The following is a 143,260-nucleotide window of genomic DNA, read 5'->3' as shown; positions in this document are numbered from 1 at the left end:
AAGACATAGAATGACAGAAACAAAAACAAACAAACAAAAAAAAAAAAGATGGAATGTTTTGGATTGAAAGATTTAAAATATACTTTATTTCTAAGAGAAGAAAAAAAATATTTGAAGGGTTGTCCTAGAGACTGCACAGTAATGCAGGACGTTTTATGATGACTCACAAGTCCATAATAAGGACAAGATTTATAATTCTTTATCTTGCAGAATAGCTCTTGAAGGAAAACTCTTGAGAATAGGGTCTCCAATAAATAAATAACTAAATAAATAAAATATAAAAGGAAAGAAGGATCCAAAGAATCTAGTTTACAAGTAAAGGACACTCAGTGATGTGAAACAACATAAAATGTGGTGATTCCTGAATATTTGAATCTTGAAAAGTTTCTTCAGATACCAAGCCACCTTTCTTTAGAAGCTCTAGGTCTCCTATGTAGGGCCAGAGAGACCTCTCCAACTTTTTCTAACAGAAAGTAAAGAGGGAAGCAGGGATAGGAATATGACACATAAGGTTCAGCAGTGAGTATCCCATCAGCGTTAATATCCTCAAGTAGTTTCAGCTAGAAGTATGTCTAGTTTGGTAGTCTCAAGGCACCAGCATAAGAAATGAACAATATTTCATGTAACAAACATCAGCTGGTTGCTGATTCTCCACGTTGTATTCCTGTGCAACCAACATCTCTGTGACGATGAGAATGCAACAGATCCTGACAGCATCCTTCTACCAAAGGTAGATTTTGATCTGAAGGGAAGAGTGGTCTGGGAAATCCAGGACCTCAGATACAACTTGGTGGTACTTTTGGACCTCCAGTGTTTATGACAGAGAAGAGCACTGGCATTAGGACCATGTTCCAAGCAGAACCTTGCAAAGCTATTTCCACACAATGGCCTAAAATAAATAGGCAGGATTCAAAGAAATGAAGGGAAGCGATGCTTTCCCTCTCATCTATGAGGCTAAACCAGAAATGACAGTGTGTGTTGGGGTCCAAGAGGAACAAAGCAAAACCTCCAGGTATAACTAGGCAAGACATTTCCAGTCTCAAATGCGTGTACTGTACATCTATCTAAAATCATTTTAATTCACTGTCCAAAAAGTTCCTTGATTGATTGCCTACACTCACCCAGTGATGCTCGTTTAAGAAATATGTGTGAATAATTAATGAAATGGGAGTTAAAACACAAAATAATCAGTCTATTACCTGTGTTACCTCCACAAAACCACAATAAAAACCCTTCTTTTCTGACTACTTCATGGCGTATGAAGTACTATTGTTTTTTTCTTCAAAATTCATTAAGAACTAACTACTGTTTCTGACTTGGTTGTGGATTTTTTTTGTTTTGTTGTTGGTGGAGTTTTTTTGTTTGTTTGAAGCTATGAACAAATTTGAGTAGACCACTCTACCATCTTTATGAAACAGAACTAACAATGATCTGGAACTAAATGTTAGTATTAGAGATGGCAGAAAGATCTTCACAGTTTGAGGGCTGAGAATCGGAGCAATCTGGATCTTCTGGTAAACTAGGCTCATTCAAATACAGCCAAATGCATTCAGGAATTTACAAGACTCAACCTTGAAGTGTAGATAACCACCACAAAAAATGGCTCGGAGGCTGGGCAAAGCATCGTACTATGATAACAAGTCTGCATAATGAGGTAAGATGCACTATATAATGCGCATAGCCTTAAGCTCAAACTTCTTTGTAGAAGCCGCCCATTCAGATTTTAAATAACTATGGCATGATTTTAGAAAGATTAAAGGACTTGCCAAAACTGTTATTTCCTGAATTAGCATCTTTACCAAGTTTTAATGCACTTCTATTAAACAATACGTATCCTGGTTAATTCTGGTTACCTATTCTTACTCTTTTCTTGTGTGTAAACCATGTGTACCAATTTATTCAATTTACCTTTTAAAAATGAAAGTATACCAAAGATGGTATCACGGTACATGACTACATCTAGATAGAAAGCAAAAAAAAAATACTAAAAATATCTCAAATACAGTGGAAGGAAAGATAAATAGAAGTAGCATCTGAAAGTTTATCTCACTATATTCAAATTAGAAACAACATACTGGTTTAAGCAAGGGATTAATCTCTGGACCAGATTATTATAGAGGAGAGTGATTTCTCCGTCTTCTAAATATATCAGATCTGGACTGGATATCTCATGAAAAATTTCCAAGAGTCAAACAAATCCTAGGAACAGAGAAGTGGAGGAGAGCAGAGACGGGGGCTTCAGAATGCAGTAGCCCTCTGCTGAAGGGAACCATACCACAGAATCCCCTCTGTAACATTCTGGGCTACACATCAGAATAACTGAATTCAAATACATCGACGGTGTTCAACAGAAGTCAGACTAGATGGCATTGTGGTTTTATTATAGTCTATTAATCTACGGAAGTAACTTCTTTTCACCCCCATTTTCAGTTTGATAGAAATGGCAAAACTGATGAGGTCTGAACCACATTCACAATCTGCATAATTATGTTTTGTCATTATTTTAACAATGAAGAAACAAGACTATAAATTAATCCACAGGGTGAAAAAACAGTTTTCAATTAGATAAAAAGTCATTTATAGCATTGTTATGAAATCTGAATTTAAAAGTTTAAGCTGCAGTACAAGACTCCATCACACCACATTATATTATCCAACAATAATTCTACCATTGTCAGATGTTTTATGGACACTGCAGTACAATATAAGCTTTTTTAAAGCCCAAGAGCAGTGTTCATGCAATACTGAACAAATAGCAGGCATCCCATTAAAGGAAATAGGAATTCCAAATGTTTTTCCTCATCTGTGAATTGCAACAGAAATAAAAATTAATTTGATCTCAAATTAATTGTATTATCACTAACTAGGAAAAACAGGTTTTTCTAAGAAGCTTTTCTAAGAAGCTCCCAGACTCCAATAAAATGTAAAGGAATCTAGCTTCAACTACTTTTAGCTTGAGAGTGTGTATGTATTGATAGAAGTGTAAATTTTGACATTTTTCTCTGTCATAAAAGCTAAATATTAAATTCAATATATATTTTTATAATGTTGTAACTTATACAGCCAAGAATCCTCCTGCTATGATCAAGGATACCATGGAAAAACAGAAAGCTCATGCTTAAAAGCTGTGTTCAAGAGTTTAAGGGAATAACAGTAAAATTTTCAGAAGCCTAAAAGTTGGCTTTAAAAAAAAATGTACTCTTTGAGGTTTTTTCACTGATCTATTGTTGCCATAACATCATTATTTTTATTACTGGAGAAAAAAAATCCCACAGCATAAGCTTACTTTGCACACTTAACCGATCTGTGTATAGTCTGCTTCACAGACAAATAAGAACTACATAGTCATAAAATATATAGATGAAAAACACGCCAATGTTTTACATATAGATATATGTGCATTTTTTTCAAACTAAGTGTTTTATATAGCTATAAAATAATAAAGTTGAGAGGGAGATTGGGGATCTGAAGCATTCTTTTGATTTCAAATCCCAGTGTTGTCTTTAGTACATTTTTTGAATATGTTAGATCAACCGTGTACTGTTTAGAGTCAAGGACATTTACCAAAAAAAAAAAAAAAAAAGCCAAGAGGGACCCAAATTTTGTATGCAAATTCTTTTTGCTCTTGTTGGTTATTTCAAAGTGTTTTTCACATACAGGATGACATACTAATTGCTTAAGCTGAAAATTGCTTCTCATTTCATAATTTTCCATTAGTAACTCCAAAAGAATTATCTTCCCTGTCTTACCATGGCAGCTTTAAGTGATTTTAACCCATCTGATACCATTAGCAAGTGCTGTATTTCCTTCTGGCCAAAAAAAAAGGAGTACATATTCTTTTCTAATTCATCAGACTTAACTAAACAGGTCAAAGCTGTACAAGCTTTTCAAAACCCCCTGTGAATATTTTAATACCACTTTTCTTCCTCCCAGGTACATGTCCCATTAATATCACAAGTACCTGCAGATTTTTAATCTGGTCACGACGCTCACCTGAAATGTTATACTAATCTCTCAAGTGGTATGTACAGCTCAACTTTTTTTTTCTTTAAACACAGCTCAACATTTTTTTTCCTTAAACACAGAAGAACTGAATTTTAACTTTTGAATATGTACATATCTTGTTTTTAAACGATATGCACAGTATTCCATTGCACAAACAAATTTTATAGTAGAGAATAAGACTGTGAGAGCACAACTACACCAGCAAGTTAGGGAGCAACATATTATGGAGGTCCTACCACAGTGACGGTCAACCTGTCCTTCCCTGCAGCTCATGAAGCCAGTTGTGCAGTCATCCTTACCGGGCATCAGTAGCACTGCAGCCTGAGCTACAGCATGGACAGAGCATCATCACCTGCCATGTAGGCTTGCAGCCGGCTGAAAACCTGCCTGCACCATTAAACGCTAGATTTCAATGACCAATAGTTCCTAACTTGGCTAAGTTCAAATATATATATATATTTTTTTTTTTACTAAAAAATAATAAACAAATAAAAACACAAAAATGGACAAAAAAAAAAAAAAAAAAAAACACAGAACCTGAAGCAGGCTAAAACACATGATAGCCTAAATTTTCCAAATCTTATCACTGTGGAGAAAAGGCAGAGTAGTTTAAGTCTGCTAAGATGAAAGCCCACCTGTAAATGAAAGCATCTACATGAGAGTGGGACTCTGCAAACTGTAAGCACAATGAATGCACAGTTGTGGTTGATTAGCTTGACTTCTGAGATGGCTTGTCTACACTCTTGCAACGAGACCTGGTGTGGTGACCTCTGCCTTCCCCTCACAGCCACCCATGGTACAAAATAGATGTTGTACAGGAATTGTCCCTAACCTGAAGAAACTTAACATCTTGCAACTGAAAAAATACAACCTTAAGTTATCAAATGATAACTTATCATCGGTGATGGAGCCAGGGAACAGGAAGGGAAGGGGGGGACACTCGGGGTGATGGCATTTGTCTTCCCAAGGCCACTGTTAGGCCTGCTGGTGGGCAGCAGCCAACCAGTTTCTCGGTTTGCTTGGCTTCTGCTGCCCCTGGTAAGCTGCCTTAACTTCAAGCCACAAGCTCTCACACTTGGAGAGCTCCCCCAGCCCACCTGTGGACAGGGAGCCAGCAGCTGGTGGTGCTCAGCTGCCTGCTGGGGCTAAACCACAACGGCCTAGTGAATAAAATTTGCCCCATAGCTGTCGAAAAGTAACCTTAACTATTAAAAAAATATTATTGGAAATCAAATTATGAACTGGAGGAGCAGAAAGTTCTTGCATAAGAAGCCTGATCTTGGCAACTGCAGAGAGATCATTCATCAGGGTTATCAAACCATTACAATGATCTATGATGAAAAAAATAAATTGTTGCTTGTGAACAAAAAAGCTGCAACAGCTCAGAAATCACACGCGTGATAGCCATAATATATTTTCAATTGCCAAAAGAAAGTTTTTAAAATAATCAACCATTCAAAGACCATTGCTTAAATGATTGAATGCATTTATCCTAGTTTTACTCATCCAAGAGTAAGCCTGGAAACAATAATCCAGACTTGCTGCGTTGGTTCTTCTTCCAGCTTAACACCTGCTCAGTTGCATGACTGACAGATCATTTTACTGTTATAGTTTAAGGCTCACAGACTTATGGTAAGGATCTCCAGGATTGACTTTTTTGCTGCCATAAAACTGCAATCAACTCTTATCTCACACTACTCTGGACAAAAAATGTGACTAGTAAAATCTAAAGTTTGTATCCAGTGTACAACCCTGCCTTTTGTTAAAATGCTATCTTCCAAACTACTACAAACTTATCAAAAAAAGGCAATACGTTTGCACTCTCAAACTAGCATTTACTTTGAAAAAGTGACATTCTCAATTGTATTTAAAATGGTTGCATTTTGGTGTCCACAGCAATATTTAGCATGCTACTTTTCTCCACTTTAACAATAGCTGAAGCCAGGGAAAGTTCGCTTACTCATACCAAAATAAAACTAGAGCAAGCCAAGAGTCATCTAAGCAGTATGCTATATCTCTTACTGCTTTCTCAGTACTGTCTTGAACATGCCTGTACTCCTATTACAAACACTCTACCTCATGTGAGCAGTGACATGCATGCTGAATTTTGGCAATATTACATGACTTTTTGCCCAGTCCTCCTACTCTCTTCCAATCTCTCATAAAGGAAGAAAGAAAATGCCCTAATTCAGCAGAAAGGCTGACACTGGGAAATATATCTCACTTGTGATTTACAAGAAAGATACAACAGCCATTAGAGGAAAATGTTCCAGGATTTCCCTTTTAGATAGCTGATCCGGGTTCATTCTCTGAAATACAAGAAAGGGGAAAAAAATTAGATACTACCTCAGCTTGTAAGAAAGTAAGCTTGACGAGCTCTCTGAATGTTCATCTTCAAAGCACTCTTCCCTTCCTTCGTATGTAAACTGGTTATATGGCAAATACAGAGGTGTTGACTTAGCTGATGGAGACTGTGAGGCCTCCGTCTGTGATGTAGAAGGACCCGGTTGCTGATTTTCATGCATTTTCACATCGCTGTGGTCTGTCACTTTGGATAAAATCCTATCAATGGTTTTGTAGTAAGGCCAGTCAGGTGCAACAGTTTCACTGTCAGTCATGCATTTTAATTTCCTGCAAAAAAACGGCATAAAACATTAGAGCCTGTTTTCCTTTAAAAGTAACTTTCAGACAGATCTTCTATCTCAAAACATTTGTTCTGGTCATGTTTGGGAGTCGAACTGAATGTTTTTAATGAGTACAAAATCAGACACTTTTTTCTTTTAATCTCCAAGGAAGCTGTTAAGTTTCTTTTCCTAGTTTTAACCTGTGATTAAAAGACGAATTTCCTTTGGGGTTTACATGCAACACAAATAAAGGACATGACAGCTTCTAATGAAAACAGCTCTGCATTGATCATGGAATACTTTTTCTTCTCCTTGCAGACTGCCAGACTAACCGATCTGACAGCAGCCCCTGGCAGTGCACTAGGACAGCCAGGGCATGGAACAGAGCACAGCCTTACCAGACTATGGTCAGCACTGGCCTTCCATGTGTTGCAAAGTATTTATTTTCCATTAGGAGTATAAATGTCTATAAATATCATTCCTATTCTTTTCCTAACGTTGTCTATAAGCTCTGGCTTGGCCTTGTGAAGATTCTAGTAACAGCCATAAGATGTAAATGTCTGCTCATCAGTTACAGGGTAAAGATCAGTATAGGAAGAAGTATAGGTCCATTTATGTGCACACACACGGAAAAAAAAATAATAAAAATAAAAAGCAGGCAGATAATAATGCATTATAAACAGCATGCACAAAAACATTACAGTGGAAGGACTATCAGCCATGACCTTGTCCTTCACTTGCATCTTATTATGAGATCTGTCATTCAGTCCTAACATAAAGTTCACCACTAACCCATTTGGCATCCATTGTTATGCTATTTGCTTTTACTGAAAAATACAAAACTCAGGTGAACAGATTTAACTCAGAAACACTCCTTCACCCAGCTAGCATCCCAAACTTTATTCTCTTTTGCCTTTCCTGGTTAGGGTCTTGTTACTCTAAATGAAAGTGCAGCAAAAGAAGAAAATAAGAACATCGAGATCAATGACAACTGCTCCACTTTTATAAACCAGATTTCATTTAAATGAATAACAACAAAAGCACACAAACAAACAAATCTGATTCTCTAAGCTAGGAAAAGGTTTCAATTTGCAGGAAAAAAAAAAAAATGAATAAAGATAAAAAACTCTTCCTGGACACCTGGCCCATCCCTTTTTCTTGAAGCCTTCCAGGTTTTTCCTCCTCTGAATCCATCCTGCCCACACCAGTCCCCACAAAAGATAGAAGTAAATAACATGTAAACATGATAAAAATGGTGCCAAACTTAAAGGTGGGAACTTAAACTTCTTCCTTTTAAACACCTCCCAGCCCAGGGTAAGGGGAAATCCACTAGTGAGAAAAAAAGGCAAAAATATTTGCGTAGATTTTGAAGCTATTTAAGGATTCTTCTTTTTTTCTTGTCCTTGCAAGGTCTGATGAGCTTTGCCAGCTATTTGGGAAGGCACATTATAGCCCTGCATAGCAAAACCTCCACAGCTGACTGTATTTTTATGCCCTATATGCATTCAAAATTTTAATTTCATACATGTTTCACAACCTGCTGCTGCAATTTCATAGTCAGAGAATATCTAGTACAAACTACAAATACATCTATATCCATCAAGCACAGACATAAAATAGCTAAACTCAGGGCAGACAGCAACCATCACTTGATATTGATTATTTTTAGTTTAATTGCTTAGGCTATTCACATGAAGAGCAAATCAATTATACCACTATGAGCTACTAGCCAGGTCTGCATTTCTCATTTGTTTGTCCATGTTGTGAAACCTTCAATATATTCAAACAATTTATTTTAAAACGTTACCATCCTCAACTGTTCATTGCAATGCATTCACCATGTTCTGTCACCCCACGGGCAAGACAGCAGAAAGCCATGCACGAGCATTTCTCTGCCATGTCAGAACAAAGTCCAGCAGCTGCATTAAGACCTCACCAGACATGGTTTGAGCCTTCAGAACTGCAAAACAACACGGCAAAAAGGATAAGAAATGCTCAGCCATGGTATTCCATCAGCTTTGCTCTTGGAGCAGACAGCTGACTTGTGTTTAGCTTAGTGTCAGTAAGGTCCCCCATGTCCTCATCTGCAGAGCTGCTGCCCAGCCTGTCTCTGCAGGGGACTCATCCATCCCAGGGGAAGGATTTTGCTTTTGTCCTTGTTGAGTTTCACGAGGTCCATGTCAGCCCATTTCTCCAGTTTATCTAGGAGCCTCTGAAGGGCAGCGTTGCCCTTTCTTGTGAGAGCTGTACCCTGCAGTTTGATCCTTTGCAAAACCACATTCCAATATATGTTCCTTCAGGCCATTAAATAGGACATTTTCCGGCATAGCCCCTGGTGGTCTTCCACCTAGAATGAGCCTCTTGGTAGAATACAAGTCATTAACCATCGCACTTTGAGCCCAGTGATCCAGTCAGATTGTCATCCAGCTAGTAGTCCATCCATTTGGAGTATACTATGGCAGCCAAAAGGGCCAGCTGTACTGGGTGCATCAGACAGGGCACTGCTAACCATTCGAGGGAAGGGATTGTCCTGATGTGGCATCACCTCAAGCGCTGTGTGCAGTTTAAGACCACCAGTATAAGAAGGATACAAACTACCGGAAAGCATCCACCCAAAGGAGGGCTAGAAAGACAGTGAAGCGTCTAGAAGGCAAGACATACGAGGAGCAGCTGAGGCCCTTTGGTGTGTTCAGCCCAGAGCAGAGCAGGTTGAGGGGAGGCCTCATGGCAGCCTGCAGCTCCCTCATGAGGGGAGCAGAGAGGCAGGCGCTGAGCTCTGCTCTCTGGGGACAGCGACAGGACCCGAGGGAACAGCATGGAGCTGGGACAGGGGAGGGTCAGGCTGGGAGTTAGGGAAAGGTTCTGCACCCAGAGGGTGGTTGGGCACTGGGACAGACTCCCCAGGGCAGTGGTCACAGCACCAAGCCTGATGGAGTTCAAGAAGCATTTGGACAACACTGTCAGACATCGGGTTTGATTTTGGGGTGGTTGTGTGTGGAGACAGGAGTTGGACTAGATGAGTATGATCCTCGTGGGTCCCTTCTAAATAAGGATATTCTGAATTCTATGATCCCAGCTTGGATACAAGGACAATCTTGGAGACTGTGTCAAAAGACTTACTCCTGTCAAGCTAAACAATATCCGTTGCTCTACTCTCATCCACAGATCTAGTCATTTAATCAGAGAAGGCAAGCAACTCAGCCAGATACAATTCACTCTGAGTAAATCCATTCTGGCTATTTCCAGTCACCACATTCTCCTTCATGTGACCATACACTGCTTCCAAGATGCCTTGCTCTGTGATCATCCCAGGAGTTGAGGGGAAGCTGATCAATTGTCAATTCCTATTGCCCTTGCTGAAGATGGGTTCAACAGCAGGTTCTTCATTCACCAAGGACCTCCCTCAATCTTCATAAATTTTCAGAGATGATCCCTGACTCAATAGTTTTCCACTAGTTGTATTTCCACTGCTTCTTGAACCCTGTTCCAGGCACAAGAGCCTGGGAGACCTGGGCAGTGAGGACCCAGACAGAGGGTACTGAGCATCCTCAGCCTTAACACAGGCATCTGTGGTCAGTAAATAACCCACCCCTTTCAGCAGCAGGTCCACATCTTCCATGTTTATCCTTTCACCGCTAATAAAGTAGTAGAAATGTAGCAGTAAGCAACTTTTATTAAGAGAATATTTGGTCTAAACCGCAAATTAAGACAGCTCCGTGTAGGATTATCTTATTATTAATTAGAGTGCCCTGATGACCATTCTGAATACATTACATTTCAAGTATTAATTTATCACTAGAATGGCACTAAAAATAGTCTTCTGTTACCATTATTATATCATCCTGAGCTAAATGCTGTCTTCTTTACTTTAGCAAAAGTTTTCAGGAGCAGGTATTTTCCCAAGTAGGCCAATACCTTGGTTTTTATGTTGGAGGTCAGCTGTGCACCTAGACCCCATTTTTGCTAACACTCTCATGATGTTGAAGGAAGAGCTGTAGTTTATCATCTGCCCCTACAGCTCTAGGGTTGGAGATGCATAAAACTAGATATTTCTATGGCTCCGAATGCATTGTATGGGTAGAAATTCTTCCACTTCTGACTACTTACCATAGCTCTGGGCTAAAATAAATAAATAAGTGATCAACACCAGGAGATTGGCAGGGGAATTTTGTTAGCTTAAAAGCAACACCAGCAGCAACCATCTACCTGTATGGAGTCTGGATCATTCTTAAAGAAAAAAAAATGATTAAATAGATGGAGAGATGAGAAGATAATGAAAAAGGGAGTGTCTACTTTGAAAAAGAACTAGGAATGCTACAGGTGGAGGACAACAGTGAGAATATTCACTGCTACAGTAGTGATGTTTTAGCTTTCTGGTAAAAAACAAATAGCTTGGCAATATTAAATTTCAGGATTCACTGATTATTTTAAAATAAACAAGGAAACCTAGAGAAACAGTTGAGAGTTTCTGCCTGCATTAGTGTAACTAAAACCCCAGCAGAACTGAAGTCTAAGGCAAAGATGAGTTTACTGCTCTCAGTCAGTAATTACCATAAATCATCACAGCAGGTCTCAGTTGCATCTAAAACGTAAATTTGCTTTTCTCTTTGTTTTGTTTTTGTGTTGGTTTGTTATGTGTTTTTTTGCTTTTGCTTTTTTAATGAAAAATGAAGAAGCCAGGATGAAACAGGACAAGAGTAAGGTTGGGATGCAAGAGTTCAGAAATGAGAAAGGAAGACAAGCCAAACATTCAACTCTTTGAAAATATATCCTGGGCAAATCACTGCCTGAGTGAGTGAGCCAGACAGAAAAATTAGGTAGGAAACAGGGGTAAGTGAGAAAGTCAACAGAGCTTGCAAAATAAATTCCTGCTGAGTTTATCTAGACCTGTCACTGTTTCACAAGGCTCTATTAAAATCCAACTGAGAGCAGAAGCAACTGAGAGCTCTCTCCAAAAACTCAGGCTTCAAAGTCAAGTTTCCAGTGGACAAGTATCTGAAGTATGACAAACAGTGTCGCTCAGTTAATCTAAAAGGTGGTTGCACATCTTATCACAGAGAAGTGAATAAATTAATGTTTTTTGAAGTCCTACTGCCAAAATGAATGGTCTGAGACACCAGCTGAGTAATTTGTGCTGCCATTGACCTTTCTTCAGACTTTATTCTCTGTGCCTATTACCAACCTTCTAAAATAAAATTATTATATTATAATCTAGAAAGTTTTTAAAAATCATTATTTCATCAGTTAAAAAAAAATCATGTAATCTATAACTTGCCTTTTTTCTTTTCTCTTTGCTCAACACAATATTGCTTTTTTATTATTATTACAGTATTTGATATTACTACTTGCCTTAAGGAATGGATATAAGATTCATCTCCTGGGGTTTCTGAGAAAAGCTTTCAAAATAAATAATAAATAACAACTGTTCATGAACCAATCAACAGGGAGGAAAAGAAAGATGTATGAAAGTACAGTACTTAAGTTGTGCATCTGCTATGAATTATTAAAATTAAAGAGAAAGCTGGTAAAATATTCAAATTTAACTTTCTGCAGTAATTTGGATGCACTTATATTTCATCATTTGCTGTAGCAGAGGTCAAATATTCCACTTGCTTAATGTCATAAAGTATAGCAATGAATTACACGAGCAACAATGTTTAAATTGCTATCATGTACACATGAAAATAAAAAATTAGACTAATCTTTTATTCAAATCATGAGACTGATTTAAATTTACCAATCATTAACATTAATTGACTGTGATTCAAATAAAATAGAAACAGCTGCATCCTGTTTCCTAGGCTTTGCGGAGGGTGATGTTTTTGAAAATAATAAATTTGCACTCACTGTTCTTATTTTTAAACATCAGAGGGAATCAGTCAAAACTGAGGACCACTGTGCTAGCTTTGCAAGCCCTATTTTATTTTTAAAAGCCAGTGCATATTATGCCAGTAGCAATATTACAATGTATGTAGTAAATTAATATCACTATATTAGCAGAGACAGGAAAGTGCCTTCTTTCATAAGGGCTAATTACGGGGTTATGTGTGCTGACTGCCCCAAGTATTCTACAAACCTAAAAAACTGAACTGCAAGAGATGACATACTAATCTCAGCAAAACTTTTGATACCCAGCAAATCAGAAAGATAACTTTGAATTGCAGCAGGTTTGACTCAGCTTTTCATTCTTCCACCAGAGATAAATAGGGATGTTCATGCAGCTTGTTACCCAGGTGTCTTTAAAACCGAACTTTAAAAACCTGGTGGCTGGTCTATCCACAGCAAATATTTCAGGTTCCAGTCCTAAATGCAGAATCTTACCCAAATGCACCTGCAACAATTTTTTTCCTTCCACCTGTGCAAAACTTTCCTCTCAGACAAGTTGAGTAATTTCCACAGTTGACTAAATCTCCCTTTAACATAGCGAAACTGCAGTAGGAATTACTTCAGGATATGGTATATTTTTCCCTGAATAGTTTCTTGCAAATGCTCTTGGACCACGGCAATGAAAAGGAATACAGGAGCTGCTCCCAGATCATCATCCCGCTGCCTCACTTCTGACCAAAGTCAGTACTAAATACTTCAAAAACATGTTGATGGACAGGATTTTTGGGTGACATAATGATATTTCCTGCCTTTTCCATTGACTGCTAGTAATATCCTGAAACCCACTGTCTTTTATGACTCTAATTTGAAGACAAACAATGTCTGTATTTTTATTTAATAAATCTAATCTTTAGTAAGAATAATAATAATAAAACAACCTACCACTCTTGGTCTCAGTGATTTTCAGTGGTAATGAGTTCCACATGCTTATTATGCAGTGTAATACAAATTTATATGACTTGAACTAGTTTTACATTTCTTGCCTTGCAATTTCAACAAATAGCTTCTTGTGTTATGGCAAAAGGAATACCTGCTTTACATTCTCAAAAATAGGGCAGTATGTTTTCATGCACCTCTAGAACTCCTCCAATTTCTTTGCTTTCTTTTCCAAGCGAGTCACAGATTTTTCCATTTTTCTCAATAAAGAAAGCTTTCCACATCTTATCCTAATCATGTTTTCTAAACATCTTCTCATTCTCTTGTCACCTTGTTGAAATATAGGGCAGTCTGAAATAAACATGAGAATTCAAGGAGGAAATAATGACATAAAATAGATTTATATAAAGGCATTTTAACATTTTTACAATGTTTTTACAGCAGATGTGGAGGAATGGGATATGATCATCCTAAAATTGCTTTTGTGACAGAAGCTCACATGCACTGAACTACACCTGAACTAACTTTATCTGGCAGCACAGCATTCCACATAGGATCAAAAAATGTACCCACAAACCCGGGTGAACACCTGGGCTACTAGCCCAGCCTGAGCTCCAGGCCACCATAACCACGAATAAATTTGCATTAGCTGCAGCAACTGCAGTAGCTGCTGGATAAGAAATGCACCTCCCCTGCCTATGTATATGTTTGTCTGACTTTGACTTCTTCTGCACCATGAGTAATGGCTTTCATTGGGCAATATAAGCAAAACAATATAGAATTGGATCTCAAAATGTTATGGGATCCTCAGATAGGAAAGCACATTATAAATGTGCTCGCCATTATAAATGTGTTCCTTATAAATGTGTTTACTATTTTAGATCCTTTAATATTTCAGATCATTAATATTTTTTTCAAGAGATGTTCCAGGATGTGACATGCCAGCAGCAACACTTACCACTGAACTTCATTAACTGAACTAGGAAAAATATCCAAGTACTGCTTTTCCTTTTATAGCAAATATATACATATATGTGTATATGTTTATGAATGTTTATGTATGTGTGCATATGTATGTATCATAGTTTGTAGGACAAAAAAAATATTTTCCTTTATGAAATCATGGCTCAACACTAAATAACACTATTACCTGATTAAATATTCTAATCTGGTAAATTTCTGACTATTAAAGTTGAGACCATAGCACCTTTGTGACACTACAGAGTTGGGTAAAAAGTAAGAGATCCTGAAGGAGTGGGAAGAAATAATCACTTGGGTGCAGAACACCCCCTCAGCCCTGCTACTGGTGCTCACATGTCACACTTGATAGATCTACGTAATCATTACAAAATATTGTCCCAAAATAGATCATTTTATCCACTTTCAGGATTTTCTTTTGAGCTTTATGCCACAGTGCAGCAGTGATGCATGGAAATACACTAAGGTAAAGTATCTTCAAGTATCCTCCAGGCACCAAAATGTGGATTAAAACTCAGATGCTTCAAAGCAAAGCCAGCAGTCAGCGGCAACTAACACATCATTTAGTTTCATCACGTTTCCTATCCTCACATGCCAACAAAAAGCCTCCAGAAAACTACGAATTCTAAGTCATAGTTTGTGTTTGTCCCTATTCTTTCTATCACCTCATCTTGAAAGCAAAGCACACAAGCGTGCTTTGGATGGGAACAAACAATCAGGAAGATGCATTTCAAATCCACGAGTACAAAATGAAACAGCACAGTGATAGTGCAAGGCAGTTTTCTAACTCTCATAAATTTGCATCTTAATCAACAAGGAGCTGCAATGCACTGCACTGCACTATAGAAAAGCAGCATGATAACATGCAACAGAAACAATCTCTGAAGTTCACAGAAGCATTATAAGAATTTTTTAAAAGTGCTGTGTTTCCACATGCACACGCAGACTATGGTCGTGGGTGATTTTATTTCTTCCCTTCCCCCACTGCAACTTTAAAGCAAAAACATTAATTAGGAAAACTGAGACAGTCTGACTGATGACAACATTGAAAATGTAGAACAAAGGCTGACAGAAATAACCTATTACACTTGGCAATTATGGCACTTAAATATTTTGCGGTGTTGCTAGACACCTGTAAAATCTCGGTGCTGTGAGATGTATTTCTCAGCAGGGAGGACTGCAGATTTAGCAGACTAAGCAAAGGCCTGGTAGCCAACAACTCTCGACTTCTAATTCTTCATCTGAGTGTGAATTGCTGGGTGATGCAGGGCAAAAATTTATCTTACTTCCAGCTTTCTCATTTACAGTCTGGGTGGAAAAAAAAACTGCAAGGACTGCAACAGGGTTAGTGAAACATTTTGGAGACATTTGCTACAAAACATGGATTTAATGTTATGGAAAATGATGTTAAAGATTACGCTTGTGGATCTTACAGATGTAGAAGAAGGACATTCAAAGTTAAGGGGTTTACAGGATTTTCCCTAGTTTTCTACATGATGAGCAGTCTCTGCATTAAATACAAGAGGGCTGCCTCAGAGAAAAGCAAGCAGTTTTAACATGGTTGCCTGCTGTAATAACCTTTTTTATTATTAATACGAGCTTTGAGGAGAGATTAAATAAAAGAGTCACATATTTGATTTTCTTGCATTACAAGCACATAGCTAAAATCACCACTCAGGATTTCCAGTACAAGGCAGTTTGTGCCTCACAGAGATAAGAAAGAAAAAAAGAAAAAAAAAAAAAAAAGAAAAAAAGAAAATTAAAAAAGAGAGAGAGATGCAAATATTCCTGTTTAGTTTTAATTTCTTTTTCCCCTAGAAAAAAAAAAAAAAAAAAGCATATCACGTTTTTAAAGGCAACTTCCCCTCCTGAGTGACACTGCCTGCTCTTTATCATCTCCTTGTAGCCACCTCTGCCCTCCCCCCAACTCTTTGGGAGCGGTATTGACGGTGCACATCGATTCCCTCGCTGCAGATATGATCGTTCTTTCGCTGGTGCTGCTTATAATTATAGCAATGTGTGCCACTCGGCAAGAAGGCATTCAATTATTCTTGGCCCCGTGAAGTGTAACCCTTCAACTCACAGTAACAAAATCCAGGAGCTTCATTCCCCCAAAACATTATTTCATATTTAAAAAAAAAAAGAAAAAAAAAAAGAAAACTTTGCCTTGCAATGCCGATCCTCACTGGCCACTTCAAACTGCAGGAGTTTCCCTGCAAGGAGCTGCTGCCAAGCTCACACAATCGGTCCCCTCAGCAAAGAGAAAAAAAAAATCTGTTTTCCCACTAAATGCATTTCTACCCCTCTACACCATAACAATGCTAGTTAATTATAAAGAAACAAAGTTGTCCCGGAGTTTGAAATGAAATGGGGGAAAAATTAACAATGACGTAACAGCACTGGCAAGAGAGAATTTTAAAAGCGATATGAACAATCTTTAATCTTTTATCTACAGATTTCCTGAAGGATACTTCCTTCTGAAAAGCAAACACCACTGCGTTGCCCCTGCTAAAATCTCTTAAAATAAAAAGAATTAACTGAAGCTTACCTGTACTGGAATGTCATATTTGTAATTTTTATCTTTATTTCCTCTCCGTGGCGAATTTCTCCAGTCATTTCAAAGAGTTTGTTAGCCATTTTCTCATAAACTTTGGCATTCCTTTTAGTTTGTTTCAGTTCATCAAAAAATTCTTCCCAGACCAGCATTAAACCTCTCATTTCTGCATCAGTCCAGTTTCTGGCCCTTCTGTGTTTCTCAGTCTGAGAAGAGACAATGTAACTGGGAATTTCTGCTGCAGCCATTGCTGACTGACCTAAAAGGGTTTTAAAAGAGGACACTTAATATAGATTGAGTTTTTAGCTTAGGTTTTTGTAGTGCAAGACATGCATATGTGGATAAAGAATTTGAATGACAACAGAACATATGAAACCTTTTTGCAACAGCTTGAAGCTTGAGTGCACAAAATGGGGCCTACATCTGACAGGCAGGAATTTAGTTAAAAGCTTTTAAACAGAGAAACGTCATTTTGATGTCACGTTTCCATAGCAACAGAGCAACTGCATAAGCTACAACAACAAAAACCTTTTAACTGAAAGCCAAAGAATCAGGACAAAGTTGACAGGCCATCAATATTAAAGCTTTTAAACACTTTAGGTTTAACAAAAAAAAAAAAAAGAAAAAAAAAAAAAGATCTATGCAGCCTTTGAGAAGCCACTTTTAAGTTTCTACTTCTTTTTTAGCTTTCCCTTACCTTTTAGGCAGACAATCTGCTAGCAGGGGGTCATGGTCGCCTGAACGAGCTTTTAAGTTGCGCCTTGACAGACTCTCTAGGAGGTTGCAAGGACTGAGGCCATGTACACAAAAAAAAAAAAAAAAAAAAAAAGCTTTTTTTTTTTTGCAAAGATATTCTGCAAAAAAAAAAAAAAAAAAGCTTCAGCCAGCTTCATGGAAACTATACATCTCCAAGCTAATAAATGTTGAAGCAGGCAACCTCATTAAAAAGGTGCCCGCATCTGTTTTTAAGCACATGCACAAAATACTATTTAAGTGTTTAAATACGGAGAGAAATGCATGTGCAATTTTAATAGAAAGGCACTTTTTTTTCCCTGAGATGTTTTGCTGCTGATAAGCACATACTGCAGTCCTGTCAGTATGAATTTGCCTTTGTAGGTATGTATTACTGTATGTGTATTTTGTATTCCTAGTAATTTAGATGCTATTTATGCAGCCTGTGTTCTGCCTTAGGACTGCAGCAGAAGCATTTCACCTGCTTTATGGGGAACCTAAAAGGATTATTCAATGAGTTAAAAAAAGGCTGCAGGATCCTTAGAACTGTGAATAAATTGCTTTGCTGTAAAACAAGCATTTTGAGCTGATTTTTATATAGGGCTACATTCTGCCAGCAGTTACACCAGAGAAGCACCACTTACTTATTCATCGTATCAAACATTGTGCAACACGAGCAGTGGGCCAAATCCTGCCCCCACTCACGTTCGTGCAAGCTGACAATCCTTCACAAAGCGGTGAGATGCATGAAATGTATTAATTCGAGCAGCACGAGCAGCTAGAGAGAAAGATGTTAATTCCCTGCAGTCCAAATATAACTGCGTTACGTAAAATATAAATAAATAAAACACGGACCTTTCTTATTATTTTCTGTTTCAGCATATAACAGCAATAACGACCTCACTGCAGGGCACTTCCTGAAGATTAATGGCAGGCAGGGGTTAATGGCCTGAGGCTCACCCAGTCAGTCGTTAATCCCCAGGAAATGTTCTGTGCCTCAATCCTTAATGCTTAAGTATCCTATAAATTGTAAGTCTTCTCATAACCACATCCTTGATCTTAACAATAGTTTAAAAATGCACAGCTTGGTTTGCATCCTGGAGATGGCAAGGAGAGCACATAACGTTCCTAAAAGGTACACCGATAAAATTTGTAGTATCGTTGCCTTTCCTTTTTGTTTATTCTGCTGTTTATCATGAAAAGGCACAAAAGCATACCACAGAACAAGGTGTGGGGGGGAACTGTGCACAGTTCACTGTACACGGGAACTTCCACTGATCCAACCCTGAATGAGTCTCTGTTAGAAATATACCTGCTGAGTCACTGGCTTCCTCAAAAAGAAAAAAGAAAAAAAAAAAAAAAGAAAGAAAAAAGAGAAGAAAAAAAAATAACTAGCTTCCAAATAACTGCTTTTAACTAGTAATATGACAGCCTAGCAACTATTACCTTTAAAAATGTGTAAATAGCAGCATATGTTGTGTGGATGATCTTGCATGGTTTGTCTCTTGGGTGGCCAGCTGGGAGACATCACATGATCGGGGGACAGATGGTGGTCAGAAGAGGATCAGCTGGTGACACGTTCATTTTATTAATTTATTGTTTTGTTTTGAAATTCCCATCACTTAACCTTGGGCTCCATGCAGCTATATTAATAAAAACACACCAAATTCTGTTGACTGCATCTGCAGCCAGCGGCAGGGGATCACCAGGACAAGTTTAAGGAAGAAATAGGGTGTCCGAGAGAAAAACACCACCAGCCTCTTGTTACAGAGCTGGGTCTGATTTGGGACTGTTGTACACTATTTGCAAAGACCTGGTTGCTTTTCAGACTTCAGTAATCCAATTTTGTTTGCCCCCTCCAGCTTTTAAACCCCATAGATCCCGAAAATATTCACGAACACTGCTGAAACCTATAGCACGTTATACATATTGGGAAGGAAAAAATAAAGATATGCATGATCTCTGCTTTAAAGATTTTTAAAATCCAGTTTCTAGCACAGCCACCAGGACAGGGTGGGAGAGAACCTGCCCATCTGCAGTGAGTTCTTCCCGTGATGGTCCACAAACATTCCTCTTCTCAGCCCCATGTGCCCAGCACATGTGCGACTGCTCCTTCCACACCTCCCCATCTGCCAGGGCCATGCCCGGCCCCCAGACCCTGCAGAAATGAGGCCGCTGTTGCCCTCTCCAACAAGCATCTCCTGCTTCTCTATATGCTGGTTCCTATTAAGGTAATTGACAGATTGATATAGTGGCATAGTGCTATTTAACATCTGTTAAATAAAAGAAATGTTTTCTAATAATGCCTCCCTTATTCCCCTCCCCTCAGCACCAGAAGGGGATCTAAGTTTCCGGGACTTGAGTTTTTACCCCCTCCTCCGAGAAAGTCATTGATATTAATTATAGAGACTCCGCATGATGCCTCCTCTGCCTTGCCAAAGCGCACATGCCGAGGGCTTGATAAAGTGGCTGTTTGCCTATGTGGAGCTGAAAGGAAGAAAAGCTTTATTTTGTTTTATTTTTTTTAATCCCCAAAATCATCCCTACAGGCCTCACCAGAGCCAGGAAGAGAAAAATATACCTCTCTAGACTGTGCCTGTCTGCTGAAATTCTGCAGACCTGCATGATCCTTGGGAGATGCTAACCTCCTATCCTGGCCACCACGTCAGGAGAAGCCCCAAGGCAGGACAGGCAATCATCCCCCCGTGATGGGGTAGAGCTCTCCCAATCCCCAGAGCTGAGGGATTTGGAGGAGAAGCTCCAATAGCAAGATTAACCCACCAGCCAGGTAAGATTAGTCATCTACCTCAAGACTGGCCACCAAACGCAGAAAGCTGCTGGCAGGGTGAGCTGCACCTCCACCAAGCCCAGGGCATGGATGTACCGGGCACCAGCACCACTCACATGCCCCACCTGGACATCCTCTCTGATGGCAGAGTCCTCCAGCATCAGCTTCCTGAGGACTGAGGACCAGTCTGGCTTTAATTGCCCTACAAGCAGCTGAAGCTGTCACTGTTCTCCTCAGTAAGGATTATTTCCTCTTGGAAGCCACCAAAATACATACTGGAGTTCCTGAGTACTCCTCTGTAGATAACTTGCATCTGTAGGAAAAGGCTTTCTTTACTCTCCTGCTCAGCCCAATCCCTCCTCTGATGGGTGCCACACTGACAAGTCTAGAAGATATTCCTACAAACACACACCTCAGTGGACTTAAGGATGTCTCTCATGCCCCACCTTTTCAACACACTCCTGTTCCTAAAATCTCAGCAGAGCATGGACTTAACGATCCTCTCACAAACCTGTTCTTTATATCACCTCTCTAAACACCCTACCTTTTTTGCTATCATTATGTATCAGCTTGAATAACAGCTCTCACGGCATTCCCACCTTTCATGGTGATCTGAAAGACAACCATAATATTGGGACTCCAAGTGCGTAATGGTGCAAGTACAATCTGAGACAGGTCAGACAGAAGCTCTGTTAACTATGATCCTAGTGTGAGGGCACTCGGTCACCATCTGCCCCCCTCGGCTCCCCAGTTTTCTGCCAAGTGATCACAGAAGTGTTTCAGAAAAAAAAAAAAGAAAAAAAAAAAAAAGGAAGAGGTGAGGAAGAACAATCTTTCCAGCAAGAATAAAGCCGGGTATCCATCCCTGGGAGGGATGGGCTCAAGTAGGTAGTTGATTGCCACAATGCTAAGGAGGAATCAAACAGTGGACATGTGACAATATGGAAAGGTGGCACTTCCAGTAGTACCTTACCTCAGAAGTAGGGGCTGGAAACAATCACAGACTGCTAGCTTTTGGTCCAAAGCACCGTTCTTCTAGTTGGCATAAACCTCTTAGCCAGACCTCTCAAATCTTAGATAATTTTACCACCACATTAACAAACCCCGAGCAGGCAGAAGGGCTTCTAATTTGCAGATATAGATCTAATGAAGTTCTCCTATACATGTTTCTATCGCAGAGATCAGACAAACTCCTCTAATCCTAACATATCTGTTGACTATACTTCAAGTGATCTGTGCTAACTGATTGCATATACAGCCTTCAGCTTTGCAAGCGTGGACTAAAGCATGCCAAATAAAACTTCCTTTCGCCAAGTTCTGGGGTAAGGGGTTTTTCCCTTGCATTTGCAGGGAGGTAACAGTTATAGTCAGTCAATTACCAGGGCTCAACCCACAAATTCTAAGTCATTAAACAGTGATTACACAAGAGCGTGTCTGATCCTGCTGTTAGGGATTGTGGTAGCAGAAGTCAGGCAGCACCCCGTGGCAAGTAAGAATTTATTCCATTCCAGCCCAAGACATTTCTACGACTTATTTCTGAAATTGAGATGGATGGCTGCTCCTACAGAGGTGCTGACAAAGGTAGCTGCCTATCTGGATTTCAGAAATGGAAGTACATTACTTTGGGTTCACGTAAGTCCTTGGCCAAGACTGGTCCCAGTTTTAGCACCACTGGAAGAAAACACCATTTTAGGCCATTTAGGCACAGAGCCTCTGAGAGGTGATGTTGGAAGAAGATCCCTGTAGAAGGCCATCAGAAATGGATTGGATCTGTTTGCACCCTACTGAATGCAAGGTTGCCCAAGGCACAGGCTCGTCCCTGCTCCATGCAACCCTCCAGTCCAGCCCAGCAGGAGAGCAACCCACATGGGCAATAAAAAAACCTTGAAGCAGGATGGTCACTGCAGAGCATATGTTCATCCTCTGGTTACTGCAGTGCAGACACACGTGATAACTGCTTAAAAGGGTATAAAAGTATGCATCTGTTTAAAAACAAAGGCATTTGGTGTTTGCATTGCAGTGGGATACTGTGTTTTAAGCTCAAAAAAAGTGGCCTGCACATGTTGGGAGGGTGACGCCTTCCCCACATTTTGCCATTCTCAGGGCTAAAACGCCCACCTTTAGAGATGCTTACTGAAAATGATGTCCTTAGTGTCTCTGATCACTGCACATGGCAATTTGCAGAAAGGGATAAATGTAACGAGAGAAGAAATGCTCTTCCACTGCTTCTGCCAAGCTCGACCAGAGGGGACAGGCAGGGACAGGCTATCATGAAGGATAAACTAAACTACCTTCTTTTCACCTCCATTAAAACAGCAGGTCCATGGAAGGAAAGCCATTGCTCTGGAGAGTGCTGGAAACCAGGTAGGGAAGAGCCTTGCAGGCAATTGTGTGAGGTTTGGGATCTCACAAGGTTCACGGTCCCTTCACTCAGGCAGTCACCTTGGGTTATGGAGTCGTGTGGGTTTGTAGGGGATCAGAACCTTAAGAAAAACATAAGGTTTGTGAACACAAAGCCATCAGGTCAGCGTTGTAAAGCTACACACAAACCACAGCTTATGCTGTCCTAATACCTGTCGGGGAAGCTTAATAGGGGAACAACACGATGCTGTTTGTAAAGGAAGCAAAAAGCTATCCAAGCTTCACGGGGTCATGTTACAAAGGCAAAAATAATTTATTCAGACTGAGGAATTACAGTACATGCCTCACAGTCCCTTTCATCAGAGGGTCTACAAGCTAAGTAGGACACACCACAAGGGAAATAAAAGAGTAGGAACAGGATAGATGAGGAGGACAAGTGACAGCAGTCTATTGCAGAGCAAAGGCCATCGCATGGCTGAATAGCTTTTACGTACATCTGAAATAAATGTTTAACGCCTGCAAAGAAGTCTGACAACAGAAATGGAGAAAGCTGGTGGAGGGGAAGGCATACAGGGTTGAGGAATGCAAGCCTGCTTCACAGAGCAGACTTTGATGATTTAAAACTTACAACAAAAGAAGAGGAAAAATGACTATTTTCAAGCAAATGCTGTGGGTCTGTGTGGCAGGTTTCCCTAATGACAGCCCAGGAGGATCATGGTCTGAGAAGGTACAGGGGAGAAGGAGAAAGCTGGAGAGGTCTTTGATTTCATTTTCGTAGGCCACATCTCGTTTGAATTTCTCTGCAATCAGAACATTTCCCAAAAACATTTTGATCTTGCTGAACTGGCAGATTCTGACCAAAAATAATCTCCTTTGCCTATTTTAGTTGTAACCATGGAAGCCAGCTTTGCACCGATCTTCAGTCAGAGACAGAAGGATGGAGAGAGGCAACGAGGTGAACACAGAGAAGGTGGGAAATGGGGCTTCAGCAGGGTTTTGGCAGTGAGACCAGGAAGCATTAGCACAGCCAAGGGGGAGAACTGGAATTACGTGGAGATTTAAACTGAAGGGAACCCAAGGATCTCACTGCTTGGAGAAACCATGTATAGACCAGTATGTTGGTAGTAATTAGATGAAAAATTACAGTACTAAGATTTTGTTTTCTTTTTAAAGTTCAGCAGGGACACAAACACTTATGTTTCAGACCCTATAAGGGAAAAAAATTCCATATATATATATAAATATATATGTAATTTGATATATATATATAATTTTATATATATATATTCCATATATATATACACACACACAGAGTATACAACCTGGAAAAATGTCCAGGTTGTATACTAAAAACAACTACTCCCAAAGTACTGGTCACTGACAACATACAGAGGCAGATGCCAGACTAGATGGATTAACAGTCATGCATGTTCCTAAATTTTCATGCATAGAGGGAGAGACAGGCAATATCCTTTAAAATTTATTTATATAGTACAGGGAGCAAAGACATCAGTTCTATGCTTGTCATACTCCCGGTTCAATTTATAGCAAGCAGAGCATTTCCAAGGTTTGCTTACTCTTAAGAAACCATTTGCAAGTTCTTAGCATATGGAGCAATCCTGCAATATGTAGTAACAGACACGTTCCTTTTCTGAAAAGGAAGCAAAAAATCAGATGACAAAGAAAAATCACATAGTTCCCAATTTCCCGAATCTCCCTTGAAAGAAAAGATTTTGGTCCTGCTTACATACAAGGGTTAGTCAGTAAGCCCTCCGGACTGTGTTTGGTTTCTAGCGCATTTTAGCATGCTATGTGCTGGCAAGTGTTTAGTGCATTAAAAACTGCTCCTAAAATACAATGCAAATATTTTTATTTCAGGAGTAAATTCCTCTGAAAACTTGTTCTAAACAGTTCAACTTGGATGTGGACCTTAATCTACCTCAGTTTTGATCTGAGATGCTTTGCAGAGGGGAAAAAAAAAAAAAAAAAAGCCCTGTTGCACAGAAATCTGTCCTCTGAGTGACATTTCTGCAGCTCAGCAGAAAACCAGCCACGCCATGAAAAAGCAGATGATGGCAGTAGGTTCGACCCTGATTCTGTTGCCCACAGCCTCCTTTCTGCCCCAGCAAGACTTAATGCTGCAGCTGTAATCCCTTGCTAACAGAAGCACAAAAGGCAGCAATAGTTAAATAAATACTTCAGGAGGTTATCAATCCCTTAGAGAGATGCTCATCCCCCAGGTTCAAACAGATGAGACTCGGCCAAGTGCGTTTGGGACTTGCACAGGATTCCAGCTAAGCAAGCTTTTGGTCGTGAGCACTACATCTGTGTTGAATAAATGGGTTCTAGCTTGCTGCTCTTCCAGACAGGAGGGCGGTTTGGGCCCTTTTCCAGCAACCACTGGCCTTGGAGAAACTGCAGAGCAAGTTGCTGGCAATCCCCTGCCAGAAGCCCAGCCTCGCTGCTCAGGGCTTGCTACTGGCTTGGCAGCCTGCTGCATCCACCTAGCTGCCGTCTGCATCCCCTCGCCGTCCTCCTGACTCCCTGCCAAAGCCTGCGATGGGAGCAGAGCACAGGGAGGCTCTCAGCCCCAGGTTCTGAAAATAAAAAACATAAAATCACTGATGTATGCCAAGTTGAGGAACACAGGAGTGTCTCCAGCTCTCCTGTGTTGCTGCTTGGGGACCGCGGGCTACCCGTAGTTATTTTCCCCTTGCAAAGTTTTGCTCAGCTACATAAGCCCTGCAGAGGAAGGTTTACAGGATTAAAAAATAAAAAAATAAAATCTCTCAGATAAAATATTTAGGGCACAGGAGATTTCCATATCAGCTCATAAAAGATTTAAATACTAAAATGTAAGTGGTGTTTTGGGTATTACTGCAAGGCAGCGTCAGGAATGGAAATCCTAGGAAAATGTTTCAACCCGTAAAGTTCAGACAATACTCGTAAAATATGTCCTGATCCAAGAGCTGCCAAAAAGATAAGTAAAACCAAACTCACCAGCACCACTGCGACAGCCAAAGAGCTTGTTGGCTAAGGTGGCTGCTAGTGGAAGTGGAGATCTCACAAAAGGTAGCTGCCATTCCTGGGACAGGCCGACAAGAAGTGCCGGTGACCTCAAAGGCTCTTGCTGTCCTGTCACAAGAAATGCATCTGGATTTCAAGGGACCCAAGTGGAAGAATCTTGGGAAGGTCTTGACTTTACTCCCAGCACTGTGCTTTGTTTCAGGAGGGTGTAGTTCCCCATCAAGGAGCTACATGGACAAACTGCCATGCCTAGTGGAAACACCTGGAGTTTTTCCACGTGTTTCTATGTCAACCCACAGGCCATGCAGCCACACGGCCTGGGAAGTCAGCCCCGTAGGGTCTGCATTTGCAAATGCTTCCCCCAGGGGTGACTGCTGCCTTATTTCAGATGATCTATGCAAATTCTTCAGCTCCCAACACAAGGAGAAGCATCTCCAAGACAAACACAATATTGGGAACTTAAGTGCTAGCTCTCGCATTGCGTGATAGGCAGGATGATGAGATATCTCAATGCAGAAATATTTATCACAATACACATGTGATGGCGCTTTTAAGCAGCTTACCAGTGTTTGGAGTCTTATGAGCAGCTCCATTAGGAGAAGACATTAAAATCAGTCAGTTTTTTTCTCTGGGACATTCCAGTCTCACTCCCTGAACATCCTGGAGCGGTCATGTCACCCTCTTGCACCCAACCATGCCCCTCCAGCCAGCCTTCTGCCCAGGGACACCACGTCTCCTCTTGCTGCCTTCTCCATAAGCCTGCACTGCAATTGCTTGCATGTTCCCCATTGACTCCTGCCTTTTTCCAGCTGTTTTCCTTCTTTGTGGCTCTCTGCTCTTTACCACATACGGCTCCACTCCAATCGCTCTCCAGCCACCAGGGCTCAGTTTATATTCCAGCCTTAACACGCTCCTCCGATTTGTGTATCAGCTTCTATTGTTTCAGCTATCGCTAAACAAAGGACGGCGTACTCACTTCCTCCCTTGGCCTCAGTGAAATGCTGCCAGCAAACCCATCAGCCCATGGATCAAAGAAATATTTTCTAGCAGTTGCACCCAGGAGTATTCTGGCCAGTCTAACGGCTTAGAGCCTGAGGACGTCATTCTGTCTCCTTCCATAACTCTCCTGAACAAACGCACACCCACAAACCACTTCTGGATGCGAAGTTTTCTACCTCCTACACCAGCTGTCCAATGCCACCAGTGATTTTAAAATCCTCCCTGGTGGTTTTCAATCAACACAGTATTCAGTGCTGCAAACTAGAGGATATGCCTTGAGTAAGTATAGATCTGCATGGGGAAAAAGAACACGATTTGCTTGCATATAAATACCCACTGCAATTTGGGTATTCAGAGTCAGAGGCAAGCAAAGCAGATACAAACAGAAACAGTGTTGAAGGACCTACCACCACTCATTCCTCTGCTGAGCAGATCATGCAAGTGAATCAGCAGGATTACTTTAAATTATGGACTAAACGGACACTGTTGTCTGTATCAGATTAGTGACCATTCAGATGACGTTTTTGGCAGCAAAGCTGCTCAAAATACAATTGTGAATAGTAACAAAACTGAGGTGCTAGAGCCAGCTTTCAGTAGTGCAAAGTCTCCCTATTTCCAGCCAAGCTCCACAGGAGTAGTTCACACCCAGCACAAAGGAGAAGCCTAACCCAGATGTTTCAAGGGAGGGGAACCTAAACCGTATGGAACCCAAAACCGCACAGATGTAGGAGACATACAGTCTGAAGATGCAAGTGCAGACAAGTTGTCCGAAGGGATTCTGTGGCAGATGTGAATGGCACTGGGGGATTCTTATTTTGTTTCATCCCTAAACATTCAGTTGACAGATTTCTGCATAGCCAGAAGGAGCTCTTTTGGATCCTCATCTTCTAAGCAAATCTTCAATTGCTCAGAAGGCTGGGATTATTTGGTTATATAAAATAGCTTTAATGACTGTAGGGCCAGAGATACTTTTAACCAAAACAGTAACGAACCACCATCTGATAGCAGAGATGCAAGACTAAACAATTTAGAGAAAACCAATCCAACTCACAAGGCAATATCTCATTCTCTTAAATTATAAAAGTGGCCAGTGTTTTTCATTTACTGTGCAAACAGAAAATAATAGTGCATTTCCCACGGGAGGCACTCTTGTGCAGCTGTTTACTAGAAGTAATCAGCCAGCTCAAAAGGACTTATGGAAGTCAGCCTCCTTCTCCCCCCACCTCGCTGTAAAAGTGGATAGTAAAAACTACTTGGACTGGCTTTAGCTCCTATTTTGCTGGGGATTTAAAAAGAGCTCAATAGCCTGATCTGTAAACCTTCCCAACCAAGGGCAGGCCAAGCACGGAGTGCTTCTTGTCAGCATCTCACAAGCCATATAAATGCAAATATTCTTCTCTTCTAACTTACAGCAGCTTGAACATAACATTGATGGTTTTAATGCTTGAACATTCTGTTTATGCTGTTTTTTTCCCCATATTGTCTTTAATGCCCCATAGCAATATTCCAGTGGCTGAAGCCTCTCAAGCAGACCAAAAATGTATAATAGGCAGCAATCTAAAATATTCGATCCAAATGTCGTGGTTACCTCCATTTGCAACATCTTCCCTTTCTGCGCCCAATGCTTCATGACACCTGGACAGGCAGATTATATTAAAGCTCATGCCTAACTTTTCAAATGATTTCTCATCAAGTCTCAGTGGGAAATAATTGAAGATTTAACTAATCATTCCTTAAGGCCTCTTACGGAGTATTTTATCACTTTTCGTGAATACATTATGAAGAACTTAAGTGAAGTGCTCATCCAGCAGGACCACTGAACACACGAGCTGGAGTGGCTGGATGACCCAACACGTTCCTAGATGAGGACTTGGGACATCCTCAGTACATGGGAAAAGACAAACCCCTATCTATTTCTTCCATCTGTAAAAACCAGTCCAGCAAAACCACAACAGTAAATGTTTTCCAAAATACCATCCCACCTTTCTGAACAAAAAAACGTAAGTCTGACATGAGCTGTTCTATGTGACATGAAATATTCCTGACTAATTCTCTGATCTTCACTGTCACCTGAAACCTGGAGGACACCACATTGCCCTGCCAAAATGCAGTCACCATAACTCACGTTGATCCCTGCTATAACCTGCTGCCACAACAACCAAACTCTTTCATCAGCCAATCTGCAGCTCTTTTCTTTCCTGACCTCTGATCCATACAGTGCCTCTCTGGGTATCGTACAGAGCTATCAGATAACTACAGCTGACGTCCAGACTCCCCGCAGCCCCCGGGTAAAAGCCATAATGCTGGGTCATGTCAGACCCCAAGACAAAAAAAAAATTAACATGTTTTTTCTGCAGTGTCTAGTAGGGTTAAGGAATAATTTAACCAGAGACAGAAGCCAAAAGAAAGGTTCAAAAAAGGTTTTGAAGTAACAGAAAATACCCCCAGGAATGTCAGAACCAGACATTTTTTTCAGTAATATAATTCAGAGCCCTGAAAGCAGAATCAGATATAACCTTACTAGCATTTCCTTTGACAGAAATAAACATTTTCAGCTTCCTCCTGCAGATTCTTCTGCTGTGAGGTAAAAGAAAATCCATAAGACTGGTCACAATCAATATTGGGAATATTTGGGGAGTATTTTATACATCCCATTACTGTAAATATATTATAAACATTGCACTCTATTCTACTCTGCCTCCATTCACCGCTTTTATCTCATGAACAAGAACTGCTGCGGGCAGGCAACACATGCAAGTTCCTGTCTCAGCATTTAAGATATTGCAGGTGTTATGAGTTACTGGTTTTAAAGTTTCTGGAGTCACTTCCACTTTTAAGATAATTCAGATCTTTCCCACTGCTTTTGGCATGTTTCAATATGGGAAAGCAAAATCAGCTTCATTTCAGATAACTAACAGGTTATAATATTGACATTGCAACACACACAGAAATGTTCAAAATCAGTTCTCTTTCATTCCCAAATGCCCAACTCTGTATGAAACCATGGTAAAACAGTAAGTAAATCTTCTGATTAAGGTTTTAGTTTACATTTGCCTAGCGTTAATTATCATCAGAGAGCCAACATCTGTGCCACTGCCTATTTATAGGCACACAAACATACATATACACACACACATTTTGAGTGTGTATACATATACACATAAATATATTATTTTACCTGGCTGCTTTCTAACTAGAAAACAAGTCATGGGTGAGGAGAGGAGGAGACAGCTGAAGGAGGAACGGGCCACTGCCTCGCAGCACAGCCCAGGGAAAGCATGCTACATGCAGAACAGCCCTCAGGAGGCAAAAGAGCATTATACTTTCCCTCCAAAAGTTCAGAAGCATGTTGCATGTCCCTACAGACTCTGCACTGTCTTAAGACAAATCTGAGACTGTCAAAAATCAAAAATATTTCTGGGTGCCACAAGTTGATTTCCTACATGCTGTAGTTTTGCAGAAGAATTGCTAAAAAGAGAAAATATTTTATCTTTCTTTAAGTAATATTTTTGTCAGCAAATTCAGCACGTAGAAGGTTGGGGAGACAAAGAGACTGAGTTCCAATACTGGACTGTAGGGAGGCATGTCTACCACATGACACAAAAATGCTGGAATGTCAAGACCGTGAAGAAATGTTAAAAGCCTGTAGCTTTTAACAGCCCTCACTCTACCAGCTAACATCTCTGATACGGTCCAGTCATGCAGCAACCTCAGAGCCAGTGTGTCAAAAGGAAGCAAATGGGGTTTAAGGACAAAATACCAGTCACTTAAACCATAAAAAAAAAATAAATCAGCAATCACCACAGAAAGCAGATATGATGATGTGGGCTCCCCTGTTCGCAAAGTACAAGCCTGTGAAGTGACTCCTTGCAAGGGACTGTGACAGTGACAGCCTCGACTGCCTCCAGCTGAAGAGGAGACAATGCAGCAACTTCTCCACACTTGGAAATTGCTGCCCCAAAATGCTCCCCCCTGTTCCTTTGCTCTGCTTTTCAGAGTTGGAGCAGAACGGAGGTACAGGCTCAGGGAAACAGGAGCACACACCTGCACATTTATAGCTTGGAGGTTTTTATGTTATGGAAGAAAAGCTTCAGTACCTGCTGTCCTAGGAGCAGAAGATCCTCCATGAGCCTTGAAGTCAATGCAGGAGTCGTCGCAGCAGATCACCGACCCGCAGCAGAACTTTGTATCTGGGGGAGAGAAAGTTTGGCAGAACAAGGTGCTATGTGGGGAGGGAAATGAGGAGCAGAGCGAGAAAACATTTCTGAACAACCGAGGAGGAAGGTCAGCCACACTTAGCCAAGGCTATTTTGTAAAGGTCAAGATGAGGAGGGTTCAGTTTAGTTTGCAAACACTTGCCTTTCAAACAGAGCAGACAATTATATTCCCCATATTTTGTAGTCCCACCACAAATGACTTGAATAGGGCCTTAAGACTTCAACAACCCTGTATGCTGAAAGCTACTCACCCACCTTAAGCCAAAATGATATAACAAACATCATCATCTATACATCTTACTGCTGCCAGCAAAAGGTCTCTAAAATAGATCCCAACACCACCCAATCCACCAATGGACGTAATTTTTCCTGACCTTTCTCTCATTTACCAAACTCTTCCATTAGTGAGTTAATGTTCAATGGTCAGCATGTTGTCCTTCAAAGGATAACAAATCATTTTGTAAATGTGGTGGGTCCTGGAGGTACTGTTATCTCTAATTTACACAAGGAGAACCCAGAGACAGCAAGAGAAAAATTTTCAAAAGCTTTTAAATGACTGTGAAACTGAAGTAATTTTCAAAAGAGAATTGGACACTCTAGATCTGAAGTCAACCTTGCACGTCCTTCAGTCACATCTCAAAATTAAACACGTTCTTAATTCACTTTAATAAAGATCCTCAAAGCCACAGAGGTACCTAAAGAGTATCATAACGGGAAATTATTTCCAAGTCTAAGATTCAGAATCAGACGTGACTTCTCCCCTCCTCCAAGAAAATAACTGATAAGGTGCCTAAGAGTCCACAGGAACACAGACTTTTCACCAACAGAAGGTATTTGGGTACCTCAAGTTTTCTTCCTCCATGCTGAGATCCCACCATTTTGGCTGAGCTGAACCTCTTAGCACTTATACGCGTGGAAGCCCACTTGAGATGGGGAAGTCGTGAGCATGGCTAACGCTCCTCACCGCGTCTCCAGCATCGGTTCCAGAGAGCAGCTGCTCTGATTTTCATTTAAAGACATGGCTGGAGGAAGAGGGAGTGGTTGGGGTGGCATGAAAACAGCACCCGCCGCCAGGGCAAGGTGGTTGCAACCTCTCCCTGCTGAGAGAAGTGCTGGGTTTGGACTCTGCCTCCAGGGCCGGTTTTGATTTCTATCCAGTGCTGTTTTAACGCAAAGCGTGTAGTAAGCAGCCCATGGAATAGTGCCAGATACCTGCTCCCCACCTCCGTTCAGGGGAGGTCCCTAGCGGTAGGCCGCAGTCAGGCTCCCACTTGCTTCTCCTCTCTGGCTCTGCGAATCCTCTCAGCACCATGGCACAACTTCAATAGGAAGGGCTGAGAGGTTGCCTACAGCCTGGGAAGGGACAGGTGGATTTGAATATCCCTTAGGAGAAGGAGGACCCAAACCCGAGTTCGACCACTTCTGAGAGAAGAATTAAAACCATTACGTTATTATACGAAAACCACCACACCAGTTATTTGTATCTTAAGCAGCGAGCACAAGGCTGCGAGCCGAGGCCTCAGCAACAGGGCAGGTTTGACTCCCCCGGCCGGGTTTGGAGCTCACAGTGTGGGAGCTGCTCACGGGATGCAGCATGAGAGCTGGGGAATGGGGGGGAGAAGGGCACCCCGGAGCCCTAGCAGGCACCAGTGCAGAGAACTCAAAGGAGAAGTACTGGGAACAAGCATGGATGCACCAGGAACCCAGGGGGTACTGTCCAGAGCGTGGAAGCTGTTAGACAGAAACACGGAGACAAAATAGAGGTGCAGTCTCAAGTGCCAACAGCCTGACAAATGGTAATCGGTGACTAAGGCAGTCAGTCTTGGCTCTACAGCTCCTGCAGGAGCTCCAAGGATGCCAAATCTACATGAGGCAGGCGGATTTGGGCACGCTGAGGAGGTGAAGCTGGAGTTTTTGTTAAAGGAAAAGGAGAGGGCACACCACAGCCTAAGAGGCATCACACCAAGTTTTAGAGGGTGCATGGCAAGGCAGTGCTCTTAAAACAAGGGAACACCGCTGGGCAGTCAGATTGGACACCTTGTTTTTGTATCCTGAATTAAATTCAGGCTTTTCTCTTATATAAACCTAGTGGGACAGATGTCCAAATGCTGTAAGTCAGTGTCACCCTCTTGAAATCACCAGAGTCCTAACCTATAATTTAGGATCAAAATATCAAACTAAAATCTCATCTATCATCCCCAAAGTGCTTTTGACCCTGAATTTTCTAGTGTTTAAGATGAGGTTAAAAACAGTCTAAGCTCCCCGACTGTTAAGTAGATCAAAACTCTAGTCCAATAAGCTATTGAAAGTTTCTATAGTTTTACCCTAGTCTATCTTTCTGCACCCTCTTCAGCCTCCAACTAAACGAGTTTTGCTGCAAAACGTTAACTAAAGGATTTCTTACAGGAAATTTTGGAGTAGCTGTTAACCATTGTGTTTTTATCACAAACTAGCACTGTAAAGTAACAGCTCATTCTAAGTTTAATTGCTATAAAATAGCATGTTTGTAATTAAAGAGCATGTATATGCATGTGTTTTTAAATACTCTGAGCATGTTTTTCTTCAATTTTGTTGTTTCTTCCAATTCTTTAAATATGTATTTGAAAAAAGTGGAAGGACAAGTAGCACTTTTTGAAGCTGCAAGGAAGCCATTTGAGAAAACGAACATTTTAAACTCACTGAAATGTACTAATGATAAAAATAGAAGTTATGTGGTACAAAAGTGACACTTTTTGATGAAATAGGGGGTATTTTGCTCTAAATAAGGATAAATGAGCAGGCTTGGTAAATGGAAATATTTGCAATTCATTTTAGACATTTGTCAAGATAATTTTGTAGTTAGGTGTGCATAAGAGCTGCAGAATTGGTTTCAGCTCTCTTTCCTCCAGGAAAAGAAAGTCTGACACAAGATTTTGACTTAGATTTCATACTGACCTCAGCAATATAGTCATTAGTTTCTCCAACATCATTAAAATTGAGCAGCAAGCGCCCCTAAACCTCCTCCCACAAAATAAGAAAGTGACAGCTAAAATTCTACATTGTTCCACGCCAGTGATTTTTAGACAGAATTTCCCACTCACCTTAACAAGGTGATAATTTAAAAATCTCTGCCAAGGAATACAACCTCCTCACTGGATTCCCACAAGGCTGAAGACACCTGCTGGTAGAGTTTAATATCCTGTAATCTACAGCATCAGAAAATGTTCGGGAAATTTGTATTAGGCAAAAGTACACAGTTGTACAGAGATTAAATTCCTTGGGGATCTTTTTTATTCTATGGGAAAAAAAAAAAAGTGGATCCTACATTTTAATAACACTGAGCACAAGGACACAAACATATGGTCCTTCCAGCCAAGCTCTGGATGGCTAGAAGAGAAATACCATATGGGCTGTATCTTCACTGACTTGCTACAGCCATTTATTTATTTATTTATTTATTTATTTTAACATTTGGAATGGTTTGGAAGCCTTACAAAGTTTAGCCTTGGTTTTGCCATTTGGAGAGCAATGCTAGCCAATCCTGCTTGCACTATCCATGTTATTTAATTAAATATCTAAAAATTAATTATAAAACATGCCAATACACCATGTGCTCTTCCAGCAGGCCCTACTATCCAGCCCCAGAGATAGTACCACCACCACCACTCCTTTATTTAATGCTTAACAAGGTATCCTTGGCCTATTTCCCTCCTCGTCTTTCATATCTCACAGTCAATATTCTTCATCTGTGGCACTGCATTAGAGCTCAGCATTAAGTCTTAACACTTTGGCATTAGCTGTTTTCTCAGATCCACTACCATCATTCTCCTAAAGCAAAGAGTGAAGCAAAGATCACATAATAAAATCTACACTCTTGAGTTGCACTGCTGCAACAGCCATAAGCCTGTACCTTCACGATAGCCTACATCCTCTCAGGGGATACGTTCTTGGTGCAACATCTATTCACATCAGCAATGAGACTGTCAATTCCATAGTGGTGAAATACAGCCAAAATCTGACGAAATATCACCTCAAGACTTCTGTCTAGTTTAGTCATCAAAGATGCTTCACACATGCACAAGATCTGGTGCTGGTTGCAGACCTCTATAGCCCTAAGGACCAGAAACTCCAAATTGAGGCTAAAAACAACAACAAACAAACAAAAACACAGCATCTACTCAGTTTTAAAATATGCTGAAAGCCAGCACCCCCAGTCTGTAGTCAGAAATAGAAAACAGGGTGGTTCATCAGGAGATGAGTCTGGCCTCTGAAACAAATGCAGAAAACTCCAAATTTGATTTGATCTAAATAGATGACTTTTCTGGGACTGGGGATCCCTAAGATAAATCTGCGTGCTTAAAGAAGAAACTCTACAATTCTATGAAATGCCAAACCTGACAATGTCTTCTCCACGGATCAGGGCTATCTCAGCTCCTGTCTTCTGACATGTTCATAGCCTCACAGCTGGAGACTGATCAGAGCCTTCTCAACAGTTCCTCTGAGACTCTGAGGAACTCCTCAGAGGAGTCTCTGAGATGCGTTTATTTTAATAGTACAGACATAAACTGGTTAGGAGAATCACTGAAGGCATCTACCACTACTTTGTGATGCATTTTGAGAAGCTGGCAAGCAAGAAAATAACATGCAGCAAGCAATCAAAATGAAGAAACTTTTTTTCCTTCATAGATCATGTTACAAATTTTGGCCAACTTAAAATAGACATCCTCAATTAAAATTAAATCCCACTTCAAAATGATAGTGGTCTAGTTATGATCAAGTCATATTTGTGCAGACTTGATTTTTACCATGAAAAATAAAATAATGTAGTCTGTAAGGAAAATTAATATAGCAAAAGAAAGAACCCAGTTTTATCTAGATGAGGAATTTTGTCAGCAGTTATTTTGCTGTATAACAGAACTTAACCGGGAATCATTTAATTCCTCTCTCCCAGGGATTACAGGTGGTATAAACAAGAGCAGCACAGTTATCTACTGAAACATGAGCGGAGTTTAACAAGTTTATTGCATTCAAATCAGACAGAAGACACAATTCTGTAGCAGCATTTGAGATATATATGAATACGTATGACAGTACCAGCAGCAGTGGAGGACTGAACACTGTGCCCACAGGTATCCTTTCCAATCCTATGTTTAAGTTCTCCTCTAACAGAAGCCACTGGGTATCTATGACCACTCTTGCAGCTTTTCTGTGTACCATTTCTGCTTCTGCTGTATTCAAGGCAGTTACCGCACTGTGCAACAATGGGGTTTATCACGGATTTACACAGTCTAATACTTTTTTTTTTTCTGTGAAATCTTTAACATCCTATTTATCTTCTTGATCACTACAAATGATTGAACTGATATTTTCCAAGGACAATTCACAATGACAAAGTTACTTTTCCTGAGTGGTTTCATCTCCGTGGATGCATAGGTACAATTCTTTTCCACTTAATGCATTACTTTGCAGTTGTCTAGATTGGGTGAGAAAATGGAAAATAATATTCAGTCATTTTCATGGACAGTTTTAATTTTGACTACCTTAAAATATTCTTGCAGGTAAAGCCTGTCATTTCTCCTTTTCTTCTGAAACATTAGTAGATAACTTAACAGTAAAGATATCAACAGGGACTCTTGTAGCTAGTGACTTCCCTGCATTTGGAAAACTGATGATTCAGTGCCTGCCCTCTGGTGTTGTTTTTCATTGTTTTGTTTGTTTTTTAAACTTCTAGCCAATTAGAAGCATAACCAGTTCAAAACTGCAGGGACATTTTCCCTTTTATTTTATTTTACCCTTGAAAACGTAGGGGTTTTGACAGCCATCAGTGAGGGACTTTGCAAGCCCAACTATACCTTACCAACTGAATCACCTCTACCCATGGGCTGCTGGGCTTCAAAATACACAGATTCATGACAGCTTCCTTCTACAAAATCCATTTTGACATTTACCCAACATATCATATTTACTCCGCAAATTCAAGTCTTCATTTTCGTTTTCATAAACTTGCCCAAGGAAGGTTAGATTCACCACTGTACACAGCTCCTTAGACTTAGACATCACATTTGCCACCTTCACTTGCCACAGCAATTATTTAATTCATATCAAACAACACTGTTTGACAACTCCACATTTGGGACTCTTGGGTGGCTACCATGGATACCACCTATTTTTATCTATAGCATTATGCATTTTATCAGTTTGTTCTAAACCTGTTCTGCTGACACTTCAAATTAAAACAGTTTTTAGACTCTTTCAGCTACCAAAATGCTCCAGAAGAGAACTCTCTCTAAGATCCTTTATAATGAACAGCAAAGCAAAGATTTATTTAGCCTTTCCATAACAACCCTATGTTCTTTGAGTGTTCTTATTACTCTGCAATCACTTATTAAGTCTACAGATTGACAGGCTTCCTACTTTTCATGTGTTTGAAGGGGGTTTCTTATTGTTTCTGAGAGTTTGGCAAGTTGTTCCTCAAAATTGATTTTATGGCCTTGTTTAACTTGCCTTTTTAACTTGACAGGATGTATGCTCTTTTCTATTTCCGCTGTTCAAACATGACCTCCAATTTCTGAAAGATGTCTTTTGACTTCTAACATCTCTCTGCTCTTCCATGTAACAATACCAGCTTTTCAGAGAGTTCTGCTCAAGCCTTTTCATAGAAGAAAGATACACGCCTTCTTGAGCTCATATGATGTCTTCTTACTGGCTTCATGTTCTCTGCAAGTATCTCACTGTTTTAGCTGTTCCTTTTAACCACAAAATGGCAAGAAGCATTCCACACCTTAAATTTTGTTGAGCAGATTTTTTTCATTTGCTGGAGCCAAGAAAATTGTGCTTGTCCTGGTCCAGTCACATTACTCTGGGTTAAAACAAGTGCTTTCTCCTATTAAGCAAGCTGTTTCACTCTGATCCATCACTTTCACTGTTGTCCCTTACATCAAGTTCAGTCTCCTCCTCTCCTAAAGCTATCATTACTGCCCTTGCTATTTCTCCTCTTCGTCTGCAGGCAAAGGCCTTCTTCCCTTGGAGTTCACTGAATACACTCTTGATAACAAGCGTCTCAAACAAATACAGTTCTCTCTTCCAAATAAAATTGCTCCATTTGCCAAGACAAGAGGAGCTCATATTTCCAAAACAGAGTCCTCTGATTTTCTCAGCCTGTGTTTTGATACAGAGAATTTTCCAGGTGGTTTTAGGACCATGTTTCAGTCACCACTCTGCAATAATGCTAATTATGAGCACACTCACCACCACCATCAACACACCCACCTCCACATCTCTGAGATAAGAAATGTATTCCCCTAACCTTATTTTTTCTTTGTTTCCCACAAAAGTGCTGGAGTTCCCTGGAAGGACAATTTCTTGACAACTTCGTTATAGTTTGGATGACAAGCCTAAGAAGATTAGATTCTGTAATTTTTTATTATTATTAAAAAAAAAAAAAAAAAAAAAGACACTGTAAGGGGAATCACTGACACAGATGACTGATTTTCATCCAGGAGATTCTAGCATTGTTCCACTATCTCATGCATTTATTAGGATTTCATTTCCTTCTGGAGCCTCAAGGGAAATTTCATAATCAGCACACCTGGTATGTATAGTATAAATAATTAAGGGGATGCCCTCTCTATGTAGAAAGGCTGTTCTGCTGTAAGAAATGGCCTGGATCACAGATTCATCAGAAAAAAAGAATTAGGGCTATGAGATACTCTCCATTTTCAGATTCAAAAGTCTCACAAACACCGAACTGGAGAAAGTCAGGACTCTACGCAATCTGTAGAGGAACCTACTCAATCAGTGTATTTATGAGTTATTTCAACATTATTCTTTCTACACTGTCAGCATAGATGGTACTTTATCACCATTTATCTATCCCAGGGTATAATTTATTGCTTGCCTTAACAAAAAGATCATGACACCAATTTAGCTTACAGTCACATTAAGAAAAATACTTTATGTGACAAATTTGGCAATAACCCAGCACTATATAAACTGGTTTGATGACAAAAAACACTTAAGGCAAACCACGTTAAAGAAGACAGATAACCAGAAGCCCTGCATACTTAGTTTTATTTTGAAATTGGCAAGAGTTGCTGCTACAGCCCAAGCTGGAGTCTTCTTTGGAGCTTTTTACCCTGGACATAAAGAGCACTGAAGCCCTCAGTCTGAGCCTTCTAGGAAGCACAAAATATATTACCCCATGTGGACAAAGTGGTCAATACTTCTCTTGCACTGCAGGTCATGCAAATTCATGTCTGATGACTCCCAGTGACACGTTGGTGGCACCTGCATAATTTTGATCTAAAAAGGGGTCGGTCTGTTTTACCTTTTTGAGGGCAGAGCAGCTGGAGAAGGATTTTATATCCAACAGCTTTCACTTAGGTGCTTTGCATCTTTCTCTATTTTATTATCAGAACCCTTTGTTCTGAATTCTTCTTTCTGCTCCCTTTGATTAATTCCTTTCTTTAATCTGTTTAATACTTAAACTACAGATCCACCCACTTAACTGTTTCTTCTCTCCAAACAAAAACTTAAGTTCTACTTTAAAGATTCTAAAAAGTTCTGTCATAAGAGTGTGCTTCACTTTAGGCTGCCATCTGCAACTTGCGATGTTAAAGTATGGCACAGTGAATGGCATACTTGTGATTTGGCATTCAGTTTTGCAGATAAAGGAGGTTAAATAGTTCACTTAAATATGCCTCTGTGATTTGTAACTGAAACGTATTCAAACACTGAGATTTGCTAACCATCATTGCTTCCATTTTCCAACACATTAATTGGATGTCGGCAGTCAGACCAAGAAGTTCAGCTTTTCATAAAGGGCTCTGTTCTAAATTCTGATGACTTTTTTCCAGCTTAAAAACCCTAATGACTAATCTTTGACCAAAAGATTAAATTTTAAATTAACAAAACCATGCAAACATGCACTTGTCATTATGCAAACATACTCCCACCCTTTCAACTTGCTCAGTTACCTTATGTCCATCTAAGAGCTTGCACATTTTTCTAAAGCAATCAGATTTGAAAGACCTAGAGCTAATTAAATCCATTGCTATTAATGTGAGCAGGCCATGTTTCAATAGGTTACGAACCAAAGCACATTCATTAGTGGAATTTCCACCTTTCTAAAAGCCTGATACTGTGGTTGGATCTGTCCAGGCAGCTCATCACACCTATATGTTGCTGTAAGGGACTCTGCTGGGCTGCACGAACACTCCTGCACAGGTCCTCTAGAACCAGAGTCATAAAACCTTTCAGACATAGCTTGGGAAGCATCACAGGATTGTGTTAGCTCTCTAAAGACTACTAAAAAAACAACAACTCATCTTTATCTTCAAAGTTAGTGTGCATCAGTCGCTTCAAGACCTTACCTGTCAATGTAGATAAAGAAAAGCAGGAAGCAGTTATCGCATCCTGTGCTAAAATTCAGTATTTGATTTCAGTGCTGCCCTTTTCTTATCCTACCCAGAGCAGGAGAATACAAGTGATCAGATTACTTGACCCAGTTTCAGAACCCTGAGAAAAAGTGGATTTCAGCTGAGAAAAAAAAAAGCAGTAACAGAAGGGCTCTGGACACATCTGAAGGAGAAGCCTGCTAGTGAAGCTTCACAAGCTGAGCAAAATGTTTTCCCCTCTTTGAGAAGCAAATGTGTGATTTGAAAGTCTGTATAGAACAGATTCACTTCCGTGGGACAAGAAATTGGCAACTTCAGGTGTTTTGTGAAACCTGTAAGACTTACCTTTCCTCATCTGCATGCTTCACCCGCTCTGGCGGAAACTTGTACAACCATACCCTGCTCCAGCGAGCGAATCAGCTTTCCCTACAGAGCCACTAACACTAACGACTGCTCTAAGTGCTCCCTGGCTGCAGGGACTAAGGGGTTAATTCAACTCACAGGCATACATTAAACCATGCTAAGAGCATTCCACAGAAATACCATCCCGAAGCCAGCAGCTAGAAGGAATAGCTAACCTTACATACGCTCTGTCTGGGCAACAGACAAGTACACTTGCTTTTTAAACTCCGCTTCAATGGGGCACTGGCAAATGCCTAGAAACCCATGGGCATGGAAAATAAGCAGTTGTGTGGACAGCTGCACCAAAGAATCGGAAAGCGATTCACGCAGCGTTAGCTGTGGAAGTTGTACTTTGCTTTAAGCAGACTCATTTCGAGATTGCACCACCTGTCTAAAAGAGAAAATATTTCCTCGTTTATTTTAAAAGCTGAGGCTCTGCCCCAGCACGAGCACACCATATAGACACACGGGAGAATAAAGAGCCCACAGTCCTAAGTATCCTAGATATTGATCTGCATCAGGCTATATAAAACAGCAGTATTAGCAGTCTCTAGGGAGTTTGCTGTAAAAGCAATTGGAACTGCAATTAACAACAGCACATCTTAGGATAGGGAAAGACTTATAACTAGAAGCTAATTAGGAGGGCAAACACTGAAGCTTGTTAGCTGAGATGCTAATGAGAATTATACTTGAGTGGCAGCAGCCTAGCTATTCAGAGTTAATTAGAAACCTCAGCTGATAGTATATTGCTCTTAAGAGCTTTCAAAACAAACAACTGGAAAAACTGTCCTGCAGCTAAGGATCCAGCCTGCCACGTTGGGTAATTCATGGGCACAGGGAACAGCCAGGAAATTACACTCAGCCATCATGGTAATTTAACAGTACGTGGAAAAGGCAAAGGGAAGGGGGTTTTGTAGGAGCTGCCTGTCCTCGTGGCTTTCAATGACAGTTTTGTCAGCCCGTGGTGAGCCCAGTGCTCAGGACACACTGCCACATCCAGCATCACTCACAAAGCAGCACAGGCCATGGGTTGCTCTCCCTGTGCCTGCTGCCCCCCGGGCACGGGCATGTTTGACTCTCTCCCCGCTTTGTGCAGCGAGGAGGTAAAAAAAATATTAATAATAGGAGTAATAAATCAAGGCGCTTCGAGGGAAAAAGCTGTTAAACGTAACATGGCAGCAATGCGGATCGTGAAGCGTGGCCTTACCTGGGCTGAGTTGCATGGCTGGTTCCTGCTCTGAGCAGAGCCAGGGAGGCAAGGCAGAGGGGCTGCGTGTTTAAATGTTTCCTCTGTGCCTGATTGGAAGCGCAGGAGCCAGTCAGGGGCAGGGGAGAGGCTGCTAAACTCAAAGTAGGTTGATTGTTTCAGGAAAAGAGTGGATACTGGAGAACCTGCAGACTGGTTTGCAGCGAGCTGCAATATGTGGAAAGGGTCGAGTGTCACACGGGAGGGAAAAGGCAGAGGAACCGAGGGGATTTTCAATCTCACCCAGGCCCTGTTTGCATTAAAATTTGTGGTGATTTAAGCAAAATCTGGATTTGATTGTATTTATTGAAACCAATCGCAAACCCATGTGGACACTCTTGAACAAACTCTGATTTCCAAAAGAATATCAATGAATTTCAGACTTCAGTTGAAGCAGTGAGAAGAGCATCCACCGATGGTTTTGCACCAGCGTAATTAAACAGATTTCAAAGTACAACTTGAGCTAAACAAACCTGGCGCAGATGTGACCTGGCAGCCACTGGCTGATAGTGAGCAAGGAGAGGAAGCTTTGCATGCCAAAATGTCCCTGCAAGAGCCAGTATTTGTAAATGCACCCTTACGAGAGCAGAAAGGTGTGAAAGTACAGAGCACTGAGTGGACACTAGGATATACAATCCATACAGCCATCCCTGTCTTAACACAAAAAATCCCACTGCATAAGCAGTATTCTGAAGAGACAAATTTACCTCATTAAAGCTTTGGGAACCATCCTCTTCACCTGCTGCTTTTGAAGCAGAGTCAGGGATTGTGGTTATTCAGGTTTAACAGGACTTGTGAACACTGGCTGCAGCTAGAGGCAAAATTCCCCGAACACCAAAGCAACATAGCTCTGGGATTGACCACACACTTCATTCAAGAATCGTCCCAGCCACAAGCCTGGGCTCAGGACACGGGACATGAAGACCAGGGTAGGCCTGGCAAAGGCCCATGCGCAAACCCAGGCCCGCCCATGGCCCAGCAGTGGCCAGGCCCTTGGCTGGTGGATCACCTGCCAGGGGGCTCCTTGTTCGTCCACATGGCTGGCTGCTATGCACACTACATCTATAGCCAATTGATGACTCAAATCAGGCAAAAAAGAGGGAAAAAAAAAAAAAAAAAAAGAATTGGAAGATTCACTCGTAGGGAACTAAGGGTGGTGTAGACAGTGATACCTGGCAGGCAGTCCTAGCAGGCTGGCTTAGGTCCTAGATGCAATCCAGCCAGAGATCAAAGGGAGCTGCCTTCATCTCCTTCTCAGGGTTTATTCCTTCCACCACCACCCCCATCACTTAGTACTTCTGGTAGGTTTTCCCCATATCAAAGACCGCTCATATCAAAGAATTTGATGAAAGCAACCTGCCCAGAGCTGCAGCCCCAGCTGGAAACAAACTGGGGCAAGGCTGTAGGTGCTGCCAGGGTTTGCCTTGCTGACTGCAAGCACAGACGGCCACAGGCCCAGCTCGGATTTGGCCATGGAGACATTTGTGTATTTTCTCACTTCTTTCTTCTCATCCTCCCTCTGTGAGGGCCCCAGTGCCTGTGGAGGCAGGCTGAGGGTGTCTGTGCAGGACAGCAGTGTCAGGCTACATGGCTTGTAGGCTGTGGCTTCTCCAAGGAGTGCTGGGCAGTGCCCAACATGACGATGACAAGCGTGTAACTCTATTTTATCAAGGGTCATCTTCACCAAACTGAGTAAGAGCCTGGAAGAGAATTTGCAGTTTACAGAAATTGCTTAAGAGGAAAAGATCTTCTGGTGAGCACCTGTCCGATTCCCCCACGTATTCAGAAGGTCTGTTTAGTTAAAACCAAGCCTTTCTCACAGATTAGCAGGGTGATTTTCTGTGGTCTGCCCACTGACCACATTTTCAGCCTCTGGGGAAAACACAGCAAAATTGGGTTCTCTGGATACTTTTTGCTGCATTGCTGAGCGATCTCCTTTCTTCCCAAACACAGCAATCACTTTGCTTTCCTATCAATTCAGGAGGGCGAGATACAGTCTTTTAACGTCTTAACAACCATGTGCTATTCCCAACTCATTACAAACGCTGAGCTCACTTCTTCCCTCAGCAGGGATAAATGTACAGCTCTAACCCTGAATTTCGTCTGTTTACCTTCCCCTGGCTGTGATTCTCTTTCAGTATGCCCAGCTTCACACTGCCTCACACGCAGCATCCAGCTCAACAGGAGCTCAATTCCCCTTTCAGGCTGATGATCCCCTGCTGCAGCGGTATCACCTCCCCCCATGAAGGATTCCTCCGTGCTGTCCCTCCTCTCCTGGCTCACACCACACACCTGCTTGCAAACTAGCATCATCTGTTACACATTTTTACCTCTTTCCCCCACCCCCTCCTCCAAACAGAGCTGCTGCCTGGCTTGCACTGCAGCTCCCTGGGGATCAGTCTTTTAGCTCCGCAGGACACACTGCCCCAGGTCTCTGGCTTGTAATGGTTTTAATTTTTTATCATGCTCACAGCACTGCCTGCTGTCTCTGTGTTTTCATACGCACTGGGGAATTTCTTTTGCTTGGCAAACGTTCATGGGTTTATCAGGATTATTTCTGGGTTTTCTATTAATGGGTTTTCTAGTAATGCCTCTGAACTTAGTTTGTTCTAATTCATAGGCTGATCTCTCACAACTGACATAATACCCTCAAATTGCAACACTGTACCTTTAATCTTAGATCACTTACCAGTCCTCTTTTTCTTCTGGCAAGGAAAAATAAAAGAAAAAATAAAAAGTATCAGGAGCAGAAGACTCTCCTTTGTTGAAGCCTTTGGCCTTGGCTCAAGGCGGCTTTCACAGGAAAGTCCTGGGGTTCCCTGGAGGACTTGCATCAAACCCCACTCGCTGCTGCCACCTTGGCTCTGTGCCCTCCAAGCTGTATCTCAGTTTCTCTCTGCTGCTTCCTTCCCTTTGCATTTAAGTTTTTGGTAGCCAAATACAGCTGTTGTATCCCATGGGTGAGGACTAAGGGAACTTTCAGCCTAAAGGAACTAGTAAGTCCATGAGGCTGTTTTCCCTATTCTGTGAATTATTTGGGTTTGGTTTGTTGGTGTATCTGTTGCCTAAACAATTTGTACACAGTTTTACATGAGTAGGTTTCAGCTTTCACCTGCATTGAGTAGTTCTGTGCTTTCTGTGTGACCTGTAGCCCAGGCATGCCTGCTTTTCCAAAACCCCTGCATAGCATTTACTTTGTCCCTTCTGTACCACAATAACACCATTGTTCATTTTTCATTTGGTGTGGTTGCACCGAGCTTACTCTTTTCTCCCACATCACACTGAGGAATCCTCCGTAGCCCCACATCACTGCATCCCTGAGGAGTGCAAGTTGCAGAAGTGTTGCTGCCAGCCATACCTGCAAAACCTCATTGCCCAAGTCACTACTTGGGTCTCCATGCAGTGCTTAACATCTTCACGTGTTTTCCTTGTCTGCTGACTTTGCTGTGATTGCTTTTACTACAGTTTTGCAGAACATTAAACTTCTCATTGCTTTTTGTCTCCTCTTCTTTGCATCTTGCCTCTGCACAAGCATCGGTGGATTTTTCAATCTGTTTCTCATTACGTCTCTGAGCTAGCTCTCAAATTCTCCTTGCTTGCATACTTCCTTTGCAGAAGCTTTACATATGTCCTGCAGGCTCTGGGAGACGGACAGGAGCATCTGTGCATTATAATCTGAGCAGAAGAAAGTTGTCTGTGCCCATGCCCTACAAAAATAAGGAACAACTGCATTTGTGCAGTGCTGAGGCAGAGCCAAGCACCCTGCTTCGCGCTTGGGGGGCTCAGTCTGGGCTCAGCACAGCAACGGGCCTGCTCAGTGTGACTGCTGGGGCTCCCATCTGCCCAAACGATGCCTGTAGAAACACAGCCAGGGTCTTCCAGGAAGCCCCGCAGAGGTGAACCAGCTTACAACACATTCGAGTCCCCTCCAGCATCCTCACTCTGTTTCTTTCCATTCCCATTACTAAGCATTACTGAGTCCATCTTCAAAGACTGGTGAGCATCAGCCATTGTGCACAGCTTGGCCATGTAATGAGCTGTAATTTTTCCTGATTCTCAGTCACACTTGTCAATACTTTTCCTATTAAACCTCATTAGAGCAGTTTTTTCCTTCATTTTTCAAAAATAACATTTTACCTTATCTTGGCAAGTCTGCTCTTGTTCCTGTCCTAATCCTGCTAGAGAAAGCATATTGCTCATTACCCTTAATGTAATACCTACATCTACTCTTACTTTGCTTTTCCTTTTTTATTCACGTCTGGCAGCGTTGTAGTTTTCCTCCTGTAAGCTGAATAAAGCCCAGCTTCTGCGTCCCTTTCTTTCCATACGTGTCCAGCCAAGGCAGAGAGCCCAGGAGCCCTCACCATCCCCTCTGCCCACAGAGTGATTCTTCATTTCTGATGGCATCCACCTGCTGCAGCCAGCTCGTTCCTGCCACGGGCACAAGCACAAAAAGGCAGCAGCTGAGGAGCAGCCCTGCAGTCTTATTCTTTTGACTGAACACTTCTTAGCCAAGCCCCAAAATGAGAGCCCTCCCTCTCCAGCACGCAGTCCAGTTGCAGCCCTCCCCATCAGTGTTCTCAAACACTTCTGCCTCTCTCCTGCAAGATGTCCCATACTGGGAAAACAAACAAACACAGTGCAGAAGGTACATTGGCATCCATCACAATTAAAGGCTCTGTAAGCACCTAATAAAGAAACACCCCTTTGGCATTTAAACCCGAACCAAAGGGCAGCTAACAGCAGCTGATAACAGCTTGGGTGTTGCTGCTTCAGCCTGTTAAGACCGTGATTGCTTTTTTGCCCTGCTATTCTAAATATAAGTCTGCATTTCAAGTAAAAAAAAAATCACAAGGAGTTTTATAATAATTGGGAAAGCTTTCAGGTCCCATCTGAAAGGAGTCCTTGAAACAGATTAGAAAAAGAAAACTTCAAGGAAGACATTAGGACTGTACCTCGCTCTTTCATCAGTATATATAGTACATAATGCACATCAGGTGCCACAGGAACCGCTGCTCAAGGTTAAAGCAAGGTCCTCATGAAAGCGACAATTACTCTCCAGCGACAGATAAGGAGAAGAAAGTCAAAGCTAAGCATCGGGAGAGGAAAGGAGTGCTCAAAGTCAAGTGAAAAAGCTACAAAAGCCTTTGCGAGGGGGAGAGATCACTTCAGAGCCTCACTGCGAATCGAGGTTTTTGTCTGCCAGGAGGGGTCCTCCAGCAGCAGCAGCTCCCTCCCCACGTCTGAAAGGCAGCAGCTGTGCCGGCGTGGAGGCAAGGAAGAACCAAAGCTCAGGTAGGACCTAGTGCCATGCTTGGTGGAAAAGAGATGGCTGCAAAATTACTGTAATAAAACACGTGTGAAGGCTCATGATAAGTTCTTTACATTTTTTATTATTATTATTTTATTTGGATATAGCCTGACTTGCGCTGCAGTTGGTGTCTGGAGACTTCCCAGACCCCAAATCCTTACACAACTGGGAAGACAGGAGGAAAAGGATGCTCATGGATGTGTCTCATCACATTGTCCGGGAGCATTAGGTCACCATACAAATGAATACTTAAGGTAGCACAGAAAACCTTTGTTCTGATCTTTTGTATCGGGTTGTCATCAGACACACCAAGGGGATCCCAGCCCCTCCCAGGGGTTAACACTATGCCCAGAACTGCTCAGCATCTTCAGTACTGACCTGAATGATGGGGCACCCTTAGCAAGTTTTCAGATGATACAAACTGGGTAAGGTGGCTGGCGCACCAGGCGGTACCTCCTGAAGTTCAACAATGTCTTGCACCTGCAGAGGATTCATCTCACACGTGAGTACGTGCTGGGGCTGCCTGGCTGGAAAGCAGCTTTGCAGGAGGAGAGCTGGGGCCCTGGCGAACAGGTTAACCATGAGCCAGCAGCCTGCTCTGGCTGGTCTGCTTTAAGAAAGGAGCTGGACTTTGTGTCCCTGTCCTCTCCATCAGCTCCAAACTTGACTTTCTCCACCCCCTTGCCCTTGATCTTTCCCTCGCCTTCACCAGGTGAAGCCTCTTCCTCCTTTTATGCTTCCAGGTCTCCTTAAATACCTGAAAACCCTCTGTTCTAGGTTCCCTCTCACCTCAGCTGCAGTTCAGGGGTTGTCACCAACGTGGACACCAGCCAGAGGCTGCAACCCTCGTCCTCTGTCAGGTAGGCAGTGGAAAAAAAAAGTGAGATAAAGGAGATGAACGGAGCTGTAAGAGTGCATGCTATGGAGGGAAGAGGGAAAAAGAGAGAGCACTGCAGGGAGAAAACTGCTCTCAGGGCTGTGTTCAGCCCTTGGATGACTGTATCTACAGGGGCTGAGAGAGAAAAAGCTCAGGGATTGGCCAAGACCAAATCATATCACAGAACTGAGGAACCATCCCTTTCCCAAAAAGCACTTTGGACAGGAGCTGTCTTCATCCTACCAAAACCCTTTCCTAATGATTTACCTGACAGCAAGGTTGCTAAGCGTTACCCAACCGAAGTCTTTAGGAAAGAGCTGTCCTATGCCAGTTTTTACAACTGATCTCCATACATACATATATACAAAATATTTTAAAAATAGGTCAGTGTACAAATCCAGAAACAACCAGTCTGTGATAAAACAATGTTGACCAGACTGAACATCACAGTGTTATTACTCAAAATAACAGCTTTTCAGGAAAGTGACTTTCTGGAATGTGATTGGGAAACAAAATAATGCAAGAATATTACCTTTGAAAACTCAAAACATCAAACTGTCCCTAGAGAAAGTGCAGCAATAAAAGTGGATGCAACCATAACTAGGAAGAAAAAAAAAAAAAAGGAAAGAAAAAAACAGAAAAAAATTACTTTCATGGTTGTCAGGAGGGAAAAAACCACACTTGCTTAACTTAGTTAGATGAAAGGCAGCAGTACAGAAAGAAGAAAGATGGTTCTGGCCAACTCTGGAGTAGTAATTTACAGGGAAAACTGTAGTTCAAAGCACAAATAAACTATTTATTCCTTTTATAATACAATATAAAGGAACAGAAGTTAAAGTCTAATTATAAGTGTAAAAAACACTATTCAGAAGCAGTTTCAGGTTCTGCAACCTTCCTTCACGTTGCTGTCACAGCTCGGCGATTTAAAAACGCTTTTCCTTTCCTTACTGCTCTGTAAATACCCATCAGCCAGAGAAAACCAAATGCGAAAGCTGGGAGCGAAATGGAAAGGGGGGCTCTGAGGGCTCTCAGCAGCCTAGGAGCTGTCAGCCTGGCTCTGTCCTGCCATGCCCCTGGCAGTGCCACCAGTGCCTCCCTGTCCTTGGGTGTCCCAAAGCTGCTTGGGCTCGAGGACCGCTCACCTCTGAGGTCCCCAAACAGTCCTGATCATTTCCATCCACATGAAAGCTGAATGCAGAAGTAATGATATCCAACAGACAGCAACAGACCATTTAATTACTTGAGGGTAGGGATTGGTTTTAGTTTTTTTTTTTTTTTCCTTAAATATATATAGATGCTTTTCTCTAAAAAGTACGAGGAAAAAAGAATGTCAGGTGACCCTCATCACCACCTCTTTTTCAGTCCTGCTAAAAACGTCAACTCTTCAATCACTTTCATTTGAATGAATGCCCACCTTTCATGATAAGCTTTGAAACTCTCTTCAAAATATCCCATTTAGGGGTAAACTCTTTTTTATGGCACTCAGCTTTCAAAATTACCCTGTCTCTGAGATTTTATAGTCACAAAAGCATGACGGACTACACATGAAGCAATAATCAAATTTGCTCTCCTATTCTGAGATTTTTTTCATGAAATAAAGCTACAGAGAACAATAGTTAACCATCATTAATTCAGGATTGGCATTTACGTTTCATCTAGAGTTAATGTAGTCAAACCGAGAACAAAAGCGGTGTATGCAAAGGGGAGCCAGACCTCACCAAAAAGTGAATAATTAATAACTACTTTGATGGTATTCAGCCCATCAGCAAAAATGCAAAAGAACCTTAAACGCCATAAATCTCACTGCAACAAATTGAGTTCCTCACATTTTCAGCCGTATATATGGCCTAGCAATCTTTTCAAGTGCAACCCGAGAGCTCGGCGTGACTTCTTGCAGCATTCCACCGTCACCACCGTTAATTCGTTCCAAAGGTACAACGCATGGTTCGGATTTTTCTGATCCAAGAAACTTAGGTTTGCTTAAAGCAGTCATCTGAAAGAAATCAACTCAAATCTGCTGCACTTTTCCCATGAAGGGGTGCCCTCAAAGGCCCCAGCAGGCCGACGGTAGAATTGGAAAAACAACCTGTCAGCACAACCTCAGCTTCTGCTGTACCATTGATAACGTAACTCGGTCCCACGCAATGTTTCCTGAAGCAGCAGCAGCTTCCTTTCACTTTCGCTGTTGGTGCTGCCTGCAGGTTTCCCAGCTGCCAGCTCCCGTTTCTCACATTTCTGACGTTATCAGATCAGGCTGCAATGGAAACCGGCATCATCCACAAGCTCACGTTTGAGAAAGTGCAGTACATAAGCACACCGCTTTAGTGAGATTAGAGAGAGCTAAGAAAGCAGTAAAGAAGCAAAAATATAGATAGAAGTGTCACTCGTGAAAACATTTGATTTGTGTCCTGATTAAGAAACATCTGAACATCTTAGGTTAACACAGTAAGCACTGAAAAGCTGCAGATGTATTCACCCCCTTCCAGAGACTTGCTTCTTCAGGCTCCATAATTCCTTCATAACCTCTGGGTACATTGGATCACTCCTTATCTTTTGTTGTTCAGTCTTGTGCCACTCTATTGATGACAAAACTTTTATTTTACAGCATTAGCCTGGTGAAATATTTATTCTAGGGGTCAAGACAGAGGAAAGATAGGGGGAGGAGAAGGGCTGACCCCAAGCCACGTTGCCAAGAGCCATAAGGATCAGATGCCTCAAAAGTGCTTAAAAAATACCTCCCGGTTCTCCAGGATCAACTTTCAGTTAAAACTGAAAATTATTAGTTTGAAGCAGTTATAAAGGCAAAGAAAAATCTTCGGAGTATGAACAAAGTACAGTTAAAAGCCCATCTGTCCCAACTTGCCTGAAACTAAAGTTTAGAGATGAATTGTGTTATTTTCATAGATGTTAACACAAGTGCCAAAGGTGGTATTTGAAATGTCAACATTAACAAGACATATCAAGAAAAGAAGTGTTCACAAGCTTTCCGCTTGCATTTCCACTGGATGACGAGGCACTTACTTCAGTTTTAGAGCAAGTTGAAAGCAAGATAGTGATGAAAGCCCTGTTGGCTCCCCTTCCTCGAGGAGAAGACAGGAGAAGAAGAGATCCTCAATTGGGGACACGTCAAATTAGGGAAACATCGAGCTGAATTAGAAGTTTTACAGGACACGTAATTCAAGATGAGCTAGATTAGCAAAAACACACTATTCAGAAGTTTTAACTCAACCTGGCACAACTCTGTAGGGAGGCTTCTGTGGCATAGTCAAGCCCAGCCCTCAGGGCTGCGTTTTGCTTGGAGCCCAAACACCGCAGCCTGGCTGAAAGAACTCCAGAATGTAAATAATGAGGTGAAACCATCAGGTTGCACCCGATCAAAATCTACCCATGACATTTGCAACTTGAAGGATCTGAAAACAGCACCTGGGGTGAGGATTATGCTGCTCTAACTTGGATGTATATGCCATGGGAAAGAACAGAAACAAAATTAAGGCAGCATTATGGGTACAGCAGCAGAACAAGAGGTTTGGCTAAGAAGATACTCAATACACTATAAACTTATTCATGTTTTACTCCCAACACTTTAACAATCCTAGAAGTTACAAATCTTTTCATCTCTTCAAACAGTTATGCAAAAGTCATGGTATAATTATGGTATAACTCTACATGCAATCAAAGCTTTTGGGCTTATTACTGGGGCGGAGCCAAGCCAATTCCACAGCGACGGCTGCAATACCCCAATAGCTGCACCGACTGAAAGAGACAAACCTGGAGATAGATTGGGTGGGCGAGGTAGTGGGGAAAGGTGGAAAGTTACAGTAAATGAGAGAGTTCTACTCTTCCAAGAAGCGCAATGCTTCATCTTCCTGCGTATGGTAATTCATCTTTGGTTAGTCTTCTCAAAAATTGAACTGTTCTCTGAGTGAAAAAAAATACAAAGACCAAAAAAAAAAAAGAGGAAAAAAAAACTTATCACAGTCCAGTTTTATTTCTTGACTCCACAGCTAAACTAAGAGGGATGAAAGCAGCCGATCATTTGCTACCAGGTACCAACATTGACAAGGGAAAAACACGTAAGAGTATTTTGACTAAGAATGGAACCAGCACGTGCTTGGTACATTAAGCTACTACTTTAAAGCTTATTCCAGCATTTCCAAAGAAGAGCCAAGCGCTGCGAAGTTAATCAAAACAAGATGTCTCTGAAGAGCTAAGTACTGCGAGGGATCCTCCAGCGTGCGGCAGCAGGACCACCCAGAAATTGCCTCTAAGATGCAAGCCCAACAGAAAGCCTACCAGCTGGGAAACCAAGCTTAGGCAAGTTAAACCCTTCCTTCCCTTGTGTAACGTTACCTCCCCCATAGGACTGCTGCAGATAAAATAAAATAAAAATAAAATAATAAAAAAAAAAAGCTCATTCAGAAATACAGCTGTACACTTGAATTTTGCATTTTATGATCTCCACGTCTTAGAGAAGTTTGGCAAGCATGACTATCAGATACAATTAGAAGCTCGACTGCGATACTTTTCTGTTTATTGCAAACAGCTCGGTGACTGTGAAGCGTACCTGCAGCTGCAGATGGTTCAAGTATTCCTACATATTTTTAAAATACTCCATATTTGATAGCTGCTGAAAAGGAGAGATGCAAGGGAAAAGATACACAGTGAGAATACATCAAGCTTTTTTTTTTCTTTTCAAATAAACAGAGAAAAGTGTCTTACAGCAATAGTTATATTTTATTTTCTCTTTTAGTTTCAAATTGCAGTATTTTCAGCATTTTTTTAAAACTTAAACATACATCTAAAATTATATGCTTTCTTTTTACTTTGAGTACAATTGCTTTTTGGGTCGGGGCTCCAAGCATTTGCTTCTCATTGCCCTCAAGCTAAATAAGACAACACCACCGGGTGCTGTGCATCACATGCCTTTACCTTGTCCTTCGTCAGGTTGATCCGACTCGATGGTATGCACACACAGACTGATGTGAATGATAAGCTCACACAAAATGCACATGACAAAAAGCAGCGCATGCGTCACGAATGCTCTGCAGCATTTATACCCAGTTAACGTGAACACAGCTAAACTTGACATACTGTAGAAGCTCTCCTGGGTATGGCTGTGGGATTCTCAAGATTTTCAATGGATACTTCAAGGTAGCATGCACAAAGAGTTCACCTGAAATCTCAGCGTTAGGTAAGATTAGCATATTGAACTTCCCCATAATTTTGCTACATTGCTTACTCTAGTTCTTACAGCAGGTTTTTTTTTTTTTTTTTTTTTTTTTTGACTTTAAAAGAAGGAAGCTATCTGAAAACTACAAAAGTACTTTGCTCCTTTATAACTTTCACCAATTGCATCCTTTCAACCAAAGTTGTTTTAAAAATAAAAGAGCAAAGCACCTACCATTGTCACATAGTTGATTTCTATCATTAGTGCAAAATTTAGTTGGGATTGTACATGAAAAAGTCTGCTTTATGCAATGGACGTACTTGAACCAGTCCCCTTTTTACTCCCACCCCATCCCTTTCAACCACTGGGTAAGATGCTGAATGACCAAATTTAATTAGACTGCTTATTGCTATATTTATTGCTCATTATACCCTAAAATTTTCTTTTATTTTAGGAAGCATAAATGCTTAGCTCTGACAGCTCCACAAAACTGTAAGACAAAAAAAAAAGAGGTCTGCTGCTCTTGGAGAACTGTCTTTGCAGTGTTTCTGACACAACCTCCTTATCTGGTAAATAAAGTTAACAGCCATTTAAAAAGGGGAATGGCAAGACAGAATGCTCTTAAGGCAAAACTACTCAGTATCAACAATTACTTTCAACCCAAAAGGTTACACTCATTCCCCACTTCGTTTGATCAATACCTGCTCATGTTTAAGGATAGCTGATGTCTTTTAGGCAACAAGCAACTTCTTGGTACCGAGAAGCCATTCCTACCAAAGCAAAAGTAAAACACAATCATTTACTAAATGCTTTAGGGAAGAAATGACATCTGAGTGTATAATCAAGAGATTTAAATAAACTCACATTCAGTTTCAACTGGCAAAGAGCATAAGTAGTAAAGAGACTACTTCAAATCCCCCCAGTAAGAACTGATTTATAATGTTTTGTAATTTCCAGCTCCTCTTGCAGTCAGTGCAAGGGATGGGGCATGCTGAATAAAACCCAACTTTAATGGAATAGGGAGTAGCTGGCCCAAAAGCTTGTAGAAAGTGGGCTAGTATACAAAGCTCTTAAAGGAGGGACACGTGGTGGATTGAGTAGATTCTTTAAAATCTCAACTGTTAATGACATCTTAAACATTCATCTGTCTTTTCACTGAGTCTTTTTCTAAAGTATGCTCCCATTTACACTGTATGCCTAATCTTGTATGGGTGTAAATAAATTGGTTTCAGTACAGAGCACACTGAAGGATTTCTTTGCTTTGGTTAGCCAGCACAGCAAACGCAAGTCTTAAGGCCAAACAAATGAAAAACTGACCAGCCCAATTTTCAGAAGTAGCTTGCTGTCTACAGCAAGTTAAAAGCAGTCTGTGAAATAAAGCTTCGTCTTAAATCAATCTCAAGGGACAAGTGCTTGTAGTTGTATTTTTGTTTGTTTGTTTTGTTTTCCCTCTTTAAACCCAACACCAGTATTTCTTAGTGGCCCTTGTTCTGCTGTTTCGTTCTGCTGCTGCAGTCCCCACCACAGATCTATTGGCTCTTGTCACTAGAAACAGGCAAGAGTAATTTTAAGTAGGATTTCACTCCCAGAAAAGGGAGAGTGAGGAAAGCAACTAGAAGTAGACAGAAAAACATGCTGCAGGTGAAATGCTAGATTTGAAGCACTACAGGTGCGTGTTTCCACACTAGGAAGACCCTTAAGTTACATTCCCTACAGGTCACTGGGAATTTCTAAGAGGAGGTGCTGTTCTTTAGACACTTTGGAAACACGGTTCAGGAGGTATACTAGGACAAATCTCCAAGAGAGGTTAAAACAAAGGGAGTTATTACTAGCAGGGAATCCTTGCGAGGTTAGAACTGACTGCATCGGCTCTAAAGCTCACCTAGAACTGGGTAACGCAAGTATTTGCTTAAAGGCCATTTGAGGAAAAGGGGCTTTGTCACATCAGATGCTCAACGTACTCCTTTCAGTGGTTGGAAAGATTTTATGGCAAGTCCCAAATGGGTTGGTTTGGAACGTTTCATACAGGGACTAGCTCCCGTTATGCCAAGGTAAAGTAACCAACTAGTCTGTGTTAATCATGAGGAGCTTAAAATTATGAAGAATTTAACAGTTTGTAACACAACGTATACTGTTGGTGAGGATATGACTAACCTGATGCTTAAAAAATATATTAAAATCTATTTTAAATTTTGGAAAATAGCTTACAAAAATATCTTCACTTAAACTATATATCATACAAAAACTGACTGGTGGGGGGGTTTACAGTACAAAACGATTATTGGTGGTTACAAAAGGGAAGAGTGATCTATACTACCCTTAATGAAAGCACAGGGCATTATATCTCACTGCCTCGAATCAGTCTCCTATCAGAATTATGACAATTTCAAATGTAACTCAAAACTTTCAAACAGTATCTATTTATTAAACCTTTTTCTGAACTCGTGTTCAGTTTCTTTTAAAAATCACCACAGTGCTGTGGCCCAAGAAAAAAGAGTAACCCAACTAAGGGCAGAAATAATTGCTCCAGATAGTAAGATTTGTAGAGAGCTAAATACAGCAATGTCTACAGTTGTTTCTACTGCCCATGTTATCAATTTTTGTCTACCTAAGAGGAAGTGACACCAGTGGACAATTCCTTTTAAATCAATTAATGGGCAGAAGCAACAATTTTTGGTCTAAATTGGAATTAGTTTAAATACATGGGTTTAATAAATACAAATATACACATCTGTATACATTAAATGTTGTCATGTGTATAATTTCAACATATACATTATATACAGAAATACATACAAGTACATGCTCCTCCTGACAACACTATCTTGTTTTTCCAAGTGTCACCAAAAGGTGTGATAATAAAATGAAGAGAGGTTAAATATAGGACATGACTGAGAACCCAGCTATCAATTTTTCTCTAAGTCAAGAATTAAAGGAAATACAACTAAAGACAAAGGCTATGCTAGATTTTCCCTGTGTAATGCTTACGAATCAATAGGGTTCCCTGTGTGGTAAGCAAAAGGTAAATCTGGCCCTGTGGAGTGTTCTAAAATTCATGGATATTTGTACTATGTGTCTAAAGCATTACGTATACAACAGGTAATAAAAGAGGTTGTGTAATCTAACACCTTAGCCAGTCCCAAAGTAGACCACAGCAGCCTACCGATTCTCAACTGCTAGCATAGATTTGTTTAAAGTAAGAGTGGTTTGAATCGAGATGACTCCATGGTCTCATTTAGGAAATGTCAAATGGTTATTAAGTACTGGGGAGCTTGCACTGTTCTCTCTTAAAACGCTGTGCAGCAGATAAGAGCAGTTTCTTAAGTATACAAAAGGCTCATCCAAAATAACTAGTCCTCTCTTTCACCATTACATCTAAAAATAAAGGAATTGAAAAGAAGCTACAAGTGGACCACAAGAACACCTCCTTAATACAGTCTCTCAAGAGAAATTAAATCAACATATTCCAGTTTTAAAGCACTTTAAGAAAAAAAATGAGATGCAAAACAAGATGTAATCTGTACATTAAGATGGATTTTCAAAAGGAACACAAATTTGAGCACGAGAATAAAAATGAGGACAATACAGATGTCAAAACATTCAGTAGCGTGGCTTCTGTTCATCTCAAATTACAGCACAGCTCATGCATCACACATCTTACAATTTTACATACTGTACATGATATAGAAATAGAAATATTTAAGTTAAAATTTCTTTTACTGATATACCGTACTCAAATTTTAAATCCTGAGAAGAAAAAAGAAAAAAAGTGTGGTTACGTATGTGCACTACATCTCCGATACCACCAACACATACACCACAGGGTATAAGAAAGTCCAGAGAGGAATTACATGCTGGAAGTGTAACGCATGAAAGCCATTTTCTCTTTTCCTTGTTTGGGAGAGACATTGGGAAACAATTTCTAGTCTGTACTACACAACAGTATATACAAGTACGTAAAACTATGAATTTTTCTAATGACTGCAGCTTGCAATAATAGAGTGGTTCTGTCAGTTTCTTACCAGCTGCAACACAGTGACTTCAGCTGAACATTAGGAAGAAGAGTACTATCAGTTACTTTGCACATAGTACTTGCTCATATTTTACAGTTAGTAAATCTGTCTCAGGTTAGTCCCAAACATCCCTTAAATCTTCCCACCCACAGGTGCTTGGTGTTGACAACAACAACAGAAAGTACACTACGCTTTTCAGGTGATTTCCAGTGCTGCAGAGCACTTCTCCATGCATTCTGGAAGTAAAAACTGGCCATGTTTATCACAAATGCAACCCCAGACATTTCTCCGTCTTGCATTCCCCACAATTCGTATCAGATTCCAACACTAGTCATGCAATTCCAATATGCATCAGGACGTTCAACATGCTGTGACCTTGTGGACATTTTGCAAACAAGTTAGTAGGCGATGATATGGCGTTCCTGGTGATGCTACCACCTCAAACACTGACTGAAAGGCCCTCCGGTCTAATTCTTCATCTATCTGATGCCGGTAGAAGTCTATGGCCACCAGACAGAAGATGTTAACATCCACTTGCTCCAGTTTTCCCATTCTGCTGATAATATGTGGAAGACTGAGATATATGTTAAGGTCATAATGACAGAAATTGGTCATGATGTACTAGCTTAAACACCGTTCTCCAACAAAATTGCGTCTGAGTTCACCAACCACGTTGTATGAAATATTGTCATGTAGCACTCAATGAAGAAATAGAATTTCTGTAGCAGCGGTTTATCTTCACACAATTTCGTATTCTCAAACTCCTTTTAACCTAGCAGAACTCTTCCTTCTTTATCCAATGGAAGGAAAAATGCAGTCAGAACTACAGTACGGACTGCCTGTAACCAAAGAGCACTGCTGAGATGAGGAGTCATTAGGAAATTTAAAATGACGACATATGGCTACCCTTTTGCCTGGTCCTTACTTCTCTCTCTCTCTCTATATATATGTATTATATATATATATAAAAATATATATATAAATATATTATATTAAATTAATATTTTATTTTGTAGAAGGGATACAGGACAAAGCTTTTGAAGATATCCAAAGATATCCAGTGAAGCTTTTTCAAAGTCTCTCGAAGTATGGAACCTCCCAATCACTTTGCATAGTCACAAGGAACAGAACTTCACACAGTAGTTTTAGGTAACTGCATTCTTACCACCTAATCAGAAGTTCTTTTTTTTTTTTTCCTGAAACCTCAGGCACCAAAAGCACAAAGTGATAAATATCACAACTAGATACAATAAGCCTGTTTGTTTTGGTGTATTAAATGTGTGTTTTTACTACCCTCCAAGGCTACTGACGCACTTTACAAAATCACATTTACTGCTATGTGGCACACATTTGGTCTGTTTAGGATACATCGCTGAAATCCATTGACTGGTGGAAGCACTGACAAAAAAACAGGAAAGACTCCACATGGCCATTGCCACTGGTGTTCTTTGTGTGAAATTAGAGAGAGACAGCATCACCCAGTCACGGACCATTGAGGACTGTCCAGTGGTATGTAGTGTCTGGAACACCTGCAGAGAATATTTCACACAGGAATAAAGACATGGCAGAAAGACAAGAAAGAGTTTGTTTTCTCTTGAAAAGGTTTTCCTCAGCTAGAAAGCTCTGACATTCACAACCTGGGTGACTGGACACAATTCTGAATATTAAGAATTAATGAATGCAATGCATAGACAAAGCGATTCTGCAAAGAGTCAGCCAGGATCCAACTGGACTCATGACATCTGTGCCAAACTGAAGTGAGCATACCTAAACACAAGACTTGCTTTGTGTCTCTATTTTTAATAGACAGAATGTGGTGCACACATGCACTCTTAAGTGATGCATGAGTCCAGTAAGTAGGTGCTGCAGAGCAGGATACGCAGAAGCCCAAGTCTACAGAAGCTTGGCTGAGTTTGTAAGCCCAGATGACCTAGGATGGCTCTCTGAGATTTGAAGAACCTGAGCAGCAGAATCCCTACTATTAACTTTCTCTTTATTTTTCCTTATGAAGGTGATTCTAGCCCTCCATTTCCCCCAGAACTCAAAGCTCACAGTAGCACACCTCAGTCACTGTTGAACAGTTTACTAGATCTAACAAAAATTATAGTTGCCCCTTATATTCCACTACTGAAGGCCTGTCATTTATTTAGAAGTCCTCTGAAACATTTAAGGGAAAAAAATAAAACAAAACAAAACATTACCTTATAAACTACTGTTGCCATAAATTGCGGATAAGGCTGCTGATTGGATAAAAATTCTCCAATAACTTTATTCATTACGTCTTGCGGGGGGAAAAAGTCATCCAGGAACTGTGGAAGGATCCGGGCCACTACTCTAGCTTCAAAAGGAAATCCCTTCCTGATCCTAAAAACAATAAACAAGATTTTATGATTTAATTCCAGTAAATATCTTGTTATTTTTCAATTTAATTGCAATAATCCAAGACATCACCTAATCTTACACTAACAATATAGCAAAACTAGTCTACCAAAGCCATTAGAAATAATTAGAAGTCATTCCCTCAACCAGACTCCCGTTTTTGTTTTTCCCCCTCTCAAATAGCACATACTTTTGAACCTCTCTAATTGCTTTAGAGACACGATTTCACAACAGAAAAATTGAAAAGGCTAAACAAGAACAAAAATGACAGGGAAATCACTAATGCTAGTTAATAGAGAAAAGACTATTCATAAGCAGAACCTTGCTTTCCATTCATAACATCTTTGCATCTCTTTCATTCAACACCAGAATGACCAATATATCACAGAGGAAAAGCAAGCTGCACCATACAGAGGAGGAAAGCTATTCCACTTTAAGGACAATTTTATTTAATGAACACTGATTGAGAAATCTTCCTAATAATGGCTGCATCTGTTGATGTGTCAAGATCAAGTTAATAACTGTTGTAGGGAACAATCATATTTTCTGCTTCTATATTCATTGTTTGTTTTGCTAACTCTTAGGAGTGATATTTTCACAAGTACTCAGGCACAGTTCTAGCTCTGTTCTCACTGAGAGCAGAACTGAAACCCTCATCCAGTTTTATGGAAAAAACACTGAACACTTAAAAAAATATAAATCATTGTCCTACAAACTACTATGCAAAATCTAACATGTTATGCTCACTTAACACAGCTTGAGATTGTCAGATCAGAACAGGGGGTTTGAAATACTTCCATTAAATGAGTTCCATGCGAATACAGAAATTTTACTGTACCCTTCCACTGTAATTACTTAACAGCCTTGAAAAGAGCAACACTCGGGGGGAAGGGGAAAAGATGTTTTAAACTCTTAAGGCTGATTTCAAAGATTAGTTCCTGTAAATTGGATTTATATCCTTGATTATGCAGAAGACATCCTGAAAAGCACTCAAGAGTTTGACCTGAAGGGAGCTGGAAATACGTTTATAAAGTATTATGGTTTGTGCAACAGAGTATCAGTTAAGAACAGGTCTGTTTTCCATTTACATTCCTGTACATTTGTGCTGCATTCAGCAATTCCATCAGTGTTACTGCGTATACTAGAAGCATCAATTTTAAGCTATGGTAAGCAGAAAAATACCATTAAGTATTAGATCTGTCAAACAGAGAAGTGACAAGACAGTGCCAAACAATCATTTCCCCCATGACACATTTTATCATGTTTTATCCTCTCACCTATCAAAAAGGACAGACACGCGTTCCATAGCCACAATCACAGACTCACTGTCAGGGGCTGCAGGATTTGCATCTGTGGAACGACTGGGGCTGATTTTTTCCTTTCCTAAAACAAGATAATTTGTTACAAAATGTGAATGCCAAAATAAGACCTTTTTTATCCTTAGTAGCAAAAACAATTGAAGAAATAGCACTCTTAGTAAGCTAACAGCTCTCAGCACAAAGGTATAAAAATAAGTAAATACCTGTGTACATGCAAGTCAGCATCAACCCAAGTGCTGCCATCGCTCTGTGGGGGCTCTGCACATTCACTCTGTCAACACTCAGTTTAACAAGAGATTCACTATCCAGCCTAGAAAGTTGCTCTGAAAGGAGGAGTCGTTCCAATCCTCTCAGGACACAATGATAAATAATGGATGGCGTTGATTCGTCACTTCCAGACACCATGACTCCACACATCTGAAATAATAAAAAAAAAGCCAGCTAGTTGTTTCTGAGGTGCATTTAGGTTATCTTCTAGCAGCATAACGTTATAGCTAGCATGTGAGGAACTGCATCTAAGACCAGTATTAAGAAAGCCTGGTAAAACAAAAACCTTTATTACAAAAAATAAAGTGTTAAATATCTCTGTTATAAATATCCTGGGTTACACAATCACCTTTGACGGGGGGCATTACCACATACCTGTATAATTCCTGCAGAGAATTCAGGACCTACATCAAGTGGATAATTCTCTATCAAATAGAACGCAGCTGCACACATTACTAAGATGTGCTGTTGGTTATGGACATTCACACAACTGTAAATAAGCAAAAACAAAGTTATCACTTACATCAAAGTTGCCTATGTCATGAACAGAGACAATACAAACAAGCCTTAGAAACACCAGGTATTTTTTCCACGTGAAATTTATGCAATTTTTAAATTACACAAAGTATCACCAAGTGATTTGCACAGAACTGCCACATGCTATACGGGAGCACTGGTTTTCATGGAAAGCTGGCCTAACATTCCCTTAATTTTTTTCAACTGTATAGTTACAAGCCAACATTGCTTGACTTGTCTAGAAGAAAAATATCGTTCATTACTGATCCTGCAAGTCTCATTCAAAGAGTATGCCTTTTAAAAGAAGAATAAGGTAAGGTTTAGGGAACACAGTTTACCAAAGAAGAAAAAAATTATTTATCTACCCTCAAATACCTTTTTACTTTTGTAAATCAAACATAAAATTGGCTCCAATTCATTTCCAAGGTTTCAATGAAACTGACAAAACTTAAGCTGTTTTATGCAACAACCTGCTTTAAAATGTACTGACAATAGTAAGTCTTTTTGTTCACACAAGCATGCAACAGTTCCAGTCAGAAGTAGAAACAGTAACACTGCAAGAGAAGCTAGTTTTTCAAGTTCCAACAAGGCAACCCTAAAAATCTTAATAAAGTTTTCTTTTTTTCTTAGTTTTTAAGAGCCAGGCTAAAATAAGCCAGTTTATTTCTACACATGTATTCTTTCACTGAATGTAAAACAGGGGAGGTTTTGTTGTTTTAAATGAAGGAGATGGTGGAAAGAGAAAAAAAAAATCTTACTGTGCTACTCCTCTCAAATTGGAGAGCAAATAATCGCTGATAATTGGAATGAGCTGCTTCGCTGTCTCATCAAGCAAGTCACACTCAAGGATATAAAGAATTCCATGCAGAGCTCCAATTCGACTTGGCATGTGGGTACTTCTTAGAGTGGATTCCAGCAGTCGACTTACTGGTTCAGCTACAGCTTTATCCTAATACACACAAAATAATTATTAAAGTCAATACTGGTAGTCCTGTTACTTGGAAATACTTGGGGAAAATTGCTAAAAAATCAGATTGCTAATAATTTATGCAAGATTGGCATAAAACAGAGGCTAGCTTATAACAGTACCTTGAATCTATCACGCAAGATTAATATATCTGATAAGAGGTAACTTGCAGATTCACTAGTAAACTGATACCACAAGGTGATCAAGTTAACTTTTAACAGCTAAAACAAGCCATCCCATAATTTAAAACCAAAGCCAAGATACACATTGTAAACTATATGTGATATTAGGGATCATTTACATATAGGACTTGGATAGTTGGGATTTTCTGTCTTTCCAACTACACAACAAAGGACACTTCTGTATTGAACTGGCTGGTAGATGTCTATAGCCTGTGTACAAAGGAACAGTCTCCCATCCACTCAACTATCAGTACAGTGCTCCATTTATTTGTTCTCCAGAACCAGATCTGTACATCCTTCTATCCATCACTCCTGCGTTTAACCTTCAAACATTAAGCTGGCATCAGATACTTTACCCCCCATTAACAAAGTTCAATAAACCTACAAGAACATGCAAAAACGATCCTAAAATGTGTTAGATTTGAAAAGCAAAATCTTATTTTTCTTAAAGTTTATTCTAACTATTGAAGAGAAATTGCTTTACCTTATTCTTGCACTCATGAATTATTTAAGACACAGGTCAGTTTTACAGCATGTGCTCCACCTGCTCTTTTTCCCTAGAGTTGCTCTCTTTAAGAAAATTTTCAACATGACTGACCACAGGACAACAAGCAACTCTTGGTGGACTCAGCCCCCCTTTCATTTTTCTCCCACTAAGCAAAATATTCATCTGTTTGCTTTTGAGCAAGTGCTACTAGCTCACTGAGTGGGTAATTACAGCTTAGTCAGAACAAGCTGATCTCTGGAGCTGTTCTGCTAAGTTTGGCATCTCTTGCAAAGACTTCCCTTTTACTGGTACTGCTGCAAAAGCAACTGCAAGTAGCTAAGTCTCAAAACCTTTCTTAACACTGTTATCCATACAGTTTATGTTAGTCTCAACAGTTATAGAAATGTTAGCTTTATTTCATAAATATTTCCACTCTGAAATGAAGATTCTAAACCTCCCTTATCTACATAGTTAAATTCATGCAAACTTGCATTAATTTCCTTTCCCTAAATTTGGGGTGACCACAACGGAGGTAAAACAAGAGCAAGAGAAAGAAAAGGGATTCATGACTATCAAGTTAAGTATTCATTTTGTGCACTGTCCCAGTCTCTTACAAGGGAAAAAAAGACAACAGAACTGACAGATTCTGCAGCAGAAATGAAGGACTAGTAACTTAGGATGTTCTACAGGCATCCTCTAATCCCTAGAGGCTCGTAATTTTGCAATAAATTTCCACGAAAATTTCTTACCATTCCTAGAACAGCAGCAGCTTTACAAGTGGCTGGTATCAAATACTGTATAAGAATCTCATCTTCTGATGGATGCACCTTTCGCAATTCTGTCAATGTAGTGTACATCATCTCAAACTGATTCCTTTCTGTAAATAAGTCTGATACTGCCAGAAGCTATACACAAATTAAAATCAAATACAAAAAAGCCTATTAGCAGCTCGCAAAAATTGACTCTCTTACAGTTGTCAGCAAATATTCTTCAACTGACCTATTCAACACAAACATCAACTCAAACGTTTGGAATAACAATTGTTAACCTGAGCAGAATTCCGCCACCTATCCCACTCCCAGTGTTTGTTTTTTTTCCCCAAAAAAAGGTTTACAAAAACAAATCCACTAGTGATTCTGGAAAACGAATGAGCATATTAAAACACCCCAAAACATACAGCACATACTCTCTCACAATGACAGCATCATCTAAGTATTTTAGTTATTAGTGCATAATGCTTATCAGAGACATTCTTTAGTCTTGCCTCTATACTTCAATAGTCACTTTAGTCCTTTAATACATCGATTGTTTTTGTCATTTTCTTACGAAGATAGGATAAGCAAAATCCTGAAGTCTACTTTTTGCAAATAGTCAATTACAGGACTGTCATATGACAATAAAGTGTTTGTAACACAGTAGTAGAATACACTATCCAGATATTTATATAGTTAAAGTGTTATGTTATAGCTGTGCAAGTTATATTTCTGCACTACCCATACCATACCGCTACCAAGGAAGAAAAACAGTGTTTCTTACATATTAAAAGACACAAACACTTCTTCACTCTGAACCTTTGGTTACATATACTCAATTATTATTCAGAACAATATTTTAGACTTACTGATCGCACCACTTCACTAATCAAAATGACTGGTGTTCTCTTGCTAGGGTTTGATGGCAGTATCCATTGACTATATAGCTCAAGCAAGAACTGAGAACAAGAATGTATGTCTACACCAGCCCGATGCTTCCTGCAAAGCACAAAAAGCCAGAGTTAAAATGGCTGTTCTTAAGTCCCACCAAAATGCTTAGTTTGAAATAAAAAACATAAATAGTAAAAATTCTCATATATTTTCAACCAGCATCCAATTTATAAAGCTGCTTTTATTGAACTCCGAATGAAGAGAGAAAAGCTGACTGATAAGTCAAAGGACAGACAAATAAGACACCTGGTGTTAATAGGAGAGGTTGGTGGTGAAGAAGGAGCAGGTATGTCATTCTCATCTTCTTCATCCTCACCCCATTCTTCTTCTCTCAATGGAGTGATATTATTTCCTAACCATATGGAGTGTATAGAGACCTTGCAACATGAAGAAAAAACAAACAGAAAAGAAACCCATCATTCAAGACCTTCATAATCAACTTTTAAAAAATCCAAGTCCAATGCATCTTTCATTTAAATTACAAGCAATGAACACACAGCCTCCAACATTTACATGAACTGCACATCACTTAATTATTGTTTTAAACCTTTGTCAACATTTTAGTTGAACTAACTCAGTACAACAACACAGGCAATGCTAAAAGTAGTGCACGCGCATGGGATACTGCCAGATGCTAAAACTAGAAAAGAATACGATGTTAAGTACTGTGACTCAGTTTCTCTATAAAGAAGAAGGATGCTTCATGCAAATTTTTCTTTATTAAGTTTAAATAAATCTACTGTAGGGTTTTTATTAAGATTAAAACAACAGTGCTTATTTTACATGCGTTTTTTTTTTTTCCTTTCCTAAGGACAACTGCATGCTTGCAATAGCAAAATAAAATCCAATAGAAGTTGAATCTAATACTAGAAGGGCTCTTTAACATGGGACTGAGAAGCAGAACAATTTAATAGCTAGCTCATGGGTAGACCTCACACACAAAAGCAAAAGTTCTCTGAGATACAGATTAATGGACTGAGAAGAATCACGATTATAATCTACTCTGAATATCAGAGTCCTCAATTTAAATTTGATGCTAAGCAATGCTTCTTAAATGGGTTTTCACTAAATTAGAAGAAAATGCAACAAAAGTCAAGCTCAAAGTTAAAACTTTAACAAACCTGTCCCAGTTTGTAGTCCATATCTCCTATTTCTCGTTCAGTATTGATCTGCAGTAAGAGTTTTTCATGGCTGATAAGAGCACCTGTAACAGAAAACAGAAGGCAAGTTTTTAAAATATGCTTTTCTAAATAGATCTTAAAATGGCTTAGTTTTCTGTAAACATGTAAACCTAAAAGTTTATCCTAAAAACTCCTAAAAATTCATGACTACTTTTAAAATGTAATAGAAATCTACTCCCTCCCCAACTCCTACAAAAGGCACCTACCTGTAGTAGCTGGAGAAAGTGATGGAACGGGATCCCAAGCTTGATATAAGTGATGAGTAGCAATATTATCTCTCTTAGATACCATTGCTTGGATTTCTTGTTCAACAATTCCCCTGATAACACTTAGCTTCCTCCCAAACCTGAAAGACCAAAAGAAATTAATTTAAGCAGATTTTCCTTTTAACATTTTTGTTCAAGTCTGACTAACTCGCTTTACAATAAAAATAAGCCTATACTTATTTTCATTAGCAGAGATACTAAAACTGAGAAATGTTTAGAGAAGCATTCTGCCCTCTGTTGCCTAAATAATACTTTTATTGTCTTTTAACTCGGTAGGTTTGTGAAGCTAAGCCCATTTGAACTCTTTGTAAACAGATCTACCTGTACATACAATTAATTAAAAAACAGTCAACACATTTTTGCTATTGCTAGATTAAGCTAATCATAACTACATATTAATCACAAGTATAAATTAACACATTTTTAAAGTAAATGAAAAATTACCTCGTGTCCAAAGCTTTTAAAGCTTTGTTGCGGGGCTGCTGTTCCAAACAGCTGACTGCTGGATTGCCTGCAACAGGTATTGTCATTGCACTCAGCACCAAGGAAGTTATGGCTTGTACTGCAAGAACATTAATTTGGGTCCTCTCTGTATCTTCCTGTAAAATGAACTTACTGTAATTTGAATTGGAAAAAAAAAAAAAAGAATCCTGAAAGCCCTGAGTATTAGTTTGTTACCTTCCACTGAAGTATTATCAGCAAGACTGATAACTAGACTTCTTCCTATTCAGAAATTTGGTTGACATAAGAAATGCACTAAAAAGCACCGCAACTAGCAGAAACATATCCTTCCACCTCAGACGTTCTACACGCATTCTCTAATCCCAACAGCATTAAAGCCTCAAAATGTTCATTTCAAAGTTTTAAAAGTATAGTTTCCCTGTTTGCATCTACCCAGTAGTTTACCTGTTGAAACAGATCATCAAATAAGAGCAAATCTGAGTTGGATCCTTCTCTGATGTGTTTTCACATTAACTGTTTTTATTAACATCTCTTTTAGGAATAAAACTCAACCTCATCATGAATTTTCAACAGCATTTTTATGGATATCATTGTCTAGATGCATTCGTTGCTCTAATGATTCATCTAAACCAAGATGCTACAGATTCAGTATTTAGCAGCACTGATAGAGGTGTCTGAACTCACAGGGACGTAAAGACAAGGAACTAAAAACAGAAGTAATTTTTCAATTTTAGTCACTAATATTCTGTTTGATAGGCTTATTAATAGGAGGATTTTTTTCTTTATTATAATTAAATTTTAATTTTAAAAACATTCAGTGAATGACATTACCTCTTGTTGGCTCTCTTCTTGGTCCATTACGATAGGCTGAGTTACAAGTACACCGAGCAAAGTAGCCCAAGTCTCCTCAAACTGGGTACGGCTGATCCATCCTAAGGAAACACTCAGAGATAGCTATTCAGGTCTTAATACAAACTTAAACATAGAACAGCATTAAAGAAGCAGCACATTGTTTCTACAGATTCAATTTCATACTTATTCCTACTCAACTTAGCATTTTTGTAATCACCATAGCTTCAATTTAAACTGTTCTGCTTTAGGAAGTGAAGAATTCTTTAGAAGGGTTTTGAACAGTATTATCCACGTGGTCTTCTTCAGGTTATTTCTTACATATATTTAGATATTTTGACTATCCAACTTTAAAAGCAATGAGATCTATCATGATTTCACAATACAGAAAAGCATCCAAAAGCTGCACTTTCTTTCCTGTGAGGACTGGCACAGAAAATCCCATAATGATCCAAGAAATCTTCATGCCTTAAAAGCAGAATGAATTGCCTAGAAACAGGCCATTAGAATTCAAGCACTTTTCAAAAGTTTTTCCAGACTGATTTCTAGCAATATATTGTAGAGGATTCTTTAACAGTACTCCACAGTTTATACTTATAATATCTGAAGTATTAAAAAAGCAAATGTCATCTTAGGCCTTATAGTGTTCAAATAAAAGACAGTACTTCACCACAGGTCATTCAAAATTAACCTGTAGATCAAGATAAAAAAAACATAGACTTGTAAGTATATGGAAAATTTGGTACATTGACAGCCTCATCTGTTAAGGAAGGCTTGAAATCTTATGCCTCACACTGTTCCCCCTCAGTAAACCTTTATATACCCAGAAGCTTTAAAGTGACACTTAAAATATTGAGTGTGGGACAGCAAATTCAATGCATGAATAAAAAAGGCAGGGTGGAACAAAACATTGTTAGACATGCTATCAAGTGTATGCTTCATAAAACAGGCACCAATTCTTACAACACACTAAAATGACTTCAGAGTTGGAACAATTTATCTCTACTTCTATGATTTCTGATTTTCACTCTACATTGAGAAAAATGCAAGAATTATTACAGCACAATTAATAACTTGCTCTGAAATATTATTTCTTGTCTAAATACGCAGCAATAGTAAATAAATGGTACCAAACTCAGTTATCTGATGATTTCACAACACAGGTAAATGCCCAATAAGTGCCATCTGTATTCACATTTATGTTTGTACATACCAAGTGTATTAATGCGATAGATGAACTCTTTAAAGATTTCTTTTTCTTGAAGAAATTCAACTGGGATTTCAGGAAAAACTGTGCCAAAGTCACCTGCAGGCTTTGGCGACCAGCCTAATTTCCAGACCTGATGAAATATAAAGATTATTACTATTCCAAAACAGTAATAGCATTAACATGACAACTATACGTATGTAACAACACATAGCACCATTCAAATGCATTCAGACATGAATGACTAAAATAATTCTCCAAACACAAAAATCTTATAGAAAGATTAAATAACACAGCATATTTTACACTTTTTTCTTTTCTTTGCACATTTCTCATTATGAATTAGTTATTTAGTCCTAATGTCCAAGAAAATAAAGTTCCCATCATACATTTTAGTTTAGAATTTATGTTATGCTAAGTGCCAGCTGAATCCTAGACTGAATGCTGAAAATTCACTGAACTGAAATTCAGGGAAAACAGTTTTGTATTAAAGATTGCTGAAAAAGCACAATGATGCATTCAAGAGTGGTCAAAGAAGTCTTAACCCATAAAGTTAGTATTTTTAGACATCCCCTCACAAACACCGTGAGGAGAAACTGTACATATGGATCAGAAAACCCCCTTCTGCTTTACTTCGTAAGCACCTAAATATGTTTCTGGTAATTGAAGTTTTTAAAATCAGCTTAAGTCATCTCATAACACTAACACCACATTGGAGGTAATCATGAGGTGTTATTAAATCCATATTGTGGATTTAATTAAATCCATATTGTGGATTTAATAACCACAAAAAGAAGAGTTTTAAATATTTTGTCCAAAGGATCCAAGATGAGTTAGGAAAGAAAGGTAACATACAACATACAATCCAGAAGTATCTGCATAGCATGCCACGGTACCACTACAAAATATCTGAGCTAGTTCACACACTAGGACCACCTCAGCATCTTTGTAGTACTTAGCACGGAGTAAAATGAACTTGCGAATTCAGATATAAAAGAAGGTAGCAGTGTAGATTTTACACTCCCAGGGTTATATGATTCTGCTGAGCAGGAAGAAATGTTAGCCCTAACAAAGCACCCAAATCCTATTTTTATGTTTTTTAATTACTGCCTGGACTTTCATCCACATAAGAATGTAAGGAACAACTACACTCCTTTCTAATCAGAATTCTCACTCCAAATTAACTCTTATTTAATATCTTTACAATGCTTTTCTACTTCATGTTTAAAAACCTAAACTGGGTGATCAAAGTAGCAAAATATAAGTCCTACTGACAAAAAAAAGATGCAGCCCCAATATTTGATCTTTCAAAAAAGTCATTCACTAGTTCTTACATACTGAAAATAAAACAGACATACCAAGGGAGGTACTCTTGTGTAACTGTTCACTAGAGGCAGCCTTGCTAAACTGATGATGATATTCTTGAGGACAGGAGTCAGAAACGCTGGTATACTGCTGTTTCTTTGATGCCCCAAAGCCAGGACAGTCTGTAAACATTCCACCATCTCAGCAACCATTTCACAAGCTGCAGTAACATGTTTATTTTCTTTGTTGAGAGAAAAAATAAATAAATTCAGTTTTGTGAATCTATTCAAAAGACACAAGTTAAAATCATCCAGAAAAAAAACAAGAATGCTTAATTAAAGAATATGTTGACTAAGAAGGACAAAGAGGATGTAGGATGAAAGTGTTATACAAGACTTCCATCTGGTTAAAGAGTACTACTACCACCCTCTCTGCAAATGTTGCTTGCCTGTCTCAGTGCTGGAGAATACCAATAGCTAACATCTGCCAGCAGAGCAGATACGTCAGTTTCCTAACCTCAGCAATAGTTGGGGCAAACACCGAATAGCGCACTTCTTAGAATAAACATTGATCAAACTTATCTATCTTATAAAAAACATTTTCATAACTGGCTCTCTTCTAGATCTGATAAGCGGGGTCATTTCTTTTAGGTGGAACTGGTCTCTTAATCTACACCAGCATAACTGAAAATAGAAAACAATGTTGCTGTCCACTCTTGCAGACTACATTTGACATTCGCCCCAATACAGTACTCCTATACAGTAGAAATGCACATAACGAATCTGCCATTTATATCAGAAGAATTAATAGATCGATTCTACATCTCCACAGGAAATTTAGAAATCCTACACCACTTTGAAGAGTTCAGTCTGCAGCATGCTGCACAGCTGACAGGACCCCCCAAAAGAAGGATCTCCCTTCATGTTTGGCTTTCAAGACAAAAATTATACATATTAAAAATGTTAACTTATACTTAATAAGCATTTATCAAAAACTAGTAAGCTCTCAGATAAACCCCTATTGTTAAAAAATTTAGTTATTGAAAGGGGACCTACTGTTTTTCCATCAGAAATAGAATTCACTGTTTACTTACTCTGTGCGTTTGAATCAACTTCATCCTCATTTAAGCCTTTTGAAGTATTCTTCTTTCTTTCAGGACTAAGAAGTTGATTTCCCGGTTCAACTGCAACTGAATTAAGACAAAAATATTTAAGACACAGACATTATGTATCTCATATATCATTTTTCTCCTCAAAACCACATAGTAGCATTATATATTTACATTTCCAAGGAATCTGCTAGGTTCAAAAGTAAACACAAGGTTTTAAATGTGAAATTAAAACAGTTAAAATAAGGTTGTCAAAGAAATAACTAGAAAGGATTCACAAGAAACATTCCAGACACCTAGCGGTGATGACTGACAATTAAGGAATTCTTTTCATAGGTGTTCAAAGTGGACTCACCTGCTTCTATAATAAACCTAATGCAGTTAATTAAGGAGCAAGCATATGTCACATTAACTGCAGAGGCCAACAAATTCCAGAGGTTAGGCTGCTGTAATGTCAAACAGCAACAATCCAGAGCAGCTTGAAGATCTATACTTAGTGGAAGCTGGTCATGCATTAAACGCCATGATAATGCCTATGGAAAAATCAAAATTTCCCGTTAATATCAAATTCTCCCAATACGCGAATTTATAGCTGAAAGCTGTTTTTTCTATACAATTTGCTAATAAGAACCTTACATATTACTGTATAGAATATGTTTCTTTTCTAAGAAAGCAGCAAATTACAAAAAACATGAGTATTAAATGGGAAAAAAGAAAACAAAAACAAACAACAAAATAAAAAAAGTCAAAGGTAAACCTTTTCTATTCAACATCCAAAAAGTGCTGGACATTTCTCCCAAATGCCAAGATCATTCCATCAACCTCTTCTCGTAAAAAGCTACCCTTGCCCCATAATCCAACTGGATTTTCTATCACAGATCAAGTAAAATAACCACTGAATAAACTTCTACAGTAAGACAAAAAAGCTGTCCAGATCAAAAGTCACTTCACAGTGATCAATTTAAGTCAAAGTTGCTTCCTCTACCAGTATTTCATTACATCTTTATTTATGGTTTAGTTTCTTACCTCTACTGACATAACCACAAATTTCAGGATATCATCCTCTTTATCAGGAGGAACACGGAGACCCGTTGGTAGTTTTGAGAGTAACAACAAATACTGAGCCAGAGCACGACAAAGTGTCATCACTGACCGATACATCGCCTCATCTCCTAGAAGAAAAGACTGAATGAAATCTAGCAGTTTTAATTTTTCCCATCAACAAATATTTTTCAGAATTATCTCATAGGCACTTTTATACCAAGTTATCTTGATATTTTCTTTTAAAAAGGTCATGAATTGACAAGATATCTGTCAACTACCTTTGCAGAGAAGAGAATAAACTTAAAAAGACCACTGTTTCTATTACCAAAGATATCGCTTAGCTTTTTCCAGTAGGCTGATGGCTCAGTTGGCAATAGTGGTTGGAAAACCTGGTGGTTTGCAGGAAGGTTTAGTACAGTGGTAGACACATGGTCCAGAGTTACCCTCCGAGATGTTTCAAAGAGGCTACTCTTCTGGTCTCTTGAGATTTCGTTCATGCCAAGGCTTAAACAAGGCGCTAACAAGCTTAGGTTGAATTCCTGAAATCAAACAGTAAATAAAAAGTAAAGAAATTACTTTTAAAGAGAATCTAAGTATTTGATGGAACTATTCTGGCAAATTAATAGTTTATTAAGTTAACTTATAAGACCTCCACTCTTTTAAATTATGTAACAGCACCATAATTAAGGTCACATTTGTTCTATTTAATTTCTAAACACCAATATGCTGGACTGGAAAGGAAAAACAACATTCAGTACAAATTTTCAGAACAATACGTGAATAAAGCTCTGATGACCTGCATATATGAAATCTTCAAGAATAGGTGCCAAGCAAGTATTTACTATAATGGAAACAACATTAAGGCATATGGAAAATAAGGCAATTGGTGACAGCCAACACAGCTTCACTAAGGGCAGAATTGCGCCTGACAAATCTGGTGACCTACAACAGCATTATGGCATTGGTGGATAGGGGAAGAGCAACTGACACCATCTACCTGGACTGGTGCAGAGTATTTGACACTGTCCCCCATGATATCCTTGTTTCTAAACTGGAGACAAGGATTTAACAAATGGACAACTCGGTGGAAGTGGCTAGATGGTTGCACTCAAAGTGTTGCAGTTAATATCTCAATGTCCAAGTGAAGATCAGTGATGAGCAGTGGTGTTCCTCGGGTCAGTATTGGGACCGGTGCTGTTTAACATCTTTGTTCCAGTGACATGGACAGAGTGATTGACACTATGGACAGTGCTGATGGCACCAAGCTGCGTAGTGCGGTTGACCTGCTCTAAGGAAGAAATGCAATCCAGAGGGTCCTTGACAGATCCTTGACTCTCTCTCCAATGAAAACAGGCTGAGAGAGCTGGAGTTGTTCAGCCTGCAAAAGAGAAGGCTCCAGGGCGAACTTATAGCAGTCTTCCAGTACCCTAAGAAGGCTACAGGAAAGCTGGGGAGGGACTCTTTGTCAGGGAGCATGGTGACAGGACAAAGAGTAATGGTTTTAAACAAAAAGAGGGTAGGTTTAGATTAGATATATGGAAGAAATTTTTTAATTCAGAAGGTTGTGAGGCACTGGAACAGGTTGCCCAGAGAAGCTGTGGATGTCCCATGTGGAAGTGCTTTGGGCAACCTTGTCTGGTGGGACATGTCCCTGCCCATGGCAGGCAGGTGGGAACTAGATGATCTTTAAGGTCCCTTCTAACCCAAACCATTCTGTGAGTCTATGAAACTGATTCTTCAGAAGATTTCATCATAAACTGCAAATTCCTCAATGGGGACAAAAAGGGACCATTTGCTGACAGTATGTCCCAGAGAATTTACATCCCTGATATGCAAAGTATAAAATAACCTACTGTCTTCTGCCTAAAAACTTAACGCATTTCCCTTTTTTTTTTTTCCCCCTTTTTGCCAACCTTATTTTCAGAAGTTCCTAAACCACTTTTGCCAGAACTTTCCAAAATATATCAAGGTAAACAGCTAGCAATTGAGCTCAAAATATTAAAATTTGGCAGAAATATGAGTAGTTGAGCACAGGGCTGAAACGTGCAAGCTCCATCAGTTATTTGATATGCACGTTTGGACAAGTCACTATCTTGTCATATTTGACCTGATAGAAGAACAACTACTGTCACCAATTCACAAACATCACAGAAATCTTAAAATTTCCTCTTTAAAACAAATAAACAGACTTGAAAATAAAGTGGCAAGTCACAATTTAGCTTACAAGCTTTGTCTACCCCTGAAATAACTCTAGTAAATTGAATTTTAAATTCTAAAAGAAGTTAGAAAGATAAAATACACCTTTCAAACTCCACACTTTTGGTATTTGAATACTAACCATGTTTCTTCTCAAAATGAGAAAGTGTAAAATCTATTCAAAAACGGCTTCCCTCTATCATTTCTGCATACCAGCAGCAAATGTACTGGACAGAATTCAAGTAAAATATATTCTCAGAAAACCTAGTTGTACATCATGACATATTTACTATCTGTGGCCTGTTAGAGCCATATTACAAGTCATGTAGCACAGATAAAGATTTCAGAAGCATCTGGCATTGTAAAAGACTGTATAACAGAATGAAGAAATTATGTAAAGTGATAAAACTGTGGATTTTTGTTATTATAATATATAAACTAACCTTAGTATTAGAAAACTAACCTGTAGTATTAGAAAACTAACATTAACAGCATTGCTAAAGACAGAGTTGAAAAATATTCAGTATTTTAGTTTCCCAAATGAAGTAAAATTCAGAATATCAACTACCAGGATCATATAAATTTCAAGCGCTTGTATTTAAAGAACCTAATCTATTAATACTACCGATTAGAACATTTGAAATACTTTATTACAATATATTCATTTGATTCAGATCTATCTGACAAAAAGTTACCTTGCAGGTCATGAAGGAGTTCAGATCAGGCTGAGGAATCCTATTTACAAGTTCTGCACCTTCTAGTAGTGCTGAGTCTGACTTGATGCAACACTGTGACCTCACTAGTGACACATACCAGTCCTTTAATAACGGAAAAATAAATTTAGTACATATTTGTTTTCAGAAAATAACATTTTGAGGGGTGGGAGAAAATTGCCTACTGGCACTGAATTGTGGTCCTTTTAGAGATAAATAGGCCACATTAATGTCAACAAAAAGAAAAAAGCAAAGAAACTACGAAACTAGCAATAATAAAAACATCAGAAAAAGCAAAATAGGTAACAGGTGAATGGCCCATTGTAAAACAGACAAATAGATATTCTTGGCAAGTTGTCTATTTCCATGGAGTCTGGACATCAAATAAGGTAAAAGAAAGTTTAGCATATAGCACAGATATACTAGGATTGTAAAGCTGATGAGAGTGTCTAGAAAATAACCACTGTTATACCTACTGATAACTACTGTTGTGCAGTCAAACACAACAGTAATAGACAAAAAAATACTTTAACAAAGGAATAATCACTGGCCAAATATTTTGCAAGGAGCAAAAGATTCTTTGAGCAAAGAAATTTCCAAACATAATCTTACTTTGTCTAGAACTACAGTCTCTAAAGCTGGTTGGCCTTCTCCATCTAGCGGGTGTGAAGTAACCACAGGTGAAGGACTAGTTGTGTCTGGTGCTACCATAAGTCGAAACCTATCCAAGAGTGAGTAAAGTCTTTGGTGTCTGAAAACAGAAGAACATATCAAAGATCTAACTTAGTTTTATAAATCATTTAAAAATAAAACAAAAAAAAAAAATACAGTGAACAAATCCTAATTCTGTGAGAGAAAAGCACTAAGGTCATGAGCTCTCTGTTGGATACGTGCACTCACATAATGTGTAACTGCAAACTTCATCAGCTACCAGTACAGAAACAAATGAACTACCAACAATAAATAATTAAATTGACATAGATTTTGAACATATAAATGCTCATACATAAAATACAAGCTGTTCAATTACTTTATGCAGTATTTTTATTGAAAAAGAAGAATTAAGTTTAATGTACAAATCTGATTGCAGATGAATATACTCTAAGAGATACCAAATAAGAACCACTTCTTTAAGAAAATGGAAAACATAGTAAAGTTTAATTTAAATATAAGATTAAGAATTTCGTTTTGTGGATTTAGAAGCCACTGCCATCTAAGGGTTTTTGTTTGTTTTTCTGATTCCAGTACTGCTATCAATAGCATATACCTTAAAGTCATTTGGAGACTTTGGATTTTTTATTTATTTATTTTTATTTATTTTAACCCAAATCTAATCTTACCTAGAAAGGTACTCTACTATCAATCTACTGCCATCTTGGGTCTTGAGCTTTCTATTCTTTCCCTCTACTTCTATTTCCTATTTCAATCAACAGGTATTAACCGTGAACAGCAATGACATCAGGAAGATTCTATTACTCTCTCCAACATCAAATAAGGTTTTTGCAAGAATTGAATCATTTACCCCATTTTATAATAGCATTTTACTTTTAAAAAGTTCAGACATTAAGAATTTTATCACAGCTGTCTGAAAAAAAACACAGCTTGGACTGACAAAATTCTGCAAAAGTCTGAGAAAGATAAAGTTGCTTTCAGTAATGTAACTTTTGCCAGAGAATTAATTTGGGGTGACTTTCTCTAAAAAGTTAAGTTCTGAATGGGATGGTGTAGAGAAGACAATTTGATGTCTGTGAGCTTCTGGCTTTCCTGATTTTGCGATATATTTAAGAATTAAATTCAACCAATTCAACCGTCCTTGAGTCAAAATATGCATACATCTCAAATGGGACTTCTATTTTAATCTCCAAACAGAATTCACTATCATAATTTACCAAATAAAAAAAAAAAAAACAATTGCTACTACAACATTACTTAGCTTGACGTCTAAACATATACTGGTATCATTTACCTTGTTGCTAATCCACTGCTTTGAAGATATTCCTGAATTCTATCCAGTTCTTCAACTGGTAACTGAGTAATGCTGTTCTATAGGAAAGAGTCACAAGAATTTTATAGGACAAAAAAGAAAAAACTACCAATATGTACTTTGAACAGATTAGGAAATTCAAATGCAGATAAAGTGATAAAGTTAAATGCAATCATTCACATATTAGTGTTCTTATCCACAGAAATCACTTAAATTAAAATACATCAATTAAGATGTTTAAAATATTACATTTGATCATATTACTATCGTTATGCAAAGTGATCTGCAAATGAATATATTTATGTTTACCTGTAAAGTTGCAGCCAAAAGCATTTCTACCCGACGGCAAGCTAGTGTGTCAACCATGCGAGCAAGCACACGGAATGGAGTACACAGAAGCTTATCAACATACAATGTTAAGACAGCCCCAGACTGGCTGAGATGTATCCCCTCTAAGCACTGTAAAGTCTTCTTCAGAGTTGTAGGCTAAATGATGAAAAAACAAAAAAGCTAAATTACATATCTAATAATGTAGTAGGATTAAATACAAGGGTGTTGAAACAAACAAAAAATCAATTAGAATACGAAGATGTTAATGCTAATGAGAAAGGCATTTATAGAAAAGAACAGCAGCTGACAACTAGCTGACCAATATAACCACCAAATGAATCTCATGTAACTTAAGTATTTTACTCACAAGCCTAAGGCACTAATGCAGTTGCAGTAGACTTGTCCATAGACAATAGGAATAGAGAAGCAACTTCACCAGGTTGTTCAAAAAACTCCCACCACTACCTCCTAGAGGAAGCCCAGGAAGTACCATTCCCACAGAGAGTTCCTAAGCTTAAGAGGGATGCATGCATACAACCTTCCATCCCTATCAATCATCATCAGCTCCTTTTAAATCAGAAACTAAAATAATAAACAGAAATCATATACTGAATTTCTGAAGTGATATGACCCTCATCAAGACAGACAGATCAACTGGGGAAGGCATGAGCTTGAAATCATTTTCATGTTTATGGCCTATGAAGATGAACTAGCTCCTGTTCCCAACTCTGTAGTTAGTAGTAGTTACTCATGCAACCAAGGTACTGAAATCAAAGATGAAAGCTAGAGCTTTAATTTACCGCTCATATTTATTATGCAGATTAATATATTTATTATGCAGAATAATATCCAAAAAGGAAGAAAAGCAGCTTAACCAACTCTACTTGAATCTATAGACTTGATGGATTGGAACACATCTGACACTGAAATTGTTAATATGTTACAAGGTTCATTGTTTACGCTTTTTACAAGAGACATCAAAAATAAAATTACAAATTGATAAATTACCCACGAATGCCAGAATTTGCATACTTATATTTCAATTTAGCTTGAACTGATAAGTGGCTTTATTCTTAAAAAGCAAAAAAAAAAAAAAAAAAGCAAAGTTAAACTTACAGCTGCAAGATTCTCACATCGTGACTGAATGGCCTGGATAAAGAGACCACTGGCTGCTGAATTCCTGTGAACAGCGCTAATGAAGTCTTGTACTGGAGGCTCATGGGACAGATTAATCAAGTCCTGAACATGATTCACAATAAGCCAGGTCAAGTGTTCTGAATCATGTAGGTTTTGACACTAAAAGGGAAAAAAATAAAATCTGATTCCGGTAATATGCAGGGTAAGTGTTTAATTACTAAAAATCTTATCTGACACAACATGAAGTTTTCATCCGTAATTCCAGTAACTGTTTTAAAATAATGGTGTAAAGTGTCTATATTTTAATATTGCCATCATTATTTTTTACATGACAGTTTTTTCAAATGCTTTTGAACTCGTTGTAAATTAAGAGAGTCATGATGAAATTGTAATAATCTTTTTAATATCATTACAATAAATGGGAATTCATTACACAAAAAGGGAATGGCACAAAGTTACGCCAGAGGAGATTTAGACTGGATATTAGGAAAAGGTTCTTCACCAGGCACTGGAACAGGTTCCCCAGGGAAGTAGTCAGGGCACCAAGCCTACTGGAGTTCAAGTAGCATTTGAACAACACTGTCAGGCATGTGGTAGTCCGATACGGAGCTAGGAGTTGGACTCAATAATCCTTGTGGGTCCCTTCCACCTCAAGACATTCTATGATTCTAAAAACCCAGGTTAGAAACAAGTAAATTGAGAAGGTCATTGCAGAGATGCCTCTTAACAGAATGTTTTTTGAAATAAACATACACAAAGTCTTCTCTTCAAAGCAAGATTTTCATTTAAGCTTCTTTTTAAAGATTTCATATTACTACTGGCCCTAAACACAGCATGAATAATTTCTGGAAAGCAAATCCAAAGAGATCAGTCAATAATTAATTGTAAACCTACAGAGGTAAGTGGATATCAACAAGGAGTACAACAGAACAGAAGATTTCTAGAGCTTATCAGGTGATGCTGAGAAGCTGGTATTCTTCAGTAAAGAGGCTTTGGAGGGTTTTACCTTGGACAAGCTCTCATCTGACCACAGTGACTGAATGTCCATTAGGAGTTGAAGTGCTTTTTAAATACAGCTTTTAGTCTAGCTGAATCTGAAAGGAAATTAGTTGGCTTCCCTGAAAGTGCTCTGCAGTGCAAACGCAACTGCAATACTAGGTACTATGGGAAGGTTCACCTCAAAGGTACACTTCCAATGACTTAAAACACTAATATTAAAGGCATGAAGAGGTTGAAGCCACAGAAACTGCTGTCATCAGAGAACCAAAAATAGAAATGAAATGTTAGTGTAAAAGCTCTCCTCTTACACTACAAAAGATAGAAATGTGTTGTCCACTAGAAACTGTGCTGCTACTACTAATGTTGAAAAATCTAACATTTCTTAGTATGCTCCTAGCAACTCACAAGTAATGATTGCAATACCCATCAGATTGTTCTATTACCTACTAAGCGTCCTTAGACAAGCCCCATGAGAATTAGTTCAGAATAGAAAAAAAAAAATTCAAACGAGCTCATACCTGATCTTACAGAAGTGCCCCCTGAAAATGAAATCATTAGTTTGACAAGTTCTCAATTTTCACTCATGAACCAGACTCCGTTGATGCATACCAGTAATAAAAAATTGTCAGCCTAATAACTCACTACTGTAGTTATAAAATCCATAATTCAAAACTTACGACATAGTCACAGAAAAGAATGAGTGCTCCTCTTCTCACTATCTCTCGATTGCACATGCCGCGTTTAGATTCGGAATCTGATTCATCACTGTCTCCACATATCTGAGGGCTAAGTAATTTAGTAGTAGACAGACTGTGTCTCCTGCAAGAAGCACATTACATTTTATCACTATGGCTATTGAAACATCAAAAAAATTTGGAATGACCTACCAATAATAAGTCTTTATGCAGTATTTATTTTCCCAGAAATTTCATTTTAACATTATACTGCTTTGAAATAGACACCTTGCTTTTCATCACTCTTTACTTTCTAACAATTTTAGTACTACTTTTCTGTCAGTGTTCATTGCTTCTTTGAACAGTCTGAAGAACTAAACAGGTTATTTAAGAGAAAAACATGGGCTATTGCATCTCTGGTAGAATAACACAACATAATTTTGTGTTTCTTCACACCATGAGGTTGAACTGAGGTCAGAAATTCGTATTTGAACACTTCTCTTTCAAAGTATTAATCCATTCATGTTGTAAATCAAAATCAGACTTCCCTAATATTCACTGCACAAACATCAGAAATTTCTCTCAGATCAGTTTTTAATCTCCCTCTACAGTTTATGAAGGGATACCCACCCACCCACAGTGATCCCACCTTACACCCAAAGGAGGGATCATCCCCATGTCAGAAGTATCTGGCAGGTGGGGTGACCCAACTTCAGACCAAAAGTTCACCATTTTAGACAAGATTTCTGAGTATCAGACAACTCATGTTAAGTGACATCACTACTAATGTCACTTTATAATGAATCAGCACAATGCTGACAGTATGTTTTAACATTCAGTGCTAGACCCACTGACAGGTAACAGATGTACCCAGATCTTACTGATCAGACACACACAATGTATATCATCTGTACCTGCTGGTTATCTGCTGGAAGGTGAAATAAGACTCCACAGAGGCATGAAACCTGCTATATTGAATATTTTGTTACAGCTATTTACATATTTAAAAGTATACAGATGGTAATTTTACAGAGACGGGAGTTTCATAGTCTTCAAAGTGTAGAGGTTCCTTGACAGTTCTTTTGAGGAACAACTGAACACAGGATGCACTTCCTTAGTTTGAAAGACATACTGCCGGAACAGACAGTATGTAAATACACATATGTACAAAATAAACGCAGAACTACCTACCTCAGAATCTAGTAGTACTATTCAAGAGTTGACAAGCTTAGCAGATTAAAGGCTAGATTTTTTTCCCCATACAGTTGTACCAAATACAATTGAGAGACATGCTACTATTTTTAGAGATAAAAAAAAAAAAAACAAAAAACTTACTTTGGAGTTTGATGCACTTCTGACCACCAGTTGTAGTTGGTGTAATTGACAAGAAGAAGGATCTGACACCAAAGAAGAACTAAAGAAGGATGTGTGGGAATCATGGACTGAACAAGGTCACTCAAACTTTCAAGGGTATAGAAACTACCATCGGATCCATCTCCCGTAAAAAGCCTGGTGGCTGCAGCTGTGATTCTTCTGAACATTCCTGAAAATAATAAAAGCATATTAGAGTAACTATACTCTTGTCTGAATTCTGAAATTTCAAAATTTTCAGGGTACTCTGATAAAAGAAAAGCTGTTTTATAAGCCAGTACCATTCCTGGAAAGAAGGCATACTCTGCATTGTTGTTGTTGATTTTGTTTTTTAAACACAATTGTGAGGCAGGTCATGCAGTTTGCCCAAGGGCAGTGTGTGAACCACCAGCAAGCAGCTCCCAGTCTGAAACAATGCTTTAGGTAAGACTATAACTATAATGAAACCTATAGTCAACTTTATACCTAACACATGAAAACCTTTACCAAATTTAAAACCCTTAATTACAGACCAGGATATTTTTCTTTATAAAGTAAAACACAAATTCTAAATAAAAACCATGCTAAAACTACTATTGCACATGTTAAGGAAGACCACTTACAAGTTTCCTACATCAGTTGAGGGCTTCCCAAATATATTTATTTGAAACTGAACTTACACCCTTCCATCCAAATTTTGAGGTATAAAAAGTATGTCTTTTTAAGTGATGAAAAGTCACTGTCCTGCATACTGAACTCTTAACACAGAAGCTGAATTTTGCTTTCCGACTTGCTGCTACCTCATCATAATACCAAATGAAGGAAGGGAGAACAAGGAAAATGGAGACGAAGTTGTCTGAAGTTATATGACTTTTTCACTTTATCCATACACCTTTTATTTCTATTCTACTTCGAAGTAGCACACTAGAAATTTTGATTTCTAATACGGTAGCTTCCTATAGTTGAATATACAGCAGTCAGCAACGCTCACATTCTCAGAAAAACTGTAATGAGCGAGATAAGACAAGACATCCAAGTAGCAGATCAAATAGCAGTTAAAAATGAGAGAAGATTGTAGCTTACATGTATGTTCCCAAACACAAGTCACAATAAGGCGCAGCTGGATATAACTTAAAGAGAAATAAAATTACAAAGTCTTGAACTGAACAAAAGCAGTAGTACAAAACCAGGCACTTAACTAAACCTAAGCCTAAAACAAAATGCTAAGACATGAAAATATAGCTCATGTGTCTGAACAACTTTACTTCTACTCTGTAACACCGCATAAGGTAACCACAGTATGATTAGTCCTTACAGTGGATTTGTAGTCTTAGATTAAATTCATTTAATTTCTAATGATCACGCAACACACGTATCCTGGTGCTTAGCATAAATATTTTAATACTTAATTTTCATTTTGCATGAAAGTTTCTACATATTTTTTGGCAATAAATAGTGCAGCTTGGAAGCTGTTTGCTACAGAAGTAGCTGAGCCTTCCCTTTCCTTCATCGCCAGCTCCTACTGCTGAAGTACCCACTTCCCTGATTTTAATCACCAGCTTGATTTTCTAATTTCATTGGTCCTGGCTCAAACCCATTTAAACATCTACTCCAAATCACTTTGACATAGGCTATTTGTTATAATCTATGTTTCAAATCTCTCAGTAACAGCAGCTGATGATACCCATGTGCTTGTTACAGTACTTAAACAGTAACTACAATAGTAACAAGCACGTGGAAAATAGAGTGATCACTCACTACATTCAGAGCTGCAAGAAGCAGCTGGTAGCAATGACAGGAACAGAACAAAGCTTTTCACCAAGAAAGGAGTTTATAACTGAACTCCATAGGAAGAGCTTAAAAAGAGAAAATTAGAGGGTGTTGAAACATTTAACATGATTCTGTGTTTGTATAACAGTAGTATTTTGTATTCCCTTTTCTTATTCACATCTACTAAACAGGGAAATACCATAACTCCCATTTTACAGACAGGCCTGTAGAATGCAGTGATTTGTGCAACTCCCAAGGAAGTCTATAAATAATCAGGGATTTGTGCCAACAACTTTTAAATTGCAGCCAACTACTATAATCCAAGATCTGCAACAAAGTGACGATGTCAGCTGTATGGACAAGGTGAAGAACTCAAAAAATAATATTCTGGACCAAGCAAAAGGTGCAAAGGCTTTCAAGGAATGTGGTCAGGAGAGATGCTTTATACCTTCTACCTCTTACAAACAAACAGAAAATTTAGGAAGAAATTTATGGTGATAGAGTGGAAAATATGACAACAGAAAGTACCCAGTAATAACCCACTGGATAGAAGATGAGGTTGTTTAGAGTGACAGAGTTATCAGCAACAGTAGCTAGCAATATATTTACCCTCCAGAATACTACCAGCCACTTTAAGGTAGAATATGTTTTGAAAGCAAACAGAAAAAGCATGCCACTGAAAGAGTTAAATGAAATGTACACCACTAATATCTTAAGTGACACAGATTAGAAAATGCTCTCCCTAAAAGACTTTAGCCATGAGAACACATTTATCGTGTTTAAATATAACCCCGCTCTTACAGTCAGGAAAAGCTAGTGGACTACTTAGTAAACAGGATCTCTTTCCAAAGCACCCAAATATATTCTACTGCAGCACTTGAAATCTTTCTCAGAAGAGGACAAAAGGAAATTTATCCAAAGGTTTGAAAGGAAAATGGTACAAGCTTTCTTCTCAGTGAAGATTTACTTGTGTCAACAAGCTGAAGCAAGATACACAGAACTCCCTGTTCTTTCACCTTGCAAGTGTATTAACAACAAAAGCACATTCGTAGATATTTACAGAAGTATTGGGATCTGTGTGCAACACTATTCAGAGGCTGTAACACAAAGCTGTGATTCCCTTTGACAGAGCATCAGGTGAACACTGTAAGCGTTGCAAGCTGTAAACTACAAAGAAAGAGCAAAACCTCTCATCCTACAAGTCTCTCAGCTTACGCTGCATATTAGGAATGAGGCAATCTACTTCCATTCATGGAGGTACACAGGAGCAGCTGTTCTAGGATAGCTGTTCTTGACAGATCCTGGTCTACAGCAGCTTTTGGAATTATTAGTCAGAGCCAGGCCTAGCAGAAAAGGATAAAAGTCTCAAGGAAGCCTCAAGTCAAACAGCCAAAATAGGCACATTTAAAACTCTGAAAATTCCAACAGAACAAGGCAGACTCATATGGTTACTAACACTTTAAAAAGAGTATTTCATCAAGGAAAGGATGTAGAGGAAAGAACTTTCTGAGAATTAGAATACAGTCAGGAATGTATCTCAGAATTTCAGCAACACAAGAAATTCTAGACTGCAAAAAGATCTGCTTAACTTAGTGGGGAATGACACCATATTCCAGTTTGCTCCTTTAGAAGACCAGGCAGACTGGAAAGACTGACAGTTGTGGTGGCTATAGCTGTATATACTCCAGCTGTATCTCAGATCAGGCCACTTCCTAAAGAAAAGAGGAGTCATAAGGAGAAGCCAGTGAATTAGGCTGATCTACAGATCAATACAGATGGCAGCACTAGGAAAAGTTCTGCAGCTACCTTCAGTCAAGAAGATGAAAAGTCACTAGTTGCATTCTATTTGTATCCAGAGAAGGAATGTGAAAAATGGAACCTGCATTCACAAGCACAAAATTTTGGAGGTTCTTCATATATAGAATGTCTTAAACACCTACTCATTCAACAATTGTCTCAGAACTCAAAATTACCTCACTGCAAAACAACAACACAAGGCATTGTTTCAAGTATTACCTGATTTGAAGATATGTATTAAGCACATAAGCAGCGTGCCCAGCTCCTGACAGTAGAAAGTATGCTGCTGCTCATTCATATCCACTTTCAATTGTTTGGTGACAATATCTTCCAGTAGAATACCAACCAGTTGTAGTAAGAACCTTAAAAAAAAAAAGCATACCATCAACAGGAAAACCATCACTGCAATATCCTTCAGAATAAGATGATGTTTGCCTACAAAACTCAGTAAATTTAAAACCAAAATAAAAAATCCTTGTGCGTTTATCCAAAAGAAAATGTTAAATTAAATACTATATAACAGGTTGGCCCCAAACAAACATGATACTATTGCTATGGACAGATAAGAAATTCAATAATTACATAACGGAACTGTGTTACCTACTCATTAGCTGAAGTCATAAGTGACAGCATGCATACAACAGCCCACTTCACTCACACAGCAAACACTGAAAATGACATGGTGTCTTCCTAGTGATTTGCAATCAGCTAAAAAAAAAAATACGCCTTGACAGTTACTGTAGCTCAGCTAAGGAAGGGTAGCTCGGTAAGTCACAGGAACTGAGCTGCTGGCAGCCTCATTTATCCACATTCACTCTACAACATGGATTCCATATCAAACCTCCATCCAGGTATACTGGGTTTATGTGGCAAGGGTTTGGTAGTGAGGGGGTCTACAGGGATAGCCTCTGTGAGAAAAGCTCAGGATAGGTAGAGCAAAATCAGCTCCAGGCAGCTCCAAAGGAGACCCCTGCTGACCAGAGAGAAGCCAACGAGCAATGCTGGTTGGACCCGTGAGAGCAGACTTAAAAAGGAAAAAAACTGCTGTGCAACAGCTGGGAGAAAAGAGTGAGAAGAAGCCCTGCAGCCCCCAAGGTCAGTGCAGCAGGAGGGCTCCAGGCACACAGCAGCAGCTCCCCTGTGGAGAGTCCCCGGTGGAGCAGGCTGTACCCCTGCAGCGCATGGGTCCCACATGGAGCAGATCTCCATGCTGCAGCCCGTGGAGGAGCCCCCAGTGGAGCAGGTGGATGTGGCCTAGAGGAGGCTGTGGCCCAAGGAGAGCCCCCAGGCCAGAGTTGCAGCCCATGGAGAGGAACCCACACAGGAGCAAGGGTCTGGGGGGAGCTGCCACCTGTGGGGGACCCGTGCTGGAGCAGTTTGCTCCTGACAGATAACCCCATGGTATGGACCCATGTTGGAGCAGTTCTTGAAGAGCTGCTGCCTGTGGGAAGCCCCCCCAGGCTCAGTTTGGGAAGGATGGCATCCTGTGGGAGGGACCCTATGGGGAACAGGGGCAGAGTCACCAGGAAGGAGCGGTGATAACTGACCATAACCCCCATTCCCTGTTCCCCTGCACCACTCAGGAGGGAAGAGGTAGAAGGTATATGGGGAGAAGGTGTTTTCAGTTTGCTTTTAGTTCTCACTATTCTTGTCTGCTAGTAATAGGCAATAAATTAATCTCCCTATGCTGGATTTGTTTTGCTCCTGATGGTAATTGGTGAGCAACCTCCCTGTCCTTATCTCAACCCTTGAGCCCTTTCCATCATATTTTTTCACCCTTTTTCTTTGAGGAGGGGGAGCAAGAGAGTGGTTGTGATGGGGCTTAGCTGCCCAGCAGGGTGAAACCACCACACCAAGTTAAAAAAAAAAAAAAAAAGGCAAAACAAAACCCCAAAAAAGGGTGTCTGCAATAAGCAATGTTTGCTCCTGGCCATAATCATTCCTCGACCTACTCTGGTTGGACATAAGGTCCTGTTAAGGGTGTCCAGATGCCCCTTTTTCTTCTATCCATCACCCCCACCAGTAAGCTGAATAAGAAGCAGAATTTTCTTTTTATCTGAAATTCCATACTTGAGTAAAAAGTTTTTAGTTTCTTAAACAAATAGCTATTTCAAATGCCTCCCACCACATTAAGACATAATTGTCTTAATGACAAACACTGTGTCAACAGAATACGATCACCATCTCTCCATCTTTCATTTTGCTTAAGTCATTCTTGCAGAGCTTCAGCATGGGAAGCTAACTAGACAAAGCTAGCTCTTAAAAAGAAGAAAAGAAAGAGTAGGACTAACTTAATCAATTGTATCTATTTGCTGCCAAGATTCTAGTACAGAACACAGGCTTCTGCTGTGGGTATGATTCATCTTTCAGGCCCCACAGAGAGAGGATGGAAAGGATTAAACAGTTAAAGCTTGAAGTTGATTTTAATAACACCAGGATTTATCCATCATAATGGCTCCAGTAGGTCTTTCACTTGGCTTGAGACGAAACACTGAAGCAGTGCAAAGTCTCTACTAAAAAAAAACCATCTCCTTTCTTTGCTGTTCAGCTCATTCCATCTTCCATACAACCTCCTCCCGTGTATCAACTTAGAAGACTTTATTTCCATCAGATATGCAATATTTGTGCATACATAGAGCTGTTAATATATTTGTGACTTTTCAGAAATCTTAATCTTCCACTTAAGTTATTCAAGACAACATACCTAGAAAACGTCTCTTCAGGCAGATATTTAGCCTGTTTAACCTCAGCACGATCCTCTGGTGTGGATACATTATTTTCTCCACGTCTCAGTCTGTTAATTGCTTGACACGAAATCAAATATGGTGAGAAAGAAAGCTCCTGAATACGGGATAGAACTATGTCTTCTGTGGATTGTGAAATCAGAACTCTAAGGATAGCTAAAATTCCAGAAATCCATAGCTGAACAGTGCTCACTGATGCCTAGCAAACAAACCAAAAAAAAATGTAGATTGTTAGAGTGAATAAGCATGACCATTGCCAAGAGCACAGCATTTTAAAGACCTGACCACCAAAGTTTTTTGCTGCTTGCTCTGTTCTCATGTCTAATTTTATGCAACAGCTAATTAAAATGTTCAACTTCAAAAGAATTCAAAACAACATAGGAATATATTCAGCCTTCCTAAAGCAAATCTCCAAAGAAATTAACAATCTCAACTATCAAAATAGTACTAGCACTTGCATAAGAAAAATGTGTTTTACGTAATGAATTGCAATCTAGAATTTACCATAACTGCATGTATTTTTAGGATCAGGAAGGCAGAGAAACAAAAAGAAGGTAAATAACCCAAAAGCGGAACACTTCTGTATAAAATGCTAGAGATAGTAAATCTTGTTAATTCTAATGAATTCTTTCCTAAGCTCTGCTTCAGGTACTTCAACACCACATTGCAAAATAAGAAATAGAAATACAAGCTCTTTCATTTGGCATGAAGGACACAAGATTCTCTCTTCTCTTGAAACATCCACTTTTACTACTACTCTAGAAACACTTCATGTGTTTTAACAGGTTCCCCCTTGCTTACCATTGTTTTAGGAGTAACAAACATACTCCTTAAAAGCATGTCCACAGGGCGAAGGGAAGAAGGAGCCAAAATTTCAAATAAAGTGTTCAATACTCCGAGGGCATCATGAGAATCTATATGCATCTGTAAAAGAAAACCACAAAACTAATTTATAACTACCACCACACGTAAATGCAACACAAAATTACCATTTCATGTTTTAAACATTTCTGTAACAACCTGTATATAATAAGGCTGCCCTTTACAGCACAAAATTTACAGCAATAAAATCTATGAAAAGTAAATTGAAACTTTCATTGCAGGCCTTCCTATGCAGTAGGTTTGAGAACATGGGCAAAAATCTATCCCACAAAATACAGGTATCACTTATTTATTTTAGGAAAAACATGCCAGATTCAGAGAATGAGACAAAAAGACTGATTGTCATAAAACTTAAAGACTTCTCTCTTCCCTGCACATCCTAGCAGGCATATTATAGACAGCAGTGGTGACACAGGAATAACAATGTTTTGGCCATGAATAAGCTTAAAATGACAATTAGGAGGAAAAAAGAAGTCCTAATCATCAGAGAAGTGAATGGCTACAACTGAATTACACTGCAGCAGCAGAGACAGGAGTAGTAAGGATCAAGCCTGACTTGATCAGTTTTTTATTTAAATTATAAAGCAATTGATAGCAAAAAGCCAAGGACTGGACTTTATCTGGACGACCCTATTTTGCCAGCCTAATTTGATAGTTGAGTACATACACAGATCATACAAAACAAAGGCAACTTCAGTTTGCCAGCATTTTAGCTTCCCTCAAAAATTGCTGTTTAATCCTCCGTACAGCCTACTCTCCCCCGCCATGCAACCTCCTCATAGGAGGGGAGAATCTGTCATCAAAGAGTGAAGAACATATCAAGGGCACAATTTCATTAGTTTTGCTTTATACCCTGGAATTAGAAATAATTACTTCAAATAAAGTTGTACAGTAAAACAAGCCCTCTGTTGCTTAGGGACAGTACAGAGAATCCTTGTCCTAAAGGGAGTAGACTCTTCTTCCCAAATACAAAAGATCTACAACCTATCCTCAATCTACAGTCCATTTCTGGGCTCCCCAGTAATACAGACTCACACACACTGGAACAAGCCCAGCAGACAGTCACATAAATGATTAAGAGCTTGGAGCACCTGTCATACAAAGGGAGGCTGAGAAGGATGAGATTGTTCAGCCTGGAGAAGGCTCTGGGGGATGCTAAGATGTTAGAACAGGTCCAGAGGACGGCCACAAAGATCATCAAGGGGCTGGAGCACCTCTAATATGAGGAAAGATAGAAAGAGCTGTGGCTGTTCAACTTACAGAAGGCAAGGCTCCAGGAAGTCCTCATTGCAGCTTTTCAGTACTTAAAAGGGGGCTTATAAAAAAAGATGGAGAGCGACTCTTTGCTCATTCAGATAATGACAGGAGAATGGGGAATGGTTTTAATCTAAAAGAAGGGAGATTTGGATTATAAATTAGAAGGAAATGCTTTACTCAGAGGGTGAAACACTGGAGCAGGTTGCCCAGAGAAGTTGTGGATGCCCCACCCCTGGAGGTGCTCAAAGCCAGGCTGGACGAGGCCCTAGGCAATCTGATCTAGTGGGCAGCATCCCTGCCTATGGCGGGGGGTAGAACTAGATGAGCTTTGAGGTCACTTCCAACCCAAGTCATTCTGTAATTCTATGATCTTAACAGTGTGTACAAATATCTGGCCAGGGGCAAGAAGGAGACAAGAAGACAAGACAAGTACAGTCTTGTCAGTAGTAGCCAGTGCCAGAAGGAGAGGCAATGGGCAAAAGTTGAAATACAGGAAACATCCATTGAAATACAACTCTCTTCCTTTCTCCTGCATTTTTTCCTTCTCCCTGTGAGGATGCTCAAACACTGGAAGAGACCCAGACGGGTAATGGAGGCTCCATCCTTAGAGATGGTCAAAATCTGACTAGACGTGGTCATAAGAAGCCTGCTCCAGATGCCTTCTCAAAGCAGGGTCAATCTCTAGAAGTCCATTTCCGCCTCAACTATTCTGCAATTCTGTGATTTAAAAATGCAGTTTTGGGTGATGCTTTTTCATTCTCCTTACTAAAACAAATGCAGTTAGGCCCACCAGAGTTATGAAAAAAATGGGAGAATATTCACATTAGGAAGTGCTCTGAGCAAGACACAATTGTGTACATATGAAAAACAGAATGAGCTTTATCTGGAAACAGCCTAGAGGATATCACACATACTGTGTGTATTTAAAATATGATCTGCATCATTTCAAAGGCTTAGTTTATCCTACAGTAATTATTTTTCCAGATATGGTGGCTACACCTTAAAGAAAATACAGAAATTATCCAAAGCCATAATTACAATAATTGGTTACAGGAATTATTTTACAAGTTTATAGATTAAAAAAAATGCATATAGCAACCTGTTGTTTTGCAAGCATTGGGAGAATAATGTCAGCTATTTGCCGGGACAATCTCTTCCATTTGTCTTCATTTTCCTTATGACACTGCTGCAACACTAAGATGAACATTTCCAGCACCTGAGGAAAGTCCAAAAGAATGCAAGTAAACACCATACTATTGGAAAACATTCAAGTAATGCTGCAATGGGAAAAAAAAAATTATCACTTCATGCATTTGGCAAAAAAGCAACAAGAAAAGAAAATCCACATGAGAAGCCATACAATATTTTAAAATTCCATTTTTGGGTTCAAAGTTTGTTCTTAGTTGTGACTTTATTACTATGGTTATTTTTAAAGGAATTTTTCAGTTACTTTTATAAATCAGAAATAAAACGTTTTCTTGATCCTTCTTAAACTGCATTTGTCAAAACACTAGTCAATGGGAAAGAAGATAGAATATCTGAGTGCTGAGCGCATTTTCCCCACATGTATGCTTTTTCTTATAGAGCTCATTCCCCTGGGATGCATCACTTTTTTATACATCATGTAAAAGTTTATAAGTCAGTCTTTAATGGTGGACACCAACAGCAAGGATCATGTACAGTAGCTGAATATGTTACTGACTTGAGGGTTACAGAGACCATACTTTCCAGGATAGTCAGGCCAAAGACATAGCAGGCAGGAATGTTAATATATGAACTGGGAAGCGGGAAAGAAGAATCTGGTTCTGAAAACTAGTTATATGGAGCACTTCTAAAAGAAAGTCAAGCAGTTCAGAATCAGAAACAGACCATCAAAAAATAAATAAAAAAAAATCACCAGACGACTTTCTTCCCAAAGAGCTTTCTCATGAGAAAGGAGATAGAAGCAATTCTGGGTCGAATTACTTTAACTCTCCATTCTCCAACTCCATGCAGTTACAGTTGTAAAAGAAAAAAAAAAAAGGATAAAGATTGCAGTTCTTGGAGCCTCTTGAGTTACAGGAACACCACTGCAGAATGTCCCTGCCATAGCCAAACAATAGAACTGCCTGGGGTTAGCTTACATACACTGCATGAGCAGAAAAGGACAGAATAAGAGCTACAAAAGGGATGGTGTGGGATGAAGAGCAATGCATGGGTGGTCTTTAATAGGTTAAGTGTGTCAGAAGAGGATCTGCTAGCAATTACAGTACCTTATGTAACACAAAGTTATTCACTATTTTACATCATGTGTCTACAGAGTGTCATTTCATATAGTTATATTAGTCATTTTATGATTATAAAACTACAAATTCAAAAGAAAATGTGGATACACAAAATTATTCCAATCTGAACATGCAGTTCTAACAAATTATTTTGACAAGATGTACTGACTTTTCTCCAACTATTCTCAGAAAATGCAGTGCTTACATTAGCATACACTAGAATTGCATTTTCACATGATTAGAGGAAAAGCATGTTAAGTTTGCTAATCGCCTGAAAAAGCAATAAGCTCCTGTGTTAATTATGTCACTTCCCTTAAAATTACCTTTATGTTTTTCTTTCAAACAAAGTGTGTTGATGAAAGCCATTCTTACACTCCTACATGATATAAACATGATTTCCATATCTGTGAGATCTGGGGCAAAGGGGTAATTGATAACTGTGTAGCTACCATCCTCATTACCTTATTCAAATAGTTTTTTTAACATGTTATTAAGTTACTGCTATTGCACAGCAACACTTACATTATTTCTAAACAGCACATTACCTCTTCCACTTTCCCCCCAAATTCTTTTGAGTTTCTTGGTTTCTAATTTATTACAACTCTTCTTTTAACCTTCTGTTTAGTCAATCTGCAACGCAACCAGGATCATGATCCTTACTGAAGCTTTTCAGTGCTTTGTAACCTAGGCTTGCCTATGATGTGCAACAGACATATTATTTAACTTGCAATAACTGATTTGTACCGCAGAGGCTTTCCCCTACCACAATAGTCTTTGAACACTCTCCATATACTGAAAGATCACACACAGAGTCCAGATATTCAAGATTTGTGTAGAAAATTATTAGTATGTCCTGAAGCATTTTTAGTAGTCAAAACAATGTTACCCTTTTACAGAGCATAAACAGGAACACTGTCTTCTTTTACCTGATGGTACTGGATAAGTCTCAGCAGCATTGACACTACCACCTCCTTCTGTGTTTCCAACTCTTTTCCAGCATCAGCTTTGTTCGTCCCTCTTAACACAAAGAGATCATGAACGATGGGCTGCAGAGCTGGTATTGCTAAAACGGCAAGTTTTTGTTTGTTTTAGCATGAGACAAGTCATTCTTGAACACTTTTTTCTTATTCTAACAATTCAGCTACTAAAAGAAAATTGCTCTTTTTGTTTAAATGTTTTTCCCATCCCTGAAAAGAAAGACTTTCTGCACATAGATGTCTATCTTTCTAGTTCTAGTAGAACAAAGTTTATACTGTGTACACACTTGCTCCTTCTCACAGAGCTAAACAATACTTTTCTAAAAAGTTCCTCAGCAGAATCACTAGCAAGTACAGGACAGATGCTTCTACTTAAAGGCTCAAAGTGAAGAAAACAGAAATGGGACTAAATATCAACATCAAAGCCTTTAAAATATTGCTGCATTGTGGACTAATGTTAACAGGGTACAATAAATTTCATGGAAAAATTAAATGAAACTTATTTAAGATATTAAAAATTTATAACCTAGTGTTTTCTGGAACAATCATTATGACCCCACTTTTCTATACCGTGGAACAGCAGTTATACTTTATTGCTGAACTACCAGAAATAAACTGATTTTTTTTTTTTAATTACCATGTGTAACAGCTTTCCTCCCACTGGCCATGATTCCATCACACAGCTGAATGATCTTAGGAATTCCGATTATCTGTTTGGAATGATACCGCTCGTAAGACAGCAACACCAGAAAAAAAAAGATATTAGGAATAATTGCTTCAGACTCCCTGAAAACAAAAAAACAAAAATGTCAAGTTTGAATTGCGCAACTCTGTTCAGTAGAAATGAACCTGTTTCCACTAAAAATTTTTTAAAGAATGCATTCTGCTTTTATATAACATTTCAATGATTTGTGCCTGATTCTTTACTACCATTTTTTCAAAGGATTTAATTTCTTTCAAGTTCTGACCATTGCTCACAGTTACTAACATTATAACATATTATTTAATGTACACGATGAAAAGTAATATTTCTGTAGGAGACCCCACAGAGCAAAACAAAATTATCCTTTCATACAAATTCAAGTGTGAGAAAAACAGAAATAGCTGACAAATTCCATCACATTGCTTATGATGTGTTAGGTACTATAAAAAAAAAAACATAGCAGTTGCTCAGAATACAAAATGGATTCACACTGAATCCACAATAGGTCTCCCTTCAGCAGCTGAATCCTATTGATTCCTCAATGCAAAGCTTTGGTGGATTCCCCAAATGAATGGTTTTAAAATAACAATTTGAGAAACAGCACAATAGTTTAATTCTACTTATGTCCAACTTCTTCAACCACAGGGAACCTAAATCTTCTGAAAGGGCTACTATTAGAGACAGAAAATATACAAATACATTGCCTGGAATATAACACTCCCGTTCTCTTAAAACAAACAACAAAATGCAAAACTAATCCCTATATGCTTCAGAATAAGGCAGTAGTAAATTCTCACTTGTTCAAAGGATCTTTGCTAATTGCATACCTGAACTGTCCAACTTCAATGTATTCAAACTGCTTTAGCACAAATCCAATAAACACCTGAAGAGAGAATAAAGTGTTAAAAAAGTACACAACATTAATTACCATCTGAAATTATTCTGACAGGATTACAGAAGTCTGTGTTTTAGACGAAGAGAAAGAAAAGACATGCACTTAAAATCATTTATACTTATAGCTCACTCTGATATGAGTGACATTCTCTCCAGAGTTACAGAAGGTCTTGAGAGTCTTGATGCTGTAGCTTATTACACTTTGCATGAATTTATGTTGTATTTTAGCAGTAAATGTGTCTACATATTTAATAATATAACTTCCTTTCTTGCTCACGTAATATGCTATTTGACGCATTACAGCCAGGAATCAATCAAAAAGCCTAACTCAGCTCCAATATAAAATCCCCAGTATTCATGCATTGAGAAGTTTTACTGCATATCAGTTCACAGGAAAGTCATCAGTTGCATCTTGTAGCTTATAAACCTGAAAATACTGTAATGAATAAAACACTAAAAGTTTGCTAGATTTACTTTTTATATGGACAACCACACAGGTTACTGAATTTGCCACCAGCTTCTCCCTTGCCACTGAAATTGAGTGCTGCTTGACAACCAAAATGCTTACTACCCAGTCATGCTTAAGTCTTTTTTGTTTTTTGTTTGTTTTGTTTTCCGTTTGTTTGTTTCTGTTTTTGTTTTCTGTTGTGTAAATACAATACTGGTTGTATTGTGCACATCATCTTATTCCTAAAGTCAATCTGATGAACAGTTCTTAAACAGTTGTTGCAGAGTTTAAGTAATTTATATGCAACATAAAACCAAAAATCCAGAAGTTCCTTGTGTTTGGTGGGGGAACTAAGTTTCACCGTACACTTTGTCTTTGTTTTCAGCTACATTACAATGAATGGATTGTGGCAAATATATTTGCTGTAAATATTTAGCCTGCTAGTGAGACCTTGTATCACAAATTTGCAGAAACAGCTAGGTACCAACCTGATCTGAATCCAGAAGACAGTAGTTAACTCGTAGCTGAACCAGTTGAGCAAGCAAGTCTAAAACTTGTCTCTGCAGCTGTACCGATGTGGTCGTAGTGTATTGTTTCAATGCTTTTATGACAAGGGGTTCAAATAAACGAATGTGATTGTGAATAGCATTCTGTAACAGAGAGATTTTAAAGTAATCTAATATCTGAACAGGTCTCATTCAAAAACAAATTACTTTTTAAAAGGAGGAAGAGTTTTAAATGTAACATACAGGTCTTTTAAAAGGACTATAAAAATATGAGTACCTTATCAGCACGGTGTTTTGCCGCACTGCTAATGCTGGTTTTCAGCTGTGTAGAAACTTTCTGCAGCACATCAAACCATCTGTGATGAGAAACAACAAAAAAAAAAAAATACTCTAAGAAAATGGAGGTATAAACAAGTTGTCTTAGAAACTTTCTTTTACCTGATGCCAGCTTTCATCTACCTGACTGCTTCAAGAATCTTAGTAAGAGGAAAGAGCAATAGAAACAACTTACAATACACTTTGATCAGACAACATAATCTGTGGACAATAAGCATCTTGTAAAGACAGAATTTCTGGTGTCCTTTGGTCATTATTCTGCCTTTCCTTTAAGACTATTGATTATTTACTACAATTAGCAAATTAATTAAATATTTGCATTCAAATTTTTTTTTTTTTAAAAAGGCATAATAATTTTAAGTGATATCTGTTTTAATGCTTCAACTCTGATTTGGAAAACACAGTAGCAACTGATCAACAGTGTTACATTTGAGACTCCACTACCAAGAAAAAAAAAATACTTATCTCAAATCTACAAGAAATAATACACAATACTGTAATTGCACGTTACTTTGCTCCCTTATATTTGCATTTAGAAAAAACAATAAAAAGATTCTAGTCTATTTCAAGTCAACATCATATCATACAAGAATACAGAAGTTACCCTGAAGCATCGTGTTCCTGCTCAGCCTGAACCATGTTCCTCAGACTAGCATCAGCAAGTGCCTGTGTAAAATGTGTATATGGTGCCATGAAGCAGTAGTGATAGAGCCCAGGTCTCAGATTGGAAGAACCTAAACGCTGAGCTTTGCCTTGAGCTTTACTCGTATTTGAAGACAAGCCATCGTACTGAGAAGCCAGATTTGTCCCAAATAATGTTTTCAGTAACTGGAGAAGGAAATTGGAAAAAAGATTAATGTTTTAGGACTTCAGAAAACTTGACTCCTCATCCTCCCAAAGAACGAAAGGGGGTAGGTCATCACAAACAAAGCACAAACTGAGGGTCATGTAGTCAAATACAAGACAACAGGAAAAAAAAGCTAGGAGAACAATCCACAATTCAGCCAAAAAAAAGATAAGCGAAGATAACCCTTCAGTTGCAAAAATGATCTGTGACAACTCAGAACAGTCTACTAAAGCTGTCCTCGCATCAAAATGAAACTTTGGTGTCTTGAAGACAGATGCTCAACAGAAAGCCTGCAAGAAACCAATCAGTAAAACAGGCCTTTGCTTTCCAGGTTTTCTCATGTAGTTAACTAGCTGTGGAAAACATTCGGGAAGGTAGGAAACAAACTTGTTTTCTTAGTTCTCAAGTAAATATTTGAGTTGGGAGCAATTTGAGAAACTAGTTATTCAGATGGTATCAAGTTTCAGAATGAATCATAAAAAAAAAAGAAAACACAGTTTGCTCCACCTGTGACACAATTTCCTAACACTGCTTCCCTAAAAAGAATGGTCATAAATGGTATCCAAATGATACGCACAGGACATGAGAGTTAGTCTTATAATACAAACAAATTACCTCCTTACCTGCTGTACACAAACTGTGGCCATAGTTGGTTCTCTGTTGAAACACGATTTCAGATATCCCAAAATTTCTTCCACACACTAGAAAAGCAGAAAATTAAGTCACTTAATTGCATTTTTCTTAATTATATAGAAGTATTAATATGAAAAATGGACAACAGCACTTTTACTGCATAAAAGCTACACTAACTTAAGGGATATGGTGAAAATAGGTAAAGAAATACAAATGCAAGATCTGCCTTGAATGTCTTGAAATAATACAATGCATACCACCACAGTTAAGGAGAGAAAATACCAAGGCACAAGAAAGGAAAGGAGAACGGCTGTCTTCTCACATCTTGCATATTTAACATGAGCATATTTAGATGTATTGATACAGTGAGAATGACTGAAGGGAAATCATTTTGGTGGGAAAAATCTTCACGTAAAATATGAACAGTAGAAAATCACTCCTCTTTTCAAAAGCAGCAATGTAACCCAGAAAATCTACTTTTGTATCTTACACCCAACCTGGCAACCCAACTAGGACTACTGTCTCAACAATTTTTAAATCCATAATACTTGTTTTTTCCTGGTAAGGACCACAAATATTGGACAACTTAATTGCAAATAAACACAAGCAAAAAACAAACATCTCGTACCTTTCCAATGTCTTGAAGAGTTGCAAGTTCCAAGATTTGCGACAGAACATCTAAGGCAGACCTCAAGAAGCATCCAAACTTTTCATTACTGTTTTGGAGATCTAAAGTAACCTGGTCACAGAAGTAAAACAATCTTTTTCTTAATAGTTACTAGACAAGGAAATAGAAATTGCAGAAAGGAACAGGTACAGAGACAAAACTGTCTTCTACGTAAAATTTCAGTGTATTACATCAACAGCATTGACAAACTCCCTCATGAACTGATGGAATGGCAGTACTTCATTTTGACTAAAAATAAAAATAGATCTTCTAGCTTAAGGCAGTTACACTAGGAAGGTCTAGGATACCGACAAGTAGTGGACAAGGGATAATGTATTTCTCAGAAACATAGCAGGTGTTTAAGAATACACCCCCCTGATTTGTTAGTGTATAAATCAGAACACTAAGCATGGAATGCATCTTTTACTACCTGCATTAAATGAGGAAAACAAACTTACCCACCCTGGAATAAACTGTTGAGAAAATAAGACATTGTGATCCATTTGGCACTACCAAGCCAGTCAAGGATCTCTTAGTATGAGCAGTAATGATAGCAGAGAACTAAGCAATATGGTGACAGTGCCCATCAGGTTTTAAGGTCTTTTTTTGGCAAAATAAGGCAATGTGATTGCCTTAATAAGGCAGTAAAGCAAATGAGATCCTCAATACAACACTAACTTTGGACAGTCTGAGCTTCTCAGAGGTGAATCTCGTGCTACAGTTTAAGCCCATGGAAACATTCCACCTTTTTACTAACAGAACAGGTAGGGTTACTGCCTCAGCAGAGCCAGTTTTAAAGGGAACAAAATGATTGCTCAACTACATTTTATTCAATCAAGTGATGTCATACAGTACCTTATAATTAGCATGAGTTGCTTTCAAGACATCATATAACTTCAGATATGATGGAAGATGATAAAAGCTTCCTACTGAAGATGATTTACTTGTTGGAACAGGCCCACTAGCATCAGTTTGCCTAGTAGCTTAAAAGATACATAATATATTAGCACTATTTTTTCTACAGTGCTCACGACATGTAATTCAGTATTATTTTACATACCCAATTTTCAGATAAAACATCCAAATTAACAGCAGAAATCTTTGGATCTGAATGCACATTTTAAAATTGCAAAAACACACTGTACAGCTAGAAAGTGTACCGGCATTCTAAAAAAGCATCCTTCTATGATGCAATTTTACCCCGGGAGCTTATTGCTGAAGACCAAGTACAACTTACAGAAGAAAATTAACATCTATTTCCTTCATTCACTAATAAGAAAAAATGTCAAGCTTCATAATCTTGTTTCCAAGAGCAACATGAGCTGCTCCTGCCAAAAAACACAAAGCAACTTGAATTTCTTTAACTATAGCATATGCAAAAATTACTTCATAGTCAATAGGTGAGTGGATTCAGAAAAAAGTGATGAAAAAGATTCAGAACCAACCTGCTCTAAACAGTACAGTCACTTTACACTATAAAGCGCACACAAAAATCTACCTGCACCACAGCTGCCTTTCCTGCAATTCAATACTGAGAAGAACTTCAACTTTGGGACAGTACCTGACAGTAAGCCAGCCAGCCTTTTGATCTAGGATTTCAAAAAACAAGTTACTCGATTCTTTCTACCCTCTATGGTGTATCTATACTCCTATTAACCCTCCCACCTACTGTCCCCATGTAAGTATGTGTACCTACCTGGACTAGTTTCACCACCCTTTTTAGGGCTCATTGGCACAGAAGCCTGCTCCACAGGCTCCCTCTCTTTCCCCTTCCTCCGAATTGGACTAAGAGAAGGTGGGTTTGTAAGAGAAGGTAATGCTGCCTAGAATTAAAAGAAATTTTGTTAATTTTGTATGTAAAAGTAGTTTTTCTTCTATAGAAATACAAGCATATTCACTTTCTTTAAAGTCCTCTTTATTTGACTGTCCATTTAATCAGAACGTCTCCACTTTTAGGTTTATGACATAGATTTCCTTGGTGAAAAGAAAGAAGAATAATACTTTCTCTAATTTTCTTCTCAACTTCAGCATAAGCCAGGTAGAAATAGGGCTAAACAACTGAAGGTTCCTTTGACTCCAGATAAAGGAAGAGAGCAGGAGGTGCTCCAGGCACACAGCAGCAGCTCCCCTGCGGCCTGTGGAGAGGCCCCTGGTGGAGCAGGCTGTCCCCCTGCAGCCCATGGGTCCCACATGGAGCAGATCTCCATGCTGCAGCCCGTGGAGGAGCCCCCAGTGGAGCAGGTGGATGTGGCCTAGAGGAGGCTGTGGCCCATGGAGAGCCCCCCCAGGAGCAGGCCCCAGGCCAGAGCTGCAGCCCATGGAGAGGAGCCCACGCAGGAGCAGGGGTCTGGGGGGAGCTGCCACCCATGAGGGACCCATGCTGGAGCAGTTTCCTCCTGACAGATGGACCCTGTGGTACAGACCCATGTTGGAGCAGTTCTAGAAGAGCTGCTGCCTGTGGGAAACCCCTGCAAGATCAGTTTTGGAAGGATGGCATCCTGCAGGATGGACTCCATCTTAGAGCAAGGGCAGAGTGAATTTGAAGGAGCAGTAGAGATGAAGCATTATGGACTGGCTGCAGCCCCCATCCCCCACTTCCCTGCACTACGTGGGGGGACGAAGTAGAAGAGAGTGGAAGAGAAGGTGGTTTTCGTTTTACTTCTCATTGATCTTCCCTGTTATTCGGCAAAAAAAATACTATGATCTCTCTATGCTGAGTCTGTTTTGCCCGTGACAGTTACAGGTGAGTGACCTCCCTGTCCTCATCTCAACTCTTGGGCTTTTTTCCCCTGTACTTTTGAGGAGGGGGAGTGAGAGAGCAGCATGGTGGAGTTGAGCTGCCTACCGGTGTGAAACCATCACACAAGAAAGACCTTAAATAGCTGCCAGTATCTACTCTGAAATGCAGAGCCTTCAACTGATCTGTATCACAACGATACTTAAAGTCTTGTAGTTTCATTTAGTTTTAATACATACCTTTACTGCTGGACCAGGAGCAACATCATCCATTACATGGGCACAAATATTAATGACCTTCAGCAGATGAGAGAAGAGCTGTTCTACCAAAGTAACAAGAGTTCGATCTGCCAGAGCTGGCCATGGTTCCTCCTGCTTTGCAGCACCTTGGTTTGAATCTTCTTCAGCACTCCACGGATTCTTTAAGCACTTGGGAGCACTTGCTGCAATAGGAACCACATGAATTAAGAGAAAAAGAAAATGAAACTTGGAATTCAGTATAATTATAATCTCTATGAACAGTAGTTCAAATTGAAAAACAAAGCCTAGGTTTTTAAAAATAGCAGTATGAGCAGTTTTAAACAACTAAAAAAATATTGGTTCTTTTCACCCAGCCTGCAATAAACATACTAGACATTCCCTATGGCAATTAGTGGAAATTTGCAACTTCAAGGTAGTATCTAAATAGTTTGATTTAGCCAAGAGTACTGAAACCTAAGCAAACAGAATTCCTCTTCATAAAAAATTATTTTTCTTCTACCATGAAAGGAAAAGAGTAAGGTCAAGAGACATGCTAACACTAGAACAACCAAACAAAAAAGAAACCAACAAAAAATAATAAAGAAAACAGGTAGAACTACCGCTAGCTAGAAGTAGCTTCCTATGTACTAGGAGTGATATTCTAAAGCACTGTTTCATAAGAATAACAGAAGCAGCTGTATCCAGGTGCACTTATATGATTATACACTGATACATTTCCATCCAGTCTCATAATAAATCTATTTAAAAGCAACAGAATGGGGGAACTAAATGTAGTACACGTATAACAAAGCATGAAACTGAAGTATCAAAACCACACTGGTTTAGTTTAGTAGCTCAAATCAAAAGAAACTGATTTATAAAACAATAAATAAATGGCAAAACACTTGTCAGCTATGTGAACCCTGGATGAGTCTCTCCACAGAGAGCTTTCTCCTCCTTCAGGAGCCCAAGAAAAACCCAAGATGCACGTGTCAAATGTTAACTCTTCTAACATGCGCAGGCCTTGCTTCCAAACAAAACAACAAAATAGAATGAACCACATGAGGTCACCTGTTCATTCTGCTCAAAAGCAGAGTCATCTACATGTGTATGAATCCGACATAGTTTGAAAGACTGCTGAAATACTCTCAAAGGCAGTTTCACCTCCACAACCTTCTACAGGGCTTCAATATTCTTACAAATAAAACAGGTTTCTGCAAGAACACTTCAGAATGCTTGGTAAGCAGCCGAAGTTCTATACCCTTAAGTGATTAATGGAGCAAAAATGTTTTCTTTGCTTTTGTTACGTCTCTGCTTTCATACATACATGTGAAGAGATATGAAGCCATTTATTTTGTGTAACAGTACAATTTGTTATGCAGGACTAGCATTTAGCCAATTATTCCCTATTCTGTAGTAGCTTTAGTTCTGGGGAGTTGTCATTACATTTCTGAGTGCCCTTATTAGGGAACAGCATGTCTGTTTTCAGAAAACATTTCCAATTCGTTAAGATATTCTAAATACCCAAGTCTGTCATTTATAGTGCTGGCAACCATTGCAAGCTAGTACAGCCTACAAGTTTACTAAATACACCCTATCCAATCACTATTAACAAAGTTGTAAGCAATAGCAAACCAATAGAGAACCCTGTGGAATCCTGATGTAATCTTTAAAAGACCATTCTAAACCTAAAAATGCGTAACGTTCTTACAATGCAGAAGGTTTTAATTTTTCTTTGCCACACCCTGATCTCCTGCCTCGAAGACTTCTAGAGCTAAAAACTGAAAAAAATTAAAGCCCTTACAAAACAGAGCTAGAACTTTCAACTTACAGAAGAGCACAGAGACAAATGGGAAGAAATGACAACATCTCGGTTACTGTATTGGTTCTCAGGGAAACAGAAACTTATGTACATTTCTAGCTAGCAGCTGTGAACGAAACTCATCTGTTCAGCTGAAACAAGGCCTAACTTCCAAAAATATTTCCAACTCTTAGATACAAGTTCCTACAAGTTTCTGTTCTGCCTTACCTGCAAGCAAGTTTCCAGTCAAAATTAAAGCATCCTGATGGGCAGAAAGGTCCAACGGGAACCATGCTGATGAAAGAAGAGAGAGGACCATGCCTGCCATTCCAATAGTGCAGCCCTTCTGAGCTTCATCTGAAGAATTTGGCTGGGATACACTAGAAGTATAATTTTGGCATGTTATGACCTCTTTGAGAAGTTTAAAGTCTCAAGAACACTAACAGTTAAACAGACTACTAATTTAAAAACAAAAATCAGTACTGTAGAGCTATACATTTAACATATGAGTAGCTTTTAAAAAAAAAAACCTTTGCAGCAGAAATCTGACAACACTTTGTATTCTTGAAGAGCTATTGCTTTTTTTTTTTTTTAATAACAAGTATCAAAGCTGCTAGTGACATCTACTGAAAAATGGAAGAATTCAATATTTACTTGCTAACTGCTATGGTCCTGAACCATCACCAATTAAAGGGCTTACTAATATTCATAGCAGGGATAGGAAACAAACTGTAACATTAAAATAGTATCTTGTTACTTTACAAAGTGGCAAGAATATAATCAATTGTGATTCAACAAATCATCTAGATTTATGGGTGGGCTCTATCCAAGTTTTTAATTTGCTGCTGCCTTCCATATTTTCCTTCAAGATAATTTTAGAATCGGACCGTCCCCACACAAACCAAGTTTCAAGAAGACCAGGCACAGTTCACCAAAATATGTTTGTCAGAATACTACGTGAATCATATACATGATTTCAAACATGTAAGACTTCCATAATACAACTAACTTTCTTTCAGGAAAAGACTTTATGCAACTTCTGAAAAAAGGGTTTCTTTTAGTGTTTTTTTTTAATTCAAAAGTATTTTAATCTAGTGGCTCAAGTTTAATACAATTAGAAAATTTTCATGAAATAAAATGTACACTAAGCTTAGCTATTCTTTTGACAAAGCTACACAGTTAATTACAGTGCACCCCATTAAAATACTTTTTTCATGTGCAAGTGTTGCTTACTTTACATAAAATTAAAATCCCATGAGTTAATACATGTTGAGTTGTACACAGGTGGTATGCAGCAGCTCTCCAATGGCTGTTAAACCATTGGAAAACCAATACTTCAAGACAAAAGAATTGTGGTAGCATTCTCATGTCTCCCATAAGATAGCGGATTCAGGCTTCTAGTTATCTGGTACAATGAATGCTCACATCATTCAACAAAAACAAAATTATCAGTCAAATTAATACGAATATGGGATCAAAATTTTTAAAGAAGGAATCAGAGGACAGGGCAAAGGCTATGCCATTGCATCAGCTATGAATGCTAGCTGCATCTGACAGACAGATTATTTTTTTTTAAGCTGTGTAGAACAGAAGAAATATTGCTGCTAGTCTGTAATAAGAAAGGAATATTCAAAACAAAGCAAACTAGCTTAGAAGTTGAAAGGATAAAGGGCATAGTTCTAAAATTGGTGGTAAGTAGTTTGGATGAGAAGCACTAACAAGACCCAGACAGACACACACTACTAAATAACCAGCACTGCTCCTAGAAGCACTGTGTATTAATTTTATTTTCCAGCTAAGCGTTGCTCACATACAAATTTATTTCACTTCTCACTGACCTACAGCCTAGTCATCTGTGACAAGACATCTCTTAGAATACATATACTGAGCATGCCATGCCTATGCCCAGAAACAGAAGGAAAGACTTGATGACAAGCAAGGGAAGGGTTATTTAAAAAGATAACAGCAAAAGATCAAATTTTGCAATAGAGCTTCAGGACATTAGAAGAGTAAAATAAAGAGTAAAATAAGAGTAGGTAACTCTTTAGACTCAGACAAAGAAATGGCAGAACATCTTTGAGAAGAATGCATATGAATAAATAATTGCATACATATGAAGATCGGATAAACTAATGATGAAATACATAAACTCTAACAGGGCATGACCTGAACATTCTTGTAAAGGAAGATCACTACATGTATACCTCTGCAAATCTGGCAAATACAGACACAAGTTTTAAGAATTGCAGAGGCAGCAGGTCTGGTAACATTTCGTAATAATTCTCCAAAAGGCGAACCAAAACAATGACAGCAGTGAAGAAAGATGAACACGATGCTCAGTCTACTGAAAAAAACAGTCCGCATGTGCCCATCTTCAGCAGCTAGTCTTACAGCTCATGTGGCACAGCACATTGATAGCCAGATGCAACACACTTTGGCATGAAGTTATTTGATAACTCCTAAGATAAATTTAACAGCAAATACCTGAGCCAGGACTTCTGACATCTGAATGAGTGTACTCTGCTTTTGCATGCACAAATTTCAGAAGATTGAATATTGGATGAAGGAACATACCCACAGTGCCATCCCACAGTCCAGGTACAGACTGGAAACGTTGTGGAGAGAAGACACAAAGCTTCACAGCAGCCAAACTGAAAAGTCAACACCAATTATGAATCAGTTTCATCACTGGTAGAGTTAGCAACAACAACAGCAAAATATCTTAAGAGTGAGACTTAAATATGTTACTATTGCCACAGTACCAAAGTTGCAGATGCATATACCCAGGAATTAAAAATAAGGATAGAAAAAAAAAAAAAGTCAGCCGCTATAGCAACTAAGAAAACTCACTGTAAGTGCTCTTGTAGTGGATATTGTCAATGCATGGGAAATTGCTGCAACAACCCTTGAAAGATTGTTTTCCATAGTGACATCTGTTGGACTTTGCAGCATATTGTAGCCTCTATATGTTCTGAAATTAAAATATTTATAGCACTAAAACATGTACTTGAAAAGCTAAAACATACCACAATAAAATGATTATGGCCTAAGTTACTATAGACAGCTTGTTGAAATGTAATGAGAACGTATTCTACCATTGAATTATATTTTCATATTTTTGTTTCTGCACTAGCAAAAGAAAAACAGTTCATTAATCAAATTTCTTTGTTAGCAAACAGAAACTCAACTTTTAACTAGGTTCTCCAGAAGTTGCCCCTCCTCAGTATAGTATTAGTCTTTGCTTTTGATCATACTCTCTAACGTTTTTGCATGTTCACAAACTTTAGATTACTGCTGTAGAGAAATAACTATTTTGTGCATCTCCACAAAGCTTTGTTTCCAAAATACAGTACATAAACCTCGAGTCAAATCATCAAGGTCATGTATGGAACATGTACACAGTCAAAAACTTGTATCTGATAGATATGGGGGCAAAGAGTCTCCATATATACACACAACTCAGACTGTCTTTAAGACGGAGAAGTAAACAGGAAAGTTTAGGAAAGTACCGTTGGCAGCAAAAACACAGCAACAAGACCACACTGCCAAAACCAGAATTTCATTTTGAATTATATACAGACTTCTGCAACCACAGTCACTAAATCAGATGTGTTATTTAATGGACATACAGGGTGACCTTGGGATGAAGAGAAGTTTATCACAGAATAATGACTCCATATAATTAATGAGTGAGCATGTAACTCGCACATCAGTTTATCCATTAAACCAGAGTCCATTTCCATGCAGCCTAAAACTACCACATATGCTACTACCACTTGGAAAGAGAATGCATAAGCACATAGATTTGCAGGATTGGAGTACAATTTTAGGCATCATGAATTGAAATGTCTCTACGTTCCTTTAAAATCAAGTCACATAACATACCTGGTGATAGTGCTCACTGCAAAGTGAGATGGAGGCTGCGTTTCATGCATTAGTAGCTTCAGGTAGACACTGCTTTGGTCTCTTGCTACTGCCACCACCGGATCAGCCTGTCCTTGATCACAGTTATAAAACAGCTTTGGAACAAGCCTTAACGACAATTGTCAAAAGGAGAAAATATTCAGAACTGTAATTACAATTCAGAAAGCTGCACATACCAATTGCATACATCAAATTGGAAATAAAAGTCCTTACTAAAACTCATGTTGTGCTAAACATTACAATGAATTCATCTTTACACAGTTGGTCTCTACTGTGATCAAGCAGTTAAAAAAAAAAACTCCTATGCACACATCAAAAAATTCTCTTTTAGATCCCTATATATACACATTACAACAACTACTTCTCTAGGGTTGTTCTCTCAGTATTCCCCTTTCTCCTCAAATATTTTCTCCACGGTTATCTGTATCAACTGAAAAACAATTCTACCCCCCAAAATTTTTTCCATCATTTGATTTTCTATGCTGGAAAATTTAAACACAATAAAATCAGGTTGTCAACATTTTTGACTTAGACAATAATAAATACCAAAAAAACCCCACAGTACACATTTATTTTTAAGTTTGTTGACAATGCTTCCAATGAATGCCCGTATTTGGCACTCAAGGGGGTTCTAGGAAGCTAGCAGCAACTTTCTTGGCCAGGTAAGTCTTTTCTGACTTTAATGCTTTTCTGACTTTATCACTGAATCAGCATGAACACGTGGAAAACTGAGTAGTAACAAGTTGGAGTTTAACAAAAAAAAAAAAAAAAAAAAACTCAATTTCAAAAGCAAGTTCCTGCATAAAAACAATTAGTACTACCTATGATGCAACAGTTAATAATTTCTCCACTAAGCTCTTTCTGCAATACGGTATGCTCTTCAGTAGCACAATTTTTAAAGTTTCACTGTCACTTATTCATTACCAGGAATGGACAGCAATTAATAATCTGAAGAACTAGGAAAGAGACACCTCTGACAAAAAAAAATTCCAGGAATTCAATATAAAATGCTCCTAACTTCTTTAAACATAAAACTTAAGTTCTTGAATACCAATAAACCAGCTACCAAGTAATTTTTTACTGTTTGGTGCCTTTATATGGACAGAATCAACCACCTTACTACAGTCAATGAGCATGAAAGTTAGTAGGACAACTCACTAGAACATTTTAAGTCTGCAAGGATACTGCACAAATCATTCCATCATGAAGACAACTAACTAGAAGTTTAAACTGAGAGTGACCCTCTGGGAGGAATACTTAAACGTAATTTTAATTGTGCAAAGCATGATTATCTGTTCATTCAGAATGACGCATGCTCTAGATACCATAAAGCTGCATTAGTCTCCCTTCTTTAAATAAAAATACAAAAACTACACTAAGAGGTTATTTTAGTTATTACGTACACAATATGCATAAACATTCTAAACTTTTTTTTTAAGAAGATACATACACACCTCATTAATGAGGATGCAGCCACATGTCGCACTCTTGGATCTTCATCACCGAGCAGAGAGATTACAACATTATTGAGCACTCTCTCCTGCAGTTTTAGTAGCTAGAAAATAAAAAAAAGTAAAGTTCATTGAGCATTTTCATTATTGGATCAGATTGCTACAAGACTGTTAACAAGTGAGATTTCTTCTGCCATAAAATTCTGTAAAATAATTTTTACCACAAACTGTTAAAAATACTATTTAGATACAGAAATGCTAAGAAGTTTTTAAGAACAACAAAAAAAAAAAACAATCAAGACAAAACACAGAGAACACTAAGATATTTATATCTTAGTAGTAAAGCATCTTTCCAATTGTAAGAAGTGTCAGACAATGAAACTCATTTATACAAAGCATACCTAAACCATCTAACAATGTTTAAAATTAAATTCTGTCAACACTATTTGGCAAAATCACCTTGGTACCTTAATCCAGAAACACAATATAATGACTGTTTACTTACACCAGTATAATGATGAACACCTCTGTGCAAGCTGTCAGTTTTTCCTTCCAAGAAGTTGACTAGCCTATGATAAAAAAGAGTTTAGGATACAGTAGCTAACATTCTAAGTTATTTCTGCCTTCAGTGCTCTGAGTGCTATTTTTGTTTATATTGTAAGAACACCACTGCAGGGAAAATGTGAGAAGTAAAGGCAACCTTTGGCTGCCTTTAAGAAAGGCAAGTTATTTGCTAAACCACTATCCGGATTGCACAGCAGAAGAATTACTTTAATTAAAATACATTTACACATTGATTTTTTTTTTTTTCATGACAGTGAAATCAGACTGTTTTGAAAAGATTGTAATAAACATCACCATTCAGATAGAGCCCAATTTTATGGCTACGGATAAGGAGTTTTTGCATAAGCAACTTTTCTTTTTCAGGCTCAGAAGAGCGTGTAGAGAAGGAGGGAATGCAAGTAAAGTCTTGTTATTTCAGTGTAACAAAACATGATGAACTTTAAGAGAGCTCACAATACTGGAGAACATGTCAGGAACTTTTTAATTAAAAAAAAAAAAGACACACACAAACAACTGGACATGAAATCCAAATTAATTCCCAGATTATATGTGCTCCCTTTTATCACAGATTTACAGGAAACATGGTAAACAGACCATCAAACTAAAATTTTTTTATACAGTATTATTAGGCTCTAACTTCACAAAGAAATTCACATATTCCTTGAAAAAATGATTGTTCTAAACTAGTTTTATGAAACTGGTTAATTTTTCAGAAGAGAAACCTCTCCTCGTTATGATTCCAGTATCCTGTACACAACCACACAACCACTTTGCATAACAGCTACAATGCTCATGGAAAAATATAAACACTTACCGAAAATCTACCTCTGCAAGTGTTTCCAGAAGTTCCGTCCTTACTAGCCAGTATGAGCTATTCTTCAGCGTAAGGAGGTCAACAATTAATTGTAAACCTAGTTCACTGTAACTGCTACTACACAAGCTCATGATGCAATGCTAAAAAGAATAAATAAATTCCAGTTATATTACAGAAGAGGTTTTCTAAATCAAAGTATGTTTGACTATAACCATCTGTTTTATTTAAAATACTAACAAATAGTTACTGATCAAGAGAAAGTACTACTTTTCAAGGCCAGGACACCAACCCCATGTAAACTGCTAAAACCTTCTCCTGAATTTAAACTCTAGAGAGGAATTGAAATTTCAGAGATCAGAGGACAACTGCCCTCCCCAAAAAAAAAAGTGAGGGGGCAAAATGAGCACAAGCACTATATTTTTATCTGTTCAAAAACTGTATCGCATAACTTCACAGAATATTTTTAAATACTTGGCTCCAATTTCTGGATTTTGAACAAGCCATACTTCATTTTAACGACTTTCAACAACATGCAGAATGTGCGATTTTTAGAAAACACTGCAGAACCTTAAAGCTTTGAAGTCTTATTTTACTACATGAAAACACGCTTTCCTGTTTGCAGATTAGCAACCCAAAATGTTTCTGAATATTTCTGCTGAAGGCATGAATTCAGGCAACTTTATCTATTTAGAGGGGAAAAAAAAGTCAAAATTGACAAGCATATGTTATATAAACAGGGAAATACCTAGTGAAGTCTTCTTTAAAAAAAAATATATATTAAGTGAAACCATTATACATAGCTAATAAGATAATGGAACATAATGGAACAGAAGTTGAAAGAAATAGCATTGTTTCACTAGCTGGATTTCCCTCCCCCAGCTGCATCACAGACCCCTCCTATCATCACATGAAACCATAATTTTATCCATCAAATATCTGCATTTTACACTTTGCCTCACTGACCCATTAATTTCCCTGGGGCTTCATTTTGTCCTCTCTCCTACTTTTTTTCCTACTTTTTTTTTTTTTTTTGGGGGGGGGGGGGAGTTTGGAAAATTGATCATGGAAAAAATCCCTCCTGTTGAAAAGGACGACTTCCCCAGAGTTTTTTTTTATTACAGAAATAACATCACATGCTCTAAGTTCCACTCACAAATTCAGCTGCTACAGTTACCTGGTGAATCTTTCACCCAATTTACAACACTTACTTTTCTGAGATTTATATGTTTATTTATCTATCTCAGAAAATAATCATTTCACTTGTCATTTGTCACATTTCTTTTCTGACTTCTAAATACAGGCTATAACCAGGTGCTAAACGTTCAAACTTCCCTGTTTAGCTTCGATATTCTTCATACTTAGTTCACTCATCCTATCGCTGGTTAACAGAACATTATAGCTCATACCTGTGCATTTATCATAACTGAGAATAGCTTTATATTATACCGATACATGATCTAACCAACATAATTATTTTCCATTTATTTGTTCAACATTTCTGTGCCTGAATCTATATACTTCACAATAAACTTTCTTGGGGAAGAAGTCTTTTTTGTTTGATATTTATACACCTGAGCATAGTGGATCCTAGACAATGAGTAATGCCCCTGTGATCTCTGGTAGTGCAAGTAAATTATTACTTCTGCTTACCCTCACAGCTGTACAAGCCAGTTTGCATGTTACAGAGGACTCATCTTTCAACGTTTTCTGTAACAGAGGTATGCAGTCTACCAAGGAAAAGAGATTTCCTAACAAAAAAGGAATTTAAAATAATGAAACAACAGAGTTTTGGACACACATAAAAAGAGACTCTTAAAAAACTTCATTACCTGTTGAGCTTCTGATGTTTATTAGCCATTTTTCCACATCAAAGCGGGATTTCAGTAAAATAGAGTTGATAATTGTTCCACAGAGAATAGCAGTAGCTCCTCTAATCTGGGGATCTCCATGGTCAATGTAGTTCAGAATATCTGATACATACTGCTCCTCTAAGAAAACAAGTTGCAACTACTTTATTTTAAAGATACTACTCTTAGACTTAACTGATCCCTAAAAATGTTTCAGTGAAGGTATTGATCACACAAATCAAAAGCAGCATATTCACACTAAGCTTTTCTTTGTTCTACCTTACAGAGATCTTTTCCATGTAATACACACAATCACACCATTCACACCAAGATTTGCATATAAAACCACTAACATTTTATTGTGATTGTACCCAAAATGCTCTGGTGAATCTAAAGAGATTTTGGTCAACACTCCATCCTTTGCTTCTATCAGCATCAAACCAGCTGAATTCTCCAGGTCTCTATTGATTATACTGTACCATTCATAAAATTATATTGTATTACTCATACAAATGAACCAAATGACTTAGAAACCAGCTAAAAAACGGCCTGAAATAAATTAGAAGAAACTATAAGGGAAACAATCAACTTATATATAGCAATTGTGCTAAAGAAAATACTTCCCTAAAGATATAAGTTCTTCCACTAAAGCTTAACTCTTATTAGCAAAAATAAACAAAATCACCATACACGCTATGTTCAATAACATTATTTCCACTGGCTCTGTAACTGACACCACTAGCACAGATAGCGTATCAATATAAATTGGTGCAATATTTGTTTGCAAATATTAAACTGGATTTAAAGAGTTTTCAGTGTAAATGCTGCTTTACTTACTTGGAAGCCCTAAGACATTATTAAAAAGGAAGATTTGAACTACAACATACCATACTCTTCTCCCATTGCTTCAAGGGGTGTTTTATACAGTTTGCTGAAGAAAGCCTCAGGGTGAAGGGCAATGGCTGCTCCAACACAACTGACTGCCAGGGCTTTTACACTGACTCTCACATCTCTATCTGGAACTAAAGCTGGGAAAAGGAAAATAAAACTTTTAAAAAGCTCCCTAAAGTATTAAAAGCTCTCTGTAAAAAAAAAAAAAATACAGCCCCACAAAAGGGTTCACATGCGCAATAGCCCTAGAGGTTTATCTCACAAGAGTTTACAAATGGTAAGTGGAATTGAGCATCTGACAAGATGACAGTAATACGTCATATGCCAAATGGTTCAAAACTGGATTCATCATAAAAATTGCATAAATTTAACTGTTTCTCGGTTTCTCTGTGCTCTGCTGTGTTCATTTAAAAAAGGACTGTTAAAAAAAACAACCAGAATTCTTTAATAATATGATCTTAGAAAATCAGAGTAAGTTAATAATGTTTACAACTTTTTAGCTTTGAACCAATGAGTGTTAAAGACAAACTTACCTCCTTTCTCTCCAGTAAGTAGAAAAGAGGCTGACAGAAGTCTAACACAGTGCACTAGAGGAGCAGAATTTCCATCTGTATAGTGGCCTATATCTCCTTTTATCCTGGATGGCTATTGAAGGCAAATCATAAATCTTATATAAATAAAACTTAATCTTCAATTTAAACAAAATATTAAGCATAACAAGTTTTAGAAATACTGCACATTCCCAAAACTTCAGAGGTTCAATATGAAGTGTGTTTAATACATATTCCAAAAGAAGGTCTTAAAATATTTTTCTTAAAACGTTTTTTGGAAAGTTTTTGGAAAGTCTCCAGCATCAGATTTCAATCTGGTTTAATTTTAATCAGAGAAGCAACAATCATTCTGTATACTTTCTGAACTACCTAGACTTGCTGTTTACATCAGGAGGAGTCTGATGTCTTTTTTTTTTGTTGTTACCAACCAATGATCTTTGGAAACTTTACATGAAAAGCAATTCTTGTTTTCAAAGAAGGCTGACAACATTCTGCGCTTTTAGCCCAAATTAATCTAATTTCTGTCTCCAATAAACCCAGTGTCTCTTGACCCAGCACAGAATAAGGTCCAATACTAAAGAGAAATACAAGAGGAAATGATTACCCATCAGAGAAGCCCCTCTGCAGAAAGAGAGGCTCAAAGAGTAAGAAAGACATACATAACTCCTGAGGAGATGAAAGTTACCTACACAGGTAGCAACCAGTGCAAAGATATTTCAGGTAGGAGTGTACACTGTTAACACACAGACAAAACAGGTTTGTGTTCTCAGCAGTTTAAAAATGTTATCTGTTTTCGTTTTGCTGGCAATGGCATTCAGTATAAAAGTTTGTGTATTCACCTTATGTTAAATGAAATTCAAGTTACAGCTCAGGTTTACTAGTCAACATTAGCTATCCTGACCTACAGCCAAGTACACTATGTATATATGCTACCCATGCTTATCACCGATTTACACATCCACAAATTTTTTTAAAAAAAAAAAAAAACAACACACAGTTGTTTCAGACTTTGAACCATACCACCGTGACAGCTTCTCACCTTATTCTCATGGTCACCAGGATCTGCTGCATCCTCTTTTGATGTAAATCTATCAACACTGCCATCAGAAGGCTGCCTACTGTGGCTCGTGGTTTTCAACAGGTGAGGCTGCTGAAGAGCTTTAGAAGAAGGCAATTCATTACACACTATTTTAGATGCAAATTAAAAGCACTTTGATTGAACTTAATTATAAACATGAAAAATAAATTAGCGGTGATCAAAACAAGTTATTCATTAGAAGCGTTAAAATATATTTATTTTACATTTCAACCTAATTATTTATTTTTCACTTCCATTTAAGTCTTCAGTCTCTTACAATAACAGATTCACCTGTAATATCTGCCCTAAAGGTGTAACCAGTTCTGTATTTTTTCTCCTCCTTTATTTATCAACATACCAATAGAAGAATTTCTGAAAGACTCCGATGAATCATCCTGGAGAATATTAGCAGCTTCATCTTCCTCATCTTGCAGCTGCCCAATTTGCATTCCAGAATATTGTCCTTCAGCACCCTCCAAAACCTACAGAGTACAAAGACACTACTTAAAATAACTTAACACACAGTAATAACACTCAAACATGCAGTGTTAGTAATCTAGAAATACTTTGAAAGCAAATGTGAGCCTGACAGATTAGTGTACAGCTGCGTGCAGGCCCCAAAGCAGCTTCCCTCCCTCCTCCAGCATTTGAGCCGCAACAGGACATGGTTAGATCTGAGAGTCTCCCAGTTAAGCCATGAACTTGGATGTGAGCACTGAGAAAGCTGAGCATGTAGTGCAATACCTCCTCTACAACTCACCACACTTCCTTATTCCAAAGAAAATTATCTCACTAGTTACAAATCAAAACTGATACCTTTATTGTCACAAATCAAACTTGTTCCTTGCTGTCACACTCTCCCATAACCTCACTCGTTGTGAATAGACAAAAAAAAAAAAAAAATCAAACAACACACATGTAGAATTTTTAAAAATGACAGGTGAGGTTGAACTCATTTTAATCCCTTCATCCTAAATCAGTGCTAAAATGGACATACATGGAAAGGATTTTGACCAATACAGCATACAGACAGTAGATACTTGTGGAAAATAACCATAAAAGACTAAAAATTGGTAACCATAAACTTAAGGTTTTTTTTACTGTCTTTTTTTTTTTTTTTAATCAGGAAATACAAGATAAATTCAGGGAATAGCTGAAGAAGCACCTTGAAATCTTTCATTAAAAAGCCTGCATGTGGATAAAGGGGATGCCACTTAGCCTGTCAGTTGGAGAAAAAAATAATTTGTAATTACAGTTAATAAATATTATGAAACTTGACACATGCAACAGTCTGACAAGAATCTGCAATATGCACAACTTGTTAATCTCTGTAACTTGCCTTTAAATGTCTGCACACTTTGACCTCTGCACTGCCTACATTTTGTTCAGAGACAATGCAAGTACCATCACTCCTTTAGTTCCTCTATTTCATATTTGTAGGAGTATTTGCTTGTCATAACTGTAAGTTTACTATCTTCTGTAGGTGTAAAAGACTATTACTCTTTCAAACTATCAACTTCAGTCAAAAGTTCAACAATATTTGGAAAAAAATGAAATATTAAGTTTTTCCTCTTGTGCATTTTTCTCTGGCTTCCAGAATGATTTTTTCCCTTTATTATTTTTTTTTAAATTACTGCCTCAGGATATACTTGCCTAAAAGAAATCTCATAGCTGTACTGTATGCATACTTCAGATGTTTATTAGGTATCTGTTTCTTTAGTAAATCATGCAATATTTGCTGAGTATAGGAGAAATTTGTACGATGGAATAAAAAGAATAAAAATGAGTTGTGCTGCCAAGTGAAAAAGCACAGGCAGAAGAAAATGTGAAGTGTTAGGTTTCAAAAGTATTCCTTTAGCATTCCAAGTATGACTGTTCACCCTTTAACACTTCCATTAGTTCTTCTGCACCCAAACAATTATTAATGGATCTATACAAACTGAAGGATACATTATTCAGAGCATATACTTATATCAAGCCTCTGATATTGGCATTTTTCCAGTAAGCGACAAACTGTTGATGCTTGTCTTCGCATGACCTACCCACTGAACAGAATGATTAGAGCCTTGTAGTTTTTAATTACTGCTCAAGTGAAAGTGTTAAAAGGAGGTCAAGCTCTCCAATGGGGGTGTGAGCTGCTAACCTTTCCATTGTTACTAGCTGAGGATGGAAAAGTAGAAGACGAATAAGGAGAGGAATCCAAGTCTGGGCCCTCCATGGAAGAACTCTGAGATATGTCAGGCCCCTCAGTTGAAGTGGATCCCCCCTCTGCCCGCTGCACACTTACAATTTCAGAACTGTCCGAAGGGGTTACAGCCGAGTCTGGACCTTCTGTAGTAGTCTGAGAGCTATCACTAATTGGTGAGGAAGCCTGTGTACCGTCATTCAAGTCCATAGTGGGATCTGACTGGACAGCACTGATCTGACTGGAGCTTCGACTAAGCACATCATCATCTTCCCCTTCCGTAGCTGTGCTTGTCAAATCACAGCTCGTCAGGTCTACAGAGTCTGACTGCAACGTATGTTGAGAACGTGGCTGCTCGGTAATGATATCGTGTCCAGTAGGATCAGCAGCTGAACTCCCTGCTGACCCAGCTGTTGATACACCCGATGAAGAAGCTAGTTCACTGGTAATCTCGCCCTTCACAGAAGCTGCAAAAAGACATTTATAGGTCAACCAAACGCTTAAATTTGTGTTTCACTCTTTACACGAGCATCTTTAAAATACTATGCTCTAAATTAAATTAGGCTAAGGAAAATTCATGACTAAACAGCTAAACCACAGTAAAGAAACAATCACCTGTCAGATCTCTTATAATACTTCCTCACTTCTATGCCATCCATCTATGCCAGTGACAGCCTGATCCTTTTAAAAAAATAGGCAGTCAACTTCATTACTTAAATTTTACACCCAAGAGCATTTAAGGTTTCAGTTTTTCCTATCACATCCTTTGAGTGTCCATCTACTTTGTTGTCACCATAACACACACTTCTGTATTTTATGTACTGTCGGAAAAATAAAGGTTTTGTAATGTAAAGTAACATATGTTTGCACTGCTAAAAGGAAAGCCAAGTACCTGCAAATGATGCAGCACTGACATCTGATCGGGTTTCAGAATCATCTTCCAAACCTTCTTCTTCACCGAGAAGTATTTTACCTGGTAAGTGTGATGTAAGAAAAGTCTTACAGTTTACCGAAGTTAAAGCCGATTTGAAATGCTCAACAGTTGAAGTTATTAAAAATAAATAAATTTTGCATTTAGAAGTATCCAAACAACTTCTCAAAGCTATAGCAGGCAACAGATGGAAGAAGAAATGAAGGAACATCCAGACCCTCACTATCTGGTCAGGAAAGAAACAGTCATGAAGACACACAGTTAAGCAAGTTTACTGAATGGTTGTACCATTCAATAAAAAACTTATGTCCTCATTCTAGTTTATTTTTGTGTACTGTGACCAAAATCCCAGTAATTTCTTCAAGTATGGCCCATTACTAAGGCATCCGCATGTCTGCCCCCAACTCAGAGGGACATTAAGCACGACAAATAATAAAATAACTTCTCTATCCTTAAGGCTGGGAAAGTCATTAAGTAAAGGCTACTCTTATTTTGGGGCTTGGAATTCCAATGGTACAAGAAAGAAAAATGCTTCAGGGCTACTACAGCAGAACTTTTTAGGGAGGCTTTTGCCACAGGAAGAAAGAATCACTTATAACCTAACACAGTCATCTTAAAAGAGTTCACTTACTCACAGTTTAATGTCTATTTAAAATAGAGGCAGTGTAGAACGATACCTGCAGATACTTACTGCCTGGGAGCAAAACAAGGATACAACTGTACTGAAAAGGAGAGGAAATAATTAAGGCCATCCTTATGAATCTCATAAGCCAATTGCTCAGACAGAGGGATTCATGACAGCAAACCTGTTTTGCACTTTAGAATAAACCTCACTGGTAATCCAAGGTTTACTATGTAAGATACCAGTGTTCTGACAACTTGACGTGAATTCTTTTATACGTCATTTAAGTTACCAGTAGAAGAAAAGCATTAACAGACTTTTGTATTCATTTCCCTATCATAACTGCTTCATATATATGCAGAAAAAAACACTGTAAAACTGTCTCCTTCATAAAAGTATGTTTTATGCTATTCAAGACTGTAAGTAAGGCAGAAAGGTAACCACAACATTTCAGTGTATATTCTATATAAAATAACAGCAGCTCATTGAGAGCTACACATTCTCACAGGAGTGAGTAAATCTGTGCTAAGAATTCCCAAGCAAAAGCATGAAAAAATGGCATATTTTTCTCAATTCTTTCCCACATTTATGTCCATTTCACTGAAAGAAACTGGGGTATTCTACTTTCCACAGCTGATCACCTTTAAAAGTGAAAGAAGAAGGACACTGGAAAACACTTACGAGGCATTATTAGGCTTTGCGTGTCTACGTAAGTCTATAAAACAAGCCACAGAATAGCGTTTCTTTATTTTGAGGAACAAAAGTCAGTTAAGATGCAGAACATATTCCTTCATTTAGAAACGAGTTTTCAGCCTTGTTTGCAAATAATTTTCTGAAGCCGAAACAAAGTAGCGTAGGCCAGCTGCTCCAAACTAAAGTTGGTCTGAAGCAGAATGATTGAAGAGACATAGAAAATCCAAGTTCTAACATAAGGCTAATAGCGGAAGAATGTTATAGCTTAAGAAGTTTCACCTATGGCTAACCACAGAAGCATACTACTCTATATGCCAAGACACTGCAAAACTACATTGAGCAGGAATTGGGAATAAGCTTAATTTTCCCTCCTTTCTTCAGTGGTGAGCAATAGGAAATGAACAATTCAGAATTTGAGATTAAACCTGCATGAAATTCAAAATCATGAACAAATTTCCACAAATTCATTTATGCCATTTTCAGACCACAAAATAATCTTTGTATCATGATCTTGAAAGAAGATGGAAACTGATGGCTCCATACATGCTTTCCCATAAAGTGAGGGAAGGTTAGTGTTTATCAAGTACTTCAATTGAATTTATAATATTATTAAATCTTGACTAAAGACCATTAACAATTTTAAGTATCGAAGTGATAATTCTACCATTTTTCATGTAGAATTGATAAGCATTGTTATTCTGATTTCTTGCAGTCTCTCACATTCGGATGTTGCAGCAATACCTACGTCCAGAGCACCTTCTTATTCACTCTCTTGCTTTTAAACTAGTGCTTATTGATGCAGAGATTATTTCTTATTTTATTCAGCTCTACCCACTAGTTCACGTTTAGGCATATTGTTACAGCAATGAAGCGTAATGAGATTCTTTGCACACAAAGATGGAAGGACATAGTTGGGAAAAAAAAGTAAGCTAGGAGCTACAGCAGTCCTCTGACTATACAGTAGTCTGAATAACCCTATTGAGTCTTAAGCTATCTTTCCCTGAGGTTTTCCTTTTTACAGTATTGCACATCTCTCTGCCTACTATGCTTGCACTGACTGCACTACTCTCACACGCTGTTCCACTGCAGTAATAACATCTTCCTCAGCTAAAACAGATGACAAATCTCTTGCCAGCTGTATCTAGAATGATTCCTTTGTGAAATAACTTAAGTATATAACTAGATACAAAGTAATTTCATGCACAAACTGGGAAATAATACTTCAGAGTAAATTTTATTATTTTTTTTAAATCCTGCCAAACAAGTTACTTACTAAAGAAATTAAATATACACAGTAAGACACAGAATTAATAATGCTAATCGTCAAGGACAAGGCATAAAAAATAAGCAAAAAGCATCACATCAAAGCATGCAAACAAACACGCATTAGCGAAAGAGGAAGAAAAACAGGACTCTCAAAAACAGGAAGGTTAACTATTTAGTGAGTTACGTTAAAAGTTAAATATTACTGTCAAAAGAAGGAATGCCCTGTTCAGACAGTATTTTTAAATATGCTCTTTCAAACTGAAAATTGCCTCAATACTCATTAGCATAATTTTGCTGTGTTACAGCAAAAATAAGACCAATACTGCTTCAAATAATTTTAGAACATCTTGGTTGCAATATCAGAAATCTCATCAGAATTCTTTTTACAGTGATTTACATTGATGAAGCTCAGCTGGTAACAGGAAGGAATTTATGAACAAAGACCAGAGTTCAGCAAGACAATGAAGGGAGGGAGGGAGGGGAATCTGAGGAGAACACAATTAAAAGATTGATTTTGGAAATAATCACCTTTATGCTTTCTTGCAAGAACAGGGCTGCATGAAGACCCCCCTCCAGCTGCAAATCACAGAAAGTAACATATCAGGGCAAAGACAGAGCTGCTGAAATCACGAAGGAATTCTAAAAGCCTCAAATGGGAAGGAAAAAAAAGGCCAGGAAGAAATAACAAACTTGATGCTTTTGAAGCTCAAGTTTTTTGGGGGTCATTCGCCACCAAATAACTTTAATTTTCTGTGCAAGTTGTGTGAAGTTTACTTTTAAAAAAGTGTTCTAAATTTCACTGGTATGATTGCTCCTGGCTAATTAATTACTTCTAAGAGCAGCAATACTAGAATGATCCATTAGTTCAATGCAGAAGTCCTTACATAAAATCCAATCAGAGACTGATTCTTTTGAAACAGGTAAGTAGCAGTTAAGAGACTATTTAAAGAACATGCACTTCACAAACAGGAACACTAATAGCTGATTTTAAGTTACAGATAAAGTTAAGACATGCTTTAATTTCATGCTGGTTTTGACATTTAGCAAGGAGCTCTTAGTTAACATAAATTCTGATTAGATCAGCTTTCTATGAATCACAACTGTCAGATGCTTGGTGAGAACATTCATTTTGTGAAAAGTATCAGTCACCATGGTTAACTTGCTCTGTGTAAACAAAAAGTCATCAACACAAAACAAAATACTCTGGAGTTCCACAATACTGAATGAATGTACACCCACTTAAAGGAAAATGAAGTGGGAGAGGATCTGTGACTGTACAAGGAAAAATATCATGTATACCTTTACACTATTTATTTTATCCTTCATACTTTTGGGTAGCATTAAGGAATAGAGCCTGCAATAATTTCCTTTTACACGAATTACCAAAAACATAGCTTACCTATGAGCTCCACTATGCTCCCACTCCGGTTCCTGATGGTGGATTCATCTTTGGATACACTGACCTGTGCAATGCCACCTGTAGTGGTCAGGGCATGGAGAAGTTCAGGTGGTGGTGTTCTGAAAAGCTGCTGTAATAATTCTAAAGCTCCAGTCACAACGTTGTGGTCCTGATGCTGAGTATAATGCAGAGTCAATTCATAAACCTAAAAAACAAAGTACTGGAGTAAGTATGTGAAGATGCAACATACTACCTTCATTCTCATATACCACATTAAATTTTAGTGGTGCAATTTAAGTGACTGAGATACACTGTATCTAATCATCATCATCATCCTTTACTAAGAGGAAAAGCTCATCTCAATGAAGCCATTTAACTGCTTTCTTGGTAGTAGTCTCTTATCATGTTAGCTTATTATAGGAGGAGGAATCACATTCAGGAATGCAGTAATTTTAATGAATTCCTTTAGGAACACCTAGCAAGCATTTTTCGAGGATTTCATGTTATTAAAATTATTTATCAGGAATTCCAACCACTAGACACCAAACTAGTGTTGCATCACACTGTTTGAAAGGTTCCCTCCCCCATAGTCCAAATAGTACTCTTCAGGTTAGGGTTATTATTTGTGTTTTACCTGTACAAGCTGGTCTGGTGAAGGTGAAATCTCTGCTTCTTTCCTTGTTACACCGAAACTGCCTTTCAGGCTGGTATCCTTCACTTGTTGTTGCAATAAAGGTATGAGATACCTTAGTGTAAGTAAAACACCCAAAATTAAAAGAGTAGGATGATCATCATCTACAGGAACCAACAAGCCTGGGGGTAGAGCAGAACAAGCCAAACCGCTTACTAACAATGGTAAATATCAACACGAATGTACAAACACATCAACTACACAAATTATGTAGTCAGTGTAATAGTTTCTGTTAAAAAACAAAACAAGAAAACATCACCTATCAGCACCTAAAGAATGTTTTTAAGTGTAGAAACACTTGAATATACGTATTATTTAACACTCCTGACAATGATTTAGGCCATGTGGGTGGATGATTGGAGGACCCTGGCTCCCTTCCCCTATTTCCTACCTCTTCTGTTCAATAACAGCACAACTGTGTGTTTTATTTTTTAAATAATCCCTGAGGCTCATACTGAGTAACTTCCTCCCTCCACTTGGCTATTCAGTTCAGGCCCAACATAATTCCCCCCTCCAGAACACATGCTACTGTCCTGATGAATAACATTCATACTTTTGCTGCCTCCTTCAACTGGAAATCTTGCTCCATATATTTACCCACTAATCAAAGAAGCAAATTCAAAATACATGAAGAATTAATATAAGTTATGTTCCTATTAATACTACTGTCTAAATTCAGTACCATTGCTAGGACATTGTAAAACAGCACCTTTGAGGCAGGAAAGAACAACGTGCACACAGAGAAAGGAGGACTGAGAAGTAATACACCATTTTCAAATCAGAATGAGAAAAGTCACTACACGGCCATGGCATCTGCATTTTTCACCTCATCTTTTAAGAAGCAAGGCTAACAGGATAATACTTTACACACCTGCCTGTCTTCCTTCCCTCTCCATTTGCAATATAGTCTACATATGAAAGAACCTTTGCACAGTACCACAACCGAGGCAAAAGCTTCCACTACAATTCAGGTGTTTCATCATCAGCTGCAGATCTCCCCCAAAAACTGCAAAAACTTCCCAGATAACGGAATACAGAAGAAATTACATCACATGAATTTTTGTGCTTTTTGTGCTCTCTGCACTAACAACCAGGCTGCTAAACAATACAAGTCTTCACAGATTCCTGAGCAAGGTCTTGCAGAAGAATGCCTAGACGTCCTCATTTTCCAATAGGCTACTTGCTTCCTTAGCTTTGGCTGTTTCTTTTCAATGTAACTGAACTAGCATTTCCAAACACACGAGATACAAATAACATGAGTATCTATATTTCCTAACTACAAAAAATAAAGCAAGCACAAGCAGGGCAACTGATAGTCTAAGTATCCCTTCTTTGCCTCAAAACCATTCACATATTTAGCATATTACATGAAAATTAAATTCATATTACTTATACCTGAAGCAAAATTACTTTTCCCCAGAATCTTACCTAAAAGTACATTCAATAACCAGGCATAAAAATACTGCATTCTTCGTGAATGTTGACAGATGCTTACTGCTGATCCTGCCGCAGTTCGACGGATAGTAGGGGAACTGGATTTAAGATTAGCTATGAAAGCCTTCAATAAAACCTAAAAACAAGATAATGTTATTTAATTCACTTCTTTCTCTTTTTCTTTCTCATTAAAAGAGAAGTCAAGCATCTTTTTCATCCATTCCAAGCATTACATCAAGCAAAGACAACTTTTGCCTTAATTCATACATGCAGCTATAATACTGCTTTCTGCAACGTGATTGGTAATAGTGGTAGTTTAACTGTGCTTTGAGAAGTAACAGGGAGCACTACTAGGTTAAAGATACCTTAATCTCATTGTCGTTTGCAAAATTGCCAAATGCTGCCATGATTTTTGGTATTGCTGCAGCTAGTGTTTCTTGTACCGATTCTTCAGGTCTCTTACTTATTCGTGTTAAACAGGGCAAAAGGTTCACTAAGTATGGCCTAAGTATGACAAAGGAGAAAAAATTTGAGGTAAGAACAACTGTAGCCACCAAAACCTTTTTTAATTCATACACAAATTCTTCGTTCAACTAAATCATACAAAATATTTCCATTAGCTACATATAACATAGAAAAACAAGGTGAATACAATTAGCAGACATTAAGAATTAAAAAGAATACATGAAAAAACTCATCGTCTTCAAACATCTTGCCCTTCTCACAGTTATGTACAACACAGAATTAAAATTCTGCTAAAAGAAAACTAGCTACTCAAATTAAGCTACTTCAGAGACAACGTGACAGGAATATAACTGGGGGGGAGAGAGGGCGAGAAGAATATTTAAAATTTGAGAACAGTAATTTTTTTTTTAGCATCTGTATTTTGGTAAATGTTCTTTGGAAAGCTCAATACTAGGATGAGTTTACCTGCATTTTTGAGGCCGAACTAGATGAGCAAGCTCAGCAAATCTCCAGAGTGCAGCACGCAGACTTCGGGAAGCACCATTCTAAATAGAGCATACAAACATTTCATAAAGCAAAACCATTCCATTATAGAATGTCTACAATTGCTTAAATCTTACACAATTTTACTTAGATAAAAAACATAAGGTGTCTGGAAGCCTTAAAATTCTTTCTAGCTAAAAGGAAGGAAAGTCAGATCCACAACTGCCTTTATTTTGCTAGCTGGTATTAGGAATTTTCCAAGTGACCCAAAATGAGTAAGAGAGAACATCAAGAAAGAGAAGGAAATGTCTGAGATCTCCACTCTGCTGAAATCAGCTTAAAATACCACAGAGACAGTCATCAACCAACAAAGAGACACTGATGATATGAGAGTCTAAAATCACTGGAACACTTGCAGAAATACAAATGCAGCATAAAATTGACAGCAGTGGAAATATGCAAGTAAATAACCTTCAGCTCCAGCGAACACCAAAAAAATCCCATGTAACAACCTACATAATTTCTTAATGGCTCACATTCTGAATTTAGTAACTATTATTCTGTACTGACATCTTCAATAATGCACATGACTTGAGCCAGAGTGTATTTAGACCCAGTGTCTGAGGATATAGTAAAGCTCCTCAATATTGTTGGAATGTGGAAAACTATAGAAGTTGATAGGTGTCATCTTCTCTAATCTCCCTATTTGGATAAATTGCATACTTTACTTAGCTTGAACCTAACCAAAATACTTCTCAAGTCAAGCCTCCCTGAAAACTGAACTGAGGTGTTTAGAAAGTATTGTTTTAGTTTACTTAGCTAGTACATCAAAGGTTCATGGTGCCATTGTTAGCATAGCGTACACACAACTGAAAAAAACAACTGCGTCTGAATTACAAATTGGGCATTTTCAGATTCAGAGCAATGTTAACAGATTTTGACATGGCAAAGTGATCTAACTGATGCAAGAACCAAATTCTGTAAGCTTTAACTTTGACCTTAAAAAAAAAAAAGCACAAAACACTATTTTCATGAATTCCATGTTCCAATATACTAAAACACTTACTAAATACTCTATTTCAGAAAGACAAAAGCAAGGTAAACTCACCTTTTTAATCTCTTTATACAATTCTAATTGTAACCTAGGGAGATTGGAATCCATCAAAACCTGCAATAAAACATATCATGAATACATTGCATCACACTGGAGGGACTTGAAAGAAACAAAGTTGCACTTACAATAAAAAAAAGTGTAGAACTATTTAACTACCCCTACATATGATGCATAGGAGGACAAAGCTAATCAGAAGACAGGAAATGCCTTTATGTTTTCCACAATAACAGAACAGAAACATGGACAATTCCACAAACTGAGGTATTTGCAGTTGACACTAGCTACTTGTCCCACCTGCCTAAAAGAGGCCACGTGGCATCAGACCCCAGCAGTCAACTTAAAGTGCCTTCTGGCAATAGCCAATAATAAATAGCCAGGAATAGACTATTAAAACAAAATAATAGTACCCACAAGCAGCGAGAGCTATTTCCTGCTAGACACTGCCACTTTCAAGCAGCCTACTGTCAGGTATTTCTGCAGCTGAGGCTGTATTTGTAGCATTACCTACAGCAGCCCTTGAAAACCCCTTCTTTTATAAATTATTCTGTTTTCAGCATCCATTTGTTGCCATGAGGTGTTTTGGACACCAGCAGTATCACGTTCCAGGATCTAATCACACAGAGTGTGCCAGAGCATGTATTTTAGTTTGCTCTAAGCTTGTAGTACAATTAAGAATTAGAGAACACAAAATGAAAGTAAGCACTGAGGAGTACTAATTTTCTGTTCACCTCAACTCAATCATTCCACCTCCACCATGGCAGAAAGGGAAAAAAAGGAAATAGTTCCACTAGGTAAAATCCTTTCCTACAAAGCATTCTGTATACATATGATCACCCCTTCTTTTCCATTTGTTTTTTTATCTAGCACGTGGTAGAAATGTTCATGAATAGTAGCACAACTCCTTCAGCTGAAACGAGAACTTCATGCAATATGCAAGTATCTAGCTTATGAATTTATATAGTCATTTAACATTTCATATTTCATTCTTTATTCCCTTCACAGTTATTCAATAATTTCTGGTTTCTGAAATATGCCTTCTTGACCATCAACCAGTAAGCTCACATCTTCACAGGATTATTCATGACGACAACAAAATCCTACGTGGCACGTGCTGATGTGGAAGCCACAACTGCTTATGCGCAGTCAGCCTGCGATTCCTCCAGAGCACTATTTCCTTATTGTATGCCCAATAACTTTACGCCACAATTACACCAGTCATCACAACAAAATACTACCTTCCCAGAAAAGTCTTGCTTTCATCTCTAAACTGTTATAAACACCCCAACTATTAACTGCAAATGCCTAGACTATACCAGGTAAGGACTAATTTCACTTCTGTAAAAATTAAGCTTTCACAAAGGTCACTGCCTCTGTGCGTAATTGTCCTGGTTTCAGAATTAACAGTTAATTTTCTTCCTAGTAGCTGGTAGAATGCTACCTTTTGGCTTAGGATGAGAAGAGTGCTGATAACACCCCGATGTTTTAATTGCTGCAGAGCAGTGCTTATACCAAGCCAAGGACATCTGAGCTTCTTGCTCTGTCCTGCCAACGGGCAGGCTGGGGGTGCAGCAAGAGCTGGGAGGGGACAGACCCAGGACAGGTGACCCAAACTAGCCAAAGGGGTATTCCATACCATCTGACGTCATGCTAAACAATATATAGGGGTGGCTAGCCGGGGGGAGGGGGCCGGACTGCTCAGGGTTAGGCTGGGCATCGGTCAGCGAGTGGTGAGCAATTGCAATGTGCATCACTTGTTTGTACACATTATTATTAGTAGTACTATTATCATAATTGTATTATTATTATTATTGTTATTATTATTTTCCTGTCTTATCAAACTGTCTTTATCTCAACTCACGGGCTTTACTTTCCATTTCTCTCCCCTGTCCCAGAGAGGGAGGGGGGGAGGGTGAGCGAACGGCTGTGTGGTGTTTAGCTGCCGGCCGGGTTAAACCACGACAGTAATCAACACACACACAAAAAAAGCACCAGCTACTATTCTGGTTTCAAGGGTTACTTGTCCTTATACTACACTGAGCTGGAGCAACTTTAATACTTTTGTTTGTTGACTTATATTTTTAGCAGGACAGAACCTAAAAATTCATGCTAGTCCAAAAAAATATAAGCAGAGTCAACTGCAAATTAACATAGCTAATAAATCCTAATTACTGAGACCAACTGTACTACAATCTGCAAGAGGAGTCCCACCAGTGTTGTTAGGTCAGGCAGCACTACAACAGCTTTGTAGTTCAACTTCAAAAATGAGATTACTTCAGTAACAACTCACTTGCAAGTGGTATTTGCATGGATAATTCCCAACTTCATTTTTTTTTTTTCTTTCATATAAAGATTTCACCAAAGCTGTTTAAACTTTAAGCCATTTATGCTCTCTGCGAGGTTCTGACAGGTGAGTGGAACGGTATTCAAAGACCACCTACAGAGGTTTAACTAAATTTGTCACTGCAGTTTAAAGCCTTGTCTATACAGAAATGTCAGTGTTTTAATTGCACTAATGAATACCGAATCCAGACATGGTTTTACAAATAAGACTTGATATCTAGATTCTTATTTCAAAAGAGAAAATATGAAACATCTTTATAGCAACAGAAGTAGCCCTAAATTGCCTGAAGTACCAAAAAAGCTGAACGTTAACTGATTTGCAAGGTCAGGGGCCTGATGCCTCTGTTCTACTTATCACAAGCATCACTGCTCCTTGAACAACACAAAAATAAAAGTGCATGTCTTTTTCCCCTCTACATTTATACACCAAACAGGTCTGCTTAAAGACTAAGCTGCTACCACAGAGCATAGAAATGGAAACAAAATACAAACTGTGACCAGCTTCAGTAACAGTCTGATAAATCCGTGTGGTTGGAATACCACAACTATCAACATTTCACAGCTGTGACCAAACTGCAAGCTTAGTGACTGATAGGAGACTGTCATTTGAAAATCACTTTTATCTTTACAAGAACACCATCTACCATACAAAGATTCAAAAAACCTGAAGTTTTTCAAGTTAACTTAAAATATGTCAGAAAGCAGTAATGGTATTAAGTAGACAGGTGAACCTAAGAGATTATCTTTACACCAAGCCTACAGAACAGTTTCACAGAAGCAAGCAAGCTTGCATTCTTTAAGACAGTTTCAGAGCATCTAATCAAATTCTCTCCATACTACTAATTCATACAGATACCAAACAAATAGAACGTAATTTAGAGAAATCCCTACATAAATAGGGATTTGTCTGCTTGCTTCTATACAAACTCCCTTCACGCTAAAAAAAAAAAAAATATTTTTTGCACATTCATAAAATACTTAAAGTTTCATATCAATTAGATTAATTATGCAGCTACATTACATAATTCAACCACTACAGAAAACAGGAAAAAAAAAGGAAAGGACAGATGAAGGTAAACCCATTATGGAAGCAGCAGCTTACATTAGTTATTCAAAAGTTTCATTTTGTGATTTGTTGAACTGAAATTTAGACCTTGCCTGACCTCCTATCAAAATCCGCCTGCTGTCTCCAGCAAGCCCTTCATTCTGGATCACAGTAAGGTAATAACAACCTCCAGAACACTACATTTATCCTAATTATGCCTACAAACTTCTCTGCCAAGTCTCAGCAAATCACTACCAGAATTACAACACACCAATTGTCTGGAGTGAAGAGACATTATATCTTATAGACAGCTTTTTCATAATACTCTTTACCTTTCCTACATGTTAAGTAACTTCTTCTTTACAGAATAAGAGTATTCCTCCAATACCACAAAATGTTAGAAAAGCCCATGTTCTTGTTTTGACTGTCTTAAACAGAACAAAGTTAATGAATGATGGAAGGAAAAAAAAAAAAAAAGAACAATGAACTACAGCAGACAGGTTATCTGATACACTTATCTGATATAAATTTTACATCCCTCTGTGCAACTCACCTTAGAGGACATACAGAATTTCCTAAAGCTTACTTGACCTCTTGCATTACAAGAGATTATCAAGAACAAAAAGCAATTAACAGAGTGTAAGTGTGAATTCATACAGGATGCCGCATCAAGAAGAGGTAAAATCTAGTAAAACAATAGATAGAAATTCTTACTTTAATAACTTTATTAAGGCATTCATCAGCAACCATCCGGACATCAGATTCTGCATCCTCACTGCAGAGGAGAAAGACTTCCATAGCAATCCCCAGCAGTTTCTGAAATTCTGGAGAATTTCTAAGCAAATAAACATTAGAAAATTACAATGGGCACTAGAAGCAGACAACATGAGAGCTATTTCTGATGGGGTTTCAGAATCCAACAACATATCCACAGATTTACAAGAGGAGAAAAGATCCAGCAGATAAGCACTTCCTTAGGAGTTGGGAAATCATTTACCTGCTCTTTACTACATAATCTGGCAAAGGTATTTGACCTCTGTGCCTCAGTTTCTCTGTCTGAAGTAGAAGGATAATACCTACTCTACCAATGCTCAAGGAAAATTACTTCCTAGATTTTGGCTTAATTTAAAAAACACAACCAAACATTTTATCATTTTGGTCTTAAACTGAAGATGAACGTTTAAAATCAGCAATTATCAGGAAGCCGATAAGCATCTAGCACTGCAAAGAACCTATTCACTTTAATGCAACAAATTGTATTAATGTAGTAAATTAAAAATAAACATTGTCTTACCTTAAAGACTGAGCAACGATGTTTTCACATATTGTCAGGCAATGATTCACTCTATCTTTCTTGGTAGTTGAAAGCTCTTTCTTTCTAAAATGAAACAATGAAAATAAATCTGAGATAAGACTTGAAAACTGAGTGGTAACTATAGACACTACTCTAGCAAGTGTATTTATAACAATCACACACACAAAAAAAGAAACCACTTCCCTGGTCATGATATAAATATCCATATACCAATTATCTGTAATCCCAGGACTTTGCATACTAACTGCTGCTGAGAGCACGCAGGCACACAAGCAAAGGGAAGGATACAAACTTAGAAAAAGCATAAGCCTTTTAAGTAGGATTATCATATTAATCCTGTAACTGATAAAACAAACAAACTCAGAATGAAAAAGGCTGGGGAAAATAAGCAAGGAGAACAAGTATTGCAGACTTAAATATACCATGATGATGAAAAAAAAATAAATCTTTTTCATCATCAACTTTGTCTGATGACTTCTTGAAAAGTAAGAAGTTGTATTAAATCATTTTTCATCTGAATTAAAGGATGCTAATGCAATCCTGTCATAAACATTTGGAGGAATACAGTATTATTAATTGTCAAAATAGCAAAACTCTAGGCACAGTCTCTACCTATCAAACATGATGTCCCTATAGTAACACTTAGCATAGTCCAGACAAGGACGAGCTTAGTTAACTTGCAGCAATTAAGTGTAAAACAAAAAACAAAAGTCACAGAATAGAAGAATGCAGATGCACAACTGATGAAAAGCCCAACCTGTAAAGCTTACAATTTGGAAAACTTCAATGCTCACTTTCACCTGCTCTAAGCTCCTTTACGCCTGTGTCGAGAACAGAAGCTTCTTCTCTGCTCCACCCCCAGCAGCCTTGCCAATAAATGAGCTGGAAAAAAGCACTAAGCCTGTGACATTTTATTTCCTCATATGCACCGTCTCCTACTTTCAGCTCCATTGACACAGAATCACTCCTAGCAAAACAGAAGTTACTGTTAAATAATTTACTAGTAGCAAGCCAGGAGCTGAGGAACACCTCTCATGTGTCCTGCCAAGGAAGCTCCTGCTGCTTCCCTCAGATTCACAGAGCTGCTCTTTGCTTTTGCTATCTAAGTGAAAAATAATCTTCTGTACGCTTAACATTTAACTATCTTAGCAAAACAATAGCAAAACTATCAAATAGCAAACAAGTGTTTCTAAATGAGAAGTTGGAAAATGATCATTGATCATTACTGTAACCTTGAGCTACAATAACAGAGCTTAACACAGCATTACGGACCAACAGTAATTAGCCAATAACCACATTAAAGTAACTAGAAATACATTGGTAGACCAAAATTCTAAAGAATTAAGCTGTAATAGTTAAGACCTTCTGCTCAAATACTACCACAGGTTTTGAAATAATAGGCCTGTCCTTTTCCTCATCATACTGGAAGTGGGGGTTGTTTCCTCCCAACATTTCAGTTCTCCATGAGATCCTCTCATCTCACTCCAGAAATACTTTCCAAAGTTTAAGGAATAGTTCTAAAAAAAAAAAAAAAAAAAACCACTATTTTCTATTAGACATTTGACAGTATGTTGTTTAAGTAAGCTTCAGTGCTCCTCAAAGAGGATCTATTCTTCAGCTCATACAGCCCTGGGCAAGGCAGGCAGCAGTGTTCAATAGCACACAGAGCAGCAGAGATCAATCTCTTTGGCAGATTTCTGTAAACAAAGAGCTCTCCCAACACTGAATAATAACACAAGTAACTCGAGAAAATTAAGATTTTTTTTTAAATGGCTTGAAATGTGCAGTGAAAACTCAGAAGGAGTGCTTATAGTTAAGAAGATGTTACCATTTAAACTGAAAGAAAAGAAACCAGAGGTGAAGAATAACTGTCAGTCACTATTAAAAGGAAAAGGAAAAGCATTCGGCTGTGTTTGCTGTACTGAATTCTTCATCTGCCATTTGGTTACTCGCCTTCCTTAAGATCAGCTTCCAAAGGAGTAAAAGAAAAGGCGGAACACAAACATAATGTATGTCATGTGCATGCACACATTTACTGTGTCTACAGAGGGGGAAAGATAACACAATGAATGATATTCTGTGTCTCTGGAGATAGAACATGGTTTTCTTTTTTTGCTTTAAAAAGATGTATTCAGACATATTATGAAGACCTCAGGCAAACTACTGTGCCCAGGGGGCACAACAGCATCACACATTTCTTAGATTAGAGCTGAGGCAGCAAGCCTCATGTGGAAGGTCAGACATCACTTCATGTTTCCAGAATAACAGAAGGCAGGAGATATTGAAGCAGCAGGTATCTACAGGAGAGCCTCATCTCACCGACACGGGAGTTTAATCTTCTGCACGCTTCCATGGGCAGCCTCTAGCCAAGAAGATGAACAATGTAAGAAAAAAACAGCAAGTCCTGATAATTCTGCACTCCCAGCCTATGAAGAGATCCAACTCTCTGATGCTGATTTTTTTTTTTTTTAAAAGCTTTGGAACTAAGGATGTGTAAATAGACGACAGAAGCATTAATGCTGAAACACTATTTTAAAAAGGCAAAGCCTAACAGCTTGACATTACCCTTGAGAAAAGTATTGGAAATACTCAAACCTCTATTAGCATACAGAACTATCAGGGGATCAAAAAATAAACAAATGAAGCTGAACTGTGGCAAATGATTTGAACACGTGGTAATACAGCCCATGACAGACAGACAGACGACAGACTAGAACAGGAGCTGACCCCCCAGGAATGGTAATTTCAAAAACCCATCCAAGGAGCAGGCCAACAGTTCCATGCAGTTCAGTCTTCAGTTAAGCAGAAAAGATACGGCTACAGATAGTGCTGATAAAACCTACCTATGTCTACAGCTTCACTCAAACAAAAATCCAGAAAAAATAATCAGTGAGGACTGAAAAACTTCCCTTTGCTGGAGAGTTCTTGGGCTCTTGCAGCACCTTTTACTGCAAAGGTAGTGGTTAGAGCCAAATGAAGACAAAATTGAACTTGTGACCTATTTCCAATTTCAACATAAAGCAACTGTAATAATTAACTATTAGAGCAAGTTAACAGGAGAAAGGGTGAAGAACCACCTTTGTAACAGTCAAATCAAAAGCTAGATAGTCTCCCAGAAGAAACATTAGCACTTCATTCCACTCAGCTCAGTGACAAGAGGTAAAAATGAATAAAATATAGTATGTGGTGTGACAGTCCATCTGCTCTTTGGTTTTACTGAGTAAACTCTGAATTTTTACATCATACTGATCAAAATTTCAAGTTAGTAGGAGCTCTGCAATCCAAAACAAAATGAACAACCCAACTCCAACCCAAATTTAAGAGCCTGGAAAAAACAGAAGTAGATATGGGAGACAATAAAGGTGCATCAGCAGAACCTTATAGAAACAATATGATGAGAGAGCACCACCTCACTTTTTACAGAAGGAAAAAAAAAAATCCAAGAGGAGATGATAGGAGACTAGAAACTGACATATATCTGTAGTATATAGTAAAAGCTTAACACATGATTTCTGCTGATTAAATCTCTCAAAACAGAAAAAGCTCTTAAGTTCTTGGTAGAAGCCTGAATTCACTCAATATTTTAATAATAAAAGTAAAACCAGAATATCACTTTTATCAAGATCTAAGAAGTCGTTATCTTTGTAATTATATTTCTTAAATCATGTAGAGGTAATATCACCTTGTCAAAATTTAAGGCATTAAAAGAAAAAAGAGAATAGGAAGTAGAGATAGGTACTTAGTTTTACTTTCACTGTATAGCATAAGAAGGTCCAACAAAAAAAAAGTCTAACAACATCTGTAATAATATTACTCAATACTTAAGGAATGACAGCATCTCACTCATCTAACTTATGCAACAAGACAAGTTTCAGCTAATGGACAATACCAAATAGATATCTAATTAAACAGATAAATAACAAATCAGTGGCACTTATGCTGCAAAACTCACCAACATCTTTATTCTCCTGTTACTGACAGGTAAGGTAGCATCTGTTTTACTACAGCAAGCAAGGACAGGAAGTTACCACACAGAACTACAAAAATATTTAAGTGCTATTTGCATGGCACCGTAATTAAGATGAACACCTCTCCCCAGACACAATGAAAACACATCAGCATTTCTCCTTTCTAGTTCATTGAATGGAAAATGCAAATAATACCACAAGTTATGCTCAAGATGTCACCTGGTAATACACTAACAGTTTTGGAAACCTCACCAGAGACTGCCACAACATCCTTTCACAGGCTTTCACGAGGCTTAGTGCTGTTAGTGAATTCGTAAAGCTCCTAGGGGCATGCAATACTATCAGCTTCCTGAAAACATCCAGCCTATTTTTAAACACAAAACAAAGTCAACTAGGGCAATTACAAGCCTGATTTGTTAGTTCTGTGAATACAGAATGCCTAAATGCAGACCCCCAAACCAACCATAACATTCCTCAGCCAGCATCACAAACAGTTTTCAAGCCTTTCTTTTGAAATAACATGATCTATCCCAGCAGGAACTTCTTAGATAGATTTTCCTGCTACATATAGGAAAGATTAGAAATAGCTGTCCACCCATCCTTCATGTCACATGAAACAGTAACGCAAAAATGCACAGAACGGAGCAATTCGTCCTTGCAAAACAGTAAGTCAACTAAAACCAATTAGATCAGAAAAGACAAAAGGTTCTTCACCTATTATGCCCCCAAAGCATCAACCACGCATTGAAACTGTTTGAGACAAGAGTCTCCAAACAGAATGAACCATGATAATTTACTTGGCATCCATATCAAAACGTACTGTGGGAGCAGGTGGCCGAGAGCCCAGCTCCACCGCTTGTCATCTCTGCCAAAGCGGCCTGAAACTGCCAACAGAGAAGTTACCTGCTCCTCAGCCCTTCTGTTTCTCCTGTCTCCCTGATGTCTGGAGAAACAGCAATAACGTGACTCACGTATTCATCCCGTGAAAGCCCTACTGCCTTTCCACCTGCTCAGTAAGGATTATTTTTAGAGAGAGCAAACCCAACAGGCAGCACTGGGGCACTGAACAGCTCCTCGCCCTCGTTTGCTGGTCAGACACCTGAATATCCCACAGACAGAGGCAGATGCCTCTTCGCTGCATTCACTCCTGATATTTAAGGACACAAAAGGATACCACAAGTATTTAAACCACCTCCTCCTAGATGTCAGCGCGAGAAGTCACCGCATGAGACTTTAAACGAAGTTTGTCACAGAGATCAACAGCACGGAGGGGGTGAGCCCCAGACTTTAAGTTAGGCTTGGGATTTTTCTCCCTTTTTCCCTCAGCAGCACGTTAAACGTAAGGGACCCTTTTCTTCCCAGAGCCACGAAGCCCACCCCGCACCCCTGCACCTCCTGCCCAGCCCCCGGCCTGCTGCAATTCCCCGGCTCCCCACAAAGTTTCCAGCAGCCCTGAGGCGACGCAGAGAGATCCCAAGGGCCAGCCTCCAGCCGGGGCTGCCCCTGTGGGGACCCTCCCGGCTGCCACCCGACCCTGTGACCGCGGCAGGGTCCCGGCCCCCCCCCGGGGCCGCCTCAGAGCCCGTCCCGCCGCCCGTCCCCGCTCACTCACGGTCTCTGCAGCGGCTCCTCAGGGATGGCGGCCGGCCCCTGCTGCTGCTGGAAGGAGCGCAGCGACTCGAAAGCCTTCATCAGCTTCTCCATCGTGGCCATGGCCCCCCCCGAGGGGCGCCCGGCGGTGCCCGCCTGCCTTCGCCCCCTCAGCCCCGCCTCAGCTCAGGCCGCGCTGACTCAGGCGGCCGCCGCCGCCGCAGGGGGCCGCGCTCGCCGCCCCGCCGCCATCTTGGAGCCGTCCCGGCAGCCCCCGCGCCGAAGCCACGCCCCCGCCCTCCCCTCCCCCCTCCGCCCGCTGTGCCCCGCCCGCCTCGGGGCGAGGCTTTTTAAGCTGGCCGGGAGCCGCGCGCATGCGCACAGTGCCCCCTGCCTCATCTGCGGGCAAATGAGGAGCCGGGAAGGAGAAAGAGTGACAGGCGCCGTGTCCAATCGGAAGGAGGGAGCCGCCTCCTCCGGCTGAAGGCGGGAGCGCCCCGCGGCCCCTGGGTCCTAGCGCCCGCCCTCTTCAAATCGCCTCAGGAGCCCCACGCAACGCCCAAGCCCTCCACACGAGCGTTCTGACAGGAAAATTTAATTAAGGCATTAAGTGATAGCTGATAAGAGCTGGCACTTCAGCTGTCACCTTAGAAACGCATGAAATGGGTTCCAGTAATTCCAACAAGAGCAGCTCCTGGCTCTGGCTACTCAAGTGACTGAGTCCCTTGGACAGGGACATTAGGAAAAAAAAAAAAAAAAAGAAAAAAAAAACAAGTGCTCCCACACACCCCCAAAAAGCTCCAGAACCCCAGCCCCTGTGCACAGGTTTTCAACCTCCCCCATAAAACTCTGATTCCAGCGTCAATGTGAAAGCTGAAATACACTGAACAGCCTTACTGGTCACGTTCCTGCCACATGCTCAGTGAAACATTGCTCTGCCAGTTAATTATTGGCACGCAAATAAATGATGCACCATTTGTAGCTTTCCTCTGAAAGTAAATCTATCTATTCCTGAAAGCAATTTGAGCCCTAAAAAGGCATCATTTCATTATAAAAGTCTAACAAAACAGGAGCTTTTAAGGCAAAAAGAATCAAGTATTTTCCTGATCATTTTATAATAAAGCTTGCAGAGAGTTTTCTCTAGAACATATGGATGATCATGAATTTTTTATTTGGCAAATGACACATGAAAAAAGATGAGCGTGCAACTCCAATGTTGCACGCACCATGCAATAATTGCACACTGGGAACTAAATTTAAGCACATTAAAGAGAGCATAAGCTTTTATCAAAGATTAAACAAGCCACCGACCAAGTCAGCCTCTGCAAAATTGTTTTGAAGCTTTAGATCAAGATGAGCACCAGTCCCCTAAGGGTCGCTGACTCACCAGCAGAAAGGCAAAGGCAATGCCTGCCCACAAGCACTCCTCTTTGCTCTCCTTTTCTTCCCAGATCGTGTTGGCAGCATCTGCCCTACGGCTCCTTATCCAGGAGCTGGGGTGACTGGAAGGGCTCTTTGGTCAGGCGGGTTTCTTTGGCAAGTGCTTTATTAGGAGGCTCTCCCGATTTAAGTGTACTGATACTCACAAAAACATGGATCATGTCACTGATCAAATAGCCCCACAAACAGCTGCACTGGCAAAAACAAAGCTGTGTACAGCTGGCAGAAGGCAAGAAGCAGCAGAAAGGCTTACAGAACGGGAGTTTTTCCTAAAGCCATTGTTACTACAAACGGGGAAAAAAAAAAAAAAAAAAAAAAGTCAGTCTCAATGGAGTAACAGCCAATACCTAACAGGTTATTTATAATTCAGTGAATGACGATGGATTCATCTCCACTCCAAGGAGAAAAAAGATGAAACATGCTTTTACCTTGTTTGTAAGAAAGGCACAAATGCTGCCAATGTTTCCTAATCATAGGCTACCAAGAGCATAGGCTGTAACAGGCTACTTCTTCATTTAATGGTTAAGAACAAATAGAAGATCATGCTAAGAATATTTTTTTGCACTGTCCTGAAGTTGCTCTTAAGCTGTTTCCAAGCCCAATTCAGCAGGTCTGTGGTTCTACTCACATAATCCAAACTTCACATGACTACTGGCCTGCTTAGTTCAACATATGCACAGGTAATCTGCAATGTGCCAATAGCATGATTATATTACTGTTACAGACACTTAAGTTGAAGAAGATCTGTAAAACAATTAAATGCTTAGCCCATTAACTCATGTCATAAAATTACAGTGAAAGTCTTTACATAAATAGGGCACAACATTAAAAACGCAAGCAGCTTACTGTTGAAAAGTATTTGATACAAGTAAAACACAAATCCAACTAATGCCAAGGTATAAATTCTTTCAAGGAGAGTTGTTAGTCTGTTTTGGCAATAATGGAAAATTCAACATGCATGATAAGGCTGATGACAGGTTGAGGTACAGCTACTACTGGCCGATCTTACATCCACATCGTAATGTTACCACAGTAAATGTGTTAATGTAAAGTAGCCCATCCTCACAAATCTGTTTGAAATTAACATAGAAAATAAAATTGAGACCAAGAGATATGATATCAATTAAGCAAATATAATATAGCTAGGGTACTTTTTCCTGGATCCAGCAGACTCATACATTGGTTAAAAATAAAAAAAAATAAAAAATTAAGAGCACGTAAAACACATTGCTAATTCAACAAATTGAGATTTTTCCTTTATTACAATTTTTCCTTTATATATCCCTGCTACCATGATAGACATGGTGAATAAATCACATTAGACAATAATACCTGTGGTTGATATGTGCGGCAGTGTTTTGCTTTTATTTCAGGTATAACAGTGATAGAACATCCAGGAAAACAGCTCATACAAGAACAATTCAGTGGTTTGGAGACTCTGAAACTAACACATCACATTTAACAGTCAACATCATTACACGTGAAAAGAATTCTGGTATTTTGGACACGTGTGGAACATGAGAGAAAGGCTACCTATGTGCCATGTGCAAAACTTGAGTTACACCATAAAAACAAGTATGAAATAAGTGTACACTCAGCAGAAGAGACATCATCATCACCAAAATGAGCCAAGCAGGTAATTCAAATCAAAGGAAACATAAATTTAGTTTAACATTCTTCTCCTTTTTAAAAAAAAAAAATCCCTTTTTACCATGTCTTGAAAAGAAGCACTCTCTGAAAATCTATGCAAAAATGAAGGAGATAATTCCAATGTTAAATTAGTATAATATCAAGTAGTCAACCATAGTAAATAATATTATTTCCGTTAACTTATTTTATCAACATGTTACAATTGAATATATCAAATCATCTGTGAAATAAGATCTCTTGCTTATCATGACTACAAATATGATCTGTATCAGATTTTGTCTGAGAATTTTGAAAGATATTTTCTGACTTATTAAAATTCACCAGAGCCGGCAGATAAATCAGAATTTTGCAACTGAACTAGTATCCTTCATTTGTACAAATGGCAATGAGAAATTTCTTACATCTGTATACTTGGAAAAATAATTGAAGTGCAGTACAAAAATGGATTTTTAGTTGTTTTTAATATCTTCTCTCACTGATTTCTCAAATCAGACAATTTTATTCTGAGATTGCTTTATAATTAAAAACATGATATATTGTTTTAAATATTTGAATATGCAACATCTTTTATAGGCTAAGATATACTACTAACTATCTCTTTGTTATTGACACACCACAGTTTTCCTATTTATGATTATACAGTAATTATTTTTGTCCTCTTTTCTTCAGCTGAGACTGTTTTGTTGGTATCCGCTCTAGATTATAACATCTTTATTATGAACACTACAACAATGAGGAAAAAAAGGTGACAATTTCTTTTAAAGAAAGAAACCAACCCTGAGGCATGAAGATTCTATTCTGTTGGCTGCAACATTTAAAAGCATTAAGAAAGCCAGTAAGATCCTGGTACCTTGTTTTCACAGTTTCAATTTCGAGCTCTCTATATAGATTGATGAGGTATGCGCAAGCAGACATTAAGACTTACATACACAAATGCTTCAAAACACAAGCCACAGAAAAGAAAGATTTATCTCATACAAATAACTCCATCAAATTCATAGATCTTTCCACATCTTGCACCAATAGAACAAAGCACTTGGGCTGTGGGATTGTCTCACTGCTATTAGAACATTGTAACATGGATCTGGAACCTGAATTCATGGAGCTGTAATGAAGGCAGAATTACTTTTTTTTTTTTTTTTTAATTACAGCCTCGTGGAAATAAAAGGCTACATTGTGAGTAATCACAGCCTGCTGTTTTCCCCTTTTTGTCTCAGTTGCATCCTACAAAAAATCAAGAGCAAACTTCATATTACATTTATCAAACCACAGTATTTCACTTCCATGTGCTCTCCCTTCTCCTTATCCCTTTCTTCACTTTCAAAATGAATCTCCAAGCTAATAATACTCTAGTAAAGACATTTAAGCAATATTAATCGCCTTAGATTACACAGCATAACATCTTAATCTCCATGTACCGTATAAAGAGAATGATGTTGTTTTTACTTTCTTGTCCTTTCTAATTCATTAGGGTATTCACAGTAGACAATATTTAGTCATATGCATGGACGTCTTTACTAATTGATTATATTTTAATACCTTGATACTTGCACAGATGGAAACAGCTTTAATGTATTTATTATTATTACATAAGGTTAGTAAGTTGTGCAAAGAGTAAGGTCATACACACTGAATGACATAAGGAACAAACTTTTAGGTTGAAAAATGCTATCTTGACCCTACAGGCAAGAAAAAAAAAAAAATTAGGTCTTAACCCTGCAAACATGTAGTTACCCTCAAAAAGAAACCAACCAACCAGCGGTATTATTCATAACACAAGGGAAAACTTGTGAACTGAAAGTTTCATGAAAACACACACAAAAAACCACTTCGTTGCATGGTCAGAGTACCTTGTCCAGAACAGCAGATGTATAAATAATTGAAGGAACCAGCTCTTAGGAATGATTTGCTTTTTCTCTTCATCTAGTCTCTTTTCTTCACAGATCCCTGGAGGATAAGTGTTAAGCCTCAGCACTCCAAAATGCAGGAGTGATTCCCCACACACATGCCCTATTTTTAATTAAAATCCACCTCTCTCCAAAATGAAAAGAAGGTTTGAAATGCGCATTAAATTTAATTTCAGATTTCCTATATTTGTTAAAGCTAATTCCTATATTTTCTTCATAAAAATTACCCAGCTTGTGTCCTTGGTATTCTTGACCAGATTTCAAGTTGCTCTAAGCAGGCATTAAATCCAGACTGTCACTCCGTACGGCTAGTGTCAATATACCATCACCTTTGCCTCAAAACAGTAAACCTAAGATCTTAAAAAATAAAGCCTGCTGATAAGAGAAACATGATCAATAGCCCAACTAGGTAGGAATTTATAAACACTTTTGATACTTCTCCATTTCTCCATTCCCATCTTATTAGATTTCTTCTATTACTGCGGAACATAATAAAGAGGGTCAGGTCTTTCTGTGGTACATAATAAGGAGGGTCAGGTCAGACCACGGCAACTCACTGTCTCACACATAATGGTTCTAGCCAACACCCTTACTGTAGGCATTTCTTTTTGTCAAGTCTCTGATCCTTTCACTGTTGCATCAGATTTGTCATCCAGTAATTTATTCAAACTCCCCTCCCGACAATTTCTCTTTGTACTTCCCATGGTAGTCATTTTGCTGTCCTCTGTGCCATTTTAGACATCAGGAAACATGCACCAAAAAAAGAGACATTCTCAATATGCACCAAAGAAGAGTCATTCTGCATTTCTGTGAGATGATATCCAAGAGGAATAATTCCAAATAGACACCAACTCAACCCCAGCAGAATTCCATAAAGCACTGGTTTTCCAACTTATTTCAAATTGTAACAAACTAAAACATTTGCCACTGGAGACAAAATACTGTGAATTTACACCTGACAATAGGCTTAACTACCACATATATCATCAGAGCCTTTCAGAAGTAGCTTAAGTTTCTCCCAATGGGTCAGTGGATCACAAGCAAAAACCTGTTGAGGTAGAGATATATTCAGTTGGTCTGTGCATATAAAACATATGCAGCCTGGTCACAGCCCTAGAGACAGGAAAAAAATGCCTGCTCAGTGGAGACAATCTTCAGAATATAGAACATAGTATATAGCAAAAATTCTATCTCCAACTCCAAGAACGTTCCATTAGATTTCAATCCTCTAATTGAAATTTTGAAAACAGAAGATGTGTTCCCTAAATTTATTCTCATACACAGATAAAATGCTTCACACAAAGCCTTACTAAATAAAGTCTGTCACACTTAGAGCCCATAAGACTGGATGTTTGACAAGTTTCCAAGAGAATGGAAACAGTTTTACCAATGAACGAAAGGTAATCTTAACTAAAACTCCAATACCAGCTCCACATCTCTGTTAAGTGACCATAAAAGCAGGTTTCATATGTAAGTTTTTAAAGGGTATAAGTAAAGATTATTTACATAATTTAAGTCTATACTTAACACTACCTTGTCCTTCCCTCAGTGGCAGTGATTACTGTCAATGCTACAACATTGCACATTACAATGTAATCAGCAGAGAATAAGGTATTAAAGAAGACCCTGTGCTTTGCTTTTTAACCCATTATAAAACTATAACACCCTACATGGAATTGTAAACAATTTCATTTGCAGGAAAAAATAAAAATGAGTCTCCACGGGTAAAAAAATCCTTTCAGTATGAGCAAAGTACTAAAAAATTACAAAAATTTTGGCATAGGTCTACTTGCATGTAAACATATGGAGAGAATGTATAAGACAGGTAGAAATGAAAAGAACGGGGTACGTACAGTTTGTTACAAGATTAAGCTAAATGCCCAGAATTCTATAAAAAAGTAAGTGCAGACCAAGGCAATTATCAGATCTAAAAAGTAAAGAGCATTTCATAATAGCTGGCCATGGTGCACTGAATTCCTTTTTTTTTTCCTTAGCAGTTTCTTGAGAGATGCATTAAATTATAGCACTGCCATGATGC

At 38.6% G+C, this 143,260-nt stretch overlaps 2 protein-coding genes across 9 annotated transcripts in view; both read right to left on the bottom strand.

The window, feature by feature from the left end:
* The window catches only part of MSANTD1 (Myb/SANT DNA binding domain containing 1), a 51,346-nt gene extending 4,110 nt beyond the window's left edge, over window positions 1-47,236 (bottom strand). Inside the window, exons 1-5 of one of the 6 annotated variants that reach the window (XM_068679764.1) lie at window positions 44,759-47,236; window positions 42,031-43,769; window positions 30,928-31,020; window positions 16,918-17,182; window positions 6,352-6,636 (exon numbers count right to left, since the gene is read on the bottom strand). In XM_068679764.1, the coding sequence (XP_068535865.1) occupies window positions 6,352-6,636; window positions 16,918-17,182; window positions 30,928-31,020; window positions 42,031-42,046 (659 nt within the window). In that variant the 5' untranslated portion in view covers window positions 42,047-43,769; window positions 44,759-47,236. Of the gene's footprint in view, window positions 1-6,351; window positions 6,637-16,917; window positions 17,183-17,299; window positions 17,385-17,620; window positions 17,714-30,927; window positions 31,021-34,127; window positions 34,228-42,030; window positions 43,770-44,180; window positions 44,406-44,758 lie in introns of those variants that run through there. The other 5 variants (XM_068679765.1, XM_068679766.1, XM_068679767.1 and 2 more) reach the window with 5 other exon arrangements.
* Window positions 47,237-52,972: 5,736 nt separating this feature from the next.
* On the bottom strand, window positions 52,973-136,521 carry HTT (huntingtin). Of its 3 annotated transcripts, none has more exons than XM_068679761.1 (67): window positions 136,248-136,521; window positions 130,647-130,730; window positions 130,067-130,187; window positions 125,962-126,021; window positions 124,836-124,915; window positions 124,271-124,409; window positions 123,900-124,041; window positions 122,415-122,593; window positions 121,781-121,985; window positions 120,910-120,957; window positions 117,762-117,842; window positions 116,828-117,336; window positions 115,043-115,166; window positions 114,646-114,764; window positions 113,589-113,700; window positions 113,052-113,192; window positions 112,147-112,305; window positions 111,968-112,065; window positions 110,318-110,457; window positions 109,445-109,508; window positions 108,943-109,043; window positions 107,450-107,596; window positions 106,415-106,535; window positions 106,139-106,215; window positions 103,793-103,944; window positions 101,764-101,966; window positions 100,484-100,610; window positions 99,643-99,770; window positions 98,749-98,859; window positions 98,111-98,188; window positions 97,245-97,468; window positions 96,582-96,660; window positions 96,287-96,448; window positions 95,284-95,339; window positions 94,391-94,539; window positions 93,703-93,839; window positions 91,612-91,728; window positions 89,175-89,297; window positions 88,334-88,572; window positions 85,849-85,991; window positions 82,048-82,255; window positions 80,716-80,857; window positions 79,019-79,198; window positions 77,882-78,058; window positions 77,555-77,631; window positions 76,201-76,339; window positions 75,571-75,693; window positions 73,005-73,218; window positions 72,662-72,807; window positions 71,991-72,168; window positions 71,621-71,716; window positions 70,581-70,768; window positions 69,229-69,355; window positions 67,998-68,098; window positions 67,149-67,303; window positions 66,645-66,784; window positions 66,379-66,461; window positions 65,504-65,634; window positions 65,176-65,305; window positions 64,304-64,459; window positions 62,677-62,867; window positions 61,778-61,892; window positions 61,339-61,552; window positions 61,094-61,199; window positions 59,639-59,801; window positions 58,806-58,966; window positions 52,973-58,011 (listed from the first exon to the last, which is right to left on the bottom strand). In XM_068679761.1, the coding sequence occupies exons 1-67, from the start codon at window positions 136,346-136,348 to the stop codon at window positions 57,798-57,800; spliced, it is 9,435 nt and encodes a 3,144-aa protein (XP_068535862.1). In that variant the 5' UTR covers window positions 136,349-136,521; the 3' UTR covers window positions 52,973-57,797. The 3 variants fall into 3 exon arrangements, with proteins under 3 accessions (XP_068535862.1, XP_068535863.1, XP_068535864.1); XM_068679762.1 differs by having other exon boundaries at window positions 116,972-117,336; XM_068679763.1 differs by lacking the exon at window positions 120,910-120,957 and having other exon boundaries at window positions 116,972-117,336.
* Window positions 136,522-143,260: the final 6,739 nt, after the last annotated feature.

Source organism: Anas acuta, chromosome 4 (genome assembly GCF_963932015.1).
Source record: "Anas acuta chromosome 4, bAnaAcu1.1, whole genome shotgun sequence".
In the NCBI taxonomy this organism is placed as follows: Eukaryota; Metazoa; Chordata; class Aves; order Anseriformes; family Anatidae; genus Anas; species Anas acuta.
Note: the sequence above shows the minus strand (reverse complement) of the source record. Positions and strands in the feature narration are given on the sequence as shown.

What these genes read in the sequence shown, in the direction of transcription:
- HTT (XM_068679761.1), bottom strand. Translation starts at nt 136,348, where the DNA reads ATGGCCACGATGGAGAAGCTGATGAAGGCTTTCGAGTCGCTGCGCTCC. An exon ending in ATTGAAGTTGGACAGTTCAG is followed by an intron (nt 94,540 to 95,283) that starts GTATGCAATTAG and finishes TTTTGTTTTCAG; the next exon opens with GGAGTCTGAAGCAATTATTC. An exon ending in AGCAGTGGATTAGCAACAAG is followed by an intron (nt 76,340 to 77,554) that starts GTAAATGATACC and finishes TTCTGTTTTCAG; the next exon opens with ACACCAAAGACTTTACTCAC.